At 46.0% G+C, this 142,743-nt stretch overlaps 4 protein-coding genes and 2 long non-coding RNA genes across 9 annotated transcripts in view; 2 read left to right on the top strand and 4 right to left on the bottom strand.

The window, feature by feature from the left end:
* The window catches only part of LOC141374652 (uncharacterized), a 7,933-nt gene extending 5,485 nt beyond the window's left edge, over nt 1–2,448 (bottom strand). The window contains exons 1-2 of the long non-coding RNA XR_012381701.1: nt 1,908–2,448; nt 764–926 (exon numbers count right to left, since the gene is read on the bottom strand). This is a non-coding gene — a long non-coding RNA (uncharacterized lncRNA). The remainder of the gene's footprint in view (nt 1–763; nt 927–1,907) is intronic.
* A 4,113-nt stretch (nt 2,449–6,561) lies between these two features.
* On the bottom strand, nt 6,562–65,766 carry ARHGAP19 (Rho GTPase activating protein 19). 4 transcript variants are annotated; one of them, XM_025880596.2, is made up of 12 exons: nt 65,436–65,766; nt 42,808–43,073; nt 41,243–41,323; nt 39,576–39,785; nt 36,881–37,107; nt 34,388–34,474; nt 25,851–25,916; nt 24,027–24,218; nt 19,855–19,950; nt 14,860–14,970; nt 14,240–14,318; nt 6,562–10,433 (listed from the first exon to the last, which is right to left on the bottom strand). In XM_025880596.2, exons 1-12 carry the CDS (start codon nt 65,489–65,491, stop codon nt 10,423–10,425), a joined length of 1,482 nt encoding a protein of 493 aa, XP_025736381.1. In that variant the 5' UTR covers nt 65,492–65,766; the 3' UTR covers nt 6,562–10,422. The 4 variants fall into 4 exon arrangements, with proteins under 4 accessions (XP_025736381.1, XP_073760477.1, XP_025736383.1 ...); XM_073904376.1 differs by lacking the exon at nt 65,436–65,766 and adding an exon at nt 65,103–65,424; XM_025880598.2 differs by lacking the exon at nt 65,436–65,766 and adding an exon at nt 65,172–65,424.
* A 14,137-nt stretch (nt 65,767–79,903) lies between these two features.
* FRAT1 (FRAT regulator of WNT signaling pathway 1) lies at nt 79,904–82,543 on the top strand. Its single transcript, XM_025880618.2, has one exon. It carries the CDS (start codon nt 80,121–80,123, stop codon nt 80,967–80,969), a length of 849 nt encoding a protein of 282 aa, XP_025736403.1. The 5' UTR covers nt 79,904–80,120; the 3' UTR covers nt 80,970–82,543.
* An 8,183-nt stretch (nt 82,544–90,726) lies between these two features.
* Nucleotides 90,727–93,307, bottom strand: FRAT2 (FRAT regulator of WNT signaling pathway 2). The gene has a single exon (XM_025880909.2). It carries the CDS (start codon nt 92,833–92,835, stop codon nt 92,128–92,130), a length of 708 nt encoding a protein of 235 aa, XP_025736694.1. The 5' UTR covers nt 92,836–93,307; the 3' UTR covers nt 90,727–92,127.
* Nucleotides 93,308–93,492: 185 nt separating this feature from the next.
* On the top strand, nt 93,493–99,443 carry LOC141374651 (uncharacterized). The gene is made up of 3 exons (XR_012381700.1): nt 93,493–93,543; nt 98,424–98,736; nt 99,250–99,443. It is a non-coding gene; the product is annotated as an uncharacterized lncRNA (long non-coding RNA).
* A 12,689-nt stretch (nt 99,444–112,132) lies between these two features.
* On the bottom strand, nt 112,133–142,212 carry RRP12 (ribosomal RNA processing 12 homolog). Its single transcript, XM_025880434.2, has 34 exons — nt 141,999–142,212; nt 141,232–141,461; nt 138,603–138,686; nt 137,051–137,127; nt 136,462–136,567; nt 136,139–136,255; nt 134,883–135,021; nt 134,650–134,777; nt 133,693–133,791; nt 132,934–133,025; nt 130,827–130,938; nt 130,493–130,590; nt 129,199–129,313; nt 127,836–127,978; nt 127,510–127,631; nt 126,520–126,584; nt 126,268–126,430; nt 125,681–125,835; nt 125,365–125,432; nt 124,716–124,809; nt 123,962–124,120; nt 123,744–123,824; nt 123,415–123,520; nt 123,084–123,191; nt 122,416–122,573; nt 120,952–121,043; nt 120,651–120,815; nt 120,348–120,529; nt 119,994–120,128; nt 116,805–116,854; nt 115,218–115,290; nt 113,378–113,445; nt 113,008–113,090; nt 112,133–112,656 (listed from the first exon to the last, which is right to left on the bottom strand). Exons 1-34 carry the CDS (start codon nt 142,135–142,137, stop codon nt 112,554–112,556), a joined length of 3,909 nt encoding a protein of 1,302 aa, XP_025736219.1. The 5' UTR covers nt 142,138–142,212; the 3' UTR covers nt 112,133–112,553.
* Nucleotides 142,213–142,743: the final 531 nt, after the last annotated feature.

The following is a 142,743-nucleotide window of genomic DNA, read 5'->3' as shown; positions in this document are numbered from 1 at the left end:
TCCCCTGGGGCACCTGGGTGGCACAGTGGGTTAAGTGCCCAACTTGGTTTCCACTCAGGTCCTGATCTCAGGGTTGTGAGACTGAGCCCCGCATCAGGCTCTGCGCTTAGCGACAAGTCTGCTTGGGTTCTCTCTCTCCATCTTTGCAGCCCCCACCACCACGCACACATGCTCTCTCTCTCTAAAATAATCTTTTCTAAAAATTGAAAAAAATAAAAAGTAATCCCCTTCACGCCCCTCAAAATACACACACACACACACACACACACACACTTTCTATCTAAGCATAATATACATAAAGTACAAATACTGTAAGTGGACCGCTCAGTGAATCCTCACAAACAACACACCTGCATAACCAGCACCTCAGAACTGCCTCATGCCCACTGCCAGTTCACTAGCACCCACTGGCCACCCTCCGCCCAGAGTAACCACTGTCCTTTCTTCTCATAGCATACATTTATTTTGCCCATCTTTATACTCACATAAATGAAATCATACAGGATGTTCTCAGCCATACTGTGACACGCAATCGCCATAGTTCTCATTGCTGTGTACTATTCCACTGTATGAACATTTCGTTTATTAGTTTCTCGTTCCTCCAGTAACAAACTACCACAGATTTAATGGCTTAAAACAATACAAACTTATTATCTTACAGTTCTGGAGGTCAGAGGTCAGAAACGGGTCTCAGTGGGCTAAAATCCAGGTATCAGCAGGGCTGCTTTCCTTCCCAAGGCTCCAGGGAAGAATGTTTCCTCACCTTTTCCAGCTTCCAGCGGCCGCCCACATTCCTGGGTTCATGGCCCCTTCCATCTCCAAAGCTGGGAATGATCAGTTGAGTCTCTATTACTGCCACCTCTGGTTCTGACTCTTGCATCTCCCCCTTCCTCGTTTAAGGAACCTGGTGATACATTTGGCCCACCCTAAAAATACAGGATAATCTCTTTATGTTAAGGTCAGCGGGTTGACCTGTTATTCCCATCTGCTACCTAATGGCCCCCTTGCTATGTTACACAACATACGCACAGGACATGAGTCTTGTCCTGCCTACCACGTCCACCATGCAGGTATCACTCCACAGCCGACGGGCATCTAGGTAGTTCCAGTACAAGTCTGTTGGTGAGCGTATGTCTGTTGGGTGTAAACATATCAGGGGGACAGCCAGGTTATAGGCTAGATGTTCCGCTTTAGTAGATGCTGCCTGTTTTTTCCAAAGTGATCGAGCCGATGTAACACTCCCACCAGCCACATATGAATTCCAGGTGTGCTCGTGTTGCAACACTTGGCATGTCCCATGGCTCTTGCTGACACCAGGACTTCCTTGCCGCTCTGCCTTTCTTCGTGCCTGCAGGGCCCAGCAATGTGTCACCCTGACCATCCATTCATTTCCATTTCTGTTCCCAGGATACAAGACCTTGTTGGAGAAAATGGCCATTTTCAGGGCATTTTCTGATCTAAACCTTGAGTTTGTATGGATACTTGTGGGCATGGGTGGCCATTCAGCTAAACCTACTATTTACAGAACCTTAGGATGACAGCAACTTCAGGGACCACGTGTAGCCCATCTCCCCACTCAGAGCAATTATGTCACATGCACCAGGGTCTCTCACGCTGCTGTGCATTTACTTAGGCTGTTTCTCCGGCACCCAAATCCCTTTCCACAGGCTACTTCTCGCCATCCCTCATGGCACGTGCCCTCCAGATAAGCTTTCCCAAATCTCTCGGTTGGGCTCTACGCCCCTCCCCTCTGCTTCCACAGCACTCAGCACTCCCCACCACCTACCGCACCATAGTAGAACTCACCATCTCTCCCACTGCACTGCACCACCAGGTTTGAACCGAGATGGTTGGACATGGCTCCAGCCCTTGCGTCTATCATGCAAGGTCAGAAAGCTCAAACTCACCCGTTTTCATTAGTGATGGGCACCGCCGCTACCGGCACATTTTCAACCAGGAAGGAACTGAACAGCTTCTCTAACGGGTAATCATTCCGTTATTGGACAGATCTGATTCAGTTCAGTACATTTACTAAGAGCCTCCTATGTGCCAGGTGCTGTTCTATAGGTATTGCAGAAACAGAAAATAAGGAACAGCTCCTGCCTTCAGGGAACTCGGGCTTCCACAAGCTAGATTCATTCTCTCCTGCCATTGGCCTCAGAAACAGAAACATGTTAACACAGGCCCTTCCTCCTCCACATGGGAACACTCAGATATTTAAAGTCAGCCAGGCAGTGAAAGGAGGCATAGTCAACACTCCAACTGCAAATCAGGCAGTGGGATTAGAGGCAAAAGTAATCTCCAGTGACAGGAAAGAGATGGTAGCCTGGGGCAGGCACATGGAGGATTGACTACCAAGTGGCATGAGAGAACTTTCTGGAAAGATGGAAATGTTGTACATCTTACTTGGGGTGGTGGTTACAGGGATGTACACATCTTATCCCACTATATGCTTAGAGTTGCTTTAAAAGGAAAGATGGAGTCAAGTCCATTCGTGGGCACTCACGGCCATTCACTGGATGTAGCACCTCATTTCTATCTGTAAATCACCATTTCTATCTGTAATATATCGTTTGTGAGCTAGTTCCATGACTTTCAGGCCCCTTATTTAAATTCTTACGGTGAACCAGAGACCAAGGAGCCAGCTCCCTGGCTGAAGTAGGAGTGGGCAATCTGGTGGTGTCCTTCCAACGCCCCCCCTCCTCACAATGAGAGGGTGCCACTGTCTCGAAGTCCCAACTAGCTCTGACAGGCGCTGCTTCTATGTCTGTTGAGGATTTGCCAAAGGCTAAATATATCCCCTTTTCCTCCATACCATATGGTTTCTAGATTCCTCTGGAAAGCATAGGCTTTTGCGTTCCCATTGAAGAGGGAAGCAGAGACAAGGCAGAGGGCCATGCCTCTCCTCTCCCTTCTCCTCCTCTTCCTGGTTCATTCCACACAATACCGGCAGCTAGTGTTCAAGAAGTGGCTGCAACACGAGACCTTCATTAATGGTCAATTCCAGTTACATTAAAGTACTTAATAAAGCCTGGATTACTGGGTCATTAAGTTTCCGGTAAATCCCAGTGGCTTTTCATCAGAGGGAGGCAGAAGGCCCTGGCCCTAGGCCTCTAAGCTGAACAGAAAAATTAATGTGTCTTTATGCCCAAGATAGTTGGTCCTGGGGAGGGAGGTCGCATTTCTAATGTTTTCTCTCCTGCTCCGACCAGCCCAACTTCCGCTCATTTTGCTTTTAGAGAATTTATCACTAGTTCCCTGCATTTGGGAATACGAAGACCCTTCTTAACACCCCCAAATTTCAGTTTCTACACTTTACAGCTGCATTTTGATCCATATAGAAACTACAGGACACACACACACACACACACACACACACACACACACACACACACCTTATTATGATTTCATTAACTTAAAAAATATCTTGATGGATCACGACACGGACAAACACTGAAGGGCAGAGTCGCCTCTGGAAGAGGCAGGCAGTGCCTGGTGCACACCTTGACTTTAAGTCCCCTTGCAGTGATCCCATCGGCCCCCAGGGCTGTGCACACCCATGAGCTGAACCATGGGGAGGACTCCCATAGCCAGCCATGGCGGGCAGGAGCCAATCCCAAAAAGGCCAGTGGATAAACCTTTCACCACTTTCTTTGTGAACTTCCGTGCCCTCTCCAGGGCAGTCTCATGACTAAAGGAAAAGGGAAGACATGGCCACAGGTGCCAATGGAGTTGAGGAGCAGGTTGGTGGTGCAGAGAGAAAGGACAGCCTAGGATTAGAGCCCGAGAGGTTCTGGGACATAGCAATATAACATGAGCCATTTATGTAATTTAGTATTTTCTAGCATCCATGTTAAAAAGGTAAAAAGAAACAAAATTAGCTTTAATAATTAGCCCAATATATCCAAAATATCATTTCAATGTGTAATACTTATAAAAATTGAGACATTTTTACATTCTTTTTTTTTTTTTTTAACTAAGGCTTTGAATTCTGGGGCGTATTTCACATGGAGAGCATATCTCAGTTCAGACTGCCACGTCTCAAGTACTCAATATCCACAACTAGAGGTTACTATTGGAAAGTGTGTATGAGAAAGCAGAGAGATGAGGAAAGACTCTCCCTAAGCAGTTGCCAGCCGTGGGGGGCCGTTTTTTTTTTTTTTTTTTAGGCGGTGGTTATGGCGGACACCACCCTCCCGTAGCTCACCACTCCTGACAGGCACACCTGTTGTCTCCCAGAGCCAGCACTGAGCACCTCAGGAGAACGTCCTGCGCAGACCCAGAGCCCAGCCAGAAGATGCGTGGCCCAGTGTCATACAGAGGATGCCTAGTGGAGCTCGTGGGCCAACCCAGGCCGTGGAGGAGTTGCGTTTGGCTCCCACAGTGTTTTTCAATCTCTTGAAGTAGTTGTTGTTTTCATAACCTTAGATTTCCTTCTTGGCTCTTGTAGACCTTGGGTGGGTAACTCCTCTAAAAGCCCACAGTTCTTGAAGTCAGGCAGTCCTGGGTGTTAATCTTGACTCTACCACTTTTTAGCTGACATGGGTACATTAAACTCTTGATATGTCTTCTACTATAAAACTGGAGATAGCAATACTTCACGGAGATGTTTTGACTTCAGTGAGATAAGGAATTAACCGGCGAGCACAAAGCTTGGTACATAGTAAGTACTCAATAAATGATGGTATTGGTTTTCATTCATAGGAGGCCTGAACTCCTTAGAGCCCCTGCCACAGCCCTATTTCAATGTGGGAAAACTGGGAAGTATGTGCACAGCAGGAACTCTCAAAAGCAACCCCACTTACATACACGGATGTTGAGGAACGACTCCTGCACTCACAATTTTTAGACAGTCCGTTTCTCTGTTGCCCACAGGTCTGGTTCAACTGAATTAAGCAGTCTTCAGTACTAGAGCAGTACAAATTTTAAAAGGCGTGTTTCTGGGAATGAGAGGGGAAAGCTAGCATGGATACCAGCGGCCCTTCCTGCCAATCTTCATCCCAGTTCCCAGGTAGAAGACTCTAGGAATCTGGGCACTGGATGCTGCTGGTAAAGGGTATTAATGACCAACTTGGACCAAGACTTAGCCATTTCCTAACCTTAATTTTTGTTTTTGGTTTTTGTTTTTGCTTTTTAGGGGAGAAACTGAGAGGCTGGGACTTTAAAACATCTAAACAATCCTGATGAACTCTATACCACGACCCTCCAGCCTGGGGTTCAGCCTTCCTTACCATCTCCACCCCCATATGCTTTTAATTCAGAAACGGAGGTAGGAGCAAAAGGTGGGCAGCCAGCCCTGGGAACAGAGGCCACAGAACTGGCCCAGGAGGAAGGGGAGACTAAGGAAAACTCTTCCCAGGAAAACTCTGTTTTCCCATCTTCCCTTTCTGCTGTTTAATGCAGATTTGTTTCTTCAATCCTTTCTACAGTTTGCATATTGATTATGTGCTCAGCACTGTACTAGGCATTTTGATCCTCTTATTTTTCAAAATAACTCTTGCCCCCTCCACCCCTTTTCTTGTCTTCCGCATTACTGTTTCCTGCGTGCTTCACTCAAGAAAAAGACATGGCTCCTTTCCTTACAGTAAATAACGAGTTGGTCCTTGGGGGACTAGGAAAGGGACAGAGTTCTGAGCAGCACCTAGAGACCCAACATGGCAAAAAAAGGAGCGCATGGGTAGGTAGGGGAGCAAAGACAACTGCAGGGTTTTTATTTGTGGTCCAGACTTAAGTAACTCCTTTGTTATCAAAAATAACTATGTCAGCATCAATAACCTGCTGATTATAAAATGTATTCTTGGCAAAGAGAGAGAGAGAAAATTAACATCTAATGAACACTTGCCATCTGCCAGGCACTGGGCAAGGCTAGTGGTTCTCAGTATTTTAGTGGTCAAGGACTCCTCTGGGAATCTTGTGAAAATTATAAAATCTCTCCCTTAGAAACATTCAAATGTACACAAAATTTTACATAGAATCACAAGGGCAAACAATGTTCCAAAGCACAATCGCAGACTCCAGACTAAAACCTTTTCTGCTAAGCCCTTAAGATCTGAGAGCACATCATTACTGAGACAAGTTACCATTATCCCCACCTTACAGATGAGGGGACATCCCCAAGGTCACATACATAAGTGGCAGAAACATTTCAACCAGAGTTGTCTAAACACTACTTGCTGTCCTAGATAAAAATGTCATTTGGTTTTTACTGTTATTATAACTGTCACTCCTTATTTTTAAATGAGGAAGTAAGATTATGTGAGAAACTGAAATCTGTGCAGAACATTCTAGACTCAGCCACAGGACATCAGAAAGCTCAGATTTCCCAGGGGTTCCAATCCCACTTCCTATCGGCCAAAAGCCCCACTCCCCCTCAACTCACCTGCCCAGAAAGAAAACAAGCCAAAGAGGTGCTTTTCTTAGGTTTCACAGGACTCAGAACAAGAAGCAACGTGTCAATAATATCTCAATAAAACTGGGGGGGGGGGGTGATTCTTAAGAGGCAACCTCTCCTTAAGATAATCAATCGGTCAAAATGGGAATTAAGAGACCAGTCAAAGCCTATGGCTATGAACAAAAGAAATTTAATTTCAGAATATTACATGAATAACAAAGAAAGACAATGCATATGATTGTTTCTTTACAGTTACATATATATATCTGATATATAAAGTCAAATAAGAATGAAATACAAAAAATGGTGAAACAGTTAAGAAACCTTGTTTCTCTTGTTGAACAAGCTCAGGGAGAACCAAGGGCGACCCCTGTTATCAAGGACCCCGGGCGGGAGTGTTTTTCCCAACAGGCTCTGCCTGTCTCCAAACGTCTGGGGGAGTGCTCAATGGCTCTTCAGCCCCCCTGGCTGTGGCCTCGCACACTCCAGTTTCCATGGCAACCCAAGCACTCAGGCTATTATGTACTCACCTCCTCGCTAGCCCCTCCACTGACTCTCCACTAGTGGAAAGATGTCGGTCGGCACTGGCTGTCTAGGAAAGCTAGCTTTTCTGTGGGGAGTTTTAGATTGGGTTATAATTACCACTGGTTTGAAAAGCTTATGCATTTTACGGACCCAAATTTTCCCCCAAATTCTAGAGCAATCTTGACAAATGCCAGTACCCAGGTTTAGATCAAGGTCCAGTCTTCAGTACAAAAGCTCTGGGGCGGAGGGGACAGGGATGAGGCTCTCCCTGGGAAAAGGAGTTCTGTTTAGAAAAGACCTCCCAGCACTTGTGTGAGGCCCTGTACGATGGTAAGGAAGCAGCGAGAGTCTAGGGAAGTCCGTTCCCAAAGATGACTTCCCCGGTTATGCACGGGCCACACAGCTGGTCACTGCGGGGCCCAGGTGCAAGGACCACAGGTTCTCCTAGGAGGCATATTTAAACCATATCCGAACAGAGGCTCCTGGGAAGGAAGCTGCACAAAACCCCCGCTACGCGGGAGGAGAGAAAGGCTCTGCTCTGACACTCCAGGACCTGCTGGCTTCCTTACAAGCCAACAGAACGGCCGCCTCTGGATCACCCAGTGGTTACCGCAGTCAACAGCCCTCCACTACTCCATTTCCCAAGGGTGCTCCCAAGAAGGCTACCCAGGGTGAGGAGTGGGTGGAGGGCCAGCTGCGGGCTCAGTGCCAGCTCCTCGAACATGTTCTGGCGCTCAGGTGCGGTCAGTATCTCCTCATCCTTCACTGTGGCAGTGGAGTTTTCCAGATTCCCTGGCCCCGGGGCAAAAGTCTATCACTGTACAAAGTTAGAAACTCCACTGTCTGTGGTTTTCACTGATACCACTAGCGTAGCTCACTCAGTGATCTGTCTTCACGCTTATGCCCACTGGCACAGCACTGCCCTGTACTGACACCACATCAGAACCCATTACAACTGGCCGCAGAAAGAAATGAAATGTTCAAAGCCATAAAAGGAGGCATTTCCAAAGAGACTGTTCCAACATGAAAAATAAACACAGCAGATTAAAAAAACGTCTTAGAGATTAAAAAAACTGTTAAATACTGGCTCAAAAATATCCACCCACCAAGTCAAAAGGGAGACAGTACCCTGCTGTGGCAAATGATAAAGGGCTTTTGTCTTTGAGTTCTCCATAAGATTCCACAGAATTAGAACACTTACATATTACAAGGCAAAAAGTTATGCCGTTTATTTCTCAAATTTGGATTCCAACTGGATCACAGCTTCTATTTAAAAATGACCCATCTATCACACCCTTTAAGCAAGGGAAAGTATATTTAATAAATAACTTAAATGAAACACACATGCCCAAATTCACACATAAAGGGCCCAAGGGGGCGAGCTATACAAAAGCAGTTGCATGTGGCAAGCATCTCTCTCACTACTCTAGCCCCGGCACACTACCCTGGGATCCAATGCCATTCAACCAAAGCAAGTCTCCTAAATCTCAGCTACCTCCCTCAAATAGAACCCCAGGACAAACCTGATGACAGGAAGGTATCAGGCCACTGCTCTGCTCTCTCCACCCAATGCCACGCCACCCTGGGATGAACCACTTAGAGAGATAAAGAAAGGAAGTACCGGGTTAAAGGAGATCACTATTTCAGTCTGGTCCTATCAAAAGCAGTCTCTGTCTGCACCCACTGGTAGCTGGTGCTTATTTTCTCAATAAGGAAAAGCCAAATAGAAACCTACACAAATAAATTTGCTAACAAGTATTTTTAAGAATGACATAAAAATGCTCTAGACAAAGGGGCTTCTAAGAGGCTTACACTCCTCACCATCTACTGTTCACAATCCATCGAGTCAGAAGGCCGAGTTTTATACTTCTCTTCACTAGAGCTGTTACAGCAGCCAATGAAACCGGAAGTATGGAAGAGAGGCCTGACAGCTGGACACAAAACCAAACCGTGCTCTCCCAGCGTCATCCTCCGTTTCAGCAGAAACGCAGCTTTTTCAAGAGTTTAAAGATGGTCAGCAAATCCCACTCTGCTGGGCAGCTGCTCCCCCGCAGAGCCTGACTCGGCTCCGGCACAGGGTGAGGGCGGCTACACAGCCCCACAGAGCAGGCCCGCTCCAAACGCGCTCACCCACCACACGGTGCTCTCTAGGCAGTGAGTGTTTACACCAGATCAACGCCACGCCGCTGCTTACCTCAAACACACGTGAACATCCCCAACCCAGTCAAAGCCCCAGCCCCACCTCCAAACGGCTCCTGTGCCCACCCTGACAAGGAGAGGGGAGGTGCGGCAACTCTCCTCAAACACTGGTGCTAAGCCACAACCGCTTCCAAAGGAGAATGTGCTCTCTCAAATCCTCTCAGCCCTGCAGAGAGGGATGCTCCCTTCCTCCCTAGGACTCCAGCTTGCTCCCAGCAGACAGTCTAGCCTGCACACCTGATCCCTTAGAAGGATGCAATATAACCCCACCCACGAGGAGTAACCCTGGACATAAAGCCAGCTGGCCCCATCCTAGTCACACTCCAGAGTTTCCAGTACATTCAGATATTTCAGCTAATCTCTATCGAGCCGCCGGTGACTTCCCTTGGGTCACAGTGATTTGGCACAGAAGTACTGGCACCAGAGATGTTTTAGGCAAAGGGAGACTGAATGAAGATGAGTTCAGCAACCACACAATTACTTTGGCATCACTGAGGAAAGGGGAAGAGAGGGAAGGGAGGGAGGAGGGACAAAGTTTAATAACTGACATTTGTGAAAATATGCTATCATTCTGAATTCTCCTCTTTCAATAACGCAGGTCAAATACCCTGCAATCTCAGGTCCAAAAAATAATTTTTGTATTTCCAGGAAAGCTGTAGTTCTTTGCACACAAATGGTATTGAGGAATATGGCCTCATGAGATAAAGAGCTTTCCCAAAGCCTAAGGTGAAAAAAAAAGGGAAAGACATCTGTCTTAAACACAATTTAGATGACCTATCCAAAAAATGGCTTTAAAAAAACAAACAACAGACAAACAAGAAATAACCAAAATACCACCCATACTATCAAAACAGAGAAAAGCCCCAAGTATCAGTTAAAAATAGTATCAATCCACCAGGGCTGACAGTACTTAAAAAAAAAAAAAAAAAAATCACTGGTAGTTGAGCACAACTTTCATATTTTTAAAAATAATATCTGCTTAAACAAATACATGGAATGAGCACTAGAGCCCACCTGGTTCTGCCCATTTACTGTGCTGTGTGAGCTGGCTGGCTGGTTAGTGGTTTCCCCATAATGTTTTCAGAGACAGAGAAAGAGAGAGATGCCAGCACCCATTCAGCAGAGTCTGCAGAAATTATCCAGGGAGGGGGGGGGGGGTTAGAGGTATCAGTCAGGTCATAGGATTAGTTGACTTTCACAATACAAAACGCAGCAGGCTGCAAGTCCAAGCTTCTCCGTGAGCAATAATGATGCCTGGCTCACTAAAGAGAAAGTTCCAGGTGGACAACAGGAGCACTCTGGATCCTTCAGAGGAATCCTAGGTTGAAAGGAAAACAAGAACATTAAGCACATTTATAAATATTTATTTTTGCAAACATCCCACCTGAAAGCTAGAGAAGCTATACTTAATATTTTCTACAAACTGAGAGTTAAAAGAGCTTAACGGAGTATTTATGACTTTCTACCAAGTAAACACCACCTTGTCCATGTGCCCTAATCTCAGTTCATTAACAACTTAATGGCAGTAACAGCTACCGCCGTGCTAAGTGCATATTTTGCGCCAGACTCTGCTCTGGGTTCCTTATGTACATGACCTCACTTATCTTCACAACAATCTGTGCATGAGATAGTGCTCTTGCCATGTTACAGGGGAAGAATCGGAAGCCTACACAAGTTAACTTTCCCCAAGATAAACAGATATAAGCAGCAAAGCTGGGAGTTGAACCCAAGCCTAACTGAAAGCAGAGCTCATGGCCTCACCACCACTATGCCTCTCACCAGCAAATGCTTACTAAATGCCTACTGGAGGTAAGGCACTCTCAGAGGCAGTGGTAGAAGTAGAGGTAAGGTACTCGGTACCGGGAGGAAGGGAACAGAAGACAGACGGTCACAAATGTATTCTTAGGTGTGGCCCTTGTCTTCCAGAAGAGAAACTAGCCACAGGTATCAGACAATATATGTGAAGTAAATAACTACGATAAATCATACTAAATGTCAACGTTTTAGTACCGTCAATAAGATTCCAAAGGAAAACGTACATCTGGCTGGCTTAGCCAAAGAAGGTTTCAAAGAGGAAGTGCGGTTTAGGTTGGGCTTTGAAGAATGGGTAAGATTCTCACTACTCAAAATAATGCCCATTAATAAGAAGATGCTAAATCGGCAGTTCTCCTCAGGGGGTGAATTTGCTCCCTCCTCCCCAGGGGACACTTGGCGATGTTTGGAGGCATTTTGGCTGTCAAAACTGGGGGAAGAAGGGTACTACTGGCATCTAATTGGGTAGAGACCAGGGGAAACTGCTAACCATGGTACAATGTACAAGGCAGCACCCCACGACAAAGAATTATCTGACCCAAAATGTCCAGTGCCAAGTTGAGAAACCCTGTGCTAAAGAAATGTCTTTCTGGAGTGTGCTCTTGATGATGATAATAAAATTGCATTATTTCCCTCAAATAATATTCCTTTTACAAAATCACCATCAAAAAACTCTAGTTAATATTCATTGTATAGAAGAATTAGACGGCAGGTAAGTGGATCTGCGGCCTTGGAAACTGGAAGAGAGTTCAGATCTGGAGATGCAGGTCTGGGAGCAGTTATCCTACAGAGAAAATAGAGCTGTGGGTTAGCCCAAGCTGCTAAGAGGTAAAAAGCAAGAGCAGAGATAAGCAGAGAACTCAAGATAGAGCACTTAAAAACACAAAGAGGAGGGGCACCAGGGTGGCTTAGTCAGAGGAGCGTCCAACTCTTGGTTCCAGTCACATTGTGATCTTGTGGCGAGAGTGAGGCCTGCACTGGGCTCCGCACTCAGCACGGAGTCTTCTTGTCCCTCCCCTTCGGCTCCTCCTCAACTCCACTCGTGCACTCATTCTCTCTCTCAAGTAAGTAAAATCTTAAAAAAAAATGAAAAGGGGAGGGGTAGGCCAGCAATGTTAAGCTACCACAGAGATGGAAAAGAAGGCACAAGGAAGAACAAGAATAGGAAGCATCGTGACAGCCAAGGCAGGCCTTTCAGGACGCGGGAAGTGACCACGGAGAGAGAAGAATGAAAACGCCACTGTCTAATCCAATCCAAAGTGTTCATTATGTGTGGGCCCCCATTTTTCTGCACTTTTTTTTTTTTTTAATTTTTAAGTAGGCTCCATGCCCAACGTGGGGCTTGAACTCATGACCCTGAGATCCAGAGTCACGTGCTCTGTTGACCGAGAGACAGCTGGGCACACCTGATTCACTAACATTTTTGAGAATCTAATAAAACTATATGTTCTGTCCCCCAGAAAAATGTACATAGGCACCTACACATAAAATGACATCAACAATACCAGGAACTTGATCAGAGCCCTTAGGAGGTCCACACATAACAGCTCAAGAATCCCTGCTCTACATCTTCTTGCTAAAATATGAACTTGGCTTATTTCTTTAATGCAATTCTCTTTCCTGAAAGTGTAACTGTCAATATAAAAAGACTTACCATTTCTTGATTCTTTTCTTTTTTATTTTAAAGATTTTATTTGAGAGAGAGAGCAAGAGTGAGAGAGTCACAGAGGGAGAGGGAGAAGCAGACTCCCCGCCAAGCAGAGACCAACGCAGGCCTCGATCTCAGGACCCTGGGATCATGACCTGAACCAAAGGCAGATGCTTAACTGACTGAGCCACCCAGGTGCCCCTTTTCATTATTTTCAAAAATGAGAGCCACAAAAGGTATAACTGATAAAAAAAAAACAAGATATCCTTCAAAAATAACTTATGTGTAGTTTTGATTCACAGATATATACAATTCACAGATACATACATAGAAATATTTAGACACATATAACTCAAACACGTAGAAATATTTAGACACATATAACTCAAACACCCAACTCCCCTCAATCAGACAGCCCTGCCTGCAAGTCAGAAGCAAGATGGAAAGAAAAGAGCGTTCAGATAATTCATTAAAGGATAAGGAATGAGACTATACTGAAATCTAATCTTCTAGAAAAGAAAAAAGATTTATCCATAAGGACTGGACTTCGGTTCTCTTTCTATTGCTGATGTCTCAAATTGTAATTACGCTCATGTCTCAGCAGTAAAATGCACATGTCAAACCAGGGATCACTTCATCTGTCTCACAAGCCTTACAAAACAAAACAAGTCTCAGCCAGTTCTCTCTAGTCACAATGATGGCTACTTGTTAATGCTTCTAAAACATTATTTCAATTAAGCCTCATAAGATATCTGTGAACTCGATAGAACTATTATCCTATTTTCAGAGGAGGAGACAGGCTCAGAGAGAATGAATGGCTCTGGGGCACATGGGTGGCTCAGTCAGTTAAGCAACTGCCTCTGGCTCAGGTCATGATCCCAGGGTCAGGTATTGAGCCCCACGTCGGGCTCCCTGCTCAGTGGGGAGCCTGCTTCTCCCTCTCCCTCTGCCTGCTGCTCTCTCTCTCTCTCTCTCTGTCAAATAAATAAATAAAATCTTAAAAAAAAAAAAAAAAAAGAGAGAGAATGAATGGTTTTCCTGGGCCAGAGGAATGATGACTCAAATCAGGTACATCAAATCCCCTGGTCCTCCCTGGGGACCACACGGCTTCTTCAAAGGAAAGGACAGCAGCAGCTGCCTTTTACCAGGAGCCTTGGGCAACCAGCAGTCCCCGCACCAAATAATCTTTTTTGCCCTAAGTAGCCTCAAAAATATGTTGTATGATATGATTTCCAGGGTCCGTCGGCCGTTTATTAGCTGGAAAGCCTCACTGAATAAACAAGGCCAAAGTCTACACAGAAAAAGAACATAACTATTCCATGTTTATTGAACATATTCTTAGCACTTCTGTACTTGGTTTCACAAATTAGTTTACACTTGCTTTTAATTTGCTTAACAAGTATTCTTAAGATTTTTTTCACATGTGACCAATCTGTCCAAGAATGCAGGGATCATGTGGGTCCGTCTTCACAGCTCTGCCTGTCAGCACCTGGGACAGCGCTGAGTAGATGCTCAATACCCATCTGCTGAACAAAGGCAAGGGCAAAGACCCAGCCTGGCAATTGTATGCTGCTTCCAACACCGGGAATTCAAACCACTACTGAGGGACTAGATGCAGAGGGGACTTACGTGCAGTCAGAACACAGAATAAGTACAATGAGTACCTTTTTTCCCCTCTTTCTTCCCCTCAGACCATTTCAATCTTGTTGGTGTCATCGTGACAGCTGGAGAGCCAGAAAATAACTGTAACGAAAACATTTTATAGTGGCTTAAACGCTCTAATGTCATTCCTACAGACAGACTTTACTAACAGAAGAATTATTTGCTTGTTCAGTTTCCATGTGAAGAGTTTTACTGAGGCTGATTATTTTTATATCATTATGATATAATGATATTTATATCATTAGTCTTAACTGATTTTATTGCTGGCTTAATGAAGCAGCATGTGTGGGATACCCAGAAGGACTACCCAACAGATAATGCAGTGCCGAGTAGGCCCAGCTCAAATGCTACCTGCCCCGTAGAGTCTCCCAGTAAGAACTAGTCCCTCCAGCACTTTGTTTGCGGAGCTCTTTCACTGTTATTTGTCATCTCCGCATATGACTGTCTATATCCTCCTGGAACTCCACATGTGTTTGTTTTGACCATCAACATAAATGAAAGGATTGAGAAAAAGGCACAGTTGAATGGCCCAGAGAAACACAGTAAAACAGGTGACAGTCTATCAATATTTCTCCTTCCTACAAATATACACAAAGAGGAAGTCCAAAGAACAGTATCTTACTAAGTTCATATTTTCTTTGCTGGCTCTCTTCAATTCACCAATGGCTACAGATTCCGGGGTAGGGTACTTGTTTTTCTTTTCTGACATCATCTGATTTCCCAGGACCTTCCGCTGATTTAGGAAGAGAAAATACGTGATTTATAAAGATCTACTATATCTGTATTACAGCTATACTGGTCTTTAAATCTACAGTTTCTTAGTTTAAAAGAATTTCAGATTTCTGATAAATTCTCCCAGGCCATCTTATACAAGGGAGGCCAAAGCATGTTACAAAAAACCCCGAAATCATTGCCTTTCTTTAGGTGATCATTTTTCCTCTACATTTAAAATAGCTGAAATATAAGAAACAGTTTTATAGTTGATTTAAATGAGCTAATGCAGGCGAATTACAGTGTGCTTCTGAGACCATTAACAAACAACCCCCACCAGTTATTTACCAGTATAATTTTTGCCCCCGAGAAGTGTTGTCTCTGGCAGCTGTTGAGAGCCCCCTCCCTACTCAGGGACACTTCTGCTGCGTCCACTCTAAGACTGCTTCCCTATCACGTCCTCGCACAGGATTAGAAAACTTGGAGAAAGTCTTTAAGAGTTTCTAATACAGCCACAAGAGTGTTCAGGCCTTCTTAAGGCGGTCACATGACCATACTGTCATTCAGAGCAGGACTAAAAGCCTTTCATCTCTGAACAGCTTAGAAACTGACATAACCTACTGTAACAGTTGACAGTGACAATTCTACCATCTTTGGGGAAACCGTCCCTTTTTTCTTCTTAGAGAATAAGTTTAAATCCTCAAAAAAGAACTTAACAAAACTAGAACATTAAACTCTACAATATAAATCTTAGCAGCAATATAAGGAATATCCCAATGTAATCAATTATTTACATAAGAGAAATTCTAGAGGAAAAAGTCTAGCCCAAAAAGGGGATCAAAGCAGAATATAGATTAAATAGCTAAAACACAGAAATGCTGGAAAAATGAGACCACTACATCTTCCTTTCAGAAATCAGCTATCACCTCAGAGTAAGCTGAAACGGGGATGCCAAAAGCCACAGGACCGGCTATAAAGCTTCCAATGAACTTTTTTTTTTTTTAGATTTTATTTATTTATTTGAGAGAGAGAAAGAGATAGCGAGCGAGAGAGAGCACATGCAGGGAGGAGGGAGAGGCGAGGAGGAGAGGGAGGGAGTTCCCTGCTCAGCAAGGAACCCCACGTGGGGCTCGACCCTGAGACTATGACCTGAGCCAAAGGCAGCCACCTAACCAACTGAGCCACCCAAGCGCCCCTCCAATGAACTTTTAAAAAGACATTTCAGGGGCGCCTGGGTGGCTCAGTTGGTTAAGCATCTGACTCTTGGTTTCAGCGCAGGTCATGATCTCAGGGTGGTGAGATTGAGTCTCTCTCCCTCTACCCCTCCCCCTGCTCACACCTGCACTCTCACGCTCTCTCTGAAATAAATAAAATCTTTAAAAAAAATGGGGGGGGGGGGCTCCTGGGTGGCTCAGTCGTTAAGCGTCTGCCTTTGGCTCAGGTTATGATCCCAGGGTCCTGGGATCGAGCCCCGCATCGGGTTCCCTGCTCCGCGGGAAGCCTGCTTCTCCCTCTCCCACTCCCCCTGTTTGTGTTCCTGCTCTCACTATGTCTTTCTGTCAAATAAATAAAATCTTTTTTTTAATAAATAAAATCTTTAAGTAAATAAATAAATAAATAAAATAAGGGCGCCTGGGTGGCTCAGTTGGTTGAGCGATTGCCTTCAGCTCAGGTCATGATCCTGGAGTCCCTGAATTGAGTCCCGCATCGGGCTCCCTGCTCAGCAGGGAGTCTGCTTCTCCCTCTGACCCTAACCCCTCTCATGTGCTCTCTCTCATTCTCTTTCTCTCAAATAAATAAAATCTTAAAAAAATAAAATAAAATAAGTGGAGCATCCCCTTAAAAAAAAAAAAAAGACATTTCATTACCCCATCACTATTGAGCAGAATCCACTATCTATTATTAGCTCGTCTCTTCATTTATAACAAAGATAATTTATCCTGTTTCATAAAATTTGTTAACATTTGTATTTTTTTTTTTTAAAGATTTTATTTATTTATTTGACAGAGAGAGACACAGCGAGAGAGGGAACACAAGCAGGGGGAGCGGGAGAGGGAGAAGCAGGCTTCCTGCCAAGCAGGGAGCCCGATGCGGGGCTCGATCCCAGGACCCTGGGATCATGACCTGAGCCGAAGGCAGATGCTTAACGACTGAGCCACCCAGGCGCCCTGTTAACATTTGTATTTAAAATTATTGTTCTGGGGCGCCTGGGTGGCTCAGTCCGGTAAGCGGCTGTCTTCAGCTCGGGTCATGATCCTGGGCTCCTGGGATCAAGTCCCACGTCTGGCTCCCTGCTCAGCGGAGAGCCTGCTTCTCCCTCTCCCTCTGCCTGCCACTCTGCCTACTTGTGCTCTCTATCTATCTGTCAAATAGATAAATAAAGTCTTTAAAAAAATAAAATAAAATAATTGTTCTAAAATGTCTAAAATTCTGATAGAATTATAAGCTCGTTTATAATTCTAAAGTCCTAAATTCTCTTAGTAAAGAAATGGGCAGCCGCCAAGAGGATACTCCATATTTACATTTCAAGCCACACTTAGCAATACATCTAGAGCCACTGCAGAACTTTCTTTCACTAGGAAGAGAAAACTACACCCATCTAGCTTCAGTTAAAGAAATATTTGTTTAACACATAGAGAAACCTTTATCTGACTATTAACTTTTCTTGTTATCAATCAGCTCAATGACAGGAAGTCAGAGGGAATGACAGACCTCCAAGTAAAATGAACCGACAATGATGTTCATTTTATGAACTACACCTAGCAGGTAAATATACTGCTAGGGTAGGGTTCTAGCAAAATAAATTACTTTTTAATTATAGTAAAATATACATAACACAAAATTTACCATCTTAGTTCATTCCATTCATAGTGTTGTGCAACCATCACCACCATCCAACTCCACAACTTTTTCATCTCCCCAAATAGAACCTGGGTATCCACTAGACAATAATTCCCAACTCCCCCCAAACCCTTAGCCCCTGACAACCACCATTCTACTTTCTTTCTCTATGAATTTGACTATTCTAGGTATCTCACATAAGTGGAATTATATAGTACTTGTACTTTGTGACTGGTTTATTTCATTTAACGTAACGTCCTCAAGGCTCATCGATGTTGTAACGTATGTTAGGATTTCCTCTGGGGGCGCCTGGGTGGCTCACTCATTAAGCGTCTGCCTTCGGCTCAGGTCATGATCCTAGGGTCCTGGGATCGAGCCCCACGTCAGGCTCCCTGCTCTGCAGGAGCCTGCTTCTCCCTCTCCCTCTGCCTCTCCCCCTACATGTGCTCTCTCTGTGTTATCTCTGTGTCTCAAATGAATAAATAAAATCTAAAAAAAAAAAAAAAAGAATTTCCTTTCTTTTTAAGGCTGAATAATATTCCACTGCATGTATATACAACATTTTGTTTATCCATTCATCTGTCAATAGATACTTGAGTAGCTTCCACCTTTTGGCTACTGTGAATAATGCTACTACAAACATGGGTGTGCAACTATCTATTCATGTCCTTGCTTTCAATTCTTTTGGGTACATACCCAGAAGTAGAATTGCTGAATATTTAATTTTTTGAGGAACTGCCATCCTGTTATCCATGACAGGTGCACCATTTTACATCCCCACCAACAGTGCACGAGGGTTTCAATGTCTCCACATCCCCACCAACACTTGTTATTCTCTGGCTTTTTTAATAATAGTCACCCTACTGTGCCTTGCTATCTCACTGTGGTTTTGATTTGCATTTTCCTAAAGATAAGTGATATTGAGTATCTTTGTGTATCTTCTTTGGAGAAATGTCTAAGTCCTTTGCCCATTTTTAAATGTTTTTTCCTGTTTTTGTAAGAGTTCATTATATATTCTAGACATTAACTCCCTCTCAGACATATGTTTTACAAATATTTTGTTCCATTCTGTGAGTTGTCTTTTCATTCTGTTGATCACAAAGGAAATTTTGATGGTAAGCAAGATTAATGTCTCAGAGGCTATTGCCCCCCAAAGATCAGGATTGAGAGTGAATTCTAAACTTCTATAAATGATAATAGCTAAGACCAAAATGAGGCTTAGATGATGCAGCAATGACTAACAACTGCAGCTTAAAGAAAAAAATATATATTACAAGGTATTTATTTTTATTTTTCATTTTAATCAGAGCTCCTTACTGTTGCTGGATTTATAGATTTTAATAATGTTAAAAACAATTTTAAAAAGAAAACCAGAACACAGAACTGTGCTTAATCTTTCTCCAAGTTAACCAGAACCTTGCCTTAGTTTATGCCTGAAAATTTGAACCCCATTATCACATTATCTACTGCCACCTGATGGCAATATGCCTTAACTACAAGTTCAGATCGTCCATGAGGACGTGTAAATTGAATCCACAAGCACAGTGATGGCAGCCACAGCACAGAAGTAGATACTGCACTTGTTTTAAAAACAAGATTTTTAAGTAATTTGTTACAAAGGAAGAGAATATACAAGTGATTAAAATATTAAGCGTACAAAAATTTGAGTTAACTTGCTAGCCTAACAGAAAATCCATTTCCTAACCGTTTCTGGGAGTCTGTCAACTCCCTCACTTCTCCATAGCTTTTGCACATCGTGCAGTGAACCTTGTAGCACAAAGCAAAGCACTCTCCTCACTGCTCAGGAATGGGGACTCTGTCCTCAGTCCCAAAGAGAAGGAAGGACCGTTCTTTTACTCTCTAATCGTACAGCCCCTTCTCCAAGTCGAAACACAGCAAAATGCTGTAAAAACTACAAGTTTTTCCGAATTCTATCCTTATCCTCTTGCAGATGAACCCTTTACAGGATCCCAAAGAATAGAAGAAAACTGTTCACGCATAAGAAAAGTCAGACCGTTAAGCTTTCTCTAAGTCAATGCTGAAAACGACAGCACAGCATACCTACCTTAATAAGGCCACTGAAGGAACGTGAACGGGCTCTTTTCTGTACCCGAGGAGAAGATTCTCGCCCTGGCGTTTGGGTCACAGTTTGCTTATTAAACTAAGAGGAAACATAAACATTTTACTATTATTTCCCCCATCAAGAGATAGGATTCTGTGAGCATCAAAAGCTAAATGTAAATATCCAGAAAAGTCCAAAGAATAAGTGAGTCTGTACACATATGGCTTAGTAGGTTGGCAAGCAAATCTCAAAGGCAGAAATGATTGTTGCCAAAAAAAAGGTCAAAATTTATTAAATTACTCTAAGGAGACTGCACCTCATTTTCCTTTTTCTTATGTACTATAAGGTTGGAAGTATTACCCCTATTTTACAGATAAGGAAACTGAGACCCAGAGAATTATGTAATTTGCCCAACATCTCCAGCTGGTAATCCAGATTTTTTTGCAGAAAGTATCTTGGACATAGAGAGTGACTAACACAACCTAAAACAGTCCTTAATTTAACATAAATTGCATACAGAAAAAAGAAGTTACTAAAGCTCTTTAAATGGACATCTATCATGATTGCTTGCCAGCACTATTATCAGAGGAAATACATCAAAATAAAAAGTGGTCAATTGAAATGGAAGACATAAAACACTGTATCGTCTTATTTAATGCTTTGATTAGCCATGCATCTCCCCAGTTAAAAAATAATGATATAGTACTTAATTCTTCTACTTGTCTGCCTTTTCTAACTACAGTTTTTAAATATGTGAATTGTAATTTTGCAAATTTTTATCAGTTCAGGTTCAGTTCTGGAGGTTTAAAAAAAAATGACACTTTTCATACATATTATACAGGTACAAAAAGTTCCCAAAGTTAATTATCAGAAAATTTAGTCACTTCTAAAGAGCTTAGAAAGTAAGCATCCCTCCTGGCTATATTGGAACAAGTGACAAACCATCATTTCTGATAATGTTGGCAGGTGCAAGAAGGGGTGGTTCTCTTGTATCCAGCTGGTGGGAGCATTAATAATTTTCTGGGAAGCTATTTAGCAATGTGTGTCCAGAGTCTTTTCAAAATGCATACAGTAGTTCCCCTTTATTCGTAGTTTTGCTTTCCAAGGTGTTACCCATAATCAAACCGCAGTCCAGAAGCAGATGATCCTCCTTCTGATGTATTGTCAGAAGGTCAGTAGTAGCCTATGCTGTGTCACAACCTAGGTCATTCAGCTCCTCCACTTCAGCTAATCACATAAGTATTTTACCATCTCACATCATCACAGGAAGGATGAGTATAGTGTAGTAAGGATTTGAAAGATAACACATTCACATAACTTTTATTACACTATACTGCTATACTTTTTCTATTTATTAATTATTGTTAATCTCTCACTGTGCCTAATTTATAACCTAAACTTTATTGTAAGTATATATATATTTTAAAAAACCCACAGTATATATACGGTTCAGTACTATCTGTGGTTTGCAGGCATCCACTGGGGGGTCTTGGAATGCATCCCCCATAGCTAAGGGGCAGGAACTACTGTATTAAAAAATACACACTACCTATGAAGTTCTTACCCAAAAACTAACTAAATAAAACTAATCAGTATTCAGATCAAGCTTCTAGAATTAGATCTAACTACAAACTTATCATAAATACAGAGGACTGAGGAACATGTTCAATAACACCACAAGGGTGCAATCAGCAAAATCTAGACTGTGGAAAACAAACTATATGGTTTCTTTCACAAACAAAGGGCAGAGAGAGGGACGGAGAGAGAATGTGTGTATGTGTGTGTTTAAATGCAGTGTAGTAGCCTGGATTAGGTTCTGGCACAGAAAAAGGGTATTAGCAAAAAAACTGCTAAAATCTGAATAAACTCTCATGTTAATAGTAATACACCAATGTTAATTTCTTAGTTTTAACAATGTTAACATTAGGAGTGAAGGGTACCCTCAGTGGAGGGTATATGAGAATTCTCTGTACTATCTTTGCAATTTTTCTCTAAATCTAAATTATGTCAAATTTAAGTTTATTCAAACAAACTTCAGCAATTTTTTAGGGGGAAAACAAGAAGAGAGGAGAGAAAGGGGGACCTATATATTAAAAGGGACCCAATAGCTGTTACCAGAAGAAAAAAATGCATACCCGTTGGTCATGCCACTTCTAGGGAAAACTCTGCAATGAAAATACCAATGAACAAAAATTTATAAGCTAAAAAATAATCTAATTCCCAAATACGTCCAAGAGTAAGCAAACTGTATATACATTAAATTATATGTAATGAAATATTATGCAGCTGTAAAATGTGCACAGCCTTTTAATGACATGGAAAATAATCATGATATAATGTTAAATGAAAAGGACAGGAATTTTAAAAACTGAATATATATTATGATCTCAAACAAAAGAACAAAAAAGTCAAATACATGTTCATGGAAAGAAAATAATCATAGAAGAAAATACTCCAAAACTTTTATCAGTGGTTATCTCAGGATGATTACAGGTGATTTTCTTCTTTACACTCTTCTGCAGGTTCCACTGCTTCTACAGTGAATATTTACTATTTTTATAATAACAGAGGAAAATCAGGAACTAGTAAAATTATAGTTTCGTCAAAACAAAGTGGCAATATTTTAAATGTAGGCAAGGAGTTCACAAGCACGCACAAGAAAATGCTTATGCTGTAATGTTTAGTGAAAAGAGAGAGATCAAAGAAAGTATGCGGTATGATCCAAACTATATAGAAATTTATCGATAGGAAAAAGACTGAAAGAAATATCCAAAATGTTAACCCTGGTGGGATGAATGACTTGTTTTCTTCTTAACCTTCTCTATGAGTTCCTATTTTTCTAGAAAGAGCAAAAATGTCAGTTTTTCCTTTGTATTATCTTTAAGCTTCTGCTTTCTTTCTTTTTTTTTAAGATTTTATTTATTTATTTGACAGAGAGAGACACAGCGAGAGAAGAAACACAAGCAGGGGGAGTGGGAGAGGGAGAAGCAGGCTTTCCGGAGCCCAGGGAGCCCAATGCGGGGCTCGATCCCAGAACCCTGGGATCATGACCTGAGCCAAAGGCAGATGCTTAACAACTGAGCCACCTAGGCGCCCCAAGCTTCTGCTCTCTTGATGAAAGAATTCATGACACTTTGCCCACCTGAACTGCTGTCTTAGTTTCCATGGAGAATTAAATCACTACACCGCTTTGTATCTGCGATAATACTCAGCCAACATCCTTGAAAATTCCAGTCATAACACAATTTGCTAGATCTCAAAGTAACTTCAAAGAGTATAACAGAAAACTTCTCTTGAAGGACTCTATCAATTGTTAAGAACAGCTCAGTTCAACATTTTCTGAGCACATGGTTATGTCTGGCTCTATGTTTCAGATTAGGCATAAAAAATAAATAAAAACACAGACTTCCCTCAAGAAGGTCCCAGTTGAGTAAGAAGTCAAGAGGCTGACTTTGCCTGTTCAGCTAAAATTCAAGAGGGATAGAGAAAAAATAAATTTCCCAAGAAAGAAACTAACGAAATCATTGGGATTTACTCAAACTACATTTTGAGTCTCAAAATGGCAAATGAGAGACCTAATTTTGCTCCCGCTAACTCCAAAATAAACAAACTTAGCTACCAGAATTCCTACTTTCTAATATCAAACTAGGTCCCTGAATTTACAGTGTTTTCTAACTGTAAACAACTCATTAGTAAGAGCTACCACTTTTGCTCTGCTATGCCAGCCACTTTACACAGATTCTTTCTAATCTTTATATAGTCATGAAACATGGACATTTCAATTACCATTTAAAAAACAAGGAAATTGAAATTCAGAAAGATTAAATTATTTGCCAAGAAAATCTGAAGGATTTAAACTTTGGAGCAATATATTGCAACTGCTGGTTCTCTTCTCAGCATGCCTGGTACGTGACCAAAATTAGAAAAACTCTAACCATACTTGGATCCTTCTGTTTAACTCTAGAAATCCAAGAGCCTCCACTCTTTTCTGTAATGGGGCAGTAGTACAGAGGCTGACATTGAGGTTCCATTGACAAGTCTGCTTTCCTAGCCAAGCCACGCTTGGGCCAATAAGAGCCAAAAATTAAATGAGATTCTTAGCAATATTCCCTACTGATTCCACAACCTTGATCACAGTCCTAAAGCCCCGTCACTGTTTCCGTGCCTTCAGGTACCTGTCTAATAAGTTGTTTCTTCTTCGCTGACTCTGGCATATTGTGAACATGTTGGAACAACTCTCTCAATGCCTCTTCCGTACGCTGCTGGGTCTCCTCCTGGTGAGAGCAGGAATCTACCCAGTTCCGTTTCTGAGATTTTGCCCGTTGGAAGGACTTAGTAGGACATGAAGCTATCAAATCAAGATCATCCTAGAGAAAATTTTAAAGAAAAGAGAATTAATATATCCTGCCAGCTTTGTTTTCAGGTTCCCACAACCCCTGAAACAAAAAAGGAGGAAGAAGGGGAGAGCGTGGTATACTCTTATATTTAGGAATAAGAAAAATCTAAATAAAATTATCACATGAAGAAAAACCTGTAATTATAGACTCTATTAATAGCCCACTCCCAAGACCTCCCTAGAGAACCTAAATTCATTTAGAATATTGCTACCAAAAATTATATATATATTTTTTTACGATTTTATTTATTTGACAGAGAGAGACACAGCGAGAGAGGGAACATAAGCAGGGGGAGTGGAAGAGGGAGAAGCAGGCTTCTGCAGAGCAGGGAGCCCGATGCAGGGCTCGATCCCAGGACCCTGGGATCATGACCTGAGCCGAAGGCAGACGCTTAACGACTGAGCCACCCAGGCGCCCCCCAAAATTATATTTATATGAGTTCAATTTTCAAAGCCATTTAATTGCACATAACTCTCACTGCTTTCCTATGAGGTAAGCAGGCAAAGTATCATCATTCCCATTTGATAGAAGAAAAAATTAAAGTTAAGCTCTAAGTTTAAAGTCATTTAGATACTAAAGTGACAGACCCATCCAAGTGCACAGGCTCTTGGTTGGTGCTCTTTGCTACACACAACAATATGATGGGACAACTACACAGCAGTGGTTGAGGAACAGAAACACCTCTCTAAGAAAAGCTACACTCCAGTTAAATTAGTTGAAATCAAATACTGTTTTCCTGGTCACACCAAATATTTACCGAATGAGAGGTAGAAACAAAGAGGAGCAGAAACAACAGCATAAGATGACAGCGTAAGTTCCTAACCAAGACAGACTAAATATAGATCATCAAAAAGTACTTGTGTAGGGGCGCCTGGGTGGCTCAGTCATTAAGCGTCTGCTTTCGGCTCAGGCCCTGATCCCAGGGTCCTGGGATCGAGCCCCACATCGGGCTCCCTGCTCCGCAGGAAGCCTGCTTCTCCCTCTCCCACTCCCCCTGCTTGTGTTCTCTCTCTGTCAAACAAATAAATAAAATCTTAAAAAAAAAAAAAGAGTACTTGGGGAGTTTTTTTAAACTTCTCAGTTTTAAAGCTCAGTAATTATACATAATCTTATTAATAAGCATCACACATTTGCTTTCTAAGCTCAGGTGGTCTCAAGTCTTTGAGACGTCTGACAGAGTGTTACCACTGAACCTGAAACAAGAATGTATTATCGAAAACCATGATTTATTGCTGTAAAATATTTAATACATTTGCTATTTACAGTCTGTTTATATCATATGCTACAAGAATGCACAGGGCTTTGTGAAAACCTTTAAACATGCAGTCTATGCCATCACTCATATGTAGGGGATACCATCCACCAGTGGAGGACCTCTGAAAGGGAACAAGACGACACTATGTGGGGGCACTTTTATTTCAACATATAACTTTCCTCTCAGTCTTTTTCCTTATCTCAAACTGACTAGAAAACTTTGAACTATAACAGTAGCAACATTTTATTTTCCATGGCTTTACTCTGATTTCACACTTTGTTTTAAAACTCCACTAATCTTAATTAACTCTCTCCTTGTTTGGACTAAGAGCAATTTCCTGTTCTTACCTTTGATGCTTGAGTTCTGGAGCCCAAATAGTGCAATCTGGCACATTCCCGAATATAAACAGGAGCCTAAGCAGGATATAAAAAGAAAACCAAGAACAAGTAGTTAGCAGTATCTAAAATTCTTTCAGACCACAAGAATAGTGATTCTTGAAATAATCTGACTGGCAGATTATTTCAGAAAATTAAAAGATCCTTAAAATGCCCTATTCCATAGCTTCCTATCTCTGGCCACCAAAATGATATCTCAACAAATCTGACAGGAAAACTGTTTTTAAAAAGACAATACTGTAGTTTTAAAAATCAAATGTGGCATGTATATACTCAAATGAGCCAGAAACAAAAGTATAGACATTTGTAGTAATGTTTATCTTTAACAAGAACTACCCCAAAGGGGGCAGCTGGGTGGCTTAATTAAGCAGCCAGCTCTTGATTTCGGCTCAGGTCACAATCTCAAAGTCCTGGGATTGAGCCCCATGTGGGGCTCCGAGTTCACTGGAGAGTCTGCTTGAGTTTCTCTCCCTCTGCCCCTCCACACGCACACACGCGCTCTCTCTCAAACAAATAAATCTTTTTTTTTTTTTAAGATTTTATTTATTTGTCAGAAAGAGAGCATGTGCACAAGCAGGGGGAGCAGGGCAGGCGGAGGGAGAAGCAGGCTCTCCGCTTAAGAAGGAGCCTGACACAGGACTCAAACCCAGGACCTTGGGATCATGACCTGAGCCAAAGGCAGATGCTTAACCGACTGAGCCACCCAGGCGTCCCTCAAATAAATAAATCTTAAAAAAAAACTTACAAATTACAAGTGGTCCCTAAGTCACATTTTAAAATCACTGTACAGAAAATACCATTTAGAATTACTATGGAGTAACAAGAGACAAGAAAGAATTTAGCTTATTGATGTATTGCCCAGAATTCTATGACATATACCCTGATACAATACTAGCAGTAGCATCAAATAATACAACCACTATGGGAGAGAATTCGGCAACATCTAAGAAAATTACATTTTCATTTACCCTGTAACCCAGAAATCTCACTTTTGGAAAACTATCCTGATGATAACAACTCCAGAAATCAAAAACATACTTGGATGAGATTAATCAAAAGATTAAACACAACCTAAATGTCTATTAATAGAAGACTGGTTGAATGAATTTTTACACATCCATATAACACAGGACTATCTATCATTAAAAATGAAAGAAGAGGGCAACCTGTTGGGACCCCTCTCACTCTTGAGAGCTTTTTCTGTATCTTCACTTGATAAACATCTATCGCTTTACTCACAAAACAAACAGATTTATCTAAGTATACCTTTTTGTGTAGTTTTGACTTTTGAACCATGTAAATATTCTACAGATTCAAAAAATATGATTAAATCCAAAAGGAAAAAAGGCAAAGCCTAAAACTGAACACAAACAGGAAAAAAAATGAGTATATCTGTGTATATGATTGATAACATAAACACAGAAAAAGAACTATTCTAACTTTTGAAAACTGTATTCTGACTATACATCCTTAGTGAAATATATTCAAGGGAAAAGGAACTGTAAGGAAATCTTAAATTTTAAACTTCTATTAGCAGGTTTACATAGGCTTATTTTTGAAACTAATTTTTTTTAAGATTTATTTTATTTTTTATTTATTTGAGAGAAAGAGTGTACAAGTCGGGGGGTGGGGGGCAGAGGGAGAGGGAGAAGCAGACTCCCACTGAGTAGGGAGTCCAAAGTGGGGCTCCACCCCAGGACACCAAGATCATGACCTGAGCCAAAGGCAGACGCTTAACTGACTGACCCACCTATTAGCCCCAAAACTAATTTTTTATATACTGATATTTTATATATTGAAGGATAAAGCAAATAACATATAAATGCTATTTAAATCTGGAATTTGCAATGTGCAAAAGTGATACAAATATAAAATAAAAGAAGTCAAGAAAAAGCTCTGGAATGTTAAATCTGAATTGGAAATACTAATATGAACTAATGATTTCTTTTTAAAAAGAATTTTAATCTACTTCTTGCCTCAAAGAGCCTAAAAGCAATGATACCCCAGAAACAATGAGCACAACTAGTGTCACTCACAGAAACCAGGGCTCCTTGAAGAAAATAATTGACTCCAGGCCCAGGGCAGAGCAAATGCAAAGTGAGCTGGGGACATTTTATGCCAGGAAGGAAACACTCAGACTAATGGAGTCCTGTCAAAAAGACACAGCAGGGAAAGCTTGCAAGGGCTCTCACTGGCCAAATTTGAAACAATTTGAAAATTAAAACTAACAACTGAAATTGACTAACACTTTGAATAACTATAAACCTTTGTCTATAAAGATGTTCATAAAAAGGGGCGCCTGGGTGGCTCAGTCGTTAAGCGTCTGCCTTCGGCTCAGGTCATGATCCCAGGGTCCTGGGATCGGGCCCCGCATCCAGCTCCCTGCTCCGCGGGAAGCCTGCTTCTCCCTCTCCCACTCCCCCTGCTTGTGTTCCTGCTCTCGCTATCTCTCTCTGTCAAATAAATAAATAAAATCTTAAAAAAAAAAAAAAAGGGCGCCTGGGTGGCTCAGTTGGTTAAGCGACTGCCTTCGGCTCAGGTCATGATCCTGGAGTCCCGGGATCGAGTCCCGCATCGGGCTCCCCGCTCAGCGGGGAGTCTGCTTCTCCCTCTGACCCTCTTCCTTCTCGTGCTCTGTATCTCTCATTCTCTCTCTCAAATAAATAAATAAAATCTTAAAAAAAAAAAAAGATGTTCATTAAAAAAGAGAATGACACGAGGAAAGGAAAGCTCTCTTCCAAAGAAAAAAGTCAGCTAATAAAGATTAAACAATAGAATTAGAAAACCACTGTTTTGTAATACCCAATATAATCATAGATTCCAGCAGGACTATCAATGGATGCTAAAATCATTGCATTAGGTAATCACCCTGCAGGTTACTAATTGCGAAGGGAAAAATGTACCTTTATAATTGAGAGATGTGGCAGTTAGCAAAATTAGCATCACTGAGAGACAATCTGACATCTGTGTCTCCCAATGTGATGCAATATGATGCAATACGATGTACACAAACATCACCTATGAATCTTTGCCAAAAATGTTTAACATGAGGGCACCTGGGTGGCTCAGATGGTTGGGCGTCTGCCTTCGGCTCGGGTCATGATCCCAGGGTCTTGGGATCGAGTCCCGCATCGGGCTCCCTGCTCCTTGGGAGCCTGCTTCTCCCTCTGCCTCTCTCTCTCTCTCTCTCTCTCTGTCTCTCATGAATAAATAAATAAAATCTAAAAAAAAAAATCCATATGAAATCAAATTTAAAAAAAAAAAATGTTTAACATGAATCTAATCAAGCCTCTAGACCTAACTTACAGTTTACAGGAAGTACAAAAAAAAGGATAGAGGAACAAGTTAAATATACTTGAGAAAACAATAAGACAAATTTAGACTATGGAATATTCTATAACCCAACTGGCCTGAATGCTTCAACAAATCAATGTCATGAAGAAAAAGGATAGGAACTGTTCCAGATTAAAAGTGACATAACAATCAAAAGGCATACATAAACCTCAATTAGCTTATGTTATTAAAACCAGCAGCTATGAAATACACTCTTAGGACAACTGGGGGAATTTGAATCTGTACTGAATATTAGCTAATATGAAATTGTTATTAATTTTCTTAGGATAATGGTACTGTGACTATTAGGAGAATGTTCTTATTCTTAGGAGATGCATGCTTAAGTATTTAGATGTTAAGTATCATGATGTCTGCAATTTACTATCAGGGTTTCAGTCAAAAACAAAAATAAAAAAACATGAATATATGGAGTAAGATAAAGCAAATATGGCAAATGGTAACATTTGTTGAATCTTAGAGTTATATGAGTGTTCACTGTTTTACAACTTTTATCTATATTTGAAAAACTTCATAATAAAGTTTTAAAAAAAAAGTCTTGAGACAAAAACATTATGACATCTCCAGTTTAATTTTTACCTTGGTAAACTATAAGGCAGAGCTCAAAACCAAAGGAAATTTCCTCCGAACAAGAGTATGACAGAGCCCATGCCACTTATTCTACGAAATTCATTAAAAAAAAAAAAAAAGGCATCTGGTGGCTCAGTCAGTGGAGCATGCGACTTTTGATCTCGGGGTTGTGAGTTCAGGCCCCACACTGGGTGTAGAGATTACTTTTTTAAAAATTAAATTTAAAAAAAGGCAAAACAAAAACACCTCTGCCCCCAAAAGACACTATGAGTTTAAGAGATACCCAGAAAGGGAGCCAGAAGCAGATGGGTTTAAATGAAAATCTGGAGGTGTTAAGTATTTTACAGTTCAGAGGGAATCAACAAAAGGCCTTTCCACATAAAATGGGAATTGGCCTTAATTGTAGATGGTTATAAGTCCCTAAGAAAAGATGTTGTGACCCATACTGGGGAGACAAAACCAGACTGGGTCAGAGACACCTGGGTGGCTCAGTCAGTTGGGCCGCTAACGCTTGGTTTCAGCTCAGGTCATGAGCTCATGGGTCGTGGGATCAAGCCCCACGTCAGGCACCATGTCCAGTTCTGCACTCAGTGGGGAGTCTGCTTGAGTCTCTCTCCCTCTGCCCCTCTCCAAACTGGGGGGGAGGGGGCTGGGAGGGTGAGGAGCAGTGCTCTCTCTCTCTCTCTCTCGAATAAATAAATAAATCTTACAAAAGAGAAACAGACTAGGTCAGAGGGACTGATAATAGCAGAGGTTAGAACTATAAATAGGAGGAATTTTAAGGAAAAAAAAATACAAAGAACACAGAATGAGGCAACACTGAATCTGAGGATTAAGTTAAAAGTCCACCCAAAGAAGCCTGAGAACAAGAAGACACAACAAAGCATAAGAACAACAAGTCTGGGGTAAAACAGGACCTCAGAATAAGTGATAGAGCACACAGAACAATCAACCATTTTCCACCCAAAGGAAAAGGTCAGGGAAGAACCCAATCAAAGTGGTGAAGCAGGGGCCCATAAGGACAACAGTTCTGATGGGAATATCAAAAAGGAGAGACCTAAGACCAAAATACATCTCAAAAGAAATGTTCTTTCTCTCCTTCAGAAATCAACAGAGGCTCACAGAGTGCTCAAACGAGGCTGGAAACAAAGGTAAAGTAGCAAACAAGAATCAAAGCCCTAAAGAGAAGGAGCTGAAATAGGGATCTATAAAAGGAAAAAGAAAAGTAAAAAACAGAATGTTTGAAAGGGTCTAATAATTAGAACTGTACCAAGCTGAATTACATCTAGGAGACCATACTCTTATTTCTTAAGATTTGTATGATTTCTATTCTCAAAATCCTTCACAGTGATATGTCATCTTACATGGTAAAAGGGAAGTGGTGTGATTAAGTTAAGAACCTTGCAATGGGGAGATTACCTGGGTTATCCAGATGGGTCCTTAAAAGCAGAGAAACATTCCCAGCTATAGTTAGAAATAATAGAGAGATATAACATTGCTAGCCTTGAAGATAGAGGAAGGGGACCATGAGCCAAGGAATGTGCACAACCTCTAGAAATTCTCTCCTAGAACATCCAGAAATGAATGCAGCCCTACCAACCTTGATTTTAGACCAGTGAGACTCATGTAGACTTATGACCTACAGAACTGTAAGATAACAGATTTGTGTAAAGTCACTTAATATCCTTCACAGTTAAGTACAATTTCATTGTATACTTGAATTATGTACATTGGACAATGGACAAGGGAGAAAGGACTGCACAGGAAAAGAGATCAGAAGGTGGAAGGCTAGGGGCGCCTGGGTGGCTCAGTCAGTTAAGCGGCTGCCTTCGGCTCAGGTCATGATCCCAGCGTCCTGGGATGGAGCCCCGCATCAGGCTCCCTGCTCGGTGGGGGGCCTGCTTCTCCCTCTCCCACGCCCCCTGCTTGCGTTCCCTCTCTCGCTGTGTCTCTCTCTGTCAAATAAGTAAATAAAATATTAAAAAAAAAAAGGTGGAAGGCTAGAAACCGTGGGGTGTGGCAAAAGCTCTGAGATCTCTCTTTTAATTTGTGAGTGGTAGACTATGAAAAGTTAACCCTAGAGCAATGGTAACAAGAGAATTCAACGAAGGAGAGTTCTATTAGGAACTCTCTCACTAGAAATTATCTCATTTTGATTCACAACTACTGTCAGGGAACTACCTTACTCTCCACCATCACATGTTTTGGAACTAGTTGTTCCCCTCAATAGGAAGTATATAAGAAACAGGTTTGAAAGATCTTTGTTAATCATTAAAAACCATTCATTCGGGGCACCTGGGTGGCTCAGTCAGTTGAACATCCAACTCTTGATTTCAGCTCAGGTCATGATCTCAAGGTCGTGAGATCAAGCCCTGCATCAGGCTCCACAGCCAGCGCAGAGCATGCTTGGGATTCTCTCTCTCTCCCTCTCCCTCTGCCCCTCCCTGCTAATGCACTTGTTCTCTCTCTAAAAACAAAACAAAATAAAAAATGATTCTTTGTCCTGTTGTCCTTTGTCTACTGTTCTAATCCACTTATCTAGATCTTGACCTCTAATTGATGATAACTTTGACCTGAGCGCCCAAGCCCTTGATGCAGCTCTGACCCTCTGTTTACCAGCCTACTAACATTCTGATCTTTCATTTCTAAACTCTGGACTCTGGATCACTCACCATCCTATAGTCGGTAAATCCTAGGGTGGCCTCTATGTTCACACCCTGTATTTACTACAAAGCTATAGTAATCACAATAGTGTGGTACTGGTGTAAAGACAAACATATAGACTAACAATAGAACAGAATCCAGAAATAAACCCTCATATATATGGTCAAATGATTTTTGATAAGCATGTCAAAACTATTCAATGGAAAAAGGACAGGTTTTCAACAAATGATGCTGGGAAAACTAGATATCCATAGCAGAAGAATAAGGCTGGACACTTACCTAATACCATATAGAAAAATTAACTCAAAATAGATTCATAACCTAAATATAAGACTTAAACCATAAAATTCTTCTTCAATAAAAAGCATAGGACAAAGGCTTTGCAGCACTGGATTTGGCAAAGATTTCTTGCATATGACACCAAAGGCACAGGCTACAAAAGGAAAAATATAAACAAATGGGAAACTTCACAAAAAATTTTCAATTTTGTGTAGCAAGACTCTACTAACTGAGTAAAAAGGCAACCCACAGAATGGGAGGAAATGTTTACACATCATATATCTATCCAGATATATATAAAGAACTCCTACAACTCAACAATAAAAGAATAACCCAATTTAAAAACGGGCAAGGGCTTTGAACAGACATTTCTCCAAAGAAGACATGCAAATAGGCCATGAGCACATGAAAAGATGCTCAACAACTCACTAATCATTAAGGAAATGCAAATCAAAACTACAATGAGATACCACCTCACAACTATTACCAAAAAAACCAAAATAACAAAATAAGTGTTGGTGAGGATGTGAAGAAATGGGAAACCTTGTATATCACTGGTGGGAATGTAAAATGATACAGCCGCTAGAAAACAGCATGGCAGCTCTGTTAGAATTACCAGAATTCTACTTCTGGACATATACCCAAAAGAATTAAAAGCAGTGTCTCAAAAAAGATATCTGTACATCCACGTTCATAGCAGCATTATCCACAAGAGCTAAAACTAGGAGCAACCCAAGTGTCCACAACAGATAAATGATAAGCAAATGTGGTATATACAATGAAAGGGATATTACTGATCCTTAAAAAAAGAAGGAAATTCTGACAAATGCTACAACATGGATGAACCTTGAAAACATGCTAAGTGAAATAAGCTAATCACAAAAAGCGTGATTCCACTTATATGAAGAACTTCTCTCTCAATTCTCAGCCTTTCCAGATGGCAAGACACTAAAATTGAGAAATTCACTATCAGGAAAGTATGCTCTAAGGACCAAGGATATGACTGTACAACTTTTTGTTTGAATCTTAGAAACATCAAAAGGTCAAAATTTTCAGTCACACAAAGGGCCCTTTCAAGAGAATAAAGATCCTCTCAATCAAACCAGAGGGCCTCTGGGAAGGTGAAAGGTATTGTCCCTCAGTCTTCTCAGCAGGAGACCATGGTAGAGAAGGGTTTGTCTTCAAAAGATCTGCATATGTGGCTTTTGTCTAACAGAGTGAATCCCTCCAAAATCCACAGAACCACAAAGTTGAGAAAATTATGTGGGCAGAAACATTGATAGTTTGGACTAAAAGGGACAAAGTACAAAATGAAAAGAGACTGTCAGACCCTCACAACTCTACTGACAGGAAGCAGGCAGGATAAACTCACTCATGCCAATACACACTGCCTTTCATGAAAAAGGAAAGACGACCCAGAGTGGAGCCAATTATCCTACTCAGCCTCCGGTACCTTCCTATTCCTCCCCACCTTGGTCAATTTCTCTGGGTTTCGCCACTGTCCAGTCTGGTTTCCAGTCCCAGTCAGGGCCTTTCTTATTAGTCATCCTTATAGCCCTGCTGAGGATCCCACCAGGCTTCAACTTCCTTGTCCTATTGCCACCCAAATCCCATCCCTTACCTACCTTAAAAAGTTTCTGGGAGTGTTTAATCATAAAAGCCATCCCATTGTTTAACTTTGTGATATTCTCTTGAAGGTCATTTGCAGTGACCTATTCAGAGGAAAAGAAATCAAAAGAGGGGGATTAAGAGCTGGGAAGTAGAAGAGATACTCCATGTACTTACCAATAAGCTTATTCCTTCAAAGGTATAGTGGCTTCCTTCCCTAACAAAGGTGCCTCTAATATAATGTTTAATTCTGGAAAGGCTTTTTGGTTGGCAGGTTTCTACTGAATATGACATAGCCTAGGAGAAACCACGTGTCCCTGAAGTTACCAAGGAATCCTTGAAAACCAATCTTTATTTCCGAATTCTGCTTGAGAATTATACATGCAAGCAGAGTTGCTGAAGAAAATCTAGTCTGAGATTCAAAAAATTTAGGCAGGAAGAACAGAATCTATACCAACCACCAAGGACACTGCCTCTTCAGAGAAACTGGTTTCTCCAAAGGCGAGAGAACTGTCACGACTAATTGATATCAAAGGTGACATCTATGTCTTAAAAACACAAATGGTCATTGATTTTCTTGTTTCTCCTGCCTCTTTTTTTAAGTACTTGAGCACTAGACTATCCCAAAGCCCTCGTCTCTGTTACTTAATGTTTGCTTTCACCAAGATCTGTTAATATTTTTTTTAAGATTTTATTTATTTGTTTGACAGAGAGGCAGCAAGAGAGGGAACACAAGCAGGGGGGAGTGGGGGAGGGAGCAGCAGGCTTCCCGCCAAGCAGGACCCTGGGACCATGACCTGAGCCGAAGGAAGACACCCAAGGACTGAGCCACCCAGGCGCCCCTTAATATTTCTTTTTATAGGCACAGATTACTCACTTTTTTCATAATTTCAGTTGGCTGGTTCTGAAATTCTTTCTTTAGGAGGCTTGATCTCCTTAATATGGACCAATGTTGTGTCCTTTTCTTCTTACAGCCCGCACCCCCCCAACCTTTGTCTGGGCAGAGGTTCTTCCCAGCCTGGAACATCACATTTTTTTCACTAGTTACTTGTTATGTAAAATGTTCTACACAACTGCTTTCTTTCTTTTTTTTTTCTTTTTTTTTGATAAAGTAAGCTCCATGAGCCCAATGTGAGGCTGGAACTCACGACCCCAAGATCAAGAATCGCAAGCTCTACTGACTGAGCCAGCCAGGCATTCCACAACCGCTCTCTTTAATCTTCCTTTTCTCATTTCTTATAATCCAGAAAATCTTTTATAAGTCACCATATCCTATCCGTTTCTAGTCTAACAACCTTATGAGATAAGTGATAAAGAACTAATTTATGCCCAGTTTACAGAGGAAGAGCCTAAGCATAAAAAGGGCAAAGGACACAGATAACATACCTGTTTTGCAGCTTCCAACCCAAATATTCTGGCTCCCAATTCCATCATACAATAAAACCTATATTATGAATGGGCAGGAACAGGGGTACCTGGGTGGCTCAGTCAATCGGGCGTCTGCCTTTGGCTCAGGTCATGATCCCAGACTCTCAGGATCGAGCCCCCATTGGGCTCCCTCCTCAGCTGGAAGTCTGCTTGTCCCTTTGCCCCTCCCCCTGCTTGTGCTCTCTCCCTGCCCCCGTCTCTCTCACAAATAAATAAATAAAATCTTTAAAAATATATATATATATATATATATATGAATGGCAGGAACATAAAGCTATGTGCCTCCAGGTCAAAAATGAGTTCAAAAGACTTTTGATAATTTATTTCTCATGTAAGTCATTGAGAAAGCCATGATTTCATGGGGTGCCTGGGTGGCTCAGCCGTTAAGCTGAGCCGTTTGCCTTCGGCTCGGGTCATGGTCCCAGGGTCCTGGGATCAAGCCCCACATCGGGCTCCCTGCTCGGCGGGAAGCCTGCTTCTCCCTCTCCCACTCCCCCTGCTTGTGTTCCTGCTCTCGCTAACTCTCTCTCTATCAAATAAATGAATAAAATCTTTAAAAAAAAAAAAAGCCATGATTTCAGTAATAAAAAACACATTCAGCTTTTTCCACGGAGAGCATATCTACAGGAAATAGAAAAGTCAGGATAAGGCAGGATTGTTCTATATCATCTTAGCTAAAAGCTTAGTGACATTATCCTATAAAACTGTATGGGTCTAGTCTAAATTTATACCACACAATCTTCAGAAATCAATCTGATTTCTCAAAAGGTTTTCCTGTTAAGAAGGAATATACAGTGACCAGCCAAAATGAGTATTCTAGTTTAGGTAGTAGCTATAATTTTCCACTAAGAGCTTCCATTAATTGTCTTTCAGTTTTATCAGGGATTGATTTATACATGAGGTTACAAGAACTGGCCCCTTCAGGTTTGATGACTCCCTAATGAACTAATAAAGTATGTTCCTAACCTTGTAAAGTTGAAGAGTAGACCTTGGACCCTTGATAACCTCACCAAGGTACAGCCAGAGGATGAGGCCCAGCCCAAGAAAACCAAGCAGTCTTTGCTCTTCCCCTTAACACTCACATTTTTCGGCCACAGGACATGGGGTGCAAACATAAGGGCAAGGTTATAGGCAGACATCTTATTCTTGTCTTGTTTCTTTGCTGTCTGGTACAGGAGATCAAGCAATAACTTCAGCAAGTTACGATTGGGTGGAGGGAGAATGAGGAAGAGCAACTGGAGAGCCTCAATCTGCCGCTCCTTATCCGGTACATTGGTCTTGTTTCCTTTATCATCAAACTGCATCAAATCTTAAGGACAAAAGAAATGATTGCAAAGGAGGGAGAAAATACAAGCAAGAAAAATCACCATGCCTACTATTATCCTCCCCTCAACTCCAATCAAAAAAAGATGTTAAAAAAAAAAGAAGAAGAAAAAAAGAATCAGGCATAAACAGAGATTATAGCAAAATATATTAACAAAATAGTATCAGTACAATTCAATAATAAAAAGACCAAAAAAAATTTTTTAAATAGGCAAAAGACCTGAATAAACATTCCTACAAAGAAGATATACAAATGGCCAATAAACATTTGTATACTCTGTATCATTAGCTATCAGGGAAAAGTAAATCAAAACCACAATGAGATACTACTTTATACCCACTAGTATGGCATAACCCAAAAACTGAAAATAACAAGTGTTGGCAAGAATGTTGAGAAAGTTAAACCCTCCTACACTGCTGGTAGGAATGTAAAACGGTACACTTTGGAAAACAGTTTGACAGTTCCTCAGAAAGCTAAACACAGTGTTACCATATGACAAAGCAATTCCATTCCCAGGTACATATTCTTAGGGATATAAAGAAATGAAAACAGGTCCACACAGATCTTTGACAATGCCACCCCCTTCACTTTTCCTCACCCAGATATTTTACTGCTAAAAGAAACAGGATAGTGAATTATGCACTGAGAACAGGATGATCCACGCAGCCCCTCCATGGAATCAGAATCACTGTTTCTCCCCTAAGAAGCTACACAGGTTATCAATAAAAACAGTCCCCTGGATAATCAGCACTTCAAAGGACACAAATAGCCATTTGGATATAATTCCTATAGTCCTGAAAATTATAATGTGTTGTTTAAACTATTTAACTTCAATAATAATTCCAAGTTGGGTGCCTGGGTGGCTCAGTTGGTTAAGCGACTGCCTTCGGCTCAGGTCATGATCCTGGAGTCCTGGGATCAAGTCCCGCATCAGGCTCCCTGCTCAGCGGGGAGTCTGCTTCTCCCTCCGACCCTCCCCCCTCTCATGTGCTCTCTCTCTCATTCTCGCTCTCTCAAATAAATAAATAAATAAAATCTTTAAAAAATAATAAAAATAATAATAACTCCAAGTTTAGGAAAGGCAGGTAATATTTCTAGAAACTATTCCCTGTTAACATGAAACTGAAAACAAAAATCCCTTCCAGTTATCAGCAAAGCATACCAAATGCTGCAACTGTGCCACACCTCAGTATGATCACAAGGAACACTGAGTCACGGGGTGAGGGAGCGGAGGATTTCAAATATTGCGCTAAATTAACTCAATGGAAAAGTAAACAGAATAAGCATTCATGATAACATTTACAAAAAAAAGTATCAATATTTTCCATATCTTTTTTGAGATCCACCTTTTTTCTCTCCAAAATAATTATAGTTATATACTTTATTTCTCTCCAAAATAATTATAGTTATATAACATTCTAATAACATTTATTCATTTGTATAATCCAGATTGTCAGAGAGTGCTTAAAAAAAATCTAATCTTACGAGATTTTAGAAATTCAAAGCTAGTTTTTTAAATAGTAAAAATTACTCAATGAAAAAAAATCTTATATTTTCCTTAAAATTAAAAAAAAAAGGGGGAAATGCCCAAGGGCAGAAAACCAAGTAAATGCAGTATGGATTTTGATGCCATGTGCACTTAGAGCCTATAGCAGCCTAAGAGCTGTGCAATTTAAAAATGAATTCCCTACCACACAGACATAAAAGAAAATGAGGAAAATATGAGCTGAAAATGGAACATCCTCCAAGATACAGAGTGAAAAAAGCAAACCACAGAACAATGTATATAATATCCTACCATTACATAAAAGGAGAGAAAAAGAATATATATAAGTATTTGTTTGTGAATGTACAAAATACCTCCGGAAGGATACATTAGAAATCAACAGCCTTGGTTGCCTTCAGGAAGAAAAACTGGGTATTGGGCAAGAGAGGTGGGAGACAGGCTTTTTACTGTATTCTCTTTTGAATCTTTTGAATTTTGAACCGTGTGAGTGTATTGCTTATTTAGAAAACAAATAAAATTATTTTCAAAAAACAAGTTTCCAAGATTAGAGATGATCTCAACTGAGGCATAGTAATACTTAGCTAAAGCCCCAAACCAAGGCAAATACAGCAAACCTGTAACCATCTCGGGTATGTGAATCAATCCAGTGAAAAGCATTCATTTATTAAGCAACTAAAATATTCAAAGCACAATGCTAGGATCCATCAGGGATTCAAGAATAAATAAAACCCAGAATTTATCATCAAAGAAGCTGATTTAGCAAGAAAAACACCTGCTTAAATCAAACTTAATTAGCCAATACTACCCAGAAAGCCCAAAATTTCATGAAGTCTTAACCAATTTTGGCAGAAGTACTGCTGTGGGTTACAACCAACAGAAAATGCCAAACAACTTTACTCAATCGAAATGGATTTATGTACATCTCCTTCTCACCTCCTATACTCACCAGCAATTTTGAGGTGCGCATGGAAATGTTTATGAGTCAGCAGGGGCTCAGGTAACTCTCCCAGAAACATCTTCAGCAAGGTAGCAACGTCATTTGAATGAAACTCCCCCGATTCCAAGTCAATATCAGTTCCATTATTGAGAGCATCTCTTAAAATCTGCTGTCGGACACTATTCCCTGGTACTCTAAACAAACCCTCTACTCTCAAGTCTGTTTAGCATGGAAAAAACAGAGGACATGCAAAAAGAAGTTACAATTAAAATAAGTCATCTAAAAGACTACACTTGAAAGACCTTATATAAAGACCTTGAAGGAGGTTTTCTTCCCTTTTCCCAGAAAAGTTTCGAACCTACTGGCCGCTGAGGAGACTTACCTGAACATCCCTGAGCACCTGGAGACAGTCTCCCCAGGACCAGGCACATCTGGAGACTGAATTTAACCTAAACGATGACTGGAATGAGCTTGAAAAATAAGTTGGAAGAAAGCCAAATCTCCCAGAGGGCCCCCTTCCCTTTGGTCATCTCAGACTTTGTCTGGAGGGGCTGAATTCATCTGTGGAAGTTTGTTGCTCCTGTAAATGGTTTCCCAGTCCAAAATGAATCTAGAGTCTCTGCACTGCCCCAGAAATTAGAACTCTAACCTGTCATATCACCTTTCAGTCTGAGATTCCCAGAAGCTTAGGATCATCCCAACTGAACTGTTTTTCCTTTCCAACCAGGTTCTAAGTTAATCTAAGAGGATAAAGAAAGATGAGAATTATAGTTTTGGTTCGATCTGGAAGACCCATGAGAGTTCATGTTTTCAGCTTAGGCACTAGGCACACATTTATTTTTGTATAGCCCCCTAATTCAGGGGTTCAAGTTCAAATGCCTAGAGGGCCAGGCAGATAATAATAAATGAATGAATGGGAACCAAAACAAACTAGAGAGCACATACCTGTGCTCCAGTTGATTGTGTCCAAGTGGGGGCCCCAGGATACTAGATCTTCCTATCACCCAAAGAATTCAAAAACCTGGACTTTCCCCATTCCCTACTGATAACTGATTTTATTTTTAATTTCATCCTTTGCCAACCAAACAAAATATGAACATAGAGGACTCAAGTCCTTACGCCATCAGTTTGCAACCTCTGCTCTAGCTCCTACCACAGTGCCCCACATAAAATGTCATAAATAAGCATTCGTATTGAGTTTATCAAAGCATCACACACACCACACATTTCACATACACTCAACTGTACCAAGCACTTAGAGCAAGACATAACCAGTATGACTACCACAAAATAAATAGGAATTAAGCAAAGAGTATATTTTAATTATAGAATTACAGGGATGAAAGTATCTTTGGTGATAAATCATGTTCCCTTGAGTAAAGATTATGATTCTTTAGAGACAATGTATTTTTCCAAAAAAAAAAAAAAGCCTGAGTCAAGGGGAAGATGTGATTTCATAGATACTATCTAATTTATCTACATCTTTGAGAGTATAAAACAAACCAATATATGAGATGAAATTTAAAAGGAAATATATTTAGAAACACACCACCTAAAATTATCATTGGTTAGTGTCTTCTGTTCATTGACACCTACTAACTCAAGGAAGTTAGCTTTCAACAGAAAACTGACAACTCTTCATTAACAAAGAACAACAAAATCTTGAGAAGTCTTACTTTTGTGTAGATACTCAATCAGTTGGTATATCTGGGCAATGCCTTCCTCTGTCAATGGGGATCCAAATACCACTCCTTTTTCTAAAAAACATGACAGGACAGAGCCATATTTTCCATAAATAGTACAAAATCATCATTCTTAAAGCCACTCAAGCATCCCATGTTATAGTTCAGCTGAACTATAACATAGTTATATGCTTTCACAGGTTCAGTAAACAAAACCTTAAAGCTGGAAGTACACCCAAAAATGCAACAACAACTATCAACTCTCTGAAAGTTTAATATTAGACTATAGGTTCCTTGAAGGCAAAGACCATCTTCTTATTTAAGTAACAATACCTAGGGGCGCCTGGGTGGCTCAGTCGTTAAGCGTCTGCCTTTGGCTTGGGTCATGATCCCGGGGTCCTGGGATCGAGCCCCGCATCAGGCTCCCCGCTCAGCAGGAAGTCTCCTTCTCCCTCTCCCTCTCCCCCACCCCGCCTGTGTTCCCTCTCTCGCTGTCTCTCTCTCTGTCAAATAAATAAATAAAATCTTTAAAAAAAAAAAAGTAACAATACCTAGCATGTTGATATTTAACTTAAAAGAAAAACAGTGAGGAGCCTGGGTGGCTCAGTCGGTTGAGCATCCAACTCTTGGGTTCAGCTCGGAGCATGATCTCAGGGTCCTGAGATCAAGCCCTGCATTGGGCTCCAACCTCGCACAGAGTCTGCATGAGATTCTCTCTTTCCCTCTCCCTCTGCCCCTTCCCCCACTTGAGCCCACACACTCTAAGATAAATAAATAAAACCTTTAAAATAGATAAAGAAATAAACAGAATTTAGAACCACAGTTGTCAAGGTATGACAGATTATCCACTAACGTTGGTATAGGGCCTGATCTGTCATAATATTTAAACTTTTTTCTACCATAAATGATTTTCTTATACTTAATAAAATCAAAGAGTACCTCTTTAATGTCTTATCAAAAGCAGTGCCACAATTTATTTTCTAGGAAGGCTTTTATTTTGGGTGACTCATAGGTATTTGCCTTATCAAAGCAGTCCATAGAATGAAAACATTTGAGAACTGCAATAAAAAATGTTCAAACTTTCTTTACTGTACTCTCCAGCAATGTCATAGGGCATGAAAATCAAGGTGCCCCTGATAACTACCTAAACTAAATCATGTCATCTCTCTCAGGGACTGATATACTTCCTTTAGTTTAGATACTTTTTAAAATTTTTATTGCTAGGGCACCTGGGTGGCTCAGCCGTTAAGCATCTGCCTTCGGCTCAGGTCATGATCCCAGGGTCCTGGGCTTGAGTCCCACATCGGGCTCCCTGCTCCTCAGGAGGCCTGCTTCTCCCTCTCCCACTCCCCCTGCTTGTGTTCCCTCTCTGACTGTGTCTCTCTCTGTCAAATAAATGAAATCTTAAAAAATAAAATAAAATTTGTATTGCTAACTTAAGATTTTACTACTTGAGAAAAATGACAAAAAAAAAAAACTTTACATAATAGCAACTCAGCGAATAGACAAGCCCAGGGAGCAGCTGAGACCTGCCCACCCTTCACAGACACATCCCCTACCCTTTCGCTTGAGAGACATTAGAGACCGGAAGAATCCTGACGCCGGGCCAGCCCCACCAGGCAATTTAAGGTCCACTTCTCCCATCAGCTGAGCCAACTCGGTTCCAGGTAAGTCAATGAGCCTTGTGATATTGCTGACCACCAACTCGGTGAACACCTCAGGTTTCTCATGTCGGAGTTTTTCCACAAAAAAGTCAGGATTGAAAATAATAGGCTGTCCTCGAAGGGAAGAGTCATTGCAGATAACAAAATTACAGATGGCATCACTGAAAAAAATAAAACAGAAGACACTTTAGGGGGGATCATTTTTACATTTTTCTCATGCTCTCTAAGCCATACAATTATTTATTCTTTCTGTGGGTTAATCTACATATTGGTCTTTTGGTTTGTTTTGTTTTGTTTTAAAGATTTTATTTATTTCACAGAGAGATCACGAGAGCAGGAACACAAGCAGGGGGAGTGGGAGAGGGAGAAGCAGGCTTCCCGCAGAGCAGGTAGCCCGATGCGGGGCTCGATCCCAGGACCCTGGGATCATGACCCGAGCCGAAGGCAGACGCTTAACGACTGAGCCACCCAGGCGCTCCTACGTATTGGTCTTTTGAAAAACCTAATCCTTAATCTGCTCACTGTACAAAAGAAGACAATTTGACCTTGTTGCTATTTAGGTTATACGCACCTAGATACTTAGGAATTTCATTTAATAAAAAGATACCAAATAACCTCTAAATATGACCTGACTCCCTGCTCAACAGGGAGTCCACTTCTCCCTCTCCCTCTGCCCCTCCCCACCTGCTCGTGCTCATTCACGCTCTAATAAATAAAATCTTTAAAAAAAAATAAATAAACAAATAAATAAGACCCGAATTTGCCCCTTAATTTCAGGCAAATGCCATAAGAAGATATAGATCCTTACAGCCTCCCAAGCCCAACAGTATATTAAATTTGGTAGTCACATAGAGCACATTTCCTTATTAAAATAGCCAAACCCTGAATTTTTACTGTTAAATACTTGTAAGACGCCAGACCTACTGCTGTTCTTCCTAACATAGCAATGGGTAATATTAAATTAAGGCCTTCTTGGCACTACAGCCAGTACTGTACAGTATTTCCCATGCAGTGTCCCAACTGCTGACAATACAACATTTAGACCAGTCTCAAATGCCACAGAAACCACATGACAGTAAGTATGAGCCTGTTTAAGAGCTAAAACTACATCTAAATAGTGTAATAGACATTTTGGAGATATTTACTCTACCCATAGGGTTCTTTAGTTCCTGGGTCCCTACACAGGTGTTTTCTTTCTTTTTTCTTTTCTTTTTTTTTTTTAAGATTTTATTTATTTGGGGTGCCTGGGTGGCTCAGTCGTTAAGCATCTGCCTTCGGCTCAGGTCATGATCCCAGGGTCCTGGGATCGAGCCCCGCATTGGGCTCCCTGCTCTGCGAGAAGCCTGCTTCTCCCTCTCCCACTCCCCCTGCTTGTGTTCCTGATCTCGCTGTGTCTCTCTCTGTCAAATAAATTAATAAAATCTTTTATTTATTTATTTGAAAGAGAGAGGGAGAAAGAGAAGCAGACCCCCCAACCTCCCGAGCAGGAAGCCTACACAGGCGTTTACTAATAATCGGCCCACTTTAATTGAAACAGCTGCCCTTGGATTCTGTTCCTCATAATCGAAACACCTTCACCAGAATGGAAGGCATTTACAAGTATATAAAATAGATATTAATTCCACCTTACCCAGGTCCATAAATAGGTTCTATTTTAAAATCCTTCAACTCTGGATGCCTCTACCCATCATCCAAGTCCAACCTTTGTTCAGACAGGTTCTTCTTTCTAGGGCACTTGGAAAACTTCTCTATCTTGCCCCTAATTTCACTTTTCTGTCACTGAATAATACTAAGCAGATACGTTCTGTTGGCCCCTGATCTTAGCTGGTTTCCCACTCCTACATTACCCGGGCTATATTCCTGGCAAAGCTCCTTTGACTCTCAAGAAATATTTTCTTCCCTATTTACTGTTTTCCAATGCCTAACTACTATACTCCCTTGTACTTTTTTTTTTTTAAAGATTTTATTTTATTTATTTGAGAGAGAGAGAATGAGAGATAGAGAGCACGAGAGGGAAGAGGGTCAGAGGGAGAAGCAGACTCCCTGCCGAGCAGGGAGCCCGATGCGGGACTCGATCCCGGGACTCCAGGATCATGACCTGAGCCGAAGGCAGTTGCTTAACCAACTGAGCCACCCAGGCGCCCCTCCCTTGTACTTTTAACATGTTACATATAAGAACTATATTATTCCATCTCTGATAACAGACACAACACTACTTGTTTGTGTCCATTATCAATCAACTCTAATGGCTTGTTCTAATCCTTATTATATAAAGTCATCTATTATATAACCAATGAGTAGACAGAACACAAAACAGAAAGAACAAGTCATCACATCTGTCCGGCAAAGCTGAAATTCACCTGACAAATATAAACATTCCCATGATAAAAACAAAAACAAACAAACAAAAAAAACAATTACAACTTAAAAGTCTTCCACAAAATCCTAGGTACCAAAAAACTGTTCCAGGAAAAATGACACTCTAAATATTAAATATCAGTAATCTATAATCTACTTTGTCAACACTACACGGATAATTTCTAATAACGGTATAATGAAAACATGGCATGGGAAAACTTCAAAGTTCATCACTTCTTCCTTGAAAAATTACTACATAATTTTACTCAATTGTCCAAATCTTCAATTGGTGGCTTAATAAATTCCTTTTCTCTGAAATGATAATAAAAAAATTCACATAAAAATTTAAAATTATGAACATGTATTCTCAAGCCAAAAACTCATTAAAGAAAGAGATCTAAAACTGCTTACCGACTTGACCTTTTTATACACAAGGAAAGGTTATTTTCCCTGTAAAGGTACAGATGATTATAAGGCAATTAAAATCAAAAGCAAGTGTATCCTAAACCATTGACAAAACCTCTTTTTTTTTAGTGTCACCTTATTTTAGTTAAGAAAGATGAGTCAATATAAAACTACTGTTTATAATCACCGCCAATGAGAAATCACTACTCTGAGCCAGAAAAATCATGAAATGTGTTAGCACTTCAGACTCTTATAATTTACTGAGTCTGAACTATCATTTTATGGACTTCACATCCCTTTTAATTCTGAAAAACAGATTTCAGATCAAATTAGTTCTAACATATAAATATGCATAAATAGCATCCATTACCTTCCTGAAGTAGAAACACAACAGACATATAACCTTCAGATCTTTATTTTATTAATATCCAGAGCAATATTCGGTTAAGATTCTAAAACTTCCATCACAGATGATCCTCCAGCACTAAACTGGATCAAATACAAAAGTGAGAAAGGAGCTAGAAGCACAAAGCCCTAGCTTCTCAGTAGAGTCCTCCCTACCTGGCCATCACCCCCAAGTCTGCCCCCACCTAAATAAGAAGAACAGGTAGAAGAATAAGTAAGTTCAAGGCTCCCTCTACCTATTCACAAAGAATACCAGAAAAAGTTCCCTTGGAAGTCCTAACCCACAGGTAATAGGCAATCTCAGTTTCTTTTCTCCTTCTACTTTGTCTCCTTTCTTCCCATGATCATTCACTCTTGTTTTGCCCCATCTGAATGTCTTTAGTTTTTTACTTCTCTTTTTTCACTTTTTCTGAGTGGAGCATCTATTTGGTAAGACAGGATGCAAGAGAGAGAAGTTATTAAAAAAGAAGTAAAATGGGGCGCCTGGGTGGCTCAGATGGTTAAGCGTCTGCCTTCGGCTCAGGTCATGATCCCAGGGTCCTGGGATCGAGTCCCGCATCAGGCTCCTTGCTCAGCAGGGAGTCTGCTTCTCCCTCTCCCTCTGCCTCTCCCCCTGCTTGTTCTCTCTCTCTCTCTCTCGCAAATGAATAAATAAAATCTTTAAAAAAAAAATAACAAAAATAAATAAATAAAAAAGAAGTAAAATGGAAGATGGGAGACGGAAAAGATAGAGTGGATTACATTTTTTAATTACCCCCATACCACATAGGCTGCTAATCCCTTTCCACAGAATACACAATACCACAATATAAAGCCGAGAATATCAAGGAACATGATTAAGAACTTTAAGAAATTTCTAGGGCTAAAGAAAAGAATATTACATTTAAGCAAAACAACTTCCTACTCTACAGTATCTTATTTTAAAACAAAGTCTAAGTTTGCTCAAGGTTCAAGAAAAAAAATTTAATTTCTTACATAAGTGCTGAAAGCTTCTGATGAGGCATTGGTAAATCGAAGAGACAGGGAAAAAAGCTTTCTCCTTGTTTGTTGTGACAAAGGAACCCTCCTTTCCCTGCCCTATCCCAGCCTACACAAATTCCAGACATGTGAGAGGACACAAGGACACATTATGGGGCCTGAAAGGCAGTACTTATCAGGACTCTAAGCACTCATTTGCAAGTAGGAACAAAACAGAAATAAACTGGACCAGTTCATTGTATTTGCCAACATGGACAAAACAATCATATAATATAAGAGCATAAGGACAAGTACTTTTATGTATGGAGGGAAGGATGATCCCTACCTCACATCATACATAAAAAATAGAAAAAAGATCAAAATATGAAAAGCCAAATTTTAAACAGTTTAGAAAAGAATAACGAATAATAACGGAGGCAGAGGAAATGTGTCTTAAACAAGGCATAAAAAGCATAATCCACAAAGAAAAGACTGATACATTTAACTACATTAAAATTTTAAATGTGTGTACAACAAATGACATTATGAACAAAGTTCTTTAAAAATGAAGTCAAGGGCGCCTGGGTGGCTCAGTTGGTTAAGTGACTGCCTTTGGCTCGGGTCATGATCCTGGAGTTCCAGGATCAAGTCCCGCATCGGGCTCCCTGCTCAGCAGAGAGTCTGCTTCTCCCTCTGACCCTCCCCCCTCTCATGCTCTCTCTATCTCATTCCCTCTCTCAAATAAATAAATAAAATCTTTAAAAAATAAAAAATAAATAAATAAATTTAAAAAATGAAGTCAAAATGCCTCTGGAGAGAGGAACTGGATGAAAGAACAGGAGTGGGAGAAAAACTTTTCACTGTATGTTCTTTTGTATTTTCTGGATTTTTGATTCATGTGAACATACTACCCATTCACAATAAATACATAAATAGATTTAAAACCTTAAATTAGAAAGGCATAAACTGGAAAAAAAAAATTTGTCATGCATATAAAAGGATTAGTATTCAGAATTCATCAATCTAAAATTTTATGTCTAAAATTTAGAAGAAAAATACAAAGAAAATTAGACAAAAGATATGATCAAATAATTCATAAAGGAGGGGCCCTAAGCGACTAACACAATAGGAAAAGAATCTCAACTTTAAGTTACAAGGGTAGGGGTACCTGGGCGGCTCAGGAGGTTAAGCCTCTGACTCTTGATTTCAGTTCAGGTCATGATCTCAAGGTTGTGAGACTGAGCCCTGCAACGGGCTCCATCCTGGGCATGGAAGCCTGCTTAAGATTCTCTCTCTCCCTCTGCCTTTGCCCGCCCCCCACTCATGCAAGCACACACACTCTCTTTCTCTCTCTCTAAAAAAGAAAAAAAAGTTACAAGGGTAAGCAAACTGAAGAATGGTATCTTTCCCCAACCATCATTTTGGCAAAAACTATCAGATTCAGGCAATATCTTTTTATTCTAGTTTGCTAAGGGTTATCATGAGTCAGTGCTTAATTTTATCTATTTTTGTGCATCTATTGATGATATGATTTTTCTCCTTTATTTTGTTAATGCGGTGAATGACACTGATTAATGTTAAACCAACCTTGTATTTCTAGAATGTTGTTATATTATCATTTTTATATATTGCTAAATTTGGTTTGCTAATAGTCTGGGTTTCTCCATATACATTCCTAAGTGAGACTGTCGTGGAATTGCTTTCTGAAAGTAGAGAGTTCCTATGAAATCTTTCATAAGCTAAAATGGCACTAAATAAAGAAGCAATTGGGCGCCTGGGTGGCTCAGTCGTTAAGCGTCTGTCTTCGGCTCAGGTCATGATCCCAGGGTCCTGGGATCGAGTCCCACATCGGGCTCCCTCCTTGGAGGGAAGCCTGCTCTCCCTCTCCCACTCCCGCTGCTTGTGTTCCTGCTCTTGCTATCTCTGTCTCTGTCAAACAAATAAATAAAATCTTAAAAAAAATAAATAAATAAATAAATAAAATAAATAAATAAAGAAGCAATTACCATTAACTTATATGGAAAATTTTTTTTAGCATCCCCAGACCCCAAAATTAGCCCCTCTTAGCCTTTTTTGATCCCTTAGGACCTATTTTCCTGGTGGATGCATAGAGTAAATCAAGATAAAGCACAGATGCCCACAGACACAGTTCCAACCTAGGACAGCTTGCTGCTGAGATGCTGAGTATAGTTCTCGGGGAAGGAGCTTGGTGGGGCCACTCTTGTTGATCAGGGTCTGAGCTGCCTCTATAATGGCTCACTGGAAAACAAATGCTAAATGCTATTTTCACTTTTTGTCTTGTTTTGTAAAAGTGGAAATTCTCTTTGGGTTTCTTTCAGTTAGTGAAAACAGGCACTAATGTAGGTCCCTCCTAAAAGCAAAGAGGCCTAACACAAACGTTCAAAAAGCAGGGGATACCTGTACAGTAGCCCAACACCCCCTTCCACAGTTTCACTTTCTGGGGTCCACAAGCAGATAATCCCCCTCTTGACCTACCATCAGAAGATCAACAATAGCCTAACAACTATCAAAAATGCCTACATCATTCACCTCACTTCATCTGATGACATAGGCATTTTATCATCTCACATGATCACAAGAAGGGTATTAGCACAAAAGGTATTTTGAGAGAAAGACCACATTCACCTAACTTTCATTATATTATTATTGTTCTATTTTATAATTATTTATTGCTCCCTTTTATCTAGTTAGGAAATAAGAGATTTCTATTATACCTAGTTATTAGATAAGAGACCTCTATTAATCTCTTAATGTGCCTAATTTATAAATTCAACTTTATCATAGCTGTGTATGTATAGGAAAAAAGGATATATGGGGTCAGTACTATCCACAGGTTCAGACATCCATAGGGGGCAGTCTTGGAACATAAAACCCCACGGATAGAGGGGGACTACTATATTGTCTTCATTAGGTTTTATATCAAGGTTGTGCTGGCCTTATAAAATTATTTGGGGAATAGGTCTTATTTTTCTACTTTCTGAAAAGGTTTATGTGAGATTTGTGTTATTTCCTCTTTAAATGCTTGCTCAAGGGACGCCTGGGTGGCTCAGTCGGTTAAGCATCTGCCTTCGGCTCAGGTCATGACCCCAGGGTCTTGGGATCGAGTCCCACATCGGGCTCCTTGCTTGGCAGGGACCCTGCTTCTCCCTCTGCCTGCCACTCCCCCTGCTTGTACTCTCACTCTCTCTCTCTAGCAAATAAATAAATAAGATCTTTAAAAAAATAAAAAATAAAAAAATAAATGCTTGCTCAATTTGGCTGATGAAGCCATCTAAATCTAGAGTTTTCTTTGTGAGGTTTTTAATTATATATTCAACTTATGTTACAGGACTATCCAAATTTTCTATTGCTTCTTATATTAATTTTGGTAAGTTGGACATTTCTAGGAATTTATTTCATATAAATTTTCAAACTTTATTGGCATAAACTTGTTTATAATATTCTCAGGAAAATTTTTTTTTAATTTTATTTATTCATGAGAGAGAGAGCACATGCAGGTAAGAAAGATCACAAGCAGGTGGAGGAGCAGAGGGAGAGGGAGAAGCAGGCTCCCTGTTGAGCAGGGAACCTGACACAGGGCTCGATCCTAGGACCCTGGGATCACGACCTGAGCCGAAGACAGATGCTTAACCGACTGAGCCACCCAGGCACCTCTCACTATGGAACTTTGTAGTTCTTAAGAGGAACCATTAAAAAGTTCCTAAGAGGGGTGACTGGGTGGCTCAGTCGGTTAAGCGTCTGCCTTCAGCTCAGGTCATGACCCCAGTATGTCTTCAGCTCGGGATCCTGGGATGGAGCCTCAAGTAGGGCTCCCTGCTCAGCGGGGAGCCTGCTTCTCCCTCTCCCTCTGCCTGCCACTCCCCCTGCTTGTGCTCTCTCTGTCAAATAAATAAATAAATAAATAATCTTTAAAAAGAAAAAAGTTATGTCCTCCTCTTTGTTCCTGACGTTGATAATTTATGTTTTCTCTTTTTTAATTCATGAATCTTATTAGAAGTTTATCAATTTTATTAGCTTTGTCAAAATTCCTGCTTTTGTTTTTGCTGAATCCCTCTATTACATGTTTGCTGTTTATTTCATTAATTTCTGCTCTTATCTTTATTACTTCCTTTCTTTACTGGATTCAGGATAAAGGTGGTGCTGCAAATCAGTGGGGAATGAATGACCTTTTCACTAAGTGGTGCTGGAACACTTGGATATCTACAGAGGGGAAAAGTGAAAATTGATATCTATCTCACACTATACACAAAGATCATCAATTCCAGGTAAGCAGTATATCTAAAGGTGAACAGCAGAATGATAAACCTACTAGAAGGCAATATAGAAAAATACACTTTTGAATTGAGGCTGGGGAGATTTTTTAAATAACTTTAAAATAACACATTAAAAAGATTAACACATTTGAGTTCATTAAAATAAGAACTTGTGCTTATCGGGCGCCTGGGTGGCTCAGTTGGTTAAGCGACTGCCTTCAGCTCAGGTCATGATCCTGGAGTCCTAGGATAGAGTCCCACATCAGGCTCCCTGCTGAGCAGGGAGTCTGCTTCTCCCTCTGACCCTCTTCCCTCTCATGCTCTCTATCTCATTCTCTCTCAAATAAATAAATAAAATCTTAAAAAAAAAAAAAGAACTTGTGCTTATCAAAAGACATCCTTAAGAAAGCCACAGAGTAGGAAAATATATCTGTAATTTATAGCAAAAAAAAAAGGGCTCACCTGAATATACTAAGAATTCCTACTAATCATTAAGAAAAAACAAACAACCCAACAGAAAAACAGGCATGAGGGGTGCCTGGGCGGCTCAGTCTTTGAGTGCCTGCCTTCGGCTCAGGTCATGATCCCAGAGTCCTGGGATCGAGCCCCACATCGGGCTCCCTGCTCCACAGGGAGCCTGCTTCTCCCTCTCCAACTCCCCCTGCTTCTGTTCCCTCTCTCGCTGTGTCTCTCTCTGTCAAATAAATAAATAAAATCTTTAAAAGAAAAGAAAAACAGGCATGAAATTTCAATAAAATCTCATAAGAAAAGAGTAGCCAAGGGGCACCTGGGTGACTCAGTAGGTTAAGCATCCAATTCTTGGTTTAGACTCAGGCCATGATCTCAGGGTCAGCATGGAGTCGGCTTAAGAATTCTCTCTCCCTCTGCCCCTCCACCGGCTAGCAAGTGTGCACCACACTCTCTCACTTTATCCCTCTCAAATAAATAAATTAACAAAATCTTTATAAAGAAAAAGTACCAAATACCCAATATATTCATGAAGGAAAAAAACTGCTTAATATCATTAGATACCAAGGAAATCCAAGTTTTAAAACAATGACATACTATTATCCAACAGAATGACTAAAATTAAAGAGAATGACAATACCAAGGTTTAGAGAAACTAACAGTAACTCTTTTATATTGAAAGCAGGGCTATAAATTGGTACAACCATTTTGGAAAACTGGTCTTATCTACTAAAGTATAACGTATAAAGTATGTCCTATGACCCCATCAATTCTAAAACATGCCTAACATGTGTAGCCACAGGTGCACCAAAAATCACAAACAAGAATGTTCACTGGGGAACCTGGGTGGCTCAGTTGGTTAAGCAACTGCCTTCAGCTCAGGTCATGATCTCAGGGTCCTGGGATCAAGCCCTGCATCCGGATCCATGCTCAGTGGAGAAGTCTGCTTCTCCCTCTCCCCCCCCCCCACACATGCTCACATGCTCTCTCTTATTCTCAAATAAATAAAATCTTTAAAAAAAAATGTTCACTGAAACACTAATTTCTAAACAGCCAAAACACCCAGCAGAATGATTTTTTAAATTGTGGCATATATAATGGTATATTTTACAGCAACGAAAATGGACAAACTCCAGACATACGCACCATCATGATGAATCACATATAACGATGAGCAAAAGAAGTCTCACACACACCCACCCACCCACACACTACTTACTAAGTATGCAATGACATTTACATCAAATTTTAAGAATAGACAAAAGCATATTGTTTAGCAATACTTGGCTAAGTGGTAAAACTGTAAAAAGAAGCAAAGATATATTTACCATAAAATCCAGGATAATGGCTACCTTTGGGGGACAGTGATTAAGAGTAGGCAAGAGGGTATGAGGGGAATTTCCATGGTGCTAGCAATATTTTTGTGATAAATCACTGAGCTATGGAAAAAGGGAGATTCATTTGAAGTAAATATGGCAAATGTTAAGGTTTGTTGAAGCTGGGCAATAGGAAAATATTGATTATATTATTCTACATACTTGTATGTAGAATCACATCTTTCAAGACAAAAAAAAAGTAGCTTTGACTTAAATCTTGCTACTACTTGATGTAAATATCATAGAAAATCAAAGTTAATAGTAATGGTTAATTTCCTCATCATAAAAGTTTTTGCATAGATGACCAGAACCAGGAGAATTAGTAGTTAGGTATGTAGGCATACAGAGATAGCAAGGACTCTAGTATTTAAATGCATGTATTAGGCAACCATCCCAAAGAAGGGTAAGAGGCAAAGCTTATCAAAAAGGATAATTTGGGGGCACCTGGCTGGCTCAGTCAGTAGAGCATGCAACTCGATCTTAGGACCGTGAGCTCAAGCCCCACATTGGGTGTACAGCTTACACTGGAAAAAAAAAAAAAGGAAAAGAAAAGAAAACAATTTTCATTACCTACTCATCATCTGCTGTGATTACTCTTACCACTAGATGGAACTCTACATGTAAGGCGATCTGCTTAGTGAAAGGACTAGAAACAGAATCCACAGCTGAAAAAAATCAATTACAGAATAATGAAATGCAAGTGCTTTTCAGGCATGTTGGACCCATGAATCTGCAAAATTCAAGGCAGTGGGGGGGGAAAAAAAACTTATCCTGCAGATGTATCTTTTGGCTGACTGCTACCAAAACTGCATACCCACAAAACGAAATGTTTCCTCCCTAGTGAATTGCTTAACTTGATTTGTTCTCCAAGAACCACAACCTTGGCAACATCTATCAAAATACGAGCTATATTTAAAGTTGTCTAAATCTGACTTACCACCCTAAGAGAAGTATGTACTCTCTTACTACTTTTTCAACCCTCTGGCTCTGAAACATGGCTTTCATTGTGTTGCTTTCTGGGAGAGCTGTTAGATAAGAATACATATAAATATTAAACAAGAAGTTATTATTCCTCCCTTTTTCTATATATCAAATTTAAACTGGTATCATGAAAGCTGTATATATAGAGAAAGGATAAAACAGGTCCCATGTGCCCAAGCTGCCAGGATTTTTAAGTAACAGAAGCAGTTGAAAGTTGGTAAGTAGTACCACAAGATTTCAGGAAATTATATCCAATTTCTTAGACAAAAATTTTGAAACATTTACATTCTAAGGGCTGCCCTTACAGTAGCTGTCCAAGGTTTTGTAATTAGGACCTCTTATCTCTAATTTAGACTCCAAAAGTCTGCAAAAGCATATCTGACCCCTATATTTGATCTCAAACTAATTTCAAAGTAGTAGAGCAACTTAATCTGAATTAAATTAAACTAGTTAGAAATTAAAGAATTCCTGATTGCTTATCTTCTTAACCTTAACATTTTTTGGACACTTGACCTAAGATTTCGCCCTATGGAATGACAATGCAATGTTCTGTCAAGAAAGCGAATTATACTTCCTCCAAGTATCACTAACACAAATTTATTGACATCTATTTACTTGTCAATTTTTATCCTTTTGGGTTTCACAAGAATTGGTATTAATTCTGTTGCCATCAACCTCTCTCAATTTTTCTCCCTCAGGCAGAATAAGAAAGTTTATTTGTATTAGAAAAATAACATCAAAATTTCCTATTTATTTGGAGAAAGTTCTATAAAATGCTTTGTTCACAATACAGTCTCTCTCTTACCATTACCTAAAAGTTGTTTACCACTCAGAAAAGTGTAGTCCAAACTTAAGGAGACTCTTTTCCAACAGACTTTAAACAACATGAGCCTCAGGCAACTAATACACAAAATACTTCTATGTATGATCACATCAGGTTCCAAAAGACTACTTCTAAATCCATTTGTTCCAAAGTCCAGAGTGATCTTATCCAAGAGAGAGACAGCAAGTGCTTTTGCTCTGGCATATGACATTTGTATCTCACACAAGTTCTTAAAAAAGAGCTTCTATTACCTTAGTCAATATTCTATGAACCTAATCATAAATCTCTTCATCAACAAGCATAAGAAGGTGAAATTATAGTTACTCATGTGTCATTTAAAATCAAACTAACCACAATCTACTGAGTGCTTTGTAATTTTAAGAAATTCTAAGGTATAGGGACAAGATACTAAGCTAAGTCGCTGGCCTCCGGAAGCTTAAAATTCACTAAGGTTTTATTCTTTTTTTTCCCCAACTACCTCTATTTTCAAAAATACAAGTAGCCAACTGCAGGTACGATTAGCACATGAGCACCTAGGAGGCCCAATGAGATGACTCCGAAAATTAGGATGCAAACAATTTTTGTTTTATTGCATTTGCATATGCGCACACACACACACACACACACAAACAAACACACACACGTTAGCCTCTGGAGCATCATTATTTTAAAGAGATCTTAAGGGGGTGCCTGGGTGGCTCAGTCGTTAAACATCTGCCTTCGGCTCAGGTCATGATCCCAGGGTCCTGGGATCGAGTCCCGCATCAGGCTCCCTGCTCAGAGGGAAGCCTGCTTCTCCTTCTCCCCCTGCTTGTGTTCCCTCTCTCGCTGTGTCTCTCTCTCTCTGTCAAATAAATATATAAGATCTTTAAAAATAAATAAATAAATAATAAAGAGATCTTAGGGCAATTGCTAAAAATCCTTTGAAATTGTAAGTGTTTAGTCTTAAGCAACCTCCACTTTGGGAAAACACAATATACTTTCCCATTCATTCTGAATGATACCAACTCTGGAGATGATGTAGTGTTAAAAAGGTGGCATTCTAATATATGAGTTGTGTTTTTTTTTAAGATTTTATTTATTTGAGAGAGTGTGAGAGGGAGAGAGAGAGAGGGAGGGAGCATAAGCTGGGGGGGGGGGCAGAGGGAGAAGCAGACTCCCTGCTGAGCAGGGAGCCCGACATGGGACTCGATCCAAGGACCCTGGGATCATGACCTGAGCTGAAGGCAGACGCTTAACCGACTGAGCCACCCAGGTGTCCCAATAAGGGGCCTTTTTTATTTTTTTTTGGTTGTTTTTTTTAAGAAACATAAAATGTGTTCTCCACATATTATCGGCAAGCCCTTTTCAAAACATAACCTTAAATAAAGGGGGGTGTACAGGGGGTTACTAAGACAGTGCAGTGGACATCTATTATTTTTGCATCCCCAACATCTATCTTCCCTTTCCTCTGATAACATCACCCCAATTTTCCTTTGGGCAATAACCTCTCCCTGTCTTTCAGTATATGTGGTTTGATGGGTTATTCCTACTCCCTGGGCAGCAAGTGTGAGCACTTGACCCAGGCTTAACTAATCAAAACATTCTACCCTCCTCGCTGACTGAGGCAAAGGCCCATAAAATCAAACCAGGAAAAAAAGACTCAACTCCAAGACTCTTGCTGGATGCTAAGATGGCTAAACCTGTGGAATGCCAGACTGAAGCTGCTGGTGGTCAATTACTGCCATCTTTGGTGAAGAACTTACCTTTTCAAAAAGCAAATACACAGGAAATCAGATCTAAGAAAGTAAGAGGCAGATGCCTAGTGACATTGAGATTTGAAAATTTCAATACAGATTAAGCCATGCTTGATCTACCCCCTGCACTTTTCAGTTTCTTGAGCCAATCAAATAGCATCTCTTTGCTTAAGCTAATTTAAGTTGCTGTCACATATAACTGAAAGAATCCTAAAAAATATAAATGTTAAAAATGTCAGCTGCTAGTGTAAATCCAAGCCCCTCTTTGGTCATTTTGGTTATTCTCTCTCCCTATCTCCTTCTTGGAAAATCTCTGTTCTCTGAGATCAGTTCTTGCTGGGCTCATTATCACCCCTGCCTCCAAAGCCTGCCCCTGTGGCTGTGGCTGGCAGCCTCTACTAGAAAGTCACCCTCTCTTCTCCATATTGTCCTTTTTTAGTTTTTGTCTTATCTCCTGTGCTTCTCCCTTCTGTACCATTTTTCCAATGCTTCTCAGTTTTTCATAAGCCAGTCTTAGTTTTCCTGACAGATGTGAACTTCTGTTCAGCCAAATGCACCAATCACAGCACACGGCATGCAGCCTTTGGTTCTTCATCTCAACTCATTTCAGCAATTTTCATTGTTCTACATTATTCAAAAGTTCTTTTTAAAAAATAGCAAAACTCAGGGCGCCTGGGTGGCTCAGTCGTTAAGCGTCTACATTCGGCTCAGGTCATGATCCCAGGGTCCTGGAATCAAGCCCCACATCGGGCTCCCTGCTCAACGGGAAGCCTGCTTCTCCCTCTCCCACTCCCCCTGCTTCTGTTCCCTCTCTCTCTCTGTCTCTCTGTCTGTCAAAAAATAAATAAAATCTTAAAAAAAATAAAATAGGGCGCCTGGGTGGCTCAGTTGGTTAAGCGACTGCCTTCGGCTCAGGTCATGATCCTGGAGTCCCGGGATCGAGTCCCGCATCGGGCTCCCTGCTCGGCGGGGAACCTGCTTCTCCTTCTGGCCCTCCCCCCTCTCATGTGCTCTCTCTCTCTCTCTCTCATTCTTACTCTCTCAAAATAAATAAATAAATCTTTAAAAAATAATAAAATAAAATAATAAATAAATAAATAAATAAATAAATAAATAGCTAGCTAGCTAGCAAAACCCTCCGTGCGCCTGGGTGGCTAAGTCCATGCGCCTGGGTGGCTAAGTCCGTTAAGCATCTGCCTTCGGCTCAGGTTGTGATCTCAGGGTCCTGGGATCAAGCGGCTGGAGCCCAGCTTTGGGCTTCCAGCTCAGCAGGCAGCCAGCTTCTCCCTCTCCCTCTGCCCCTCCCCCTGCTCACGCTCCCGTGCACTGGCACTCTCTCTCAAATAAATAAATAAAATCTTAAAAAAAAAAGGCAAAACTTTCAACTGAATGCTGTGTTATACCAAATAACTGACATTGATGTTAAATTTAAATTCAGGATAATAAAGGGTGTTCCAAAAGATTCAGGTACAATAACTAGTCCTAGAACAAGACCAAAAAAATTACTGTACATTAGACCCTGGCAGTAACTCTTTTGAAATTATGTATATTTCAAGATCATTACAAACACCAATTTCTGAAACCTCATATAACTATCAGAAGCTCCAGATAAAAAGATCGGGAAATGTGAAAGTAGCTTGCTCAAAAACCCACACTGCTCTGACAGAAAAGTACCAATAAACAACACACCCTCTGGGATCTTTGCAAGTCTGAAACTGCCAAGATCAATAAGGTAATACTAATACTTTAAATACCAGCATACCTCAAAAAATAAAATACAGATAAACAATAGTTATTAGGTTAAACAGAACTTAAGACTCTTGCTCCAGGTTCTTTAATCCAGGAAACAGTCATTCTATTTGCGAAGCATACAGACCTTCACAAACTTACATGCAAGTAACTGTGTCAATGCAAATTTAACCACCAATCACTTTCTTGTCCTGACTTGTTTCTGTCCCTCCTTGTCCATTCAGATCCTACACACTATCTCATACTTGTCTATAAAAGTTTTAGGAAGTGCTGCCGCAAGGGAAGCACAGAACCGGAGGGAGATGATTCTCCATATGTGCCAGTTATGGATTTAATACCTCTCACCCATCCTTGCCTACTCTGCAAAAAATGGAGCTGGAGCCTTTAAGTATATTTCCTTCTCCAGCTGGCACAATGTTGAGCATTATTAATAAAGAGCACTGGAGAGATACTGCAGGAGGAAGCAGCTCTCCCTTCCTGGTTCCAGGGCGCTCCGCTGGGCAAGCTCCTGCAGTATGCACAGCTCCACCAGCACCCAGCTCCCGCAGCAAGGGCAGCTTCTCCAGTGACAGCCTCCTGCAGTCTCCAGCACTCAGCATTATCCCTAAACCAGTTGCTTCCCTCCAACACACTTCCCTGTGAACAGCTTTCCCCAGCACCCTCAGGGATGGATTTCTAGTAGGTTCTATAAGGCGAATTTCCAACAAATTCTACCACAGCAACTTTTCTGCCATCCATTGTGAGCCATAGCCATGCCTTAAACAAGGTCTGGATCTCTTCCTTGTACATTCTACCTCAGCCCTAAGGATTATAGTAATTCTTTTTCTAACCTTTTTTTTTTAAGATTTTATCTATTTGTCGGAGAGAGAGAAAGAGAGAGAGAGCACAAGCAGGGGGAGTGGCAGTCAGAGCAGGTAGAGGGAGAAGCAGGTTCCCTGCTGAGCAGGAAGCCTGATGTGGGACTTGATCCCAGAACCCTGGGATCATGACCTGAGCTGAAGGCAGACGCTTAACCGACTGAGCCACCCAGGTGGCCCTCCTTTTTTTAATCACGGTATAATTAGCAAATAAAATTGCAAGATATTTAAAGTGTACAACATGATGAGTTTGATATATATATAGATGCTGATTCTGATTATCTACTGTTTGTATAATCTTTAGAGATCTCTCTTACATCTTACTAGCCAATCCCTGTTACTCCAATCCCATTATAGTTAATAATTATTTTTTTAGTAATTCTTTGTATTAAACATTCTTTGTTCAAATTACTATATAGTTTCTGTGTCCTAGTTGAACCCTGACTGATACATCAAGTAAAACTAGCAAACCAACAGCACAAAATAGATGGGCTCTGGCATTTTTAGAAAAAAACCTATCCTAAAAGATGGTTAATAAAAGTATAGTTAAGAGGGTTCAAGCAAGGTAACCAGAGGGTATCTTCAAGAAGAAAATGATGATCATTGCTGATTAAAAAAAAAAAGAAAAAGCAATAATTTAATCAATTATAGTATGTTCCTCCCAAAGATAAAATGAGACAAGCTGAGGGGCGCCCAGGTGGTTCAGTTCCTTAAGCATCTGCCTTCAGCTCAGGTCATGATCTCAGGGTCCTGGAATCAAGCAGATTGAGCCCCAAGTTGGGCTCCCTGATCATCAGGGAGTCTGCTTCTCCCTCTCCCTCTGCCCCTCCCTCCACCCAGTTCATGTGTTCTCTCTCTCTCTCTCTCAAATAAATAAATAAAATCTAAAAAAAAAAAAAATGAGGAAAGCTGACATACCTACTTGCATATTCTTCATACAAATTACCAAATTTGCATTTATCAATTGGCTTCTTGTGAGCCTGAATGGAGTGGGTCTCCTCAAACCCATCTAATGGATAAAATAGTGTCTGTACTTATAACAACAAAAACAGACTGCCACTCTCTGATGACCACACAACCAACCAGCAACCTCCATCTTTAACATCTGTTAATTTCACAAACTCTACCAAAGGTTAGAGGCAAAGAAAAGTAAGCCACTTACCAGTTTATGCAGATTAATTTTAAAGATTTTTTTTTTTTTACTTATTTTTGCAAAAGAGAGCAAGCACAAGCGGGAGGGGGAGGGGGCAGAGAGAGAAGCAGACCCCCTCTGAGCAGGGAGCTGGACCTGGGACTCGATCCCAGGACCCTGGGTTCATGACCTGAGCCAAAGGCAGACGCTTAACCGACTGAGCCACCCAGGCGCCCAAATTTTAAAATTCTATTTCTTCTTCCCCTCTCCTTCCACCAAGACTAGCCCTGTCTACAAGTATAATGATCAAAGTCTCTAAGCCAGGTAATTAATAAAAATATAAAATTATTCAGATTCAAGAAAGACCAATGAAGAATCTATTCATCATTACCCTTCAGATAGGATTTGAAAGCACAAGTACAAAACGGGATTCAGATATTTTAAATCATGTTTTCCCACTTGTGCATGTGAGAAGAGGCAAGTCTTCCTAAGGTCAGTAAAGGTTCCGTCTATCACTTCTCTTGAAGGGTCACACTTCTGTCTTATTAGAGAAAGAACAATATAACAAAAAAGTCCTCAGGAAATTATGTGTTTAATCTTTTTTTCAAAGATTTTATTTATTTGTCAGAGAGAGAGAGAGCACAAGCAGGGGGAGTAGCAGACAGAGGGAGAAGCAGGCTTCCGCTGAGCAAGGAGCCCAATGCGGGACTCGATCCCAGGAGCCTGGGATCACGACCCGAGCCAAAGGCAGCCGCTCAACTGACTGAACCACCCAGGCATCCCGGAAATTGTGTTTAGTAACCAATATTCCATATCTAAAGTGTAGGTAAATTAGCAGAGTATAAGACCCTTTCTCCATCTATGGGCACCTTCCTAATCCTCCAAAACCATTTCCAAAATGGGATGCAAGCATCCAGTAGTCTGTTCCTAAGCTTCCTGCTGTTCCTAAGTTCTAGGAGCAGGCTCGGGCCCCAAAACTTGGGCACTGCTGGCATAGTAATTACAACTTATGACAAATGACAACTTATGACACGTTTAGCACTACCACGGCTTGCTTTGCTTCCCTCCAACCCTGTTTTTCCCATTTGCTTTTCCTAGTTCACAGCAGGTTTCTTTTTTCCCTGTGAATATTGAAATTCCCTGTGACTCTTTGTTATCAATTTCCCCTCTTCATCTAATAATAGTTATCACTTTTTTTATATATCTTTTCAATTCAAGAAGTACTGAGCTGTATTTCCCTACTGCCAATTATGTGGGGAGGTGGCTATAACTCCTTCCCTGCTTCAGCCTTTTCTCTCTTTGGCCTTTGAGAGTCTTCCAACTATTTTTATATTGCTATTAGTAAAGTGGATAGCTTCTATTTGTAGATTCCCTTTTAGAATTGTCCACTTAGAGTAACCTGAAGGTATAATTAAAGTTAGTTAAATTTTAAAACATTACTCTACCTGATAAAGACCGGAAATAAAGGCGGAAAGGTGTTTACCATCAACAAGTCAAAACAGAAAATTCTTTACAGGCAGAGCACTTTTTTTGCTTAAGATTTATTTATTTGAGAGAGGGAGAGCACACAAGCAGGAGGTCAGGGAAAAGGAGAATCTCAGGCAGACCCCGCACTGAGCATGGAGCCAGATGCAGGGCTGAATCTCAGGACCCTGAGATCATGACCTAAGCGGAAACCAAGAGTCAGACACGTACACAACTGTGCCACCCAAGCGCCCCCAGAGCAACTTTTTCTTTTTTTTTTAAAGCTTTATTTTTTTTAAAACATTTATTTATTTGAGAGAGAGAGAGAGCATAAGACGGGGGAGGGCCAGAGGGAGAAGCAGACTCCCTGCTAAGCAGGGAGCCTGATGTGGGACTCGATCCCGGGACTCCAGGATCATGACCTGAGCCAAAGGCAGTCGCTTAACCAACTGAGCCACCCAGGCGCCCGCAACTTTTTCTTATTTAGTTCTTTGATTAAAACAATTTAAAGCACTGCTAATTATTAGGAGCAGGCTTAAAATAATGATGAAGAAACAGAAAGCTAGTTCTTAAGCATGATCACATATTCTCCATTCAACGTGCAAATACATACTGATCTGTGAAATCAGACAATTCTTTCCTCTTCTTTATGGAATGAATACAAGGGGCCACACCACCAACAGAACATTAGAAAGATTAATATCTGCAGGGAAAAACTTATATGTATGGTATTTATCACCACAAGGAGTATTTTGCCTTAGATAGGACTATTATTCATTCAGTATTGACCATCTACACAAAGCTAAGCATTGGGAATATGTAATAAAAATATACATGTGTCCTGCCCTCTGTAAAAAATTACAGAAACCCAAATTCTTTTATGATATGAAATTAATAAAAGTTTCAAATTCAGATAAGATTCTGTGACTACCTGTTGATCACGTAATTAATACTAGCACTTAAAATTTAAATTCAATTGGCAACATCCGTGAAAGGAATTCAAACTACTCCTGCTATAGAATAATGTTTTGTCTTCAGCTTCTCATCACAATTCAAGATTTTAGAGCAGGATGAGAGATGAGCTGATTGAATTTATCAATCCCCTCTACAGTTTCCAGGCAAAAATGATCAACCATTTATAGGCACTTCTGGGAGTGAAAAACTCTTCCCTATAAGATATTAACACATTCAGGGCGCCTGCGTGGCTCAGGTGGTTGAGCGACTGCCTTCGGCTCAGGTCATGATCCTGGAGTCCCTGGATCGAGTCCCGCATCGGGCTCCCTGCTCGGCAGGGAGTCTGCTTTGCCCTCTGACCCTCCCCCCTCTCATGTGCTCTCTATCAAATAAATAAATAAAATCTTTTAAAAAAAAGATATTAACACATTCAAACATGTCTATCTCAGCTAGGGAACGAATCCAGTGCCCACTCATAAATCCAGCTTCCCAAGACTTGGAATCTCCCATTCAATACAAATGGCACCAAGTGACACCAAACCAAAAGGTTTACACTTTACACTGAGACGATGTAAATAAACGCACTCTACTAAATTCTAATGTATATGTGTAATCAGTTAAGACATGTAAAGTCTCAAGACTGTGGCAAGACCATCTGGAAATTCTTTCTGGGAAAAGCTACATTTTGGTGTGCCTGTAAAAATTATGATTTCCTAAACTGCAGATCCCTCTGATTTGTTCTTTAGTTCTACCATGAAAAAGAAAATCTATCATGTACTGAATGGTTATTACCTGCTAGGCTCAGTGCTAAGCACTAAAAAGACTGTCTAATTTAATCCCGACATTCTCTGGAGTAGACATCATTATGTCCATTTATAGGTAAAGAAATTGAAGCAAAGAGAGGTTTAAAAATTGGCCTGAGTATTTTATTCTTTTTGGTGCTATTGTAAATGGAATTGTTTTCCTAATTTCCTTTTCAGATAGCTCATTGTTAGTATATAGAAATGCAACTGATTTTTATATGTTGATTTCATATCTTGCAACTTTACTAAGTTTATTAGTTCTGTTAGTCTGTTAGTCTTTAGGGTTTTCTATATATAAGATCATGTTGTCTGCAAACAGGAACAATTTAAGTTCTTCCTTTCCAATTCTGAAGCCTTTTTAATCCCTTTTCTTGCCTAACTGCTCTGGCTAGGACTATCTGCCTTAGTCCTTATCACCTCACACCTGTCAGGATGGCTATCATCAAAAACAAAAGCAAAAGGCAACAAGTGTTGGTGAGGATGTAGAGAAACTGGAACCTCTGTACACTGTTGATGGGAATGCTGCAAGTGCTATAGAAAATAGTAAGGAGGTTCCTCAAAAATTTCAAAATAGAATTACTGTATGATCTAGCAATCCTGCTTCTGTGTATTTATCCAAAAGTACTGAAATCAGGATCTCGAAGAATTACTAGTACTCTCATGTTCACAGAGGCACAATTAATAATCACCAAGATTATTAATGTCCATGGACAGATGAATGGAATAGCGAAATGTGGTATATACATAGAATGGAATATTACTCAGCTTTTTTTTTTCTTTTAAGATTTTATTTATGTATTTGACAGAGAGAGAGATCACAAGTAGGCAGACAGGCCGGCAGAGGGCGAAGGAGAAGCAGGCTCCCCGCTGAGCACAGAGCCCGATGCGGGGCTGGCTCCCAGGACGCCAGCATCATGACCTGAGCCGAAGGCAGACGCTTAACCTACTGAGCCACCCAGGCGCCCCTAATACTCAGCTTTTAAAAAAAATTCTACAATAGGCGACATGGAGGAAGCTTACTAACATTATGCTAAGGGAAATAAGCCAGTTACAGGAAGACAAATGATTTCACTTACATATATGAGGTATCCACTGATACGAGATTATCTAAAATAGTCAAAATCATAGAACGAAAGAGTGGAATGCTGGTTGCCATGGGCCAGGAAAGGGGGAATGGGTAGTTACTAATTAATAGGCATGAAGTTGTAGTTAAGCAAGATGAATAAGCTCTTGAGATAATGCTGTACAACATTGTACCTATAGTCAACAATACTGTGTTGCACACTTAAAAATTTGCTAAGAGGGTAGGCCTCATGTTAAGTATTCTAAACCACAATAAAAAAAATTTTTTTAATTGGCCCAAGAACTCAAACCCATTTCTAACGGACACTCCCTTGCACCGACTTTAACACAATAAACTGCCTCGAAGCAGATTAGAAGGTACTAACAGAGCTCTCTCCCAGCACTGTGTGACGTTAGGGAATTCGCTTAACAGCTCTGGACTTGAGTCTCCTCACCACCAAAATGAGTCTCAGCGTAAAGGCAACCCGTCGGTCTGCAGCCACGGCCACGGGCCGACCTCGCACCAATCAGCGGGACCAAGCGGAGGTCAAGATGGATCTCAGCTCCTGAGCCAGACCGCAGGCGTGAAAGGGCGAAACGCCGTAGGAGGAAAGAACAAAGCCTGGCCGCGCTGGGTCACTATGACCCAAAGGAAAAGCGTCAGTACGACCAGCCCACGGCCTCGTTTCCTAGGCAGCTGGACCAAGAACTCGGCTCACCTCGGGCGGGAATCACGGGCTGGCACCTCCCCTACACTCTGCGCCTCAGTCGCCATCTTAGTCAGCAAACTTCTTTCACCGCCCCCATCTCCGGTCCCGCCTCCACGCCTTTGGATTGGCTAAGGTGTTTCCCCCTCTTCCGTGTGATTGTATGACTAAACAACTTCATGATCTTATTGGTCTATTCAAATAGCTAACGGTTATTGGTCGCCCCCAGCCCAGGCGGAAAAGGGTTGGGGAGAAGACCCAGCCTTGAGGCCTGCTGGGAGTTGTAGTTTCTTGTTTTGATGAACCTTTCCGATTCCACCCACTTTTTAAGGTTCTGGTCAGAAATCCCCAGCCTACGCTCAAATTAAGTCCGGATGTGAAATCTAAGAATTGCAGAACCGCCGAATTTGAAATTGACTTCAAGAACAACTCTAAATACAAGATTCGTTTTCTGTCTTGACACAGAAATACCTAGAAGAGTAGGTACAGCGCGACAATCAAAAAGTACTTGACTAGGGGCGCCTGGGTGGCTCAGTCGTTAGGCGTCTGCCTTCGGCTCAGTTCATGATCCCAGGGTCCTGGGGTGGAGAACCGCATCGGGCTCCCTGCTCCGCGGGAAGCCTGCTTCTCCCTCCCCCACTCCCCCTGCTTGTGTTCCCTCTCTCTCTGTGTCAAATAAATAAATAAAATCTTTAAAAAAAAAAAAAAAAAGTACTTGACTAGTACATGTCGTTGCAGCCAGCTTTCTTCAGACAGCCACACAAGCATAGCGGTGGGTCACTTCTGCTTCTTTCTACTCGCTCCCTTCCGGCTACCCAGAGAACCCACAGGCTTTGCCTCTCTGGTCTGAAACAAGGAACCAAAATCTCCATAACTTTGTCCCTGAATGTTCAGTGATAGAAATAATCATAATTATGCTTGCCCTCCCTGATTCATGATCTTCTGGTAAGGATTAACAGAGGCAACAGATGTGAGAACATTGTAAACTTAAACCATTAAGGTTTTTTCTGTACTATTTTACCATGCTGGATTTTTCTAGGGATATTTTTCCTGTGGTTCCTTCTGACATGCTTTCACCCAAGGTTCTACCAGCATTCTCCTCCACTAAGCTCTACCCACGTGCGTTTCAGTTTCTCAACAAACTTCCCTGCCTCAAGCCTTTGCACTTGCTTTTTCTGGCCGGCCCATTTTCCCTTTATTATTGGTCAGATCTCAGCTTAAAGGTCACTGGTTGGGATGGCTTCCATGGTTCCCACTGTATAAATCAGTTTGCTTACTACGCTTTCACAGAGCACTCTGCACTCACTCTTCATAACTCTTATACAACTTAAAATTTATAGTTGTTTGTGTGACTATGTATTTTATGTAAGGGTTCCCAACTAGACTTCCTACCACACATGGGCAGAGACGACATCTTATTTTGCTCCCCATGGCTTCTGGCACATAGTGACCTTTCAATAAATAGTTTTTGAACAAATGAATAAATAAGTCCTCAGATATGATCCAAAATAAAAGTTGAATCACATGTTCTAATAGGTTATTTCAATCGATGAATTCATATTAAAAATTTGATTAAAGTGTCAAAATAAAATTGCTTTATTTTATGTTTATTCTGTGTTTTATGTTTAACAGATTGTCTTTACTGAGTAAATACATGAAAAGAAACACAAAATTCAACAAACATGTACCAGTGAAATTATTCATTGAACGCAAGACCACCTTGGAAAATCCAGGCTGCATATTTGGTAAATATACAAAGCAAGGAATACAAGGCTCAAATTCTACAAAGGATTTCTCCAAAGTATGAACAAGTTTTTGTCCCAGCCCCCTGATACCCAGCATCAACTGACTGACTGATTGGATTAACCTGATGCTTTCACACAGAAGAAATGTTCAAAACTTTAAAGTATTACTGCTACAACCAAGTAGAACACCACACAACACCGTTTTCTGGTTTATCTGTTTGGATGACATTTTTATAAAAAGTTCTTAATGTTTGGAGCAATGCAGCCCAGTATTAAGAGCAGTAAGCCTACTTTCAAATCCTAGCTCCATTACTTGTAACTGTGTGACCAACAACTTACTTAACTTTCTGATTCCTTTTCCTCCTCTGTAAAATGAGGATAATAATTCTCCCAGAGCAGGGGTGCCTGGGTGGCTCAGTCGTTAAGCGTCTGCCTTCGGCTCAGGTCATGATTCCAGGGTCCTGGGATCAAGCCCCGCATTGGGCTCCCTGCTCCGCGGGAAACCTGCTTCTCCCTTTCCCATTCCCCCTGCTTGTGTTCCCTCTCTTGCTGTCTCTCTCTGTCAAATAAATAAATAAAATCTTTAAAAAAAATAAAATAAAATAAAAAAGTACTCCCCAGCCAGCAAGCCTGCCCTGTTTCTGCAAGGGTGTCCTGGCTCCCCTGAAATCATCGAGGTACTGATTGCCAGCCTAGTGATAAGCATGGCCGTCCAGCAGGTATTCATGAAAAGTTCAGAAAGTCATCTTGTTTCCAACAGTCTGGCTGAACAAAAGGTCACAGGAAAGTGGCCCCAGCCCTCAAGGAGTTACAGCCTCAGGGAGATAAAACGAAAACACATAAGTCACATACAATGGAAGGCAGATTAGAATTACCAAGGACGAAATATTAAAGCAGAGAAAAGACTCCTAGGAATTCAGAAATATGGAGAAGGGAAGAAGGCCAGGGCTCCAAAGGATGGTTTAAGATCCAGGGCATGGATTTGAGTCTGCCACAAATGTCATTGCACAGCCATCTATCTACCCCCAACGAACTTCAAACACCTTTTTATATTGTTTAATTATACAAATAACACAGGAAGATGTTTCCCTTGTAAAAAAATTTTTTAAATAATACAGACAAAATCTCCCTTGTCAACCATCCCTATGTTCTAGTCCCTCCTCCAAGAAAATACCACTTTCAGTTTAATATGTGTCCTTCCAGATCTTTTTCTATTACAGTACATTCATTCAAAAAATATTTATTAGGGCACCTGGGTGGCTCAGTCGTTAAGCGTCTGCCTCCGTCTCAGGTCATGGTCCCAGGGTCCTGGGATCGAGTCCCGCATCAGGCTCCCTGCTCAGGGGGAAGCCTGCTTCTCCCTCTCCCACTCCCCCTGCTTGTGTTTCCTCTCTCGCTGTGTGTCTCTCTCTCTCTGTCAAATAAATAAATAAAATCTTTAAAATATATATATTTATTGAATGCCTACTATGCACTGTTCTAGGCCTGGAAATATAGTTGTGAACAAAGCAAAGTTCTTCTCTTGAGGCATTTCTTTCCTTTTCTTTTTTTCCAGTTAATCTTTTTTTTTTTTTTTAGTAATCTCTATGCCCATCATGGGGCTTGAATTCATGACCCCCAGATCAAGAGTCATATGCTCTACCAACTGAGCCACCCAGGTGCCCCTTAATTTTTAGATAAATTGTGATATATTGTACATATTATCTTTATGGGTGCATCTTGGAGGTCTATGTCAGTACACATAGATCTGCCATTACCCTTTTGAACTGTAGTGTAGTATTCCACCTTACAGATGCTCCCCAGTTTATTTAAACTACCTCCTCCAGACATAAAATAGGTTTATGTCAATCTGGATTGCAAGCACTGGAAACAGACTTTGGCTAACAGAACAGAAACTGGATTTGTTGGAAGGATACTAGGGTGAAGAGGTGGCAGGAAAGAAGGGGGCTGAGGAGCCAAAAACCCAGCCAAGGTCACACCGTTCAGTGCCACTTGCCCCAGCACAGCCACCCCTCCACTGATTTCCCATATCCTTGGGTCTCTGCATCACTCCATGGAGAGGAAGAGTCAGGGGTGAGAACATCTGATTGGCTGGACCACGGTCACCTGCCTCCCCTCTTCTGCCTGGAGGAGAGCCCTATCCCCCACCAAAGTTCTTCCAGTGGGGAATTACCCACAAAGGGTGAAAAAATTAAAGGACAAATGTGTGCTACAAATCATTCCCAATTTCTTGCTTCCTGGGACACCTGTTTATTGTGGACTAGGGCAAAGCTTAACCATTCAGTCTCCTTCAGACACACCAAGGACTAACCTACATTATTCAATATGCAAAAAAAAAAAAAAAAAAAAACTACCTTCAGCTTTCCTGTGGAATCCCCTTCAAGACTGGCCACAGGATGAGTGGAGGAGGGAACTCAATGAGGTGGAGAGAAAAGGAACCCATTCTGTGCAGCTAAAAACGACCCAGGTCAGGGCCGGAACCCCTGCAGGAGAACTATGGAGGTCATTTTCCCTAGCCAGGATAACAAGCTGGGAAACAGTCAGGTCACGGGCAAAAGGCTGGCGGAGAGAAACACTGGAAGCACACTCAGTCACGGAGCATTTGTAACTGGGATTCACCATCTGTCAGACACTGAGCTCAGCGTTGAGCACTGAGCCATGAATCCTACCTCCGAAAGCTCACACTGGTGCTGGGGGGCAAGGGCACCGGGTTGCCTGGGCCTCAAGAGAGGCAAGGAACACACTTTCTGAAAGCCTGCAAGTACGGCAAGCAGCCAGGCCTGGCACAGGGGCTGGAGCTGAAGGAGGCCTGGGGGGTCCTGAGTCTTGCAGGGTGAGTTGAAAGTCCTGAACACTGGCCAAATCATTTTGAATTGGAATCTGTCTGGCCCTCTAATCAAAAACACCCAGAGGGCGCCTGGGTGGCTCAGCTGGTTAAGCGACTGCCTTCGGCTCAGGTCATGATCCTGGAGTCCCAGGATCCAGTCCCACATCGGGCTCCCTGCTCAGCTTCTCCCTCTGACCCTCTTCCCTCTCGTGCTCTCTATCTCTCATTCTCTCTCTCTCAAATAAATAAATAAAATCTTTTTTTTTTTTAAGATTTTATTTATTTATTCATGAGAGACAGAGAGAGAGAGAGAGAGAGGCAGAGGGAGAAGTAGGCTCCCAAGGAGCAGGGAGCCCGATGCGGGACTCGATCCCAGGACCCTGGGATCATGACCCGAGCCGAAGGCAGACGCTTAACTGACTGAGCCACCCAGGCGTCCCCTATAAATAAAATCTTTAAAAAAAACACCCAGACCTCAGGTCAGGAGGCCCCAGGTGCTGATGGTAAGTTTCAAAGCAGTAACATATATGTGACGTTCAGGAATGGGCAGGTACATCATGAACTCACTGTGTGGGGTGTTATCTCCACAGTCATGTGAGCTGAGGCCTGGATGGATCCTTTTTTCTGCCACTATAACCCATTCTCATGGAGATTGTTTTGGTATGGAAAGAAATTTTGCACATAAAGTCTCTGTGGCTATTAGGAGGCAGGGTGAAGGTCAGAAAAGGCTCCAAGCCTTCCCCTACCTATTTGTTCTCTAGACAGGAGCCTTCAGAGTCAGCTTCCAAGATTCATCCATTCAAAATCAGAAAGTAAAGGAAATTGTCCTTCAGCTCCCTGTAGACCTGTACGGTCATCCCCACCCAAATGATCCATCTTCTTTCAAGGATGTAGGAAGAGAAAATTGTCTTGCTCATTCATTCATTCATTCATTCATTCATTCATTCACACTTCAGTGTGAATTAAACCCAAGGGTACTTCTTTTGGAACATGTGAATGTAAAGGACCACTTCTTTGTTTTTTTTTTAAAGATTTTATTTATTTATTTGACAGAGAGAGAGATAGCGAGAGAGGGAACACAAGCAGGGGGAGTGGGAGAGGGAGAAGCCGGCTTCCCGCTGAGCAGGGAGCCGGATGTGGGGCTCCATCGCAGGACCCTGGGATCATGACCTGAGCCGAAGGCAGACGCTTAACGACTGAGCCACCCAGGTGCCCTGTAAAGGACCACTTCTAATTGTGAAATAAAAGGCTTGTTGCCCCAGTTAAAATAACTTCACACAGTCATTTGGATTAGGAAACATGAAACCTTCTGGGGACTCAGTTGTGTCTCAGATTACCATTGCTGCATTTCTAGATTTGTTTATAGATTGTTTGATTAGTTTTGGCTTATCCCACTAGACTGTAAGTTCTGTGAGTTAAGGACTATAGTTTTGCTTATCCAACTATGTGTTGAATGAATAAAGGATCAAATGAATCAGTTAAATGAAGGAAGTAATAAATGAAACAATGAGGTTACTCGGGCCTTATGGAAAAACTACATCCTGCCAATACTGGATGTAGGTTTTTGTTTTGATGTGCCCAGCATCTCTTAAGGGGTCCTCTGCTTCCCTATCTCAGTCCATGAGTTTTGGCTATGACTGACCCTATCTCTGGTTATAGAGATGGGCAAAGAACTCAGGCCTAGCCAATCAGAGGACTCTAACCTCTATACTCAAGGGTCTTGCAGTCTAGACCAGCCCAAGTAACTACTGAAATGAGGAATGCTATGCGAGCCCCATTGAGGGAACTGAATGGGATGGGAGAGCAGAGGGCAGAGGACCCACCACCTACTGCGGAGAGCAGAGACAGCTTCATGAAGGAGCTTCATGGACTGAGTAAGACTTAGATGGTTGGGGATTTGGGAGAAGGCATTATCTGCACAAAGAACCGAACCAAACATGGGAGACAGGAACATACAAGGAGTGTTTGGAAGTTGTCAAGGGCCCAGTCTGACAGTAGCAAAGGGCTTCTGTGGGGGTGGAGGACAAGAGAAGGTTGGATCAGGGCCAGGTCTCTGAGAGTTCTGGATACCGTGTTAAGGAGCTGAGGGTTTTCCTAGGGAGCCAATGTGGACATATGCAGAGTGGGCGTGGTGGGTAACCTGAGCAGGGTTGGGCATTAGGAAGTTGATCTCCCAGCCGAGTGGATTAAAGGGAAAGAGGCTAGGGTACAGACACAGGTTGCATGAGCTCAGCCAAAGAAACACGAAAGACGTCGGCAGTGGGACCAGAAATAGGGCATGACTACTGGCATCGGCACTGAAGGCCTTGGGGAATAAGAAGGCAGAGTTAAAAGATCAGATTGTAGAGCCTGGGTAACAGCATGTGGATAGGTTTGAGAAGGACGGGTTTTGGCATCATCCAAAACTGAGTTTGAATACTGGTTCTGGCACGGGTAGTCTATATGATCTTGGGCAAGTTTTCTTATCTGTGGGCCTTGGTTTCCTTATCCATAAAGAGGATAAAACCAAACTCAGGGGCGCCTGGGGGGCTCAGTTGTTAAGCAGCTGCCTTCGGCTCAGGTCATGATCCCAGGGTCCTGGGATCGAGCCCTACATCAGGCTCCCCGCTCAGTGGGAGGCCTGCTTCTCCCTCTCCCACTCCCCCTGCTTGTGTTCCTTCTCTCGGTGTGTCTCTCTCTGTCAAATAAAAAAATAAAATCTAAAAAAAAAAAAAGATGGAGACTTCTACATAAAAAAAATAATAATAATAATAAAATAAAACCAAACTCAGAGGTTATTGGAAGACTAAAGGAAATAATATCTGTAAAGCACTTTTTGGTTTAGCTAATAGGTATGAAGTTTCTTTTGGGGGGTGAGACAAATGTTCTTAAGTTAGATTATGGTGATGGCTGCATAACTCTGCAAATATACTAAAAGATGCTGAACTGTACAATTGAAATGGGTGAATTTTATGGTATATAAATTAGGTCTCAATAAAACTGTTAAAAAGAATAATCAGTATGCGGTAGCTGCTGTTATGATCTGTTTCAGCTCCTGATCTGAGTACTCCTCATAGGTCTGCCTGACTGGAATTGCTCTCCAAACCACCTCTGCATATTTTCTTGTTGTTGTTGTTGTTGTTTTAGAGAGGGCAAGGGGGGGCGGGGGTGCAGAGGGAGAGGGAGAGAAAGAATCTTAAGCAGGCTCCACCTGGCGTGGAGCCCAACTCAGGGCTCCATCTCACAACCCTGAGATCATGACCTGAGCCTAAATCGAGAGTTGGACGTTAACTGACTGAGCCACCCAGGTGCCCCTGCAGATTTTCTGTTATAGTAGCATTATCTTTTAAAAGTTTCTGGGTGGCATCGACAAGGGAAAATGTTATTTCTTCCTCACATAAAAGAGATCCAGAAGTAGGCAGTCTAGAACTGCCTTTGTGTCTTCAGACATTGTTTGAGATTCCTTCAAATGCACTGCTTTTGCATAGTTCAAGATGGCTGCTGGAGCTCTAACTATCACATCCACATTCCAGGCAACGAGATGAAAGGAAAAAAGAAAGGTTTGGCCCCCTTCTTACTAGGGAGGCTTCTGACATATCTCAGTGGCCAGAACTTAATCACATGGCCCCATCTAGCTGCCAGAGAAGCTGAAAATTGTGATACTGGGGCTCTGGTGCTTCTGCAATGTGGGGTTTATTGAAGGGGAGAGTGGTACCTGGGAAGCAAACAGCAGCTTCTGTTACAGCTTCTATTTAACAAAGGGAGGCAGAATACAAAGATAGATAGATGATAGATAGATCTTTGAAAAGAATAAATGATTGTATAGTTTGCCTCCAGGGAGGGAAACTGGGTGGCTGGAGACAAGGATGGGGGCAGGACTCTTCACTTGGCTCATTTTGACGTTTAGAATTTTGAACCATGTGACTGCATCACCTATCCAAATAAATAAAACTAGAATCTTTCTTTTGAAAATACTGAATTATGCTAGCTGATCTTGCATCTCCTGACTTCCAATTCTGTAGATTCCACTGCTGTCCCAGGCGTCCAGACAGGCACAAAAACTCTGCAGATCCAAGACTGTCTAGCTTGACACCTACTTTTCCCTTCCTGTTGCCATCCATTTGGCAAGGGCAGCACAATCTTTTCTGCAGTTCCAGAAATGGCAATGCTAACTGCATCAGCCTATATGGGGTCAACCTGATAGTCCCAGTGGAGATGTGCTCCTGATAGGGCCACTGTTTACCTATGACGAACACACAGTAAGGGTTTATTGGGTCCTTGTGTTTCTATCCCTTCATTCTTTATTCCTTTTCCAATGGTAGATGTCCCTGAGCCTAGCATAACCCAACAGCTAGCAGAGAGGACCTCAGCCCTTCCGTTTTTCCAATGATTCTCAGAACTTCCCCAGAGCCTCAGTAAATTTCTCCATGGCTTACACATGTTACACAATCAATTGAAATTACTTGCTCTAGTTCCCTAGCACTGCTCTAACAAATTTCCTAAAACTTGGTGCCTTAAAACAATAGAAATTGATTCTCTCACAATTTTGGAGGCCAAAAGTTGAATATCAAGGTATCAGTTAGTAGGGTTGGTTCCTTCTTGGGGACTCAGGGGGAGATGCTGCTCCATGCTCCCTATAAGCTTCTAGTGATAGCTGACAATCCTTACCATTCCCTGGCTTGTGGCAGCATCTCTCCAACCTCTGCCTCTGCAGACACACGGCATTCTTCCTGCATATCTCTGTGTCCAAATTTCCCTCTTTTATAAGGATGCCAGCCACTGCATTAGAGCCTACCCTAATCCAGTTTGACCTCATCTTAACTTGATTATATCTGCAAAGACCCTCTTTCCAAATAAGGTCCCATTTACAGGTTCCCAGCAGACAGGAATTTGGAGGGAATCCCATTTAACTCAGTGCACTACTCAAGTCTCCACCTGCCCTTCTGCGTCCCTCTCAACCTCATCCCATGTTGAGTCCTTTCTACTTTTATAAATGGCAAAATATTTCACACTCCTGAATCAGTGTTAACCCAAAGCCGCTTATCCAGTTTAACCACCAAGTTACAGACCCCACTGTTCCTAGCACCCCATTTAACCAGTGGCCAGTTATTGTTCCTGTCCTATCAGCAGCCTCAAGACATTTTCAACTTCTGATTTTTCCGTTTCCAGCTTCCTCAGCTGCTACTCTCCTGAGAGGTGTTTAATATCTCATTAGCACCTCTTTGCGTCTCGGTGTGAATCCCTAATCTCTTAAATTCTCTGTGTACAAATCCCTCCTCCCCAACCAACTCAGCTCCTAGAGCCTCCGGGTCTGGGCGCTGGGCAGCAATGAAGGGACTGGTAAAGAGGTGATCCATGTCTGCCTTGCTGCGGCAGAGGCCCATCGCTCAGCACTCCGGGATGCCGCTCAGCACTCCAGGATGCTGCTCAGCACTCCGGGATGCTGCTGGCCTCGGAAAACAGTGTCAAGCCTCATTCGTGCCATACAGTTTGAAATCCTGCACAGTGGGGGTTAAGAACTTAATCAACCTGCAACAGACTGCCTACATCCTTTCTGCCCTGGAGGATGAGTCTACACAGTTCCCATGCCAAGCGGCAGGCAACCCACCAGCCGGGTGTCTCCTTGCTCCCTTCCTTCCCAGTGGCCTGCCCTGAGCCCCCCAGGCCCTGGGCAGTTCTAAAGGAAAGTCATAAAATTAATCAGCTCTTTTGTGTGGCTTATTGTTTTCTAGCACTTGATTCCTAAACATTTTCCGTCAACATAATTGAAAGAATTTGACCATGAACTATCCTGTTACCCAGCACCTATATTCTACCATTAATAATTTTTAGCATTTAAAGAACTGACATATATACTTTTGAAGTGTCCGCTTGTGGCTTTTAGTATATTCACTACATTGTACAAACATCACCACTAATTCCAAAACATTTTCGTCACCCCAAAAGAAACCCCCTACGCATTAGGAGTTAGTCCGAATTCCCTTCTCCTCCCATCCCATGCCAACCATTAATCTACTTTCTGTCTCTACGGATTTGTCTTTTCTGGGCATTTCATACAAATAGGATCATACAAGATGTGGCCTTTTGTGTTTTCATTTCTTTCATTTAGCATAGGTCTTCAGGGTTCATTCATGTTATAGCATAGAACAGTACTTCATTCCTTTTTATGGTGAATGACAATCCGCTGTATGAAGAGACAACATTTTGTTCTTCCATTCATCAGCTAATGAACATTTGCATTGTTCTACTTTTTGGCTATTACAAATAACGCCACGAACATTTCTGTGCAATGTTTTGTGTGGACATGGGTTTCCAATTCTCTCAGGTACATATCTAAGGCGTGGAATTGCTGGCTCATATGGTAACTAATGTCACATTTCACTAGTCATGCTTTACTGTATATCTACCTGTCTCCTGTCTTAACCATCCTTCTAACCATATATTAATCCATCTCGTGTTTGTGTACACTTGAGAATAAATCGCAAACATCAGTACACTTCACCCCTACACTCATCAGCCCGTCTATTAACTAGAATTCTAGTATTTGTTTGGTTTTTTTCTTTGCAGGTAAAATTTACACCCAGTGAATTCTAGGTGCATGGTTCAGTAAGTTTTTTTTTTTTTTAAAGATTTTTATTTATTTATTTGAGAGAGAGAATGAGAGACAGAGAGCACGAGAGGGAAGAGGGTCAGAGGGAGAAGCAGACTCCCTGCTGAGCAGGGAGCCCGATGCAGGGCTCGATCCCGGGACTCCAGGATCATGACCCAAGCTGAAGGCAGTCGCTTAACCAACTGAGCCACCCAGGGGCCCCCTGGTTCAGTAAGTTTTAACACATGCATATGCCTGTGAAACCCAAGCATCGGGCTTCTTCCAGGTCAGTCCTTGTCCCCACCACACCCTCTCCAAAGGCAATCTGTCTTCTGATTTTTTTCCCACCAAAAATTAATTTTGCCTGTTCTGGAGCTTCATATAAACACAATCATACAGTATGTGCGCCTCCTTTTCACTCAGCATACGGTTTTTGAGATGCATCCATGTTACTGCATGTAGCAATACTCCAGTCCCTTTGGTTGCTGAAGAGGATTCTGCCACCATCATCATGGGACTGTGCCATCATTTACCCATTCACCTGCTGATAAACACTTGAGCTGCTGTTTTTATGCTGTTTCCAGCTTGTATGAATAAAGCTGCCATGCTCATCCTCGGCCATAGGCCGCAGTGTGAACCTAAGCGTTTATTTCTCTTAGGTAAATGCCTAGGATTGAAATTCTTTCATAGGGTAAGTGTATGTTCAGCTTTGTAAGAAACTGCCAGACCTCTTCCCAAAGTGGTCGTACTATTTTTCATGCCCAGAACGATGTATGAGGCTTACAAATTTTGAACCAAAGAATAAAAACACAGCTTGTAAGCTGCTAATCGTAAGCTGCATTTAGATTTTTAAATAATTAGGTTTAGAATATTGTACTAATAAATGTCTGTCTTGACCATACTTTCAAATGAATAATGATTTAAAATGAGGGGATGGCCCTTTCAAGATAAAAATGCTCAGCAGGGGCACCTACATGGCTTAATCAGTTAAGCATCTGCCTTTGGCTCAGGTCATGATCTCCAGGTCCGGGGATGGAGCTCCCCGTCAAGCTCCCTGTTCAGTTGGGGAGTCTACTTCTCTCTCTCCCTCTGCCCATCCTCCCTGCTCGTTCATTCTCTCTCTCTCTCAAATAAATATCTTTTTTTAAAATGCTCAACAAACCAGAAATAGAAGGGAATGTCCTCAACCTGATGAAGCCATCTTTTTATAGAGACAACATCATATTTGATGATGAGAGACTGAATGCTTTTCCCTAAGATCAGGAACAAGACATGGAGGTCTGCCCTCACCATTTCTACTCCACATTGTTCTAGAGGTTCTAGCTGGACAACTAGGCAAGAAAGATAAGGCATCCAGACTAGAAAGAAAGAAGTAAAACTATCTTTATTTGTAGATGTTAGAATTATATAGAGAGAAAATCCTTGGGCGCCTACTAAAAAGAAGTGATGAATTTTATGACATCCTGTAGAAGTCCAGATTTCCAAGATTTAAAAATTCACTGGCTTTCCTCAGACTGCCTCTTCCTTTATCCCCACATTCTTCTCTCCACACTTGGAAAGAATAACCCCAACTCTTTTTAAACAACTACCCACCTATTCCCTCCATGCCATCTCTCTTTGAAGGTTTGCTCCTGTAATTACCCATCTTAGAACTGGCCACCAAGACCCCAGAGTCTCTTTAGCTGGAACCCCGAGTTCCTCTGGCACTCCCTTTCTGAATTAGACTGCTGTCCTGCTCTGTATTCTAAATACTACCGCCTGGCTTCTATATTTGTGTGTACATGCATTGTGGCCGATTTTTTAAAATAGCTTTATTGACATAATTTACATATGAAATTCACTCATTTTAAGAGAATGTTCAATGATTTTTAGTAAATTAAATTATTAAACCATCACCATAATCCGGTTTTGAATATTTCTCTCACCCTGATAATGTCCCTCCCCTGGTTGGCTCATAAGGACTGGGCCACCAAAAGTCTACCTACAAGTGTAGAGTTTGGAAGTTAGGCCTGAGGGATTTGGGATTTTGAATAAAGGTCTAATACCTCCAGGCAACAAGACAGTAAAGGATCATTTTTCCATCTCTCCTCCTTTTAAAAAATGAAGTCTTGGTTAATCATTAAGCCAACCATGATATCTTGAAGGATTAAGCTGATCCATATCTCCATTATCACCCACATAGCTCATATTCCTCCCCTGCTTCCCGCTCCAAGAGGATACTCCCCTGCTGAGCTGAGGCATTCTTTTTTTTTTTTTTTAAAGATTTTATTTATTTATTTGAGAGACAGAGAGAATGAGAGAGAAAGCACATGAGATGGGGGGAGGGTCAGAGGGAGAAGCAGACTCCCTGCTGAGCAGGGAGCCCGATGCGGGACTCGATCCAGGGACTCCAGGACAGGATCATGACCTGAGCCGAAGGCAGTCACTTAACCAACTGAACCACCCAGGCGCCCGAGCTGAGGCATTCTTAAAAGAACTTTCTAGCTCAGTGGCGCCTGGGTGGCTCAGTCGGTTAAGCGGCTGCCTTCGGCTCAGGGCATGAGCCCAGGGTCCTGGGATCGAGTCCCACATCGGGCTCCATGCTCGGCGGAGAGCCTGCTTCTCCCTCTCCCTCCACCCGCCTCTCTGCCTACCTGTGCTCTCTATCTTTCTGTCAAATAAATAAATAAAATCTTAAAAACAACAACAACAAAAAGAACTTTCTAGCTCAGCTCACACCCCCGTCCAAGACAAACGACCTCCTCCTCTCCAGGACGGCCAGCCCCAGTCCAGGCCCGCATATACCCGTGCTCCCGGTCAAGAAATACTCATCCCGCCTTTCTTCGCCAATTCTAACTCTGCCACCGCTCCCCCGCCCCCACCCCCATCGAACCACAAGGTCCCCAGTTTTCCTTTTTATCCGTGTCAGCCTCTTTTCCCTAATCTCCAGACAGACCCCTAGCCTGAGATCTCCTTCCTCGCCTCACTCGCCGGGTCATCACTTCCCAGACGCTGGCACCCGGACCTCTAAAGCGCAAATGCCAAAACCAGACGGGTAGACGCGCCTGGAGGAGGGGAGTGTGTGGGTGTAAGTGTCTGTGCTTGTGTGTGGAAGAAACCAACTAAGTCCACGCCGGTGTTCATTTTCGGGAACTGCCAACCACGCCCGGCTGCCAGAGCGAGTATCCGCACCCCAGCGCCCTCCTGCACCCACCACTCCGGGTTGGGGAGCTCAGAAGCAGCTAGACTTCACCCTGCACCGGGGCCCAGCGGGCGCCCCGCCCCTCAACTGTTCGGCGCACCCCTTGCCCGGCGCGGTGGTAGGGCCCGGCGGCGACGTCACCCATTGTTTACAAATCAACCCGAGCCGGTAGGATTCCGGCTCCCGCGGCTGCAGGCGCGCGGCGCGAGTGCCTGGCGGGCTCTCGCTTCCGCGTCCGCCCGGGACCCCCGCCCCCGCCCCCGCTTCGGCCTCAGCCCCGCGCCCCGCGCCCCGCTCCGCCGCGGCCCACCGAGCCCCGCCGGCCGCCGAGCCGCCAGCGCCGGCCGCAGAGCTCCGGGTGCCCGGGCGGGGGGCCATGCCGTGCCGGAGGGAGGAGGAAGAGGAAGCCGGCGAGGAAGCGGAGGGGGAGGCAGAGGAGGAGGAGGAGGAGGACAGCTTCCTCCTGCTGGAGCAGTCGGTGACGCTGGGCGGCTCGGGCGAGGTGGACCTGCTGGTGGCCCAGATCGGCGAGACGCTGCAGCTGGACGCGGCGCAGGACAGCCCGGCCTCCCCGTGCGCGCCCCCGGGGCCGCCGCTGCAGCCCCCGCGGCCCCCGGCGGCCGTGCGGGCGGACAAGGCCCGGCCCCCAGCGCTGCCGCTGCTTCTGCCGCCGGCGCCGGCCGAGGCGGTGGGCCCGGCGCCCCCGGGGGCCCTGCGCTGCGCCCTCGGGGACCGCGGCCGCGTGCGGGGCCGGGCTGCGCCCTACTTCGTGGCCGAGCTCGCCGCAGGCCCCAGCGCGCTGTCCCCACTGGCCCCTCAGCCCGGCCTTGACGGGCCTTCGGGAGCAGACAAGCGGGGCGCCCCGCAGCCGCTGTCGGGCCCGTGCCGGCGAGGTTGGCTGCGGGGCGCCGCCGCCTCCCGCCGCCTGCAACAGCGACGCGGGCCCCAGCCCGAATCCCGCACCGGCGACGACGACCCGCACCGGCTCCTGCAGCAGCTGGTGCTCTCGGGGAACCTCATCAAGGAGGCGGTGCGGAGGCTTCATTCGAGACGGCTGCAGTTACACGCAAAGCTTCCCCAACGCCCGCTCACCGGGCCTCTGTCGGCCCCAGTGCATGAGCCCCCTTCGCCCCGCAGCCCTCGCGCGGCCTGCAGCGACCCCGGAGCGTCCGGGAGGAGGGCTGAGCTAAGAACTGGCGACGGCGTTCTTGTCCCCGGCAGCTAACACCGCGGGAGTGGCCACAGCGCCAGCCTCTGCCTGGAGGGCATGGGATTCCCCTGAGGGCTGCATCTCTACTCAGACTGGTGAACTCGCGTTTTTGGAAGTGGGCAAACAAGCTAATGCAGACGAGGAATGGAAAAACCGCGAATATTTTCGCGGGGAACTAATGGAGGGCCCCGATGCGTTTGAAAAGCAGAAGAACTTGGCCCTATTTGAGGCGGATTACAGGACGCACCCCAAGCTCACATTCAGTAGTACTCCTTATTTGGCGTGACCAGCCCCAGCGGTGTAGCGTGCAGTTCCACGTCGCCTCTCGGGGCCCTCCAGCCCGGCGACCATGTGGCCACACTCCATGCGTCTCAGGATCGCCGAGCGCCCAAAGGAGGAGGATGATCCATCCCAGTTACTTGCTTTACTTTTTCAGGGCTGGTTCCTGATCCACTTTGGGGGAGGGGAACATGAGTAGACAGACAGACCATCATTTCAGGGAGAACCTCAAACTGCCAGACTTGAACATTTACGACTCTTGAAAAAAACTCATCTCATGTCTTGTGGGTGCTGGTTCTTAATACAAAACACGCGGTGCCATGAAAGGACCTTTTGGGGAGTTGAATAGCAGTAACGTTTGCTCTGCCTCCGCGTTGCAACTGGTTGCGGTTCTCGGAGGGGCGGGGGAGGGTCCCGCGCGCGCTGGGGAGGGGGAGGCGGGGGCGGGCGCTGCCGCGGCAAGGGTAAGGTGAGCCTCGGAGCGAACCCCCCTTCCTCTCTAAAATATTTTCGCAGCCGGCCCCCTCCTCCTCAGGTTCAAGGTCACTGTTTCCTCAGCGCCCGCAGGGTTCCGGGGCTCCAGGAGAGCAGAAGAGTTGCCGGGTTCTGCCTGTACTCGGGAGAAGTGCTCGGTGTTTTGCAAGTGCTGGAGTCTCCTAAGGACACGCGCACCGCGGCCACCGCGGGTGTGGGGAGGCGGGGACGTGCCGGGCGCCGGTGCCTTCCGCCGGTGGCCGCGCCCCGGGCTTTCATAGACGCTGCCCAGAGTCTTAGCCTCGGGCCCGGCACCCCGGCTCGGCTCTGCTGCCCTACTCCTAGCGGGTGGCGCTGGCGCTCCTTGGGGCCCGGGCTGGGGACTGGGGAGACGCCACGTGACGGGCACTCCGGGGACACAGCCTCGCACAGCAGCTTATAATGGACTCTCCGGGGCCATTTGCAATAACAGCTGCAATTCCCTGGATAGACGGAGTTGATGTCCTCCCTCTGCCCCTCCCCCAGCCATGCCCGCTCGCCTTTGTAAGTGAAGGAAACCGAGTAGAAAATGTGACCCTCCAAACGGAGAAGCTGCAGCCTTTGCCATTGTGAAGCGTGGTGAAGTGTTTTTAACATACTGTTCACTTAGTCTGAGGGATCGAAAACCGTTTTGTTGGTGTTTTAGTTTTAAAAAGATTCAATGGCTTGTTCATCATCCAGATGTGGCTGTTGACGTATCTACACTTCGCACCGGAGTGTCTGGAATTGTGGCTATCCTGATTATAGGATTTTAACTTAACTGAAATACTTGTTTTTAATAAATGCATTGGGGTTTTTGTTGGGGTTTTTTGTTTGTTTGGTTGGTTGGTTTTATCTTACTCCTGCCTCCGGTCGGAAAGATGCACAGAACACATTTCTCTAATCCATAAACCTAAAAACACTTGAAATCCTTGTCAGCCTGGCTTGTGGATGGTAATTAGAGCGCCTTTGTGTCTGAGCAGCTCCCTAGTTAAGCAGGGTCTGCGTGGCTGGGTGTGTATTGGTGCTGGCATGAAATTAAATGAAAGTGAGGTCAGGTTTTGGACCAATCCCATTCACTAAAACCTTAGAGCCTTTTGGATTACTAGTCCGTGATGGAGCTGTTTTATGAAGCTGCCTCTGCGTGTATTGCAGAGGACATCAGATCAGCCCATCACTGCGGACTGGGAGGCTCATCACTTTTTTTTTTTTTTCTTTCTACTGTGTTCATTAAGTGGACTTGTTTCACAAGGCAGTCCTTAAGGCTGGGGCAGCTCTTGGGTAGGGGCTGATCAGGCTACAAACCCACTGTGGGAAAGCTGGCTGGCGGCGTCTGAAAGGACTCCTCTCTTTGCCCTTGGCATGTTTGCTACCATTCTCTCCCTAAGCGGTGACCTAACAGCCCGTCTCTGTCCCTCCCTTTCTGAGTTACTTCAGTCTGTTCCCTCCCGGAAGGAGCCACACTAGGCGACAGATTATCCAGGGTTCAAGGCTGCTTATTACATGGGGTCCTTGGACAAGTTGCTCAACCTCTGTGGGCTTTGGTTTCCTCATCCATAAAGCAGACGAGAAGTGAGAACAGGAAAAGGTTCACGGTTGCTGGCACGTACTGGAGATGAACAGTCCAGTCCCTACTCCTTCCTTCCCAGGACTGCCCCTTGGTAGCCAAACGACTGGGTCCTCAGTTTCTCATGAAAGAAGAGCATGCCATGGTCCCAACAATGCTTTCTGGGTTGAGTGCTATGATACAGTCCTGATTTTCTAACACCCTTTCGGACTCCATGCCTGGTGTCTGTACCTCCCCATTCTCTCAAATACACCCACAGCCCCTGATGGCCTGTGAGAAATACCCCCAGAGCACACCAAGCCAGCTATTTCCTACAAGCTGTCCAGGAAGGGCTGTGGGAGGCTTGTCCAGTGCCGTTCAGCAAGGGAAGGGTGATTATGGAGGCTCTAACAAACTGAGGAAGGGGGATGAGGGGCTCCAAGGGTGCAGGTGGCTGCCACCTCTGAGCACTGAGCAGGAGGAAAGTGGTCAGGTGCTGGCTGCCCCTGGCACTGGAGTAGCCCTGAGGTCCTCAGCCCCACTACTTAAGTGGGGATGGGATTTCCTGGAGGTCGAAGGCTTAGGAGCAGTCCGGGGCCAAATTGGCCAGGATTCGATGCCCTGCACAAACTGTGCTGGCTTCTTGTAATGAATAAGGCTAGACTCAATCATGGGGCTCAGGCAGTACTACTCCCTCCTTAAAAAACGAAGACTGGAGAAAATGAATGCCTACCATCAGGCACTTTAAGTACACTATAAGCCTAACTGCCCCTCTTTTTAAAAATCCTGCAGCTCCTACTAGTCACCCCCAAAATCCTTTTTCAGAATAAGTCAAGGCGTACACAAATGATTTTAAGTTATTAGACCATTGTATAGGTGGAAAGATAGTCCCAGAAGGGACGGGGCAGAGTGACCTACTGAAGTCACTTATGAAGTCAAAGGCCTATCAGAGTCTAGAACCCAGGTCTCTGGGCTCCCAGCTCAGGTCTCTTTCCAGTAGCCTAGTACCATCACACACAGTCCAATATTGTTCACTGCACCACTTCACACATGAATGACACCCCTGCCGTTGTCCAACATGGCGGCCCTGCCCCCGGAACCCGGAAAACCCTACCCCGGACTCCTAGGCTGAACTAGAGAAAGCCAGCTATGCCACAACCATTTTCTTACAAAATCTTCAGCATCCTATGAAGACAGCTAGCTGGCCACAGAAAATAGAATAAAAGACCAAGCTCTAAAGTCAATGAACAAAATACAAAACAAATTAAAACACAGAAAGTGGCAAATAACAAGCACTGTGAGATAAAGAATGGCACGCCTCACGGAGAACTGCCGAGTCTGCCACCCCAAGATTTCGTTCTAAATTAGGCCCAAATGCTACAATATTTGGATTCAATTTTCACCCTTCCTTTTTCAGCTCATAAGCAGAGACATGGAACGAAGATCAGACACCACTTTCCTATCCAGCAAAGTCTGTGTTGAACCCTGTGATCCCTTCCTTCCAATCAGGAAAGAGTTACCCTGGCAACCAAATTACTAACTCACTCAATTAGCTGCCCCCCTCTTCCACCAATGCTCAGTAATCACAGAATGTCAGCCCAGGGAGAGCTCAGCCTCAGGCGGTCTAGTGCTATTGCCTCATTTAGCGATGGAAGCCCAGAGAGGTTTCCACTCAGAGGTGCACTCGCTAGAACACCGTGCAGGCTGGTCCAGGCAAAGGGGCAAAACCTGTCCCGTGCTGCACGTCCTCCTGGTCTTCCATCCATAACTGAAAGGAGAACAAGTGACCTGCCCTTCAGTTTCCCAGAAAGCATGAGAGATAAGAGTGTGGGCTCTGTAGGCAGCCCTCCACTGCCTCCCCAAAGGCGGCTGTGGGATTCAGGGCAGGGTCCTTAATCTCAATGATCTCAATGAACTCATCTGCAAAATGGGGTAGGAATAGAGCCTACCTTGAAAAATTGTGTGAGTATTCAATTAGATAACGTAGGGGAAACAAATAGTAAACACTCAAATAATAAAACATCAATCCTGGAAGCTGTTGCATGAAGGCCACTGCTTTATTTTCTGTGGAAAATCCTGCCTTTTGAAAGACTTCTTCAATCTGTTTCTTAAAAAACATAAACCTGAGGGCACCTGGGTGGCTCAGTTGGTGAAGCGACTGCCTTCGGCTCAGGTCATGATCCTGGAGTCCCGGGATCGAGTCCCGCATCGGGCTCCCTACTGAGCAGGGAGTCTGCTTCTCCTTCTGACCCTCCCCCCTCTCATGCTCTATCTCATTCTCTCTCTCTCAAATAAATAAATAAAATATTTAAAAAACAAAAACAAAAACATAAACCTGAGCACCTGGGTGGCTCAGTCGTTAAGCGTCCGCCTTCCGCCCAGGTCATGATCCCGGGGTCCTGGGATGGAGCCCCTTCATCGGGTTCCCTGCTCAGCAGTGAGTCTGCTTCTCCCACTGTCTGCCGCTCCCCCACTTGTGTTCTCTCTCAAATCAATCAATCAATCAATCTTAAAAAAGAAAGCATAAACCTGTTTCCTCTGAAGATTAGTTGTTTGAGCATACACCCCTGTTGTATCGGTAAGTGCTAAGGCAAGTATAGAGGAAGGGAATATTCAGTCTAGAAGAGGTTTAATCTCAAAAGGGTAGCAATACCCTTTATCCCAAACCTCGAAAGCAGATCGGGATGGAGACTGGTAGAGTAGGAGCCGCAGGGAATATGACAGGAGGACAGTCTGGGACCACAGCTCTTAATGCTCCCACCAGAAAAAGCTTCCCCTTCTAATTCAAATTCAATGCTCAGCTGAAGTTCTGCATGCCCACCCTGTCTGTCCACTCCTGTTGCTAATTTGTACTGAGAAAAATCATGCAATTTCTTTGCAGGGAGTGATCTTGGAGTTCATTTTGTTCTTACTCTTCATTTTATTTACTGTCATTTTGGGTTATCTCAGGAGCTCATATGTGAATGTCTTCTTTTCCCAGAGAGATTAGATATTTTCTGATGGCAGAGAACAAGATGAGGAGGATGTGTTGGGCAGATTACCAGGCCACTCAGCATGGGGGATGGTCTGAGGTTGGGGGGAACATTTATGGTCAGCCAGATCAGCTGAATGGCTGTTGTAACATCCAGGCACCAGGTGATAAGGACCTTGGTGGGAAGAGAGAGGACAAGACAAGACATGCTTTGAAAAGAAAAAAAACAAGAAAAAAACCATAGGCCTCCATGCGGTACCTTGTGGCATCTAAAATGTCAGTTCTGGAGCCAGACTGCCTGGGTGGCCAATTCTGGCTCTTTCCTTTAAAGCTCCTTCCTGTGACTTTGGGCAGGTCACGTCACCTAACCTAACCTCGAGTTCCTCATCTGTGAATTCCGACGGTAATAAAGTCCTTGCTTCACAGGGTTGTGAGGATTCACCGAGCTCACGCTAGTAAAAATACTGAGGCCACTGTCCCAAAAAGCTGCATTTAGTAACGCTGCCTGGGTGTTGGCATTTAGTAAATATTTGCAGAGCAAACAAATGGGGTGCTTTCAACAGACTTGTAGAGCCCAGGGGAGTGGGGTGCTTAGGGTGAGGCGTTGTGGTTCCTAGAAGTTCAGAGAAGATGGAAAAGGAAGGACAGCAGCTAAAAGGGAAAAACTGGGCCAAGGGAAGGATCTGCTCAACCAGGAGAGACCTGTGCTCGCCCAGCTGCCATGGAGGACGGGCCGAGGGAGAAACGGAGGAAGACGCTCGAGGGGACAAGCCGGCCCGAGGCAAGAAGGCACGGCGTGCCCAGTCTGGACGTGTTTGAACGGCAGCGTTCAGGGAGTCAGAGGGGTGGCTGTCTCGCTTGACAGCACCTTATGTCACAAACCGTCCTGCCACAGTGGGCTGGGGACCTGACCGTTGGCCGTTGGAACCACCGTGTATCACCCTACGTGCCCCGGACCCCTGCGGATGCTTCCCGTGTTCTTGTGTGAAGGAATCCTTCACTGCAACTTACACCACAATAGAATGGAAGCTAAATCTGCTATCAAGGAGTTTACTAACTGCTCCCCTTTATCAATTAACTGACTCATAGGAGGTAAAATTCACAACCCCCCACTGATAGGCTGTTCAGGCAGTTTGTTTGACTTATTGATTTGGGTGGGTTAAAAAAAAAAACAATCACAAGCTGGTTATCATCTTGTTACCTTTGGCCTGCCTGTTGCCTGTTTCTTTTTTACTAAATTAGATTCCACAACCTAACTGGGTTAAAAATTGATTTCCTAGGTCTTCCCAAAAATCTCCCCTGGACTGGAGTCATGATCACCTTTCTCCAGATGCACCATGCATAGTACTTTGCTTCAGCAGGGTTAAGGAGGCGAGGAACTCACAGGGCAGGTATTCAAAACACACCGCTTAATGGTGCCGAGGAGGGAAATGGAGTTAACTTTCAGGGTGCAAAAAAGATAGCGAAAGTCACTGAGCACGTTCTGATTCCATATACCCTGGACCTAACCACAGAGGATGTACGCAGAAATAATGTAGCTACAGCTGTGTGGGTGTGGGTGTGTCTGTGTGCGCGTGTGTACTGCGCCTGTGTAGACACACACACACCAACCATGCCTCAGAGTCCACCTTTCAGCCTCCCTTGGTTCTACTCTTACTTTCCGTCCATTCCTATTATTTACTCTTCTTCCTCCCACGCAGATGGGATGAGCTGGTCTTCGGAACGTACTGAGACCCGAGCCCGGCGCTGGGTAGGCGTTGTGCGCATTCGCGAGCCTAGTACTGCTTCCCACCCGCCGCCGGCTCCCCAGCGCCATCCACCCGCTTCAGCTCTGCCAAGTCCTTAGCTTCAGCCCTGCTCTCTCCGGCTTCTAGTCACTTAGGAGGCACCAGGCTGCTGTCCCTCTGACTTCGCACATGAAACGCCTAATCAAGCCCCATCCCCCACTCCAGCAACCAACTTGGGCTTGCCACTTCCCTATTGTTCTGGACCTTCTGTGCTCAAGACTTGCAGAATGTTACCAGGGAAACCTAGGCTCCAGCTCCTTCAGAAGATGAGAGTTGCCTCAATTCTGCTGGCTCCCACACCCCCGGTTCTGTGCCCAGCGCTCCAAAGGGCTAGGGATAGCCCAGCCACAGTCACTCCTGGGCCAAGTACTAGGAATGGGCTATCCCAAGCTGCAACTCCTTGGGAATAAATGGTCATTGCCTGGACACACAGACACTTGCCCAGGCCCCGGCCCAGGCTCTCTACAGTCTTTGCAGATGGCTGAATCAGGACGGAGGGGCTGTTCACCAGACGTGTGGTAGGTTCAGGCAGGAGGCCAGGGGATCAGCTTAAGAGCCGTGAGTTCAGATCCTGCTCCACCACCAATAACTCCTACCTCTCCGCATTATAAAGAGCAAAGTAACACCTTATGAAAGGTTCCAGCAGAGTATCTGCCCTTAACAGGTATCACTTCTCTTTCCCTCTCTCCCTTGTTTCTCAGGTCCTGTAGATCCTCTCTCCTTGTCTGAAGACACCACCCTAACTTCATTCCTGAGCGCTGTTCTGGCCATAGTGCAAACCGCCAGACATGGGCACTGGGTGCGACTGCACCATCTTGGCCTTGCGTCCTCATCTTACAGACAAACAGGTTCCAAGAGCAGCAGCTAAAAACCGTTTGTTGTCCATGCCTCTCTTGCGCAATTCCTACTACCTTAGGGGAAGGCCTTGGCCCCAGATTTGCTTGTGAATTCTTCCAGGATGTCTCAAACCCTGCCCCACCCCAGATCCCCCAGGACCCTGCACATACGTGGCTGGCATTCAAGAGAAGTTTGAGAACAGTGATGCAACTGTGTTAAGGTACTGAGTGGGTCAAGGTCGGTGGGATGCTCTTAAGAAAACTTAATAAATCCGGGGCGCCTGGGTGGCTCAGTTGGTTAAGCAACTGCCTTCGGCTAAGGTCATGATCCTGGAGTCCCGGGATCGAGTCCCGCATCCGGCTCCCTGCTCAGCAGGGGAGACTGCTTCTCCCTCTGACCCTCTTCCCTCTCGTGCTCTCTCATTCCCTTTCTCAAATAAATACTTAAAATCTTTAAAAAAAAAAAAAAAAGAAAACTTAATAAATCCAACATGGGAGAAAACGGTGTCAAGAAAGTCTCAGATGGGTGGTGCAGTATACCGGAAGATCTGGTTGAGGAACAGGAGATCCCAGAACCAGGCTGCCTGGGTTCAAATCCCAGCTTGTCTACTTAAAAGGTGGTGACTTCCAGCAAATCACTCAATCTCCTGGGCCTCAGTGTCCTCATCTATAAAATGGAGAAAACAGTGCCTGTCTCATGGTCCATAAAACCATGACATAATGAAATGATACAGTGATTTAAGGCACCCAGAATAGTACTTAGCACACGTGTGCCCAGTGAATAGTAACCCCAGAATGATGAAAGCAGAGGGACAGACTGGCTTAGGTTATGTGGAAGCAGCCTCTGGGAGTTAGAGGGACTTGTAGGGTACGGTAGCAAAAGGCTAGGGACAGCTTGTGCTCATGGTGGCTGAAGTTAGCGAGGGCAAGTTGTACACATTTAGGAGACAGATATGGGCCCCCTGGGAGGAAGGGACAGTGGTGGTGCCAAGAATTAGCCATATCATTTTTTGAACATGTAAGTTATCTCAGACATCCAGATCTTCATTTAATCCTCTCAACTACCCTCTAAGTAGTATTGTTTTATTAACGAGAAGGAAAAAGCACAGAGCAGTGACTTGCTCGTTATGACACAGCTGATGAGTCGCAGAGCTGAGTCAAACCCCGTCACTGAGTACCAGCTTTCTCCTGCAGCCCCAGCGAGGGTGAGTGGTGGGCAGGCCAGGGAGAAAGAGGTGCTAGGCAGGACAGGACCTAAGGGGGCTGGCTGGCCGACCTCTGTGCGGGACCAAGTAGGAAGGGACTCAAGAGCTCCGCGCCTGGGGAGGATGGGCCTGAGGACAGGAAACCTTCAGTTAACCTGACCCCCCCAGGTGCTAACCAAGCCATTCACAACTACCAAATGCATGCCTGTGAAACTGTTTTTCCTTTCCTAGCCCGTAGCTCGACGCTGGGTCAGCGGGCGAGAGGGGAAACAGGATGGCTTTGCCTGTGCCCTCCCCATTCTACACACACAAAAATCCAGGTGAAAATTCCCTCCACCCCCCCCCCCACACACACACCACAGCGAGTCACTGGGCCTCTGCCCTCCAGCCTAGAAAACACTTCTGGAATATGTTCTTATTTCACAAAGGAAATGGAAGCCCATCCCCAGCAGGTTTCAAAAACCTGGACTTAATCTGCTGATCTCGTGGAACATCAACCCGGAAACAATGAAGGATGGCAGCCCTACCGATATTCCATGCTGAGCAAAGCTGGCTCCAACCATTTGCCCAGGTGCCCCCAAGGACACTCTCCGTTATGAAGATATCCCCTGTGTGTTTTTCTTTTCCCCACTTTGCACCAAAAAGCCAAACCACGCTCCAAAACAAAAACCAAATTTATTCAGCAGACATTTTAATTAAGAAATCCTATAAATCAGGACCACCACGATTTCTGACACTCCGGTGCGAAGTGTACGTCAATAGCTACATCTGGAGGATGAACAAGCCATTGAATCTGTTTTTTAAAACTGGTTTAGCTACCTTAATTTTGGGGGTGGCACTTCACTTAAAGTGCCGTCAAGTTTCACAAGGGTAAAGCCAGTGGGTTCTCCTCTCGGAGAGTCACATTTTAAACACGGTTTCAGTCACTCACAAGAAGAGCTGGTGACAGGAGGGAACTGTGAGGGATGAGGGCCCACAAAGGCTCAGGCCCACGGCTCCACAGACGGCCAGAACAGAGCAGAAAACCCGCCGGGGTCTCATCTCTCCCGTGCAAACACCAGGAAGGGTGGAATAAGAAAGTCTGGCTGAGAGGACCCGGGAGACCATTTAGGACTTTCTGAGAAAGCTCATGGCATGGCCAAGAGTGGCCCCGAGAGAGGAGGAGGAGGAGGAGTTCTGGGAAGAGGAAAGCACAGGAAAAAAAACAAAATCACTCTCCCCATTTGTCCCTCTCTGCCTCTGTGTGTCCTCAGCGGACTCCAAGAGGTAGGCAAAGCACAGACTGCGCTCTTCCTGGAGCAAGAGAAAGAAAAGACAAAAGGGCGAATCTAGCTGTCCCAGGAACCCCACAGCCTTTTACACAGCACACTGTGACCTTCACCCACAGGTGGCAAGGTCAAGTCAGTTAAAAGTCCACATTCAACTCCAACCCTACCCACCTTCAAAATTCTCCACCTCCCTCTAACCCACTAAACAGGAGCTCCATCTCCCACAGCCACCAAACACCAATTAGGTGGGAAGAAGGGGGTGATGGCAACCCACCCACCAGCAAGCTTTTACATTCTTCTTCCCTCCGGAATTTCTTTGCACAGCCAATGTAGCACCATTTTCACTAAGCTCTTCCACCGGAAAATAAAATGTATGCGTATCATTAGTTTTCAAGTATTGTTATAAAGCCCTGGCGATACCCGCCCCTTGGAGCCCAATCTTTAAACAATCGAAGCACACGACGCCCCCAAGGGTTAAATCAGGTACAAGTCGATGCAAGTAGCTGCCACAGTTCTCCCAGTTTATCCCAGGTCCTTGGCCCCGAGGTGGCCGGGGAAATTCTCACGCGGCACGTTTGCGCCCTGGCCCGTGCATTTCTCCACGCTCTTGTTCTCCGACAGCCTCGCTGGGACCGGTAAGTTCTCGCCTCGAGGTCTCTCCCCACGCGTCTCCCCGCAGCCTGGGCGGTCGCTCCCAGGACGGCGACGGCGGCTTCAGCTCTGGGTTGGGGAGGGCAGGACGCTGTTGGGTCTGCGCAGCGGCGTCCTCGCTCCTCCTGGGGCCCGGGGTCAGTGCAAGGCGCCGGAGGGCTGCAGGGCGACAGGGTCCGGTCCGCTGCAGCCGCCTCCGGGCCCAGAGGCGCCCGCGGGGCTCGTGGCTGCCACAGCGGCGACGGCTCGCTGAAGCCTCCGCACCGCCTCCTTGATGAGGTTCCCCGAGAGCACGAGCTGCTGCAGGAGCCGGTGCGGGTCGTCGTCGCGGGCGCGCGTCCCGGCTGGGGGCCACCGTCGCTGTTGCAGGCGGCGGGAGGCAACGGCGCCCCGCAGCCAACCTCGCCGGCACGGCCCGGGCAGAGTGCTGGGGCCTGCGGCGAGCTCGGCCACGAAGTAGGGCGCAGCCCGGCCCCGCACGCGGCCGCGGTCCCCGAGGGCGCAGCGCAGGGCCCCCGGGGGCGCCGGGCCCACCGCCTCGGCCGGCGCCGGCGGCAGAAGCAGCGGCAGCGCCGGGGGCCGGGCCTTGTCCGCCCGCACGGCCGCCGGGGGCCGCGGGGGCTGCAGCGGCGGCCCCGGGGGCGCGCACGGGGAGGCCGGGCTGTCCTGCGCCGCGTCCAGCTGCAGCGTCTCGCCGATCTGGGCCACCAGCAGGTCCACCTCGCCCGAGCCGCCCAGCGTCACCGACTGCTCCAGCAGGAGGAAGCTGTCCTCCTCCTCCTCCTCCTCTGCCTCCCCCTCCGCTTCCTCGCCGGCTTCCTCTTCCTCCTCCCTCCGGCACGGCATGGCCCCCCGCCCGGGCACCCGGAGCTCTGCGGCCGGCGCTGGCGGCTCGGCGGCCGGCGGGGCTCGGTGGGCCGCGGCGGAGCGGGGCGCGGGGCGCGGGGCTGAGGCCGAAGCGGGGGCGGGGGCGGGGGTCCCGGGCGGACGCGGAAGCGAGAGCCCGCCAGGCACTCGCGCCGCGCGCCTGCAGCCGCGGGAGCCGGAATCCTACCGGCTCGGGTTGATTTGTAAACAATGGGTGACGTCGCCGCCGGGCCCTACCACCGCGCCGGGCCGGGGAGGGGGACGCGCGAGCAGGGGCCGGGTAATGGGTCGTCGCGGGCAGTGCAGGGCCGCGGTCGGAGCCCTCTGGCGTTTGCTCTCGGTACCTACCTAGGAGGGGATCCCGGGAGTGGGGAGAGCTGCGTACTTCCTCGGCCCGGTAAGCAGCACGAGAGAACGCCGACTCTGAGGTGGTCTGGGTTGGTTTCTCCCACTCGCGGACACACCCACCCACACACCCAACCCCTCCTCCTCCGACGCTTCCTCGCTCCCCACGTGTCAGCAACGCTGGGGCCCTCCCCGCTCCTCCCCCGCGCGCCCGCAGTCACCCGGACCTGGCGTAGTGGGGGAGGGGCGGGCTCCGCCGGCGGTCCGGCTTAGGCGCGGGGGGGCGGGCGAGGAAAGGAGGAGGAAATTGGGGAGCAGAGAGGACATTGCAAAGGAGGGCAGGTTCGTTACAGGGTCGGGTGTCTGAGACTTCCCCTCTGCGCTGTCCTCAAGTCCCCAGGGACACTGGGAGGGAAGGACGCGCCACCGCAGGGCTAAAGAAGAGTTGATTTTGTTCATTAAAAAAAAGTTAAATAGAAATATAGGACGGCGGGGAAAAAAAACTCTCATAATCATAGGACTCAAACATGTTCACATTTAGTTTTTTTTCCCTTTCCAGCTTTCCTCTAGCAAAGTGTATCATACAAACAACCACACATAGTGTTAACGCTTTTCCACTTACACCATAAATGGTGTTCTTGTTATCGCATGCACTTTGAGAACCTATAATGATTACGGATGTTTCCATCAAGTTGCTGTTCCATAAATTATTTAACAATTCCTATAGCATTTGCTGTTTACCAAATTTCACCACTCTGTGTGACTAACATTTCTTTTCGTAAAACTTTTTCCATGTTCATGATTCTTTTCCTAAGACCATATTCCCAGGAGTGGAATTTTAGGTCAAATGATACGGATATTTTAAGGTTTCTGATAAAGGTACCAAACTGCTTTCCAAGAGTTGAGTACATCTATTCTCCCATCATTGTGTTGAGTATTATAGTTAAAAACAAATTTTTTTTTCTGAATTCATAGGTGAGACTGACATCTCCTTTGTGTTTTCATACCTTTTGATTTTTAGTTAGGTAGAGCAGTTTTCTAAATGTTAACCAACTGTACTTCCTTTTTTGGTTAATTGTCTGTTTCCTAGTAAATTTTTCCTCTTGAGCTTTTCTTATGTATTTGCATGACTCCTCTATACACCAGAAGTTAAGCTAACCCTTTTCTTTCACATTTTGCTCTATTTCTTCAGGTTTTTGTTGGCCCTGTACAGTCATTTTTTTTCCTCTGCTAAAATTAACAAATTTTATGTAGCTATATCTACAAAATCCCTTTCCTTGAGACTTCTAACATAATGCTAAATTTAGAGTCTTGTCTCCAGAAAGTTATTAAATATTCAGTTTTTCCCTTAGTTTTTTTTTTTTAATGCCTTGTGGTTGTGCGTTTTTGTTTGTTTCAAATCCATCTGGGATTAATTTTGGTCTTTGGTGTAGGGAGACGATATGAAATTTTTTCCCCCCAGAGTTTGCTGGTCTGGGCTATATGTCTTCATTAGAACAGAGGTGTGTGGGCAGTATAAGCCCAAGCTCTGTCCCTGTGAGCTCCTAGTTGCTGGTTAAGCTGATGGTTGTGAGGACAGGGTGGGGCTGGGAATATTTTGATTAGTCTGCTGTGTGGAGTCAAAAGAACCCTGAACAGGTTGTACGAAGATCTAGATTAAAGTCTCTCATTCCTGCCACGTCCTGGGTGTGTAGCTCCTGGCAAATTAGTTTACAAGTGTTTTCACTTGTAAAATAGAAAAATAATCCCTGCCCTGCCTCCCTCTGAGGATTGTTTTCAGGATCAAATGAGATAATGGGAACAGGCTTTGTCAGGCATTACACAAATGTAATGTGGGATTACGTCCAATGATTTACTAACAGAGGCCTGGCTCAAGTCCAGCGATTCCCCCAGGGAAACGGCTAATATATTAATGATAAATGTTCCCCCTTGCAGCCCACTAAGTAAAATGGACCCTGAAGGCATTACTTCCTTCCATTTACCCTTGAATTCTGCTTCCTGTCTACCCTGACTTGTGCTTCTTTGAGGCCTTCTGAAGTCAGCCCAGAGGCTCCCAAGTCCGAGGTCTGTCACCACAGCTAGTTTTGCAGGTTTTGGTGACATATCCTTTCCCAACTGGCAGCCTTCCTCCTCCGTCTCCGTGGAGGGCTCTTCACACACTTACTGATGAGGACTGGAAGCCATTCCCCCCAGAGAGAGCGATTCTCATTTTCGTTCTGATGGTACTTATGGAGAATTTCAATGGGAATAAAAATTAGGGGAGGCCTTAAGGATTTCACTAGAGTTAAATGGTAATTTTTTCCCCTCCTCTCTGTAAGAAGATGCCTGCCTCTAAGTAGAGAAAAGCAGTTTTATGCTCCATTGACTTTAAACATTAATGGAGCTGGTGTAGCTATTGTCTTTAACCCAGCATCTCTGGGAGTCGGTTCTGTCTTCTTGTCAGGGTAATTCCCATAGTGTTCTTAGTACTATAGGAAATGGAGCTTTGAGATGACATTCTTTTAAAAATCTTCCCTTTGTAATGTTGCTTTTGTGTGAAGATTGCTATGTAAATATGCCGGGGCTTGGTTATTATACTCTTCATTATAGAGATGAATTCATTAGAGAAGACCAACTCCATTTTCTGGGGGCGCTTCTCTGGGGAGCTCTGAGAAAAGGAAGTGCTGTGCTGGACCAGTGGGAGGCAGAGAAACGCCCTGGATTAGGAATCAAAATACAGGATGCTGGAGAGGCTCAGATGCAATTAAAAGTAATGAGAGGGCATCAAGAAAGGACGTGATGATTGCTGCACGCTGGGCATGGTGGCTGCCTGCCTGGAGAGAGATGCACACGGAGGGTATTCAGAACACCCCATGGAAGGGTACAGAATTCAAGGGTTTTCTGCATTAGTCTACACTGCACTGAAATCTTCCCCAAGGATTTGCCTTCCACATGGACTTCACTATCAGTTACTTGCACTCAGAGATACCAGCCAGGGTGCAGTGGGATGGACATTAGGTTTATAATCCCATCTGGATCCAGAAACTTCATCCTTCTGTGCCTCAGATTCTGAATGTGTAAAATGGGGGATGATCCCTTCTTTACAAAAATGTTATATGGCATGAGAACATGTGTGGAAAGGCTAAGCACATGGGCCCTAAGGGGTGACATTGGAGTTAGGCTCTGGGGGGTAGAAATAATCTTAGTGATGTTCAAATTAAAATAAGGCAAATTCTAAAAAAAAAAAGGCAAATTCTGTGGGCCATCAGCAGACAATCGATAGACAAATTGTGGCATATCCATACAGTGGAATATTACTCAGCCATGAAAAGGAATGAAATGCTGATATGCTACGTTATGCTAAGTTTTCAAAGAAGCCGGGCAGAGAAGGTGAAGTATGGTCCGGCTCTATGGAACATCCAGAATAGGTAATTCATAGAGCCAGAAAGCAGATTGGTGGTTGCTTAGGTCTGGGGGGGGTGGGAATGTGAGGGGGTACATAGAGATGGCTGCTAATGGGTACAACGTTTTCTTTTGGGAAGCGGAAGGTGTTTTGGAACTTGATAGAGATGGTAGCAACACAACACTGTGGGTGTACTAAATGTCACTGAGTTGTACGCTTGTGCTCTCTCACTCTAAAATAGATAAATCTTTTAAAAAAATTTTCTTTGGACAAAACTAAGTTCCAATAACAGAATAGCGATTGCCAAGGGTTAAGGGAGGGGGTTGGAGGGAGGCTGAGGGGAGCTCAGGAGAATTTTGGAGGGTGATGGAATCATTCAGTATCCTGATTGTGATGACGGTTACATACATCTATATATAGATCTTAAAATTCAGAACTGTACATTGAAACAACAAAAGAAACTGTGAACACACATGCACCTCATGGTGGTGGTTGCATGGGGGTACATGTTAGTCAAAACTCAATGAACACTTAAGATGGATGAATTAATCATATGTAAATTATACCTTAATAAGGTTGATTTTTATATTATTTATTTATTAGCACAAATAGGGGGACAGGCAGAGAGAGAAACCCCGCTGAGCATGGAGCCTAACATGGGGCTTGACGTCGGGCTTGATCCCAGGACCCTGAGATCATGACCTGAGCTGAAGTCAGACGCTTAACTGACTGAGCCCTCCAGGTGCCCCAAAAAGGTTGATTTTTTTAAAAATTTGCCTTGGAACATGAAGGCCATAGGCCCTATGAATTTTCTGTCAACCACATCGTATGGGTAAGTAGGAACCATGACAAATGGGCTGCTGGCCATGAGCCAGCCTGGGCCTCGTGGGGAGAGAGAAATGGGCAGGTTTGCCACGGCCTGTGGCTCACTTTGGGAGGCTGTGACCCTACCCGTTCCATCACCTGACACACTGAAGAACATCTGGTGTCCCAGGTACAGTGCCTATTTCTAAGGCCACATAGCAACAAACACTGGAGGCAGTCCTTACAAAGCTTAACAGTGTGTGGTGGTCAAAATAACGGCCCTCCAAGATGTCTATGGTCTAATCCCTGGGGGCCCTGTGAATATGTTACCTTACATGGCCGAGGGGACTCTGCACATGTGATTAAGTCAAAGATCTTGAGATGGGGAATTTATCCCAGATTGTCCGGATAGGCCCCATGTAATCACAAAGGTCCTTATGAGAGGGAGGAAGAAGGGTCAGAGGCAGAGATGGCTGGCTTTGAAGATGGAAGGGTCTGTGAGCCAAGGAGTGCAGGGAACCCCTCACACTGGAAAAGGCAAGGAAACAGACCCCCCCGCCCCCTAGAGCCTCCAGAAAGGAGCACAGCCCTATTGATACCTTGATTTTAACCCAGTAAGACCCACTTCAGGCCTCTGACACTAGAACTGTAAGAAAATGAATTTATGTTGTTTTAATCCACCAAGTGTGTGGTAATCTGTTACAGAAGCAATAGGAAACTAATACACGTTCTAACTCAGAAAAATGTGTAAGTAAACCATGATTGTACTCTACCTTCAATATGGGTTATAAAAGGATTGGCTTCCAAGCGTAAGGGTTCAACCCCAAAGGAGCAGCTCCACCCAGTCATAATGAGTTAGGAAATACTCAAGGATGGTGTGGCAGTGTTCACAAAAACCCATTCCTTCTTTGCTGGGAACACAGCTAGAATGTTGCTCAGACCCCCTTGCAGTGAAGTGTGGCCAAATGACTGAGTTCTGGCTCATGAAATGTGAGCAAAAACAATGTGTGCTGACCCATGAAAACCTCCTTTATAGGACCATCCGGTGCTCCCTCCTGTTGTGCGGACAGTCTGTCGATGCCTGAGGCGATCTTGGAGGCCTCTCCGGGAAGATGGCAGCCCCCACCCTCACCACCATCCCACGACATCCGGAAATACCAATCCAGATTGTCAGGAGAACCTGAAAACAACTTGGTGTTAAACACGGAAATTTTGAGATTTGTTACAGCAAATGGTGTCACGCTAATCAACAGAGATGGGGACAGGCTAAGAGGGGAGAGAGAAGTGGGGAGAGTAGCACACCGAAGCAACTTGGAAAAGCTCAGGGTGCCTGGAACCGAGTGGCAGAGGTGAGAAAGGGACACGTGAAGGACAGGGATGCTGTGCTGCAGAGCACCGTGTCCGCTTGTGGGCACAAGTGCGTGAGGGGACCTGATTTGCATTTCCAAGAAGCCAGTACCCCCCCACCCAGGAGGCAAACCCCAAAGAAGTGAACACAAAGGTCAGATGCCTGTTCAGACTGATAAGCAAGTCGAGGCCTCCCTGTGTGAGGAAGGGCTCCAACGGTCTGGACGGGTACATACCAACCCCTTCCTTCTCCCACACAGGAGCCCCATGTCACCCTGGCCTTCCTCCCAGGGACACAAGTTCCATTTCCCAAGTCTCACAGGCCCTGTGTTTCACAGAATCTTGGCGAGTTTGTCCTGGAAAGGACAGGTCGCCTCAAGTCGGCCATTCTTGGTTTCCTTCCCTGAGTAGCTTTGCTTCTGGTTTTGGGGGGTAGGGGGGTGGGATAGGTGAGTCCATGCATCTGTAGACCCCGACCTGTAAGGACACTTGAGGCCTTCTCTTTCCCATTTCAGATTCCTGCCTGCAGATCTCAGGCCCTCCCTGGAGGCATTGCTGGTCTCATCCACAGAACTACATGACCTCATTTGGAAAAACATAAATCCTGCCTCCCTACCTGCCCATTTGGAAATGCAGACTTGAGGACACTGTCTAAATTCATTCTTAGCTGTTTCCGGCCTACATCCCTAGGCCTAGTGAGCTGTGCGTGGCCTCCAGGAGCTTCCCTGTATAGTCGCGACCACCTTTAGCAGAGGACACCGGGTTGGGAGTTGGTAAGCTGGGTTCTAGTCCTGGTTCCTCTAGTACCTGGATGCTGAGAAAGGTAGCCCCTGCTCTGGGCTTCAGTGGCCTCATTTGCAAAGCAAGGGGTTTGGACTCAATTGCTAGAGCATTCCCTGGCTCTAGGAGGCTGGGTGGCACCTTGGCTGATATCTGGGCTCATAATTTCTTGAGCTTCCTCATATTCCTCTGACAAAATTAGGATGGCCAGAAGCTAGTCCCAAAAAAGATGATGAGGGAACAAGTGGACTTCTCTGTGCTTTTTACTCTGTTTCCAACTCTGTAAAATAGACATAATAAAAACATCTAACTCAGGATCTATTTTAAGCAGGAAAGGAAGAGTCAGCTGCACCTTGTGATCAGCTTCCCAATCCCAAGTAAATGATGGCCCTTCCCTCATCATCCAGGCCCACTGAATGCACACTTCTAGATACCTACTGGCCTGGATTTGGGGTTCGTTCTTCTCTCTCTTTTACTATGTAGTTTTATTTTTTTTTTAATGGAATTCTTTTTTTTTTTTTTTAAGATTTTATTTATTTGTCAGAGGGAGAGAGAGCACAAGCAGGGGGAGCAGCAGGCAGAGGGAGAAGCGGGCTCCTCGCGGAGCAGGGAGCCCGATGCAGAGCTCGATCCCAGGACCCTGGGATCATGACCTGAGCCGAAGGCAGACGCTTAACGACTAAACCACCCAGGCGCCCTACTATGTGGTTTTATTATTTTCTTTCCTAGCGGTCTTGCTGTATATTTGGCTTTTTTTTGGCTTTTATTATATAAATTTTGATGTAGATGGGCTATACATTTAAATAAATAAAAACTGCTGTCTCCCCAAAAGAACAAACAAAACTTGCAAGTTTAAATTAGATAGGAGTTTAGGTAATGATATCTAACACTTATTTGTAGTTAATATATGCCATGTACTGAGCTTAATGCTTTACATATGTTTTATTTTATCCTTAAAACAAATGTATGAGTTAGATATTCTCTCTGAGAATATTATCTCTGGGGAATAGAGAAGTAGAAGAAGCATCCACGGCCACACAGCTCACAAGTGTGAGACTGGATTTATTTTTATTTTTTTTTTTTAAAGATTTTTATTTATTTATTCATGAGAGACAGAGAGAGAGAGAGAGAAGCAGAGGGAGAAGCAGTCTCCCAAGGAGCAGGGAGCCCGATGCGGGACTCGATCCCAGGACCCTGGGATCATGACCTAAGCCGAAGGCAGACGCTTAACCATCGGAGCCACCCAGGCGTCCGTGAGACTGGATTTAGATGACCAGTTACCACAGTGTGGCTGGCCTCTCTTGGTTTTAGCATCGGAAGTCCGGTCCTGGGAAACCACCCTAGTCCCAGGCAAGCCAGGACAGTTGGTCACAACTCGGGGGTTCTCAGCATATTGTCTCGGGGGACATTCTGCAATGGTAGTTTTTACGATAATAGCAGTCATTATTATTTATATTACAGTTATTACCAGGTATAACTTTTTAACCTCTCACTCTCCTTTCCACCATAATATCCCTAAGAAAGTATTATTAGCTCTGCCAAACCACTTCCCATGCTTACAGGAGGAGGAAAGGAGTTGACTTAAGAGTACCCAGGGTGAAGGGTGCCTACATCTTATTTTTAACCAGAACCGACTTTTCTGGCAAGACAGGGCTCCCTGGAGCCTCCTGCTTTGAAAATCAACTGGCTCAGGGGCACATGGGTGGCTCAGTCGGTTAAGTGTCTGCCTTCGGCTCAGGTCATGATCCCGGGGTCCTGGAATCGAGTCCCACATCGGGCTCCCTGCTCAGCGGGAGGCCTGCTTCTCCCTCTCCCACTTCCCCTGCTTGTGTTCCCTCTCTCGCTGTCTTTCTTTTTTTAAAAAAAAAGATATCACTAGGGGCACCGGGGTGGCTCAGTCGTTAAGCGTCTGCCTTTGGCTCAGGTCATGGTCCCAGGGTCCTGGGATCGAGCCCCGCACCGGGCTCCCTGCTCAGCAGGAAGCCTGCTTCTCCCTCTCCCACTCCCCCTGCTTGTGTTCCCTCTCTCGCTGTGTCTCTCTCTGTTAAATAAATAAATAAAAAACCTTAAAAAAAAAAGATATCACTAAGAAAATAAAATACCGTAAGTTAATTAAAAATTGGCAAAAGATTTGAATAGACATTTTGCTAAAGAAACACAAATGGCCAATAAGTACACAAAAAGATGTTTGATGTCGTTAGTCATTAGGAAAATGCAACTTAAAACCACAACGAGATTCCGGTGTACACCCACAAGAAGGCTATTAAAAGAGACAGACAATGCCAACTGTTGGCAGGGATGTGGAAAGATAGGAGTCCTCAGACATGCTGGTGGGAATGCAAAATAGTCAGCTACTTTGGAAAACAGTTTGGCAGTCTTAACTTTTTATTTTTAAGTAATCTCTAAACCCAACATGGAGCTCAAACTCATGACCCCGAGATCAAGAGTCACATGCTCTACCGACTGAACCAGCCAGGAGGCCTGTTCAGCAGTTTCTTAAAAGATTAAACATAAACTTAGCATATGACCAAGGAATTCCACTCCTAAGACTCTACTCAAGAGAAATGGAAACATATGTCCACACAAAGACTTGGACGTCAGTGTTCGTAGTAGCATTAGTCATAACTCCAAATTGGAAACAATCCACATGTCTATCAACTGGTGGGTAGATAAACAAAAGGTGTGTATAGCCGTATACTGGAATACTAGTCAACAATAAAAAGAAATGAAGTACTGACATGTGCCAAAACATGCACGAATCTCAAAAACGCTATGCTAAGTGAGAGAAGTCAGAAGCCAAAGACTACACATTATATGATTTCGTTTACATGAAATAGCCAGAAAAGGACAATTTATAGAGACAGAGAGAAGACCAGTGATTGCCTGGGGCTGGGGCATGGGAACAGAGAGTAACACCAAAGAGGCATGAGGGAACTTTCTGGGGTGATGGAAATGTTCCAAAATTAGAGGTGGGGAATGTTTGCACAATCTATAAATTTACTAATAACCATAGAACGGTACACTTACAACGGGTAAATTTTATGGTAAAGAAATTATATCTCAGGGGCGCCTGGGTGGCTCAGTCAGTTAAGCATCGGTCCTCGGCTTGGGTCGTGATCCCAGGGTCCTGGGATCGAGTCCTGGGATCGGGCTCCCTGCTCAGTGGGGAGTCTGCTTCTCCCTCTGCCTACAGCTTCCCCTGCTTGTGCTCTCTCTCTCTCTCTCTCTCTCTCTGTCAGGGGTGCCTGGGTAAAGCATCTCTCTCTCTGTCAAATACATAAAATCTTAAAAAAAAAGAAACTATCTCAATAAAGCTGTTAAAAATGGTTGTAAGGGAATTTATTGGTTCAGTAAAAGAAAACTCTAGAGCTGTGGTGTCAGTCTGATAGTCCCCAGCCCTACAGGGCTATTGGACACTTGAAGTATAGGTAGTCCCAATAGAGATGTGTTGAGTGTACACACTGGATTTCATACTTAGCATGAAAAACAGAATGTAAGATATTTCATTACTAGTATTTTACGTTAATGATCATTTATAAAAATGAAACTATTTTGGATATTAGGTTAAATAAAATATATGATTAAAATTATTTCACTTCTTAATGTGGCTACTAGGTAATTTACACAGATGAGTTACATTATATTTCTGTTGGATGGTGCTGCACTAGAGGCAGGTCTACCTTCAGATGGGCCTGGATCTAGCAGCTTAATGATGTCACCAAAGACCTGATTTCTTGCCAGTTCTCTATTTGGTCTTCTCCGGGGTGGGTTTCATCCTATAGCCAATGGCTCTCGGAAGGACGGTCTTCCTTATCCAAGAGCAGAGATTCTGTATCAGCATTTTTCCCACTGGCCTAGCTGACATGCTCACCCCTGAATCAATCCTGAGGACAAGAAGATGGACTCAGTGGATAGCTCACATGCCCCACTCCTGGAACTGGTCATAGATCAGCCTCTCCAGTACCACATTCTTACCAGAACTGAAATTAAGAGTGTTGGGAAGGGAAGAGCATGGAATGGATGCTGGAGAAGCAAGCAAGAAATGTTCCCCATCGAAAAAGAGTCACAAAAAATAATAACACAATGTGACCAGTGAGATCATAGAGGTGTGAACAGATTGCCTGTGGTATATTCTTGTCATTTATTATTTCCGCTTTTTCTTACTCATACTTTACTGTCTCCTGGTATTTTTGATTCAACATCAGATATTGTATTTGAAAACTTATTTGTAGAAATAATTTGGAACCTAGGATGTTGTTGCCATGTTTGTTTCTGCAAAAGTCCTGGGGACGCTAGCAGTCCTGAACCACCTAAATCCAAGTCCGAGCCTCAAGATTCGCTGGACCACCCAGACGACATGATGGTAGTTCGCAAGCATGTGTGATATGCTTTAGATTTACCTTGACACCTAGGTTGTCGCCCACTGGGGTCCCAGACTAAGGTGTGCATGTGTAATTTATTTGAGTTTCCGCTCTTGGTGGTTCCCAAACTCCAGCTCTGTCCCCCTTAATCCCACGAGACCTCCAAAAGTGCGCTTCGGCCTTCCACCGGACTCTTCCTACTTTGCATCACCACCCGCCCGCCCAAGCTCAAGTTCCCCTTTTGCTGGGCTTTCCTTGCCAGCTCCTATCTATTCCTGGGGTTTGGCTGGGTAATTCTTCACTCTCCAGCTAGCTCTTTGTTGCTTTTAAGAAGTTTATTTTGGGGCACCTGGGTGGCTCAGTGGGTTAAGCATCTGACTCTTCATTTCGGCTCCGGTCATGACCTCAGGGTCGTGGGAGGGAGCCCCGCATCATCGGGCTCCCCGCTCAGCGAGGAGTCTGCTTCTGCCCCTCCCACTGCTTGTGCTCTCTCTCTAAAATAAATGAAACTTTTTTTAAAAAAAAAATAAATGTTTCCTCCTACTTTTTAGCTGAACTTGAGAGCAGTTTGGGCTGAACTGCGGATTCCCAGAACTCCTCACCAATGACCTTCATGTTACCAAATCCAGCAAATCCTCATTTTACGTGACCTCTCAGCAGATCTGATGCAGCTGATAACCTCTTTGTCCTTGAAATGTTACCTTTACTTAGTTTCCAGAATACTATGTTCTCTTAACTTTTATTTTGTCTTGCTGGTTTGTTTTTTCTTAGCTCACTGGCTGTTCTTCCTTTCTATCTGCTTTTAATATTGGAGTATCCCAAGTTTAGACCTTAGAGAACATTCTCTTCTCTATCTGCACTCACCCACTTGTTGATATCCCAGTCTGTTTGCTTGAAACACACACACACGTACACACACAACTCTCAAGTGTATACAGCCATGCTGGAACCCTCCTGAGTTCCAGATTCCTATCTCTAGCTGCCCCATCTCCATTTGAACATCTAGCACCATCTCAAACCCAGTATGTCAAAAACTGAACTCCTGTCTTTCCTGCCCCCAAATGCTCCACCCGCAGTCTTTCCCGTCTCAGATGATGGCCTCTTCAGATCATGTGACCCCTACATTCACAATCTTCCAATGGTTCCTCTTTCCATTGGGAAGAAAAGTCAAAGTCCTCACAATGGCCTATAAGATACTATGCCATCTGGCCCCAGTTCACATCCTGATCTCATTTCCCTCTCACTCTCTCAGCTCCAGCTGTTTTTCTTTAAACACAAGTACGTGCCTACCTCAGGGCCTTTGCACTTGCTGTTTATTCCATTTTGAGGAGTTATTTAAAGGCTCAATTCCTCAAGTCTTTAGCCACCTTCTCTGATTGGCCAATTTAAAGTTGACACCACCCCTCCCTTCTATCCAGTATTCCTTATCCCCTTTACTGCTTTATAATTCTCTAGGATACTTACCACTATCTAACAGGCTAAAATTTCTTTTTTTTAAGATTTTTTAATTTATTTGAGAGAGCATGCGCATGAGCCAGGGGGAGGAGCAGAGAGAGAGGGAGAAGCAGACACCCCGCTGAACAGGGAGCCTGACCAGGACCCTAGGATCATGACCTGAGCCAAAGGCAAACGCTTAACCGACTGAACCACACAGGCGCCCCTAAAATTTCATATTTATTTTGTTTGATCTTCCCATGAAAGCTGGAGTTGTTTTATTCTCTGGTGTATCTGCAGTTCCTAGGACAGTGCCAGACATACAGTGAGCAACAACTAAAAAGGGCTTGAATGATTGAATGAGGTTCATTCAGCCTTTGTGGTCCAGTAAACAAGGGGCTCAGCTGCCCTCTCCCGAAGCTGAAGGTCCCTCCACTAAGAGCACTGAACTTCAGCTTGCACCTACAGCCACTTCCCGCCATTTCCACTGGGGGCACCCCCCCCCCCCCCCCGCCCCCCAGCCACATGCACCATCCCCTCTGGTCTGGATTCTGACAGCAGCTTCCTAACAGGCCGCCTTGTTTCCTCTTGCCCTGTTCCAATCTATGACTCACACAGCAGCCAGTGATCTTAAAAAAAAAAAAAAAAGCAAGTCAGATCAGGTCAGTGCCCTACATCACCACTACCACACATTTGAGTTAAGTTAATCCAAGACCCTGTGAAGCCCCAGCAGCAGCTTCTCCAGTCTGTGGCCATCCCACGCCTAACCCCCGGTCCCCTGGTCCAGCAACCCTGGCTTCTTTTCAGTTCTTTGAAGGGGCCAAACTCTTCTTGGCTCCAGGGCCTCTGCACATGCTATTCCTTTGTCTGGAGCTTGAGCCAAATGTGCGTGAGAGGAGCTTTAGCCCCACCAACCCCCATCCCTCACCACACACACACACACACACACACACTCTCTCTCTCTCTCTCTCTCTCTCTCTCTCTCTCTCTCTCTCTAAGTGAAACAGTGAGCCTGGTATGGAGCAGAGCTTCAAGACAGGTCCTGCTCAAGCCCACCTTCCAATCATATTGCTGCCCACAGGCCCCACGATCTGGAAATTTTGGAGCCTTGGTCATTGAGGCAAACGACTTAATCTAAAGCCTGCTCACCCTTCAGGTCTTACACAAACATCATTTACTCCAAGAGGCTCCTCCCACAGCCTCCTCATCCAAATCAGGTGCATTCAAGGCATCCGCATAGCACTATTCCAATCACGTGTTTTTATTCTTTCTTGACCTGTTCCTTCCTCATAAACTTCATGAAGGCAAAGATCCTGTCTATCTAGCTTACTACTGTATCTCCCGTCCCACAGAATGTTTTTTTGAAAAGAAGTCCTTTGCTCAGAATAAAGACACAATGCAAGTGTGTGTGTGTGTGTGTGTGTGATCCACAGTGACAGAGACAGGGAGGGAGGGAGAGGTGAGGAAGAGGAATGTGGTAGAAGAGAATGGCAGAAAGGAGAGACCTGCAGACCAACTCCATCACCCTCTGAAAGGGGAAGAGGAAGGAGAGGAAGGAATGCCCAGCAAGCAGCCCTCCCCCCCAGTTGTCAAGAATGTCAGTCCTGCCACAACTCCACCCTCCCCTTACCAAAGACAAAGAAACCTGTTCTGTAATTGGTTTTAAACCCAGAGTGGCAGGGCTTTGGGAGTAAAAAGCCTGCAAGGGGATGAAGGGAAAGGAGACAGACTCGGTGTCCCAACGGCAGGCGGGGTTGCAGGCGGGGTTAGGAAAGGCCCCGCTAAGCCTCCTTGCAACACCGCGTCCGCCCCGGGGCTAGGTTACGCAGGGTGCAGCAGTGTGGGCTTGAACTCTGGGGGCCTGGGCACCACCTTATGGCAACGACTTAGCTCTGCCTTTGGGCTCCCGGCTGTGAAGGATCATGAAAATGACAGCCATAATCAGAAGGCCACCATTGCGGGGATCCGGAGATGGTGGCTGCGGGCACGTCTGGTGGTAAACTGGGGCGCTCGGCGCCTGCGCAGCTTTGTGTCCCTGAGGGAAGTCCTGAGGGGCAGGATCCACGTGCCCCCTGTGACAGTCCTCGTGTGGGCAAGGAAGGATTTTCTTCAGAATCGATACTAGATGCCAGCCCTGCTAGCCAGTTATTTGTTCTGGAGATACACTCCACCTACTTGCAAAGAGCTGAACTCGCTGCAGGAATGCTTAAGGCAGGCGTTTTTAGGTAAGTGTTACCATACAAGGACCCAATCGACACGCGCAGCCGTGTAAAATCTTCTCAGGTAATGCTGCACCTCATCATTTTTATGAGCTTATTTACAACGGAGGGCTGGTCCCAAGTTATCAGCTGTGTATGTATTTCAGGCTCAAGTCCAAGATCTATGGCATAGCAACAGTTCTGGTTCAAAGCAAGGCTCTTCAAGAGCTTGTAAAACCAACAGAGGAGCCACAAGGATGTGCCGGCTATTCCTGGCACCATTCACAAATCCATCCACCCGTCATCAGTGCCTTGGGCCCTCTCTGAAATCCTGCCCCCAAATCCTATCAGCTCTGTAATTGCTACCTTTGGGTCTACAGGGTAACATCCCTGGAATCTGGAAATCAAGCTGCCCTCTAGAAGTTAAACCCTTCAAGTCCACACATGACAGATAGGATTAGTTATGTGCACAAGGCCCCAGAGGGAACAGGATGTCTCCCGGGTGAAAGCCCGAAGAGTTGGGCTTGGAAATTCAATCCAGGCCTGCCTGAAGGAAGCAGGAACCGATGAAAGCTCAGAAAAGCTCCCGAGGAGCAGGTAAGGGGCTCCGAAGGGTCTAGAAGACACGAGAGGAAGGATCTGGCACTAACCAGAATAGAGGGGGACCTGGTGGGCAGGTATATCCCACAGAGAGAACGCTGTCCCACCTCAGCGACATGACCAATGTATCCCGCACATGATTCCCTGTGCCCCGTTCCGTGCTCACTGAAGCCTCTGATTCTGACTTCCTGTGGGGGGCAGCAGGTGCTGAGCAGTCGCCATGACACCAGTCTCAGGCCCCCTGGTAGTTACGGTTCTCACTATAATGAATAAACCATCATTTTGACTAGGCTTCTTGAGAGTCTCTTTATTCCCCTCTGAACATGATCAACTCTAATTTGAGACTTGTAAAGCTGATATCCAGACCACAGCCCAGCCTGAGAGTGCCACCACACTCCCCACCCACATTTGTTTAAAGTATTTTTCTTTTAGAGAGAGAGCACATGCACAGGTGGGGGGTTGGGGGGGCAGAGGGAGAGAATCTTTTTTTTTTTAAGATTTTATTTATTTGACACAGAGAGAGAGAGAGAGAGAGACAGCGAGAGAGGGAACACAAGCAGGGGGAATGGGAGAGGGAGAGGCAGGCTTCCCGTGGAACAGGGAGCCCGATGTGGGGCTCGATCCCAGGACCCTGGGATCATGACCTGAGCCGAAGGCAGACGCTTAACGACTGAGCCACCCAGGCGCCCCGGGAGAGAGAGAATCTTAAGCAGGCTCCACGCCTTGGGACGGCGTGAGGCGCAATCTCACCAGGACTTGAGCTGAAATCCAGTCCGGTGCTTAACTGACAGAGTCGCCCAGGCGCCCTCCCCACCCCTACATTCTTAATCGGTATTTACCCATTATTTACCACAGCCTCAATATCCTGTTCGGGCACTTCCACGACCAATCAATGGGACTGGGAATGGGAGAACACCTTCCGCCACTGCAGCCCTGGACCAGGACAACTTGGCTAGCCTGACCGCGTGGTAAATGGTTCTAATGGCAGAAGCTACAGTAAGCATGATTTCAGGAAATGGCAAGCCAGCTTACAGCACCCAAATCAGGGTTATTTTCTGAAGTACATTCATCTATCTATTCATAATAATGTAGAGCAAAAATAGAACAAAGAACAGTCATCGTGTCACTTTCTAAATATTGCTTTGCACATGATCCTGCATCGAGTGAAGGCCTTACACTCCTGTGTATGTCAAGGAGCAACATACTTCTGGGCTCAAAGGTTCTTTGTAAATAAACTGACCTACATCCACTGGGAAGATGTTTGAACCAGGCCATTAAAAACAATGTTTATCAGGTGTTTATATTGGTAGAGTAAAAAGTTTGTGATAGTCAAGTGCAAGTTTAGAATATAAACTTGTATTTTATAACTCTATTTTTGTATCCAAAAAACCCCTCATGTATTAAAAAACAGGCACAAACTATACAGTTGATACAGCTGCCCCTTGAACAATATGGGGCTTCGGGGTACTAATCCCCATTCAGTCCAAAATCCACATACAATATTTGACTCCTTCAAAAGTTAACTATTAATAGCCTACCACTGACCAGAAGCCTTACTGATAACATAGCTGAATAATACATATTGGTGTATGTATTATATACTGTATACTTACAATAAAGCAAGCTAAGGAAAATGCTGCTAAGGACATCATAGGGAAGAGAAAACACACATATGGTAAGTACTGTGCTGTATTTATCCAAAACAGTTGGGGCGCCTGGGTGGCACAGTCAGTTAAGCATCCGACTCTTGGTTTCAGCTCAGTTCATGATCTCATGGGTTGTGAGATTGAGGTCTGCACTTGGCTGGGAGTCTGCTTGAGGATTCTCTGTCTCCCTCTGCCCTTCCCCCTACCCATGTTTTCTCTCTCTCTCTCTTTCAAATAAATAAATAAATATTTTTAAAAAATCCATGTGAAAGTGGACCTGTGCATTTCAAATCTGTGTTGCTCCAGGGTCACCTGTACTAAAATTCAGTCAGAATTTGGTGGAAGGCTTCTAACTCCTGCTTTTACTTTTCTGTTTTTTTCCAAATGTTCTGTGAATCTTTATTACTTTTATAGTGAAATAGAGAATACATTCTAATTTCCTAAGTTACCCTGTGACGAAACATAAGCAAGCACGAAGAAGAATGAAAACAAAGGCCACTTGAACATCGCAGGCAATTTTCTCACGCGTTGCCAACAGCACAGGGACGTGACAAAGCATGTGGACTGAGGCAAGTGTGCAAAGATGTCAGCGGACCTAAGGTGGCAGCCCGTGTCAGGAGTGAGCTTTGAGAGCCGTTGCCGCCAGGCCCGCGGCCACAGTCACGAGAAGCTGCATTTCCCAGAAAGGCGTGAGGTCGGTTTAACCAGACCCACCTGTGTCCACAGGCGTCAGGATGGGGGGGAACACGAATGGACCGCCTTTGTAAACCCCCGATGCCGCACGCCTCCGCGGCCAACACAAGGGCTGCTGTGTCGGTGCAGTCAGGCAGGCCACGCGTGTTCTGCATTCCATTTCTGAGAAGGAATAGAGGACGGACCCCAGAAAAGCCAGAAGTCGGACTAGGACTTCGCCAAAAGTATAAGAAAATTAAAGTAGTAGATCTGGATCTTGGTGGAGGCCCTCAGCTTTTCTAGTTGTCCGGAAACTGAATGAGCCTTGCGTTGATAAATATTCCCCATTCCCCTTCACCCCCACTGACGGAACAAAAGCAGCACTTTCACAACAAATGTTTCACGCACCTTAAGTTTCTGGGGCAGATTAATTCTTGCCTCTGCTTCAAGATAATTTACATTTGAAGTCTACTCCCACAAGAATATGGAATTCAGCACATCAGCAACACCAACCTTTCTAGTCGCCTGCTCCAGCCCCACGTTTGAAAGAAAACAGATCCTTGAAAAGCACGCTATAGTAAGCAAGTTGGTTTCAAACTTTTTGTTAAAGATCCCAACACTGGGCCCCCGGCTCCTCCCCATTCCTACTCTCAGGGAGCATCCTATTGCCTGTGGCTAATTTCCTGAGAAAGGAAAGAGAAAAGGGCTGGGATAGGCCTAGTTTGTCCTGAACTGTAACCAGTTAGACCACCTCTGCAAATCTCTTAACAGCCACTTCTTGTGACCACGCCCAGACTTCCTGTGAACAAGGCATGGAAAGAGCGCCCCCTCTGTGTGAAGTGTGGTTCCTCCCCACTCCTTAGCCCCCAAATCACTGGGAGGAAATGCCCTCATTTAGGGGTGGATGGATCAAATCAAGACTGGAACTCCCTTAGAGGATGAACAGAACTGTACACAGGGCCTCCTGGGAGCATTATCAGAGCCAAGGGCGTGAAATTAGAAAGGAAACTAGTGAATGTGTGTGTGTGTGTGGGGGGGTGTCTTATCTTAAAACGGGGAGAATTTGAGATGAGTAAAGATATGGATCAAATGCCAGGGGACAACTCCTCCTGTTGGGAATAGCTCCGGCTTCCTTGCTTCTTGATGCCTGTTGGGAAAGCACACACAGGGGTCCCCTGGCCGATAAAGTGACCTCAGGGGCAATGGGAGGTCAGCACTACTCCCTCGGCTCCAGACCAACGAAGCTGGACAGTGAGAATCATGCTGCTCTTTGCACAACTTGCCTACCTGCCCGAGAAAAACAGGACATGATGATCAGGCAGGCAGGTGATCCAGCTGCGCTAGGCACTCAGTAAACACCTCAGTGATTCAGCGAACAAAGCTGCTGGGAGAAAGCTGTGCGTGGGGTAGCCTGGGGCAGCCAACGCCATAGCTCTAAGCAACTCTCAGCCACTCTACAGACTGGCCCCAGAGCATTCGCTGCCCCTCCTGCACCTCCGAATGTTGCCTTCTGACGGGCTATAAAGTGAAGCCAGGGAGACCTCCTGACACAGGTGGGGGTCCCTGGGCAAGTTCTAAGGCTTGACCCAGGGCTGCCTGCAGCACCTTAGACCTGATGCCCGGACTGGCCAAGAAGCGGTCAAGTTACCATTGCCAATAGCTGGACACGGTTCTTGGCCCTGGAGGGGCAGGTGATAAAACACAGTGTTTCTAGGGATAATGCATGGTGGTGCATGTTTATTCTACATCTGGTCACAGCAAATCTTACACGCCCAGACCACAGCCAGGCTAAGTGTCACATAGCTACAGGCGGCTGGAAGAAATGGAAACTCTGCTCTGGGGCACATGGCCACTCTAGGCAGAAAGCGCAGCGGCCTCACTGGCCTACGTGGAGGCAGCGAGGCCACATTCCCATCTCTAGGCCCTAGGGACATCTCTGAAGGGTGATTCCAGTTTGGAGCTTCCAAAATCCTGGGTGCCTCTCTGGAAGCCAAGCCCTGTCCAACAAGTCATTCTGAGTCCAGGCTGTGCCAGAACCTTGAGCATCTGGAACTGATGTCAAAGCAGCTTGGGAGCTGCAGAGGGACCTTAGGCTGGATCACAGAGCAGCTCTGGGGGCCCCGGGGCTTCAGGGCCGACGATCCTTTCTGCGGAGTTTGTGTCCCACCTGGGATCCCCGCTGGGCAGCTCTCACCAGGCCTTTGAACTGTCCCTGCAGCTTCACCTTCTTCCTGCAGGGAAAGGAACAGAAAGGTCATGTCTCCCTGAAGACAAGCAGTCGCCCTCGCCATAATGTTGAAAGAGGGCTCCCCCAGCATTAGGAGGAATGGGGGGAAAGGGTGCTGCCTGGCAGTGGGCCGCACGTGATCTGGGTAGACCAGGCACCCCCCTGCTTGAAAGAGCAGTTCAAGTCAACAACACCTGTGTGTAGCAAGGACGTGAAGGTGCATGTTTAAAAGTAAAAATTAAAAAACCGGGAAATACTTGAGCCATTAAGTTGAGGCCCTCCCCTCTTCGGAGCACGGAGCTCCCCGGCCCCGCGCCCACCATCCCAGCCTGACCCTGAACCACCCAGCACGTACCTGCAGTTGAGCTTGGTTCTGTTGAGGGGGATGTAGGCATAGGGGTCGAGCCGACCTTTCTTCTTCACATCACCCTTTGCTTTCTGCTCCACCAGAGACACAGAATCAGCCAGGAGTGTAGGGCTGCCCCTCCTCCCTGCTCTTAACAGGGCCCATGTCTTCCCCTTCACTCATGCCTTGGTGGCACCAAGGGCTCCTGTAGCCCTGCAGTGCCACCCCACAAGGGCATGGATGTCAGATGCTCACAAGTCCTCAGTAGGCCCCTCGCTGTGGCCTGAGTCTGGCCCACAAGTGTGCCTCTCCAGAAGGGGGATGGGCACAGCTGCCCTTGTTCTTTCCCAGAAGTTCTGTCTCTACCCACAGCTCTTACCTTGGCCTTGTATTCAGCCCCAGGCGTAGCCTTCTTAGCCACAGGGCGGTGGATGCCAGAGCCTCCAGCTAGAGGGGGAACACAGAGGCCATGAATCAGGCAAAGCCAGGGCAGCTTCCTCCCAGGAGAAGGCAATGGGTACCTTCTCTCTGCAGAGCTGCCGGGGAGCAGACAAATCAAGGCTAACAACCAGCTCTGTTCCCTACCAAGCAAGGACAAAGACCTTCCTCGAGAAGGAACTGTCCAGTGGCTTGACGGTTTAGACCAGTGGGCTCCTCAGGCTGACCTGAAGCTGCAGAGGCCTACCAGTGACCTCTGAGAACATACACCTTCTCCACTAACATAAGCCACCCCACAGTCTCCAAAGCTAAATCTGCTCTGTTTGTTCTAGGAGAAAGAACAGAGGCTTGGAAGTCAGACAGACCCAGATTCAACTCCCTGTTGAACCAAGACTGGCTGTAACCTCAGCAAGTCTCTGAATTTCTGGAGCTTTTAACCGCGTCTGTAAAACGAGGTACTTTAGGCTTCAGCTCATTCGAGCTTCACACCAACACTAAGAGAGAAAGGCAGCTCTCGTCCCATTGTACAGACTTGAGAACTGCGGGTACAGAATCCCCGGTGCTTTCCAAGTCACTTGTCATTTCCAGTCTGGATTTTAACACACTCATGGGGGCGCCTGGGTGGCTCAGTCGTTAAGCGTCTGCCTTCGGCTCAGGTCATGATCCCAGGGTCCTGGGATCGAGTCCCGCATCGGGCTCCTTGCTCAGCGGGAAGCCTGCTTCTCCCTCTCCCACTCCCCCTGCTTGTGTTCCCTCTCTCGCTGTGTCTTTCTCTATAAAATAAATAAAATCTTAAAAAAAAAAAAAAGCAAGGACTCAGAGAAGGACAATAATCCCCAAAGTCTGCATGTTGATTACAGCTTGTATGCATCTTTAAAAAACCACACACACACTCATGGGTGGAATCCTACAACAATGACTCAGGAGGACTCTCTGAGATGATCTGGATGCACCCCACTTTTTCTTTCACAGGTGAGAAGCTAGAAGCTCAGAGAGGCAGCAGGACTGGGCCAAGTCAGCCTCACAACTGAGAGCAAGCAGTCCTGACCCTCCCCCACACCGTCGGGCTCCGCACCACACCCCCTCAGAGCAGAGGTGAGCTGGGTGGTGAGGCCACAGAGGGAGAAGCCATGAGGCTTTCTAGCTGGGTTAGGGTGCTGTAAGGCTCTGAGGACACGCCTGCTCCTGGGGTTGGGGACTTTCTACAGAAGCCCCTGTCCCTCCAGCTGCACAGCAGGGGCTCTGCTTTGGGACTCGAGGACAGGGGCTGCCCTCAGGGGAATGAGGCAGAGGTGAGTAAGAGATCTCCCTGGCCCTGGGCCGCCACGTTGGTATCTCTAGCAGCTGCTCTGGGGAAAGGAACAGCTTAGGGGACCAGAGACAAATGTGTAGGGGAACCCCCTGGGCAGGCCGAATATTGACCCTCCCAGCTGCCACCTTCCATACAGGCTAAGGTGGTCTCCCCAAACCCAGCCGGACTCAGGGCTGCACAAGAGAAGCAGACACCTCCCAGGAAAAGGGGTGCGCCGCAAGATTCATGGAAGGCCTAGGTGGGCGGGATAGAGATGGGGCTCAGGGGCTCCCCAGAAGGGCTGGGGGCTCCGTGCATAGATCTCCTGGCCCCCAGGCCCCGACACTCTCAGCCCCTAGCTCAGTCTTGGGTGACATATCAGCCCATCTCTGTCAGTGCGGACTGACTGCAATGGGGCCATGCAAACTCCCCCGTCTAACGCAGGGGGTAGGGAACACAGCGTCCCAAGAGAGAAGGGTGGAGGCCTCACCTTGGTACCGAGGGGGCATCTCCAGCTCCTCATCATCAGCCTCCTTCTGATGCTTGAGCTTCTGGTGTTTCTTCTATAAAGTGGTGAGTAAAGTTCATTAATAAGGGAATATGATCATCCTCATTAATGTTCACAGTAAAAGCAAGCAACCTGTGTTAGCTTAACCTTAGTTAAAGGTTCTTTGCCAAGCACTCCACCCTCCACTTACAGATGAGAACACCAAGGCTCAAAGGGGGTAAGAACTGTCTCAGATCACACAGCTGGACAGCACAGAAGCAAGGTTCCAGCCCGGGCCCTGCATGCAATCTCATCTGGCTGCTTCACACAGAACTCCTGTTCCAGGGCTCCAAGTGCCTGTCTGGGTATCTCGACCTAGGCTCACGCTCCTATTCAGAGGGGGCCTCCTGCATCAGGGGTCTCTCAGACCCTCAGGTACCCTTGGACCCTGTAATTCTCTGATCTTTCATGTCTGCTTTTCACCCAGGTCTCCAAATGGAATTCTGCATGGGTGCAATGCTCTGATAACAAGGTAGCTCCTTGGGCCCTGGTGGGAAGATGAACATTTGGCCAGGGACAGGGTATCTGTGAATATGTTATTAACGAAAGCAGTAATCTGAGGAAAAGACCATCAGATACTATACTCATGCGCTTGACATGTCCAATCTCCTCAAACCAGCCAATAATTCTACAAAATTTACAGGTGAGGAACTGAGTTTGAAAGGTCAGGCTGAAGCCAGAATGGGACCCCAGGACTGCATCTTCACTACTAATACTGTATCCCCTGCCTATTTCCCTGTCCCAAGGGGGACACCTAGGAAGGCTGGAAGGACCGGCCACAGTCTGAGAGGACAGAGAGGGAAGACACTGCTCCAAAATGCCCCCAGAAGTGCTGTTTGCTGGGCTTGGGAAGGACAGTGAGGGGTTGGGCCCACATCACCCTCGTTGGTTCAGGTGGAGCAGGTGAGAGGCTGCACTCCATCCTGGGAGGTAGCCAAGGGGGTTAAATTCTTGGGCTCAGGAGACTGGAAGGCCAGGGTTCAAATCCCCGTTCTGCATCTAACAACCCTTGTGACCTTGGGCAGGCTACTTACTTTCTGTAAGCCGCCTCTGGAAATGGGGATAAGAGTCTCCGTCACCTGTGAGGATTAGGTGAGGTGACGCATGGGGCCCTTTGCACTTCTCAATGGTGGCTGCCCCTGCCCTGTGCAGGAACCTGCCCCTTGGAACACACTGGCCAGTTGCTGACTTTGCAGGTCACACAGCCTGTGTCCTCGGTGGAGCGATAAAGGGCTTTGCCTTTCTTCCTTCAGCTGGACAGCTCAGCCCACACAGAAGCATCGGGTGCTTCAGAGCCCCCCCAGGCCCCACAGAGCAGTCACCCATTACACTACGTCCTGTAACACACACCACACCCTCTGGACTGCCCCCCTCCACACCACTGCAAGGCTCTCCCGTGCACCCGGGAAGCAGGGCAGGTGGGTATGTGCGTGGCGAGGGGGAGGGGAGAGTTACGGAAAGATGGCCGAGACGCTGTCAGCCCAAGGCTTTGCCCTGAGGGCACAGCCCCCCATCAAAGGAAGTACTCACACTCCTGACACCCATGTCTTCCATCAGGTCAGCCATCTCTTCATCCTCCCCTGGAACCAAAAGGAAAAAAGGCCTGTGAGCAGGCAGGGAGCACCTCTGTTTGCCCAAAGCCCACACACATTTCACCCTTCCTCCTCCTGGCTCTTCAGGCCGACAGAGCTGGCAACTCCAGTCCCAGAAAACCTGTGTCCTTCTGGGGGAGGCAAGACCCCTGAACACCGACCGCCCCTTTATCTTTCCCATCCTAGGCCCCAGGGATGATGGCCCCTTTAAGGAAGTGGTGATCCCACTTCCGAGATAAACACAGCTTGTTTTGAGACCCTAAGCAAGCCCTGGGTTTCCTGGGGAGTCAGGCACGCCCCAGCCCCACAGATGTTTTCTGCTTTACCGGGAGGACAGCTTCGTTCTCCTACTTGAGAATCCCTTTCTTTTTTTGCCCTCTATGTGCTGAGCACTGTGACGGAATGAGCCAAAGAAGTATGAACCAAGGAAATACACAGACAACCCAAGTAAAAATAGATAAAATGGACTATTGCAAAACTTTAGAACTTCCGTGTGTCAGGGGACACAGCAGACTAAAAAAGCACTCTACAATGAATGAAAGAATGTGTTTTCAAATCACACAGGTGATATAGGGTTAATATGCAGACTATGTGAAGGCCTCCCACAACTCCACAACACAAAACAAACATCTCAATTAAAACGAGCCAAGGGGGTGCCTGGGTGGCTCAGTTGGTTAAGCGACTGCCTTTGGCTCAGGTCATGATCCTGGAGTCCCGGGATCGAGTCCCACATCAGGCTCCTTGCTCAGTGGGGAGTCTGCTTCTCCCTCTGACCCTACCCCCTCTTGTACTTTCTCTCTCACTCTCTCTCTCAAATAAATAATAAAAAAAATAAAATCTTTTAAAAAAAAAAGTATGAACCAAGGAAATACACAGACAACCCAAGTAAAAACAGATAAATTGGACTATCGCAAAACTTTAGAACTTCCGTGTGTCAGGGGACACAGCAGACTAAAAAAGCACTCTACAGAATGAATGAAAGAATGTGTTTTCAAATCACACAGGTGATATAGGGTTAATATGCAGACTATGTGAAGGCCTCCCACAACTCAACAACACAAAACAAACATCTCAATTAAAATGAGCCAAGGGGGCGCCTGGGTGGCTCAGTTGGTGAAGCGACTGCCTTCGGCTCAGGTCATGATCCTGGAGTCCCGGGATCGAGTCCCACATCGGGCTCCCTGCTCGGCGGGGAGTCTGCTTCTCCCTCTGACCCTCTTCCCTCTTGTGCTCTCTGTCTCTCATTCTCTCTCAAATAAATAAACAAAATCTTAAAAAAAAAAAAAAAAAAAAGAGCCAAGGGTTTGTGTAGACAAAGGGAACTCTGCCACACGCTACAGCACGGATGAACCCTGCAGACACCACGCTGAGAGAAATACGCCGGTCACACACAGAAAGAGAGTGCATCATTCCACTTACATGAGGCACCTAGATTTGGACCCAGATTCAAATGATTAGAGAGAGATTCCGGAATGGTGACTGTCAGGGGCTGGGGTGGGGACCAGGAGGAGTTGTTTAACAGGCAGGGAGTGTCAGTTTTGTAGCTGAGAAGGGTTGTGGAGATTGGTTGTAAGACAATGGGAACATACTGAGCACCAGTCCACCGCATGCTCAAAAATGGTTTCACGTGGTAAGTTTTATATTACGTGTACTTTCCCACAATTTTCTAAGAAAGTTATCAGTTTAAAAGTATGAAATTGCTGGCTGGTGGCGGGGGGGACACACTCAAGCGAAGTCAATCAATAAGCAAATAATGTCACAAGACAACCTGGGATGACGTGCCCCATGCTCGGCGGTACCCAGGCTTTCCAGAAGTGCAGGGGGACGAGGCCAGAAGGCTGGGGCCACATACAGGCCACATAAAAGCACTGAGGCTGGATCTTAAAGAGCAGGGAGGCAGAAGGAGAAGCGAGGGGTGTTCTCAGCACCAAAGACGTCTGGGAAAGAAGGGAGCAAGGAGACTGGACCGTAGAGTGCAGTGAGAGGGGATGGTGGCGGGACCGGATGCAGAACCAGTTTGGTCACCCTTCCACCAAACACAGACATGGCTGCTCTGGCTATCCACATCATCTACAAACATCTGAAGTAGGTATTGGCATGAGGCCCATTTTGGAGTGAGGAAATTAAGGCACAGAGAGGTTAGTGATTGTCCCTGGTCACACATCAGGTAAGCCGGGTGCAGGGGCCGCCGTGAGAACGCTAGTTAGGAGTCTGCAGTGAGTCAAGGGCTCAGGGATCATGGCAGTGGGAACCAAAAAAAAAAGGAAGGCAGATAGGGCGCCTGGGTGGCTCAGTTGGTTAAGCGACTGCCTTCGGCTCAGGTCATGATCCTGGAGTCCCGGGATCAAGTCCCACATCGGGCTCCCTGCTCAGCGGGGAGTCTGCTTCTCCCTCTGACCCTCTTCCCTCTCGTGCTCTCTATCTCTCATTCTCTCTCTCTCAAATAAATAAAATCTTAAAAAAAAAAAAGTTAAAAAAAAAAAAAAAAAAAAAGGAAGGCAGATAAATGTTAGAAGACAAGCTTTCTGATTCAACGGATGACACGGGGGAGGGGGAACAGGAAAAGACTCCACAGGACTGAGACTTCCCGCCAGGGTGGCTCCTGGACAACAGGGGACCATGCAGTCAGGAAGGGGACAGGCTCGGAGCCTGGGTCTTCCGACCTCTACATGAGCTTCCGGGCCTCAGCCAAGTTTACGTTAACAAACAACAACAACAACAACAACAAACTCAAAAACAAAACAAGAAACAGGAAAAAAAAAAGGAAGAGAAAAGAAAAAATGGGATAAGGAAAGCAGCAGAGCAGAACAGAGGCTGACAAAGTGCGTCACGCATGCTTAAGAGGAAGTTGGGCATTTTGAAAGTTTTGTTTGAATTCTATGTGTGCTGTGTGAACGGGTGCTTTGCAAGAGCAAGATTTCTTAACGTGGTCAAAAAAGTTTGAGAAACTCAAAAAGTTTGAGGAAGTCGCCTTAGCTCCAAGCTCCTTATTTCTGCTGTTACCTACGCTCCCCCAGCAAGTGGGCACCGAATGAATGAGGGCACCAACCAGGAGGGAAGGAACGAACACGCGAGTGCAGCCCTGCCCGGGCCAGACTCGTGTCCCTAGAACGGGCGACGGTCCCACCTTTCGCGCCTTCCTCCTCCTCCGTCTTGGCCGCGGCAGCATCGCCCTCCTCCTCCTCCCGGATGATGAGGCGGCCATCGGCGCTCACCTTGAAGCCATGGTTCTTCTTGCCCCGGCCGGGCCCAGGCTGTGTGGCTGGCGTGGCAGAGTTGGGCAGTGAGGAGGCGGCCGGTCGGTCCTGACCCACCCACAGCCTCCTCCCGACCAACAAGACGGGTGCCTGCAGCACGATGCTCTGGGTGTGTGGCGGCGAGGGGTGCCCGCTGGCCTCCGTGGAGATCACCCCCAACCCCTGAGCTCGGCACCAAGGCAAGCCTGTTTCCTGGACTCACGTGCCGGCCGCTTCTTGCTTACCTAGGACTCGCTGGGCCACCTTAGGGTCCAGGAAGTTGAGGGGCTCATCCCCGCCACCCTCCTTCAGCCACGCCTGGCTCCTCTGTCGGGCCAGCCTCCGATGCTCCTTGGCCTGGCTCCTTTCCTCCTCCTCCCCCTCCTCTTCCTCCTCCTCCTCCGAGTCGGCCAAAATCTCCTCGATGCTAAGGACAGAGAAGTGGCACGTCCCGGTGTTCCCAGGAGAGGCGGGGGCAGCTGAGCATGACCTGGGCAGGCTGCAGGCTGAGGGAGCCCAGCTCCCCAGGACCGCGCTATGGGGCTTACCTGTCGCCTTTGCCCTGGGCAGGCTCCTCTTCCTCCTCCTGCTGACCCTCTCCCATGGCAGCCTGGTTCAGAGCACGGTGCCGCTTGGCGCGGGCCTCGGCTTTCCGAATGTTTGTCAGGACTTTGTGGTACCCCTCAGGCAGCAGCCCCTTCACCAGCTCAAACCTGCGGGGCAACGAGGGGCTGCTGAGGCGCGCCGGCCACAGAGTGCTCTCCGGAAGTAGGAGCGTTCAGCCACAGGGGAGGGACTCGGACCCCCCAACTCCTCCCTGGCCCTCCCCCCTCAGTCGGGCGCACAGACCCGAACTTGCGGATGAACTTGGTGAACAGGTTCCGAAGCTTCATGCGGAAGTGCCGCCGCATGTCGTCTGAAAGCTTCCCGATGGCCTCCATCTGCCGAGCAGAGCAGCGAGGGGTCAGGGGCGCCCTCCGCCCTGCCTGCCCCCCCACCGCACTGCAGACCAGGCACACGGCGAAGGGGCGAGGGCCCCAGCAACCCTGCTCCTCACCCACCCCTTGGTCCGACTGTGTTTTCACAACCTGGGCGGCCCTCCGCCTTCCCCCTAAAGCCTCCTCTGTGACAATCCACGACTACCCTTCCGAGATTATAGCTTCAGAGTCTTCTGAACAGTGTCTGGCATCTCACCTGCATTACCTCACTGAATCCTTACAACAACCCACGAGGCAGATCGATCATGACCCCCAGTTTACAGACGAGGAAACTGAGGCACAGAGAGTTGAGTGGCTGCTCCATGACCAGGGGCAGCAGTCAGCCCAGGTCTCTCTGATGCCACGGCTCACGCTGTGCCCCAACACCACCAAGCTTCTCTGGGCTCCACACATCCCTCCTACCACGCTGCGTTCATCTCGGGCTGGACTATTCTCACACCTTCGTCAGGCTGGGCTGGGACCCACGAATGGGTGGCAGATTTCACTCTCTGCAGTGTCTCCAGACAGGGCTGGGGGCACAGGGCCCCAACGATCCTTTGAAAGGCTTTTATAAATTCTCAGCACCCCATGACAGACCGCTGCTCTAGCCCTTCTCACCTCTGGTCCCCAATGAGGCGGCTTGGGAGGGTCGGGGCAGGCTACCTTGACCCCCACCTGCCCTTTCTTGCCTTGACCCAAGGCCCGATACGAAGACAAGAGGCAAGAGGGACCTGGAGGTCTGATGCGACCTTGCCCAGCTGGAAGGGAAACACTGAGGCAGTGGAGGTAGGGGCGGGACAGACCCCGGTGAGGGGCCGGGACCCAACCCCAGGGGGCTCTGCAGGCCCTTCTGCAACCAGCAGGGCTGTCCAGAGGAGCTTCCTTGAACCCAGAAGGTCAACATGCAAGCGAGGAAAAGGAAAGTAAGATGAGGGGCCCCACTGGGGGAGAGTCCCGAGGGTCAGTTCTGAGCTTTGTGTTCTGGTCCCAGGGCCCCTCTCACTGGCACTGTGACCTGGGGAAATCTCTGGCCTCAGTTTCTCCATCTGTAAAACAAAGGTGGCCCTGCCTCCTGGCCTTTGGCCTGCAGAGCGCTTGCTTCTGTGGAGGGGGAGGGGGCCGGTCACAAGAGGTGGCCTGGCACCACGCACCCTCCTCACTCCCACCGGGTACGTGTTACCCTACTGGTCCTTTCCAGGGCTCCTGCATGACCTGTTCCACGAGATAGTGCACAGCTAAACACATGTTTGGGACTTGTTGGCCTCAGGCTCACTGGGTCCATGCCAGCAGGCCAGAGGCCAGGCTGCTACCCACTGAGGAGAAAGGGGGCACTTACCACCAGCGGCACGTGCTTGGCCAGGTGCGCCACGTCCACGACAACTCCCACCACCTTGATGAAGCCCAGGGCCGACTTGACCACGTCACGGGTGCGGGAAGCCAAGAGCAAGCACACATTCTCCAGCAGCTGCTCTACCGTGCTGGTCCCCATGAGACCTGTGGAGGACCAGAGGGCCACTGTCAGAGACGCCTGGGACCCCATCCAGACCCAAGATCCCTGTCAGGTCACATGAGGTGGAACTAACATTTGGGGGACTCCTGTGTGCCCAGCACGGTCCTAAGTCACTCCCCATAGAGTACAGCCAACCTGTGAGCAAGTCCTGTTTTTCTCCCCCATGTTAGGGGTAAGAAATTGAAATTCTAAGAGGTCCATAAACTTGCGCAAGGTGTTCCATGGTTGGTAAGAGGCAGGACTAACATCCGGGTACAGGACCTGACCTCCTCTGATCCACTCTGACAGTGGGCCATGAGGCAGCTGCAGGCGGGCAGGAAAGACGACTCGGGCAGCAGAGGGGACAAGAGGCAGCCAGGCTTGGTTCTGGCTCTTTCTCCTCCCTCGAGGAAGGAAGGTGGTAGCTACCCTATTCTGGTAATGACCTTATCCTGACCTTCTGGGCGTTTTCCTAGCCTGAGGGCTCCCCAGGCTTTCAAGGAAGCAACATTCACCTTTAAACTCAAACAGGAGGTGGGTCAGGGCCAGGATGCTGCAGCTGACCATGGTCACGGGGCCCACGAGGCCCGGGTAGATCAGGACGAGATAGCGCTCCAGGGCCTCTGGGAGGTAAGAGGAAGGCAGTCACACGAGGCCAGAGCCCCTTGCCCCTGCGCCCTGGGCCCCCCTGGGAAGGGGACTCCCGGCCAGAGAGGAGCAGCCTGCCCAGCCCCAGAGCCAGGCGGCTCTCCCCACCTCTTCTCTTTGGCCAGTGGTTTGGAGGGGTGCCTCCCCAAGGCCTGTGAGCAGAGCATCTACCCCAGCCCCGGGTCACCCACACCTCACCTTCCTGGTTCGGTCCAAACCGAAGGAAAGCATGGCCCATCTCCACCAGCAGGGCGAAAGCATTCTTCCGAGCACCCACCGACACCTCCTTGGTACACAGGATCACCTGCCGGGACAACCCCTTGAACACATGCTCCGGAGCTGGCCACCATGGGATTGGTTGGTGGCCTGAGGCAAAAGGGGGCAGGAGGGGCACCCATGCTCCCAGGCAGAGAACCGAGTCACCCCTAACCCCCATACTGCTCTCTCCTGATCCTGACAGGTCCTCAGAAGCCACACTACAAGGAACCCCTCAAAACACACATACACCCCTCTCCTGCACCCCTCACCTCTGGGACGAGGGCAGTGATGAACTCCTCATGCTCAGCTGACAGCTTCTTCACGATATGTATGAGGCACTTCAAACGGGGCTGCAGGTCAGGGGGGAATGACAGTTAGGACCCCTCAATGCCCCCTGTGCCCCTTGAGTCCCCAATCTCCAGGGTGGTCCTCCCCTGGTGTCGCCCATCCTCCTGCAGGGAGAGCGCGGCTGCTTTGGAGGCCTCACCCTCTTGGCAGGCGAGGAAGTGCTCCGCAACGAGTCCAGCATGGTCGTCTTTAGGTCATCCAGGTGGCTCTGCACGAAGCGGGCCCCGGGGCCCTGGGGGCTGGCACACACCTCCTCCAGCACCCGGTAGGCCTTCTTCTGTACTCCGTGGGCCTTGCTCTGGGAGAGAGCATAGCGGTCAGGGTTGGGTGAGGAAGGGGACTCTGGGGACCCCATCTATCCATCCACCCGCCCCCCACCACTGTCCTACTAGAGTCACAGAACAGCCACCGTTAACTGTGACCAGCACTGGGGGGTGGGGGGGGGATTTGGGACCAGGACCTGCCTCTGGAGCTCAAGAGGTCTGAAGGCCGGCGGAGTATGGACAGGGGTGAGGTGGGGGTGGGGGTGTTAACTCTGTGCCGGGCAGGAGATGCTGCAGGGAGAGAAGCCACCCCAGCCTCCACTCGATTCCACTCACCAGCTTCAAGTGATATTCATCCAGCAGCGTGAACTTGCAGTGCCTGGCACACATCAAGGCCTGTGTGCCCACTCACCTTTCTGGCTGGAGCACTGCCCTCTCCCCTTCTTTGCCTGACTAACTCCTTGCCCTCGCAAAGGAGCTCTGTTACTTCCCCAGAACAACTCTCCTGAGGTTAGCTGGCCCCGCCCTGGACTTCCGTGTCCGCCCGAATGGTCCAGACAAGAAACCTTTCCAAGGAGTCCCCTTTTCGCCCAGATGTGGTCACGTGGGACGCCAGCCTACACGGCTCACCTCTAGGTAGGGCCGGATGGTGAGGTACAGCTTGCTGATGGCTGCTTCATCTGCGTGAGGAGCCAAGGCAACAACCAGGTCCAACACAGACAATCTGCTCAGGGCAAGAGACCAAGGATGGGCTTAGGGGGGCTGGAGAAGGGCACAGATTACCAGTGCCTTTCTATCTACTGGGTACAGAGATGGGAGAAGTCGGGGTGAGGAGGACCAGGGGCCCTGAAGGAGCCTGTGAACAACAATCACAGCTTGTACCCAATTTCGCCATAAGGAACCAGGTGTGGTTCCAGGGGCTTTATGTGCGTTCAAGCCTTCGGTCCTCACAACAACCCTGTTGCAAGTCTATTATCGTGCAGAATTTCACAGATGAGGACACAGAGGGCATGGAGCAGCTAAGTAACTTGTCCAAGGTCACACAGCTCGTAACTAGTGGAGCTGGGATTTGAGCCTGGGCAGTGTATTGCCAGGGTCCACATCCCTCCTAGCAGGCTCTAATGCCTCTCCAGGAAGGAGCCCGTCAGGCTTCACCGTAGAGCTAGGACATTCACTATCTCAAGACTTTCCTAAGTAATTCCAGAGAGAAGCCACAGGGCTTCTGTTCGACACACCCTCTGGCTCCCTGGGCTGCCCCAGCTTGAGCAGGGCATTTTACCTGGTGAAGTCAGAGCTAGCAGAGTCCAGCACCTTCTCACTGGCTTTTTCCAGGAAGCTGTTCACCAACTGGCAGCCCCAAGGGGATGAAAAGGAGGGAGTTGGTGAAGAGAGAAATACAGAACAGGAGCAGGTCACAGAACTGCAACCCCCCCGCAACCTCCTATAGAAGCCTCGATCCAGCCGATGCTGGTATCTGGTGCCCTATCCCCGGGGTGGCAGAGCCCAAGTGAGCCCTGGCAGGTGGGGCCTTGCCAACACACACAACCCAACAGTCACTCACCCAACAGTGTTCTCCCTCCCCTCCACCAGCTCACCTGAGGCTCTGTAATGGTCAGGTAAGTTTTGACAGTTTCCAGCACAGCCCGGCGAGGGGCTGGGGTGTCTCCGGCTCCAACAGGCTGCCCGTATAGGTTGAAGAGGATTGGCAGAAAGTTCTTGGCAAAACGGCTCACCTCCACACGGTCAGCCTCTGGCAGGAGGACCAAAGTTTGCATAAGAGGGGCAGGAGTCAACCCCACCTCGAAGGCTGTTAGGGCTGCAGCCCAGAGGCATTCTTTTGGAGGACAGGACCTGGAGCCCATAGATTTGGGGCTTCTTTGGGACAAGAGGTGTCCATGCTTTATGCTCCTCCACAGCTCTGTCCTGTGCATCAGCCAAGAGCCAGACACATGAGGAAGCCCTTAACACTGGCTGGACAACACCCAGCAGCTGTCAGCACAGTGGGAGTAAAGAGAGAAAAGGGGCAGCTTACTGTCCTATTAACTCCTTGGGTCCCCAGCAGAAGCCCCAGGTCCTTGCAAAGCATTAGCTACGGCTCAGGCAGTGAGGCACAGCAGGCCAGGAGACCTGGGCCATCACAACCATCCCCCTCCTCGCCCCCGGCCCCAGAGCCCACACATACCTGCATCGCAGCCCTTGGTGATGAGGGTTCGCAGGGCTTGGCACACAGTGACCCTCAGGTCTGCGCGCTCACTGATGGCCGTGCCCAGTGTCCGCGCCAGCCCTTTGAAGGAGGCGGCCACATCTGTGGGCCTCGTGCAGAACCCAGGCAGGAGGGTCCAGATCTGGGGGGGGTGATGGTCAAGGAGAGTGATGCCCAGCAACTCAGGCCCCTGCGCCATCCAACCCATGTCCCCCTCAGCTGATCCCCTACCTGCCACTGGAGCGTATCATAGATCTTGGACTCCACTGTCCTGCCCGCCTGCGCCAGATCCATTGCTGCGTGTGACACAAGGACATGGTGGGACCCCGGGTACCCTTCAGGCCAGCAGGCCTCATTTTTACCAAAACCAAAAGCCCAATAATGAGGACAGGAATGTGGGTGATTCCTCCCTCCCCACAATTTGAAACATAATACTTGTTCATTCTAAAAAAATTTAAAAGATCTACATAGAACAGGCAGTGGATGTCCCCTCATAATCTTACTCCCGCAGGGATAGGCACGACCTCCTCTGACTCCTTTACGTTTCTATAAACACACACACACACTTTTAAAAATATAAACAGGACAGTACTGTACAAACATTGTTCCAGAACCTGGTTTTACTTGACAGTAAGGTTTCTAAGTGGTAGGCTGTGTCCTATGCACGTATGTGACCTACTGCATTTACCACTCACATGGCAATTATCGCTGAGTCCACTGATGAGGAGCAGACCCAGAGGAGTTGAATCAACTTGCTCAGTCACCCACCTGTGGTGTGGCTCAGCTGAGATCGGAATCTAATGCATTCAACTTGCCATCTCCTAAACATGCCCGTTCCTGCGTAACGTTTCCCTCTCTTCACAAAGACCACACCGTGGCCCACAGTGGGGCTTTATCATTAACTAAGTTCACCAGAGCCCTACTGAGGAACACATAGGTTGGGTCAGATATTTTACTAGGAATAGCTCTGCATATATATAAATCGTTGTGTACTTGTCTATCTCCTTAGTAGGAGAGGAGGCCACTGTTGGCCTCAGGGCAGGGTTCTGTGAAAGGGAGATGCCTGGCTGTGCCTCTAAGCAAAGGGAGGGACAGCCCCCCTGAGGAAGGCCTTTAAGCACTGGCTGGCCACCTGCCTGGCAGAGGGACAGGGCCCAATGTCCTAGGAGCCCTTCCTGACCCCTTCCAGCCAAGGCTTCAGGATTAAGGCGGGGCCCATACCTTTGCTCTTCAGGGTGGTAGCCAGGGGTAAGAAATAGGTGGTGAAGAAACCAAGTCGTGCTTCCCGGACGTGGTCCCGGATGACAGGCAGCAGCCAGCTCCGTGGGAAATCCAGATTTTCCCTGGGAGAGGCAGGCGAGGCCCGGTGAGCGGGCAGCACACCCAGCAGCACACGGCCCGCTGCTTAAGCCCTGCAGTGGCCTTTCCCGCTGGCCCCCACGCGACACACACAAACTGTACCCCAAAGAGTGAACGCCTTGCTGAAGGAGAACAAGCTGGCTGACTGCCCCGGGACTTGTAAGGAAGACAGCCAGAATTGCACTTACTCAGAGCCATCAATTTCCAAAGGCACAGCCTCTAAAACCACCTCGGGTCCCATGCTGGCCACCGCAGCCCCCACGGCCTGATCCAGAGCTGCCGTGTGAGGGAAATGGGGGGAGAGGCGCAGGTCACACAGGGACTGGAGGCACTGGAGCAAAAAGACACAAGATGATACATCAAGGCGTGCTCACAGAGCAGGCACCCAGAGCTGAGTCTGGGCCAAATTCTCGAAGAAGAAGATGAGGTCAGGAGCACGAGCCCACGTTAAGCTCTAGGTCAGAGATCACAAACCAGTAACCAAATTTTTTAAAAATATTTTATTTATTTATTTGACAGAAAGAGACACAGCGAGAGAGGGAACACAAGCAGGGAGAGTGGGAGAGGGAGAAGCAGGCCTCCCGCCGAGCAGGGAGCCCGATGAGGGGCCCGATCCCAGGACCCTGGGACCACGACCTGAGCCAAAGGCAGACACCTAACGACTGAGCCACCCAGGTGCCCCCCGATAACCAAATTTAACCTACTGAGAAGCCTCATCTCTCTCCAATGCCCCCAAGAATTTTAAAAATTCTGTATTTATTAGTAACATGTAAAAATCAAATTTCACATACAAAGATTTCCAGTTTATCTTGAAAAAGGGGAAACTGGCAAAGGGAAAAGACACAGCCATGTGTGACAACTAGCAAATTAGTAGACGCTGAGGAGTGGATGCCCCTCAAGACAGAGCTGTGCCCTCTGGCCCACTACAGCCCCCCAGCCCCCCAGGGCCTCACTTGTAGGAAGCCAAGTTCATCAATCTAACCTATTAGGGGCCAGGTTTCTTGAAGCCCTTGCCGTCCCAGGGTGGCTCCTTTCTTCCAACCAGCAATGGTGGAATTCAGCGAAGGTCCCATGAGCCTGGGAGCTGCTGCTGAGGGGTCTGGGGCCTGCCTCCCCAGCTGGGGAGGATCCCAAGGGGATCCCTGATCCTTAAATGGTTTACTCTGGGCTATAGTAATCTCTCTGGGACCTAAGGCTGCTTAAAACACCATAATCCCTTGTTACAGGAAATTCAGAGAATTAAGAACAAAAGACAGGGGGTAGGGGTGAGGGAGAGTCACACTGGTTCCCTATTCAAAGCCATCCACTCCGGCCAGGACTACTGAGCAGTTACTGGCCGAGAGGCCAGGGGAGGTCCCACCCCTCTTTCTGTTTCTCCCATGTCAGCTCAGACACCTTCCTGGAGACACAGTGCTGGGCACCTGCTGTGGGAGCCATCAGGGGTATAACGTGGGGTAAAGTGCAGAAGTAACAGGTGACCACTCTGGGAGCCCACAGTCCACCAGCCCAATCACCAGCTCCGGCCTTGGCCCCAGCAGCTCCCCAGCTCACCTTCTTCATCACAGGATGGGCCTGCCTCCCACAGACCTGGAAGAAGACACACAGCAGCTGCAACACGGAGCTCCATGCCGCGTGGAATTTGTATGTCAGGCCTTCCTCCACTGCCCTGCCATGGGAACAGACAGTCAGGGCCAAGTTCACGCTCACCTGGGCCCCCATCAGGAAGTCAACAGCTGGCACCATGAGCTACAGACCACCAGCTGGCCAGTATGCGTGGAGCCCCAGGAAAGGCCAAGGGGTAGAACTAGCATTTATGATGTAGACCCTGTGCTGAGTTTCATTGATGTTATCCTACTGTTTAGGGAGAACTCTGTGAGGTACGTTGTTTCCTCCATCTTAACTGAGGCTCCAGGAGATGAAATAACCTGCCAGGGTCACTCTGCTAGTGGCCACACTGGGCCCCCAAAGCCCATGCTCGGTCACTGTCTCATGCTTTCCCAGTCCGACCCAGGATGGGATGCCCAGGTAGAGCAGGTGGTCTGGGCCGAGTGGGGAGAGCGGCACCAAGCCTCCTGGAAATGTAAGGCAAGAATGGCCAATAGAGGTCAATGCGGGGAAAGGGTGAGCTAGAGGTGGCTCGATTTCTGAGTTTTCCTGAAACTTCACCACAGATGTATCCACAGGCAACAGGTCCATTTCCTCACAAGGAGCAGTACCCAAAGCACCACACCTTGGAGCTGAGCACACAGGCCCAGAGGAGACACCAAGGATGATAGCTCCTTTCCCAGGACCACTGCAGTGTCTGTGGTGCTCTGAGGCTCCTCAATGGAGGCAGGGAGGGCGAGGACGGGTCAGTGGCCATGTCTGTGGATGGCTCCTCTTGCAGGTGTGGAGAGTAGCACAGCACGTGAACAACAGTGGGCTCTGCTGTCAGGTTGCCACTTCCTAGTGGGGTGGGGGTCTGCCTGCCCATCTGCAAAGTGGGGGTCAGTACATATCTCCCTATTCACTGAGTACTTAACTCCGTGCCAGATACAGTTCTGAGAACTTTACACACGCTCCCTCATTCAATCCTCACCTCCACCAGTAACCTTTGACAGATGAGGACCCTGCAGTATTTGACATGGAAGACATGGGGGAACTTGCCCCAGATGATCGGTTTGGAATCTATACTCATGAGTACCACACGAATGCACCTGGAATGTGGCCAGTGCTCAAATCAACAGCAGCTGCTCTGGCACCGCGCACATGCCCACAGTAAGTGACAAGTGGAACACCTGTCATTATAAGGAACTTTCTAGAAGGTACACCTTATTCCCTCCTAAGGCGGATGCTATATTCTTACCTGAACATCTTGGAGATATACTGGGCAGGGCCGGAGGCTGAAGAGGTCACGGAGCCAATGCTGGCCATGTGGGGAGCGACACATTCCTTCAGGAGCTCCTACAAAAAAGAGGCCACAGCTGTCTGGGCCTAAAGCAGCCTCCCAGCACCACTCAGCCCTTCTAGCAAAAGTGACTGCTTTTGGACACTTCTAGGAAGCCTATCCTCATCCCGAGAACCTCCTCCCCAGGATGTAGCTAGAGGTCTGGGGCGAGCTCCAGGAGAGACAAGGCAGCCAGTAGAACCCTCTGCACTCTCTGCTTTCCCCCCTAAAGCTGGGGCTGGGGCTGGGGTACCTGAAGGCTCTGAGTGGCAGCTGTCACCACCTGTGAGTGAGAGGAGAGGAGGCAGGTGGTCGCGGCTCCAAAAAAGCGAGGGAGGTGACCCAGCCCCAGGTCCCGCTGCAGTCTGTGAAGAAAGACAAAAGACTTCTGTGGGGCCTGGTCCTGGGCCTCAGGGACCCACATGGCCCAGGTCCAGTGACAGTCACTGATCTGTAGGGTTCTACAGGGCCCTTCTAATGGGCAATTTTTAAAAAGTGCTGTCATTCAAGTTAATAGCCACACATGGTAAAAAATTCAAGTAGGTCTTCAGAATATAAAGTAAAGACTATGCTTTCTTTATCACACCTTTCTCCCAGAATGACCTTCAGATGCACTTTCCGGAGGAAAATCAAGGTTAAGTTTTTCAAATACTCTTCCAGAAGGTGTTACACATGCATAAACATAGAAAGTAACGTATGCTAACGTCTATGTAACACTTTTCATATGCCAAGCACTGATCTGATATACATTTGTTCATTTAAACTTTGTGACAACCGAGATTAAGTCCTATGACCATTCCCATTTATTGTAAGTGAGGAACCTGAGGCACAGAAAAGTCAAGTAACTTGCCCAAGGCCATGTCGCAAGTGGGAGGGAGGAGTCAGGATTCACACTGGTAGTCTCGCTCCAGAGTACACAGAGAGTCACACCATCCATGCCCTTCTCAATACGTCTTGGGGGTCTTTCTGTGTCAGCATGTACCTCTCTACTTCCGTAACTTCTAAATGGCTGCATAATATCTCACTGTATATTGACCAGTCCTCTCCTCAGACACATTTAGGTTGTGTTTCGTTTCTAGGTTTTTTTGCTGTTACCTATAGCATTACAACAAACAGCCTGGGACGTATATCATGGCACAATTGTAGGAGGCTTGCTGGTAGGATTAATCCTGAGATGTGGAGAGGGGGCCTGGGTGGCTCAGTCAATTGAGTGTCTGACCTTGGCTCAGGTCATGATCTCAGGGTCCTGGGATCGAACCCCTGCTCAGTGAAGAGTCTGCTTCTCTCCCTCTCCCTCTGCCCCTCCTCCGTTCGCACTCTCTCTCTCAAATAAATCTTAAAAAAAAAGAATCCTGAGAAGTAGAATAAGGCTATTTTGCCATTTTCTGGCACCTCCAGGTAAAAGATGGATAGTGCAGATAAAGGATGTGGGCCCAGGGGCGCCTGGGTGGCTCAGTCGTTAGGCGTCTGCCTTTGGCTCAGGTCATGATCCCAGGGTCCTGGGATCGAGTCCTGCATCGGGCTCCCTGCTAGGGGGGGAGCCTGCTTCTCCCTCTGCCTCTGCCTCTCTCTCTCTCTCTGACTTTCATGAATAAATAAATAAAACATTAAAAAAAAAAAAGAAAAAGCTAGAACCTTCTTCCCGGGGTGGCTATGATGAGTGAGATGAACAATGACGGAAAGCACTCGGGGCACGAGGCCCGAATGAGCAGGTGGACAGGAGCCCTTCAGCAGAGGGGAGGGCTGACACAGTGTGGTGGGGCCCCAGGGCCCTTAGAGACCCTTAGAGACCCTCACTCCAGGCAAAACGCAAGTCACCAACTGATACACTTATTTTCTTCTCAGCCTTATTCTGGAAAAGCAGAATTATCAAGTGGCTACTATGAAGTGGCCAAGCTCACATGTGAGTGTTCTGACAGACACAGAGCAGACACTGGGCTTGCAGGACTGTGAACCCCAGAGGAGGGGATTGTTAACCCAGGTGGGGAGAGGGGTGAAGCCACAGAAAGTGCATGAGATCATCTGAGAAGGAAACCAACTGCACAGGATTCAGTCAGGGGGTGACAAGACTCAGGAGAGAACTCAGGCCCCACCCCCAGGGCCCCAGCAAGGTGTGCTTAGCCCACCTGCTGCTCCTTAGAGCTCGAGCGCTGGTAACTTCTCTGGCAGGAAAGCACCAGCCATGGCTGACACAAGCCACACTATCCTGCCCTGTGCCTCAGAACCAGAGCTGGTCTACAGCACACTTGATAAGGAGACACTGCCATCCGTCTCCAGCTTTCAGCTCACGTCCCTCCCATCTGCACCACAGAGCAGGTGGCCTGGCTGGAGGCCCTAGGACACCCCTCCACCACACCTACCGGACCAGGTTGATGTGGGCTTTCTCCATGACCTTAAGCCAGGCCAGCAGGGGTTGTAAGTCATTCTCGCTGGGAACATAGTCATATAAGGCCTAGAGGTGGGACAGGGAATAAGCAAGGGACTGAGTGAGTGCGTCTTCTGTGGCCTAATGACAATGACCCCTTCCCCTCCCCAAACACCAGCATGTCCCAGTGACAGGCCTGCACATGTGGCCCTGGAACTGCCAGGCCCCTTGCTCTTCCCATGTCCTGTCTTTCCCTGTTCCATGAAACCCTCCCGATTCTGCTCCTATGGAGTCAGAGTCTCTAGAAGCAGTTGAGTAAAACTTGGGTCACACAATCCTTTGGATCTCACAAAAGCCACAGAGCCTTTCTTGGGAAAAATGTACAGGGGCACACATATGCACATTCTGCAAACGATTTGGGGGATGTTTATGTCTCCTTCCCCAAATCCATCCAGGGATCCCTAAATTTGAGAGCCTCTGCTCAAGGTATGGGTGATAGCATGAGACCATGCTGAAATAGTGTATTAAGTTAACTAAGTGAAGAGTTGGAGGCCCCATCTCCTGTGGACACTGATGTGGTTTCGGTGGCCAGTCTCCTAGCTGCCTGCTTCCTGTCTGCTTGACAACTAGCCTCCTCCACTGGGCCAGTCCAGAAAGCCCACTCAAGCTCACTCTGTAGACAAGTAACAGGCCCCCTCCACCCTAGCACCGCCATACCCCTCCACCGCCATACCCTTCCACCGTCAGGCCTCACCGTGATGATCTGGGCGTTGAGCTCCGCTGACAGGGTGCCCAGGCTGGGCTTGGCGTGGAAGAGGCTGTGGAAGGCCTGCATGGCACAGGCTGTCACCAACTGGAAAGGACATGTAGGCTTAGTGGGGGACCACAAAGCCCATGGCTGCCCTGGGCTCCTTAGCCTCTGACTCCAGCCAGTGGGCTGGGGAGAGACCCAGGCCCCTGACCTCAAGCATGCCCCCCACACCCAGACACTCAGAGGACTGTCACTTTATGAAGGCTTGGCAGCTACTGAAAAATTTTTAAATGATTTAAACAAAGATAACAGAGGAACACGAACATTTTTAACGGAAGGGCTGTAAAAGTAGGCTATAAGTGGTGGGCAGGCTATAATTATGGCTGTATTTTCACAGGTTTTTATCTGTTTGTTTATCTAAAAAAAATGTCTGAAAGGATACACAGCAAATTGTTCTGAATGGGCTTTTCCTTCTAAACGATGATCATGTTACTTACATAACAGATACTTTAAAATACACACGCACACAAACACTACAAGAGGATATACAAAGATTAACAGAATTATGCTAGCATGACAGAAATGCAGGGAGGATCGTTTCAGGTATTAAAGCCGCTGTACCAATTTGTTGGTAAATAAGCAAAAAAAAGAAAAAAAGAAAGCAAACAGATCCATGCCTGCAGCTGAAACAGAGCTCAAGCAGGGAGAGGGCTGGTGCCTCGACCTGATCCCCGAGGCCAGCTCCCAAAAGGACCGGGACCCTGAAGACAGCCTGGTCTATCTGACACCAAGAATGGCTGGCGTCCTTGGTCATAGGCAAGAGCAGGGTTGGGATGGGGAGACCCCAGGTCCTGCTTCTGGCCTGACCGGCAAGTTCCCAAGCATCAGCACCATGGGCCTGGGGTCTGAAGTTCAGCCCCTGACCCCAGCACACGCCTCTGGCTCCCAGGCTGAGCTCACCACGTGGCTCAAGGTCATGACCCTGAGGAGAGTCTCACTGCAGCTCTTCACCAGGCCTTCTGGGAAGCAGGGCAGCAGGTCCTTCAGCAGCGTCAGCATGTGCAGCGTGGTGGTGGCCTCCTTGGAGCCTGGCAGACACGACAGAGCTGAGCCTCCAGCCCACCCTCTGCAGTGAGCCCCATCCCAGGCGGGCCTCGGCCCCCACCCACCCCGCCAACGACCTGGTTCCCCACCTCCGGACTTCTCAATCTCCAGGATGCAGAACTTGGCAGTGGAAATGGCAGCAGGATGATGGGCAGGGGCTTTTTCACCAAACATGAACTCACTGCCCTTGAGGACCGAGCATACTCCATGCTGGGCGGCCTTCCGGATCTGAGGGGCAAGGAGAGGGGGGCCAGGCCGGTCAGCATACGCCCAGGCACACCGACAGCATGCCTCCTCCACGGCCGAAGCTGTACCCAGGCCTGCCCGTGTGCAGACTCCTGAGCTGGGCAGTAAGACAAAGCTCAGCTCCAACCCCTGCTCTCCCGCTAACTCCCCAAATGGCCTCGAGCAAGCCAACCACTTCATCTCTGAACTGTAGTGTCCTCCTCTTTACTCCAGGAGTTCGGTCAGTCACCCCGCAATATCAAGTGTGACCAAGCCAGGCACTGTCCATGGGGCTGGCAGTCTGGCAGTGACCAGAGCAAACAACTCACACTCTTCTTGGCAGGCAGAAAACAAACACATGTACACCGGAAGGTAAAAGTACTTTGCAGACAAGACAGCAAGGGTTGTTACTTTTTACACAGTGGTCAGGCGCCTAAGTGTCACTCCAGTGAAGTGACATTGCAGCAGAGACCTGAAGAAAGTGCAGGAGAGGCCTCGTGAATACACAGGGAAGGAGGCATGACCCTACCTGGGGAAGTGTGCTGAGCACCTTGAATGACCGTGGACTGTTGCTACTGTGTGCTATTACATGCTCTCTGCCCTACATTCCAGGAGGAAATGGGGTGGCTGGCCACCATTTGCTGAGCGCCTGCTCTAAGCTAGGAACTGCACCAGCCTGTGAGGGACACTGGAGTCACCCCACACCCTTGCAGCGAGGTTGGTATTACTAGCCCTACTCTGCCACTAGAAAACCGAGGCTTGGAGAGCTTAAGTAACTTGCCCAAGGTCACAGCATGAGCGGTGAATGCAGTATCCAACTGAGGTCCATGAGACTCCAAAGCCCCACTCTGCCCCTTCCTGCCACTGTAGCTAAACTTGTCACTGACCAATGAGGCAGCAGGGACTCAGGAGGGCCTGACAGTGAACACCCCTTCTGTAGGATGAGGAGGTGCCTCTCACCTTCTAGGACTAAGCAAAGGTGTCAGAGGTAAAAAGTAAACCTCAGGGCAAGAGCCCAGCCCTCAGCGCAACTTCTCCTACTCCCCCTACTCAGACCAGCCCCAGCCCACTTACTAGAATGGCTGCCCCCCACCATATTCTGGGGGCCCAGCAGCCTCACCTTGGGCTTCGGGTGCACCGTGAAGCTCAGCAGCCCATGGTACACCTGTAGGGTCACGGGGTAGCTCCAGGCCTCCAGGTCCTGCTTCCGCAGAAGGGTGGCCAGGCAAGAGAGGACCTTGAAGACAAAGTCAGAGTCTCTCAGCTTCACCTGCTTCAGCCAGGTGGGAAAAGAGCCCAGGTTCTCACCAGTTCCAGAAAATCACACGGGGATCCATCGGAGGTCCACATAGTGCCTATTCCCCTCCCAGGGAGTATCCAAGCTCCAGCCAAATCTGCGGGGCTCTGGAAGACGGCGGAGGGGAAAGAGACCGAGACACTAACCCATCGGAGGGCAGAGGTGGAGCCACTGTTGGTCTGGGCTGACATGATATCCATGAAGGCTTTGGAGGTATCGGAAAACTTCTTAATGAGCACAGGGCTGGGCACGCTGTGCGGGGAGAAGAGAGAGAGTCAGGACCCCAGGGGGCCTCCTAGAGCAGTTGGAGCAGGCCCAGCCCTGGTCTGAAGGCAGAGGCTAGAGAGAGGGAGGCAGTGCTGGCCCAGTCACTCAGCAAGCGAGCAGGAGCCAGGACAGGAGCCCACCCTTCCGGACCCCACTCCAGCGCGCTCTCGGCGGCACCTGAGCTCCGCGCCTCCTCCCTTCCCCACTACCCATTCCCTATTACCCACGAGATGGGCCCTCACCAGCTCATCTCAGTCCTCTCCCTACCTCCCCGCACCTGCAGGCCTCCAGGGATCCTCTGCCATTGCCTCATGGGAGCAGGGCCGCCCCCTTCCCAGGCGCCGGCACTCACACTCGGTACAACATCCCAAGCCACCCCGGGAGCCTCATGTTGAAGAACGCCAGCTGGTACTTAACGGTTCCCTTCTCCCCAAGAGACTCCGAGTTCAGACCAGGGGCAGGACTCACCGCTTCAGGACAAGGTTCAGCAGGTAAGCGACAGCAGCCAGAGACTCGGGGGACTCCACTGCCTCTACCGTTGTCATCTGAGGGCCAGACCACAGCGGGTGAGAGGGAAGTGTGTAAGCTAGGCAGATGAAGTGCTGGTGCCACCCTGTGCCCAGCAGGATGGTGATGACCAAGAACGCTGGTGTCAGAGGTTCAAATCCTACCTCTGCCACTGTGTGACTTTGGGCTAGCAACTGAAACTTTCTGTGATTCAGTTCCTCCCTTATAAAATAGAGATAGATAGTAAGTTGTTGCAAGGTTTCACCGAATTCATATGTGTTGATCACAACACCACCTCGCACATAATAGACCATATGTTACTGTCTAACCTACTTCATTATTCTACAGCAGGGGCTGGAAGGCTTTTTCTGTAAAGGGCCAGATAAATATTTTAAGCTTTGCAGGCCATATATGGTCTCGGTTGCATATTCTTTTATGTGTGTTTGAACAATCCTTTAAAAATGTAAAAACCAGGGATGCCTGGGTGGCTCAGTCAGTTAAGTGTCTGCCTTTGGCTCATGTCATGATCCCGGGGTCCTGGGATGGAGCCCCACACCAGGCTCCTTGCTCAGCGGGAAGCCTGCGTCTCCCTCTGCCTGCCACTCCCCCTGCTAGTGTGCTCGCACATGCTCACGCTCTCTCTGACAAATAAATAAACAAATACAATCTTAAAAAAAAAAAATGTAAAAACCACTCTTAGCTCTCAGGCTGTACAAAAACAGGCCACAGATCAGATTATTCCCATGGGCCGTAGTCTGCCAACCCCTGTTCCAGAGTAGTGGTTCTCAAACTTTTACACCCTTAGAATTTTTTGAAGATTCCCCGAGGAGGTTTTGTTTACATACTGATACTTAACACGTTAAAAATTAAAACTGATAAATTTTTTAAAACGAAGCATACGAAAACACAATTAGCTGTTGAAATAATGCCATCAGACACGAGATAACGTCTGGGAAACTCCATAGCACACTCATGAGAGAACGAGAGTGAAAAGGCAAACGATGTTCTAGTATTATTACGAAAATAATGTTGATAGCCCACAAACCCCAGGAAAGGGTCTCAGGGCCACCCCACCCATTGCTCCACTCCTGGCCACACTTTGCCAACCATTTTTCTAGAGGATCCCCTGGGCCTAACTCAGCTCCATGGATCAGGGAAGAAAAAACAACTGCAACAACCAGAGTAGTGGATTTTTGTTCCGTAAGGATAGTGTAGCAAATACCCCCAGCCTTACCAAGCCACCACCTAAGAATGAACGAAGCACTCTGGGTTTTTGTTTTTGTTTTTGTTTTTTTTTAAGTAATCTCTACATCCATCATGGGGCTTGAACTCACAGCCCCAAGATATCAAGAGTTGTATGCTCTCCTGACTGAACCAGCCAGGTTCCCCTGAAGCTCTTTCGCCTATCCAAGGATGTCCTGCTCTATCCCCTCATGCCAGAGCACCCATTTTCTCTCTCCAGCTGGAATAACCTGCTGTTCTGGACACCCACTCCCAAGTCACACCTACTCACCAGCGCAGCGAAGTATTCAGTCTCTGTCTCCTTCCCTCCCTGGGAGCGAATCACCTCAGTGACGGCAGCCAAAACAGCACAGATCTGCACGTAAGGGAGAAGGAACCTATGACATCTATTTTAGGTCAAATCCCGTCCCCAGGCTAGCCTCTTCTCCTTACTCCTTCACAAATTATTCTCCTGACACAACCTAGAGGTAGACAAGATGAACTGCATTCAAAGCCAGGCGTACACACCATAAGACCTAGCAAATAGGCAGACATGTCGGCCAAAATTCCACCTCTAAGACCTGTCTCTTATAGGAATACCTGCACAAAATTGCTAACATTTATTATTATTATTTTTTAAAGATTTTATTTATTTGACAGAGAGATACACAGCCAAAGAGGAAACACAAGCAGGGGGAGTGGGAGAGGGAGAAGCAGGCTTCCCGCGGAGCAGGGAGCCCGATGTGGGGCTCGATCCCATGAGCTGAAGGCAGACGCTTAACGACTGAGCCACCCAGGTGCCCCAAAATTGCTAACATTTAGATACAAGTGTACTCACTGCAGCAACAAACTGGAACACCACAGCAGCCATCAATAGAGGATTAATAAAGTACTATTACTACGTAATAATTAACGATTGATTCAAATACAGGACTACTAATATATTAATATATTTGTTCAGTGGGGCAAAAATTGCAGAACACTGCATATAAAATATAATCTGTAAACCTAAATAAAAAAATATACAAAAAAGTGTAGAACAGTAATGTTCACAAGAGGCTACTGAGCACTTGGAACACGGCTAGTGTGATGAAGAACTGAATCTTTAATCTGTAAATTTTAAATTTAAAAATGAATACCTGAGGGGCGCCTGGGTGGCTCAGTCGGTTAAGTGATTAAGTGTCTGCCTTCTGCTCAGGTCATGGTCCCGGGATCCTGGGATTGAGCCCTGTGTGGGGGAGCCTGCTTCTCCCTCTCCCCCTCCCCCCTCCTTCTTGTGCACAAGCACGAACGCTCTCACTCTCTCTCTCTCTAATAAAATCTTTAAAAAAAAAATGAATACTTGATCTAGTTATTGGAAAACATATATATTTTTTTAAGATTTTATTTATTTGAGAGAGAGAGCGCTTGCATGCATGCAAGTGATAGGGAAGGGCAGAGGAAGAAAGGGTATCCCAAGCAAACTCCCCGCCGAAAACAGAGTTCAACTCAGGGCTCGATCCCACTACCCTGAGCTCATGACCTGAGCCGAAATCAAGAGTTGGATGCTTAACTGACTGAGCCACCCATGTACCCCAAAAACACAGATTTAAAACAACTTAGATATATGAATCTACTTTTCAACCATAAGTTTTATGAAAACACAGATTTAGAACAACGTGGAAATACGAACCTACTTCTGCAATTATAAATTTCATGACCAAATCAAGTACTTTCAAAGAAGAGTTAGCATCCAAATGGAGATGTAAATCATCTCACTTTATATTGATTATAGGTTGAAATGACAATACTTAAATACAATAAGTTTGGGGCGCCTGGGTGGCTCTGTCTGTTAAGCGGCTGCCTTCAGCTCAGGTCATGATCCCAGGGTCCTGGGATGGAGCCCCGCATCAGGCTCCCTGCTCGGTGGGGGGCCTGCTTCTCCCTCTGCCTCTGCCTGCCTGCCGCTCCCCTGCTTGTGCTCTATCTCCCTCTCTCTGTATCAAATAAATAAAAATGTTTAAAAAAAAAGATTCTATCCCTTAAAAAAAATAAATACAATAGGTTTATTATTAAGATTACTTTCATTTGCTTTTTACTTTTTTTAAACGTGGCTACTAAAACTTTACAATTACTTATGTGGCTTGCACCATGTGTTGGACAGTGCTGGGCTAGGTAGACACATGATGAGCCATCAACACTAACTGCCACGAAGGAGTTAAGTTGGGAGAACAACTTTCATGTTTTATTCTACTCCTGTCACTTTGGTACCATTTATAATTTTCACGTTTTTCATTTAAAAAATGAATATAAATATGGATAAATTTAAAAGCATTAACTAAAAATTACAAATAAGGGGCACCTGGGTGGCTCAGTTGGTTAAGCGACTGCTTTCGGCTCAGGTCATGATCCTGGAGTCCCGGGTTCAAGTCCCGCATCGGGCTCCCCGCTCGGCGGGGGGTCTGCTTCTCCCTCTGACCCTCCCCCCCTCATGCTCTCTCTATCTCATTCTCTCTCTCAAATAAATAAATAAAGTCTTTAAAAAAATAAAAATTACAAATAAAATCTGGTTCTTGTTAGATAAGACATTTTCTATCCATTGTTATTCAGCACCAATTGACTCAACAAATGTGTCTTGAAAATATTCTATGTAAAAAGTCCCGCATTAGGTACAGTGGACAAAATAAGTATTGGGAAAATATTTCTAACCCGAAGGACTCTACACTTGAGTAGGGGAGATGTTGTTAGAAAAAAGCAGAAAGTGGAACCCGCCCTAGGAGAGCTAGTGAGTAGGGAACACAAAGGGTAGGAGAGATGACACACCATCCAAAAATACCAGCTGTCACCAGCAGCAGTGAGCCGGCACTGGGAGAAAATAAAAAATAAAAAGCTTGATTCTGGCTCCTCCTCACCATCCCAAGTCCTCTTGACCCTCTCCCTACCTCCTTGTGCGCAGCCGAGTTGGACTCCCAGAAGCGCTGCACTTTGCTGAAGGTGACATTTGTGCAGTCCGAGAGGCCGCTCAGGAAGGTGCCCGAGGACTCCTCCGTGAGAGCGGGGGCCACCTCCTCTTCCATGGCCGTCTCAGGGGCTTCGCTTTTGCCCAGACGCAGGGACCCGGACTGCAGCTCATTATGCAACCTCACCGCATCAACTGTCAGGTCACTTTTTCCTGAAAACCCGGAGGCACAGGTGAGACCCTCACTTCCACCCGAACCTCCTTTTGGCCGGGATTCACCCACACGACAAAAACTAGCAGAGTCCAGGCCCCTAGCTCGAGAGGCTGAATTCTGAACATGGCCTGCCTCATCGGCCCACCATACGCCTAAAACTTAGCAAACCCAGGCAGGGAACCCGCCAGGTAAAAGTTTCTGCTTCCGTGTCCCGACGGATTAAGTGCGGGTGGGAGCCGGCGCGGGGAAATAAATGCAGGTGGAAACACTTTGTAAAGACTCCCCCAAAGTTAATTATGGCCAAGTCCCAACTCTGACACCCGTGGTACCCAGGGCTAGTCATTTCCCTACTGTCGACTCAATCTCCCCATCTGTCAAACGGGGAGGGTGGGTCTTTACAGCAGGCTCCACATGCGAAGTTCTACGAAAAGAAACGTCCAGCGCCTGGGCCCCGGAGCCTCCAGAGAAGCCCAGACCATTAGACCCGGGCCCGCCACAACCCCGCCGTCAGCTCGTCGGAGTCTCGACCCCGCTACCTGAGGGCCGGCTGAAGAAGCGGCTGCGGGCGGCCTGGCGGTGGCGGCAGATGGTAGGGTTGCTGTCGCTACTATGGCCTTTTTTCCAGCGTTTCAACTTGGCCGAGACACCAGAGGGCAGCTTCCCCGAGCGACCCATGTCGACTATGCCGGGACAGAGCTTAAAGCACCGGCTACCAGAGACCGGGAAACACGCGCAGAACCCACGTGGATAAGTAGACTGGTTCACTTCCTCTTTCTCTGACGTAACTTCCGGATTCGCGTCTGTTGCTATGGCGAAATAGTCAACATCCGGTTTTACATTTCCTCCAGCTCCGCGGAGGTGGGCTGCTAAGGGATTCCCTAGGGCTTATCTTCCAGGCCATCGGTTCTTGGCCACAAGAGTGAGCCTTATTAAAACTAGACTTTGCAGGCTAAAAGACAATCAAACGTATGTTTGTATTTTTTTTTTAAAGATTTTATTTATTTATTTGACAGAGATAGCACAAGTAGGCAGAGTGGCAGGCAGAGGGAGAGGCAGAAGCAGGCCCTCCACCGAGCAGGGAGCCCGATGCGGGACTCGATCCTGGGACTCCAGGATCATGACCTGAGCCGAAGGCAGTCGCTTAACCAACTGAGCCACCCAGGCACCCTGTTTGTATTATTTTTTAAGATCTAATTTCGAAAGTAAAGCTTGGAAACAAATTTATTTGAAAGAGTCAAAACCTGGCCAGACCTGAAAGAGTAGAAAATCAGTTTGTCCCGA

Source organism: Callorhinus ursinus, unplaced genomic scaffold (genome assembly GCF_003265705.2).
Source record: "Callorhinus ursinus isolate GAN/ISIS: 27379988/994484 unplaced genomic scaffold, GSC_fseal_2.0 scaffold20, whole genome shotgun sequence".
Lineage (NCBI taxonomy): Eukaryota > Metazoa > Chordata > Mammalia > Carnivora > Otariidae > Callorhinus > Callorhinus ursinus.
Note: the sequence above shows the minus strand (reverse complement) of the source record. Positions and strands in the feature narration are given on the sequence as shown.

What these genes read in the sequence shown, in the direction of transcription:
- ARHGAP19 (XM_025880596.2), bottom strand. Translation starts at nt 65,491, where the DNA reads ATGGCGACTGAGGCGCAGAGTGTAGGGGAGGTGCCAGCCCGTGATTCC. An exon ending in AGAAACAACTTATTAGACAG is followed by an intron (nt 19,951 to 24,026) that starts GTACCTGAAGGC and finishes GTTTCCTCTTAG; the next exon opens with TTTAATAAGCAAACTGTGAC. An exon ending in CCTTCAGTGGCCTTATTAAG is followed by an intron (nt 14,971 to 19,854) that starts GTAGGTATGCTG and finishes TTCCTAAATCAG; the next exon opens with CGGAAGGTCCTGGGAAATCA.
- FRAT1 (XM_025880618.2), top strand. Translation starts at nt 80,121, where the DNA reads ATGCCGTGCCGGAGGGAGGAGGAAGAGGAAGCCGGCGAGGAAGCGGAG.
- FRAT2 (XM_025880909.2), bottom strand. Translation starts at nt 92,835, where the DNA reads ATGCCGTGCCGGAGGGAGGAGGAAGAGGAAGCCGGCGAGGAAGCGGAG.
- RRP12 (XM_025880434.2), bottom strand. Translation starts at nt 142,137, where the DNA reads ATGGGTCGCTCGGGGAAGCTGCCCTCTGGTGTCTCGGCCAAGTTGAAA. An exon ending in CTTCCTCGCCTGCCAAGAGG is followed by an intron (nt 123,825 to 123,961) that starts GTGAGGCCTCCA and finishes CCTGACCTGCAG; the next exon opens with CCCCGTTTGAAGTGCCTCAT. An exon ending in GGTGGCCCAGCGAGTCCTAG is followed by an intron (nt 120,129 to 120,347) that starts GTAAGCAAGAAG and finishes CTGCCACGCCAG; the next exon opens with CCACACAGCCTGGGCCCGGC.